The sequence below is a fragment of the Lepidochelys kempii genome, chromosome 21 (assembly GCF_965140285.1).
Source record: "Lepidochelys kempii isolate rLepKem1 chromosome 21, rLepKem1.hap1, whole genome shotgun sequence".
Classification (NCBI taxonomy): Eukaryota; Metazoa; Chordata; order Testudines; family Cheloniidae; genus Lepidochelys; species Lepidochelys kempii.
The window spans coordinates 16,700,676-16,831,430 of record NC_136400.1 but is presented as its reverse complement, the minus strand read 5'-3'; the positions used below and the strand labels follow the sequence as shown (position 1 = coordinate 16,831,430).

The 130,755-nt window shown below is 61.0% G+C and overlaps 3 protein-coding genes across 3 annotated transcripts; 1 reads left to right on the top strand and 2 right to left on the bottom strand.

Annotated features, from left to right (window-relative positions):
• Positions 1-24,948: 24,948 nt before the first annotated feature.
• On the bottom strand, positions 24,949-30,688 carry PPIL1 (peptidylprolyl isomerase like 1). The gene is made up of 4 exons (XM_073320471.2): positions 30,580-30,688; positions 30,086-30,240; positions 27,217-27,285; positions 24,949-26,274 (listed from the first exon to the last, which is right to left on the bottom strand). The coding sequence occupies exons 1-4, from the start codon at positions 30,633-30,635 to the stop codon at positions 26,054-26,056; spliced, it is 501 nt and encodes a 166-aa protein (XP_073176572.1). The 5' UTR covers positions 30,636-30,688; the 3' UTR covers positions 24,949-26,053.
• A 203-nt stretch (positions 30,689-30,891) lies between these two features.
• PSRC1 (proline and serine rich coiled-coil 1) lies at positions 30,892-52,372 on the top strand. Its single transcript, XM_073320472.2, has 7 exons — positions 30,892-30,946; positions 41,749-41,805; positions 43,815-43,872; positions 44,587-45,127; positions 46,515-46,668; positions 48,073-48,342; positions 49,052-52,372. The coding sequence occupies exons 2-7, from the start codon at positions 41,784-41,786 to the stop codon at positions 49,132-49,134; spliced, it is 1,128 nt and encodes a 375-aa protein (XP_073176573.2). The 5' UTR covers positions 30,892-30,946; positions 41,749-41,783; the 3' UTR covers positions 49,135-52,372.
• CELSR2 (cadherin EGF LAG seven-pass G-type receptor 2) lies at positions 50,800-127,417 on the bottom strand. The gene is made up of 35 exons (XM_073320470.2): positions 123,896-127,417; positions 104,694-105,338; positions 97,577-97,799; positions 89,252-89,367; positions 88,752-88,840; positions 80,999-81,156; positions 80,178-80,341; positions 79,315-79,440; positions 78,836-79,002; positions 77,516-77,701; positions 76,379-76,492; positions 75,535-75,709; positions 75,045-75,186; positions 72,993-73,113; positions 72,144-72,327; positions 71,317-71,418; positions 71,029-71,123; positions 69,111-69,320; positions 68,223-68,406; positions 66,771-66,914; positions 65,671-65,857; positions 65,070-65,237; positions 64,816-64,942; positions 64,259-64,459; positions 63,786-63,960; positions 62,230-62,342; positions 61,099-61,178; positions 60,331-60,457; positions 59,783-59,905; positions 59,267-59,397; positions 58,887-58,975; positions 58,440-58,613; positions 57,716-57,937; positions 56,874-57,120; positions 50,800-56,241 (listed from the first exon to the last, which is right to left on the bottom strand). Exons 1-35 carry the CDS (start codon positions 127,344-127,346, stop codon positions 56,214-56,216), a joined length of 8,988 nt encoding a protein of 2,995 aa, XP_073176571.2. The 5' UTR covers positions 127,347-127,417; the 3' UTR covers positions 50,800-56,213.
• Positions 127,418-130,755: the final 3,338 nt, after the last annotated feature.

The following is a 130,755-nucleotide window of genomic DNA, read 5'->3' as shown; positions in this document are numbered from 1 at the left end:
TTTGCAGCGAGGCAGAGGAGGCCCTTGCACTGAACTGCTCTCTGGTGGCATGAGTGGAGCCTCCAGCTTGCTTCCCATACGGCTGTCTGGAGTGGGGGCAGCTGGATTTTATTTTCCTGGAGCTGTGTTTTGGGGCAATGGGTCCTGATCAGAGGAAGGCACTTAACTAAGGTCTCTGGATGTAGCAGGTGGTCTGCTGCACTGTAGTTAGTTTCTGGGGATAATCGGCAACTGGAACCTCACAGAAAAATAATTACATTTTCTATAAGACACTGTAACAGCTTAAGCCAATAAGAGGTAATTACATGGTAATTTTCACATCGTTACAGAGCAATTTGAAGGCTGTTGCAATGTATTACAAAGACCCTGATTGCACCAGCGTCACTGAGCAAGGAGAAATATTGCACTTCACTTCCACTGAATAAAGCGACTAGCTGGCGCAGGGAAGCGGGGGCTTTCCAGACCTAGGTGCGGTTCTGGGCCAGGTTGCTGGCGATGTGAGGGATGCTGTTGCCCTCTGGTGGCTTTCGAGCTGCCTGCATGCCCAGAGTTTGGGGGGTCTCGGAGCAGTGACCCCATCCCCACTACAAACACAGGCTGAGATTGTCAAAGCAAGCAAGGGCAGGGTTTCTCAAGCTGGGGGTCATGACCAGCAATCGGGGATCGTGACCTCCCTGCCCTTCCCATATTGTTAGAAATAGGGCCTCACCAAATTCACCATCCATTTTTTGTAAATTTCAGTCATAGCATCTTGAAAATCTTGAATTTCATGGTTTCAGATATTTACCTCATAAATGTCAGGGGGTTGTAACAAAGCAGGACGATGTATTAAACGCCTCACGCCAGCGTTTCTTAGAGTGGAGGTCCTGACCCAAGAGGGGTCGCAAGGCTGTTGTAGGGTGGGGACAGTTCTGCCACTCTTGTTTCTGCACAGCCTTCAGAGCAGGTGACCAGAGAGCAGCTGTCTGGATGCCCAGCTCGAGGGCAGTGCCCCCCCTCACCCCCCAGCAGCAGCGCAGAAGTCAGGGTAGCAGTACGCCTGGGGGCAGGGCTGCCTCAGAACCGGGCGCCTGGCCAGCAGCCTCCGCTCTCCGGCCTCCCAGCTCGGAAGGCAGAGCCGAAGGACTGGTGCTAATATCACGACCCCCCCGGGACCCCCTTTTGGGTCACAAAAGACCAGATCTCACAGTCCATGATGCGTTCTTCCCGGCCGTGAATTTGGTGGGCCCTAGTATTAAACCTCCAGGGGCTGGATGAGGCAGACCGGCCTGGGTAGGTGGATGCGTGGGGATAGAGAAACAGGAAGGAAGGAGAGACTTAAACAGCCCCCCTCTGGTCCCAGCCACCTGACTCTGACCTGGCTATGTGGGAAACTCTGCGCTACCCACCTGGATCTCTGTGATGAGCGGCTGCCACAGCCGAATTGCTAACCTGGGTTCAGTGAGGGGATCTAACGGGCTGCTGTGCTGATTGCAGCTTCCCCTCTGCTGTGGTGAGTGGGTGACTGGCTAAGGCGGGAGTGCGCAGCAGGGGAAAGCAGCGGTGACAGCCCTCTGGCGGCAAGCGATCAGCACCTGGTTGCATTTCCCCAGCAGTTCCTGCCATAGGGCTGCCCTGCCAAGCTCTCTCTTCCTTCAGCTGCCCTCACTTGGGTCCCATCCTCTGCCCTTTGCAGCGGGTTGAGAAGGCCCTGGCTGGGAGTGGGAAATGGGTCAGAGATCCTGACCTAGGGATGGAGGAAGAACTGGCAATGGGAGCGCGTTCTCTGGGGCAGTTTGTCTAGCGGTCGGAGCAGGGAATAGGGGAGCCAGGACTCCTGGGTTCTGTTCCTGACATAGGAAAGAGCGTGGCCTGGTGTTCTGAGCAGGGGACTGGCGGCCTGGCATCCTCACCCGAGCTCTGCCTCTGACCTGGGAGAACATCCCAGTTATGGAAGCCCCAGTGACCCACATCTAGGGCAACCCCGTGAGGAGGTGACCTGCCTGTTTGAGGCCTCCCAGCCTCTGAGCCTGCGTCCCTGCTGACGGCACTCAGCCAGGCTCCCAGGGAGTTGCAGGCCCCAACTGCTTCTGTAGTCCTAGGTCCAAAACGGACGCGCCAGTGACCCAGCTTGGCTGCCCCCAAAGCCCCCAGGGGCCGAGCCCCCACCAGGCAGCGCTCACAGAGCTGACCCAATGCTAACACTGCCCCCAGCGAAGGAGCTGCTCCGAGCCCTCGCTCAAGCTGGCCCCCCAGGGGGATGCTCAGGCTAGGTGGGGGGATGTGCAGCTCACCTATGGGGCGCAGTCCTGCTTAGTGCCCACCTACACCTTTCAGCCTCACAGCAGACAGACTGGAGGCAGGCCACTGAAGGGAGTGGGGGGCACACAGCCCCTCACCCCCCGAATATAGCCGGGGCCACGCAGGCTGGGAAGCTGGGCAGGGGGAGCTCACTCACCTGGATCTAGGAGACCTGGTTCGACTCCCCGGGGCTTTTGGACCTAGGACTACCTGTGCCAGAGCAGCAGCCTGGCCCCTGGTGGTCTGGGGGCTCTCGCCAGTGCTTGTCGCGAGAAGGGCTGCCGGTCGGCTTGAGGAGAGGGGTCAGGGCAGAGACTCCCAGTGCCAGAGAGGCAGCTGGCTCTGGTCAATCAGACACCTGAGGCCCAGATCAATGGGAGTTCAGTGCCCACATATCTGTGAGGATCCGGCCCAAGCCCCACATCTCTCTGCGGCATCTCCTAGTAGCTGGTGTAGGCAGCTCGCTGCCCGCTCAGCCACTGGTGTCTGAGATTCCCTGGGGTGGTGCCCGGGGCTGAGACGTGCCCTGCGTGCCAGAGGGTGGGCATTGCAATTGGCCTTGTGAAGCTGGACCGGTCCCCAGCAGGAAGCAGTCAGCACAGTGCAGCACCAGCCTTCAGGGAGCAGAGTCCATCCAGATAAGAGGATTAACCCAGAGCCTGCTTCCCTCCTGCCCAGCAATTGCAGGCTGCATTCTCCTCCGCACAGAGCCCTTTGCACCCCCAGCTTCCAGGGCAGATCCTCAGCTGGCGCACACTGGGGTTGATTTGCACCCGCGTTGATTTGCACCCGCGGTGGGGCCGGCGCCCATCAACCACTGACCCTGTGAGGAAGAAGCTCCCCGGCTCCCAGGCGGAGGAAGCAGAGCTGCAATGGTGGGCATTATTCTTTACCCTGCCATCGTCCTGTGCTACTTCTACCAGGTGTCCTGGGGGACCCAGCATGACCGGCTGGTCTTGGACTCCAGGGCTTCCTTCAATGTCTTCTGCCTCTTTGCCATTGTCCAGCCCGTCTGCCTGGCCGTGAGCGGCTACACCAGCATGCTGGCGTATTGCATCGCTGCGCTGCTCTCCTACGCCCTTCTGCCCCAGCCAGAGCACGGCAGAGACGCGGGATGGGCAAGGCGCCAGGATGGGAAGGCAAAGAGAGCCTGAAGGAGACCTGCAAGCCACGCCATGGCCAGGACACTCGGGGTGGCACCATCTCTTCCCCCCGCTGCTGCTTGTGTGCAGCTGCTCTGCACAAGTGGGTCCTTCCCTCCCCTGCTAGGCCCAGGGCACCGGCCCGTGCCCAGGAAGAGGAGCAGGAGATGCCCTTGCCCGGGGATCATGTGCCCAGCCAGGTGTGTTACGGGAGAGGGTAGGGGCTCGCTAGCTATGCCATCCTCTGATGCATTTGACATTGGCCGTCATTGGACACAGGCCACTGGACTCTGGACTCTGCCCACGGCCTCCTGAGGTGCCTACGTCCAACCTGTGGCACCGTGGACACCCTCACACCCCCGCCAGCTGCTGCCTGACCCATGGGTGCCCAGTGTCCACCGGCAGCCAGGCAGAGCTGCCTAAGTCCTGACACTGCCCCCCAGCAGTGAGCTCCTTGGCAGCCTGGCTCGTGCCTAGGCCCAGCCTGCAGGATTCTCATGCCGGGCATCGCCCGTCTGTCTCGCCGGGGGGATGGGGTCCAGCTAGGAGCAGGCCCAGGCCCTGCGGCCGGTTTGAAGCCAGACAGCCCCGATTTCCTATGGTTTGTCCTTGTCCGGTACTGATCTAAAACTCAACATGGCTTTGACCAGTACCATAGGGGACACACTGAGGGCCCCATTGTGCAGTGTCCATGTCTCTGTGTGTCCCTGCTCCCCGTATGTGTGAGACCAGCCTGCCGGGGGTGGGGTCATGCTGCTGGGGGCGGAGTCATACTGCCAGGGGCGGGGTCACGCTGCTCCAGAAGTCCTGTATTGTAGGGATCCATCAGTGGCCCCCTATCCAGCAGGTGCGCTCAGAGCTTGGCCAAGTGTAACCCACACACCTCCTGGGGGTGGGATTCTGTCCCATCTAGTGGTACCAAGACCACTTAGAGAGAGAAAGAGATTAATGAGTCTACTGGACAGCCTCAGCTTACAGAACAGCCAGGTGGCTTTTAGCTCATGCGGTAGAGGCTTATGTGTTGGATCATATTAAAGAAGTTCTGTATTAAAATCACAATTGAATTTGATTCCCCATAGTTTAAATTCCAGGGTATTACTAATTAAGAGGTCTCTTGGTTTTTGGTACTCTTTCTCTCCCTCTATGTGTGAAACTTGCAAGCTGCTAATTGCGTTACTACATTCTAAGACAGAGTCTGTTCTCAAAGCAATTTGCACAGAGAGAGACTCAAAGCAATACTCTGTAACAACAGAAACAGCACCCAGAGACTCCCCGCCCTTTTGTTGTATTAACAATTGTGATTAAAATAGAGATAGAGGATGTATGCGGATGGATGCTTGGTGTGGATAATAACTGAATGATCAGGGAGGTGCCAGCCTAAGAATCCAGTGTCCATCCGCTGAAGAAGGCGTCAAGTGGAAATAACCAGAGGACCCCCAGAGGGCAGACTGGAATCCACCCAACAGCCTCAAGGATGGGAGAACCAAAGAACAAGATAACATCTGGCAGCAGGGAGCCGTCAGGAATGTGCCATCTGCTGATTGATTCAGCAACAGCATGATGAAGCAATTCCCATAGACTGGCCTAGGAAGAAATTCCTATAAAAATGGACTCTAGAAAGCGAGAACTTTGGGCTCAGATTCTGCAAACCAACTTCCAGGAGCATCAGATGAGCATCTGACAAGGCCCTGCTCCCTCCTCATGTCCAGACCACCTGACCAGTGGCTTGGCGTGAGCAACTCTACGGCTGGTAACTATGATAACAACCTTGCAGAACCTGTGTGTGTGTGAACGAATGTGTGAATAAATATGACATTGAATGGAATGTTATAGCTATAACTAACTGCTTACTACGATTCGTTCTGTATTCACAATAAATGTGGTATTTTGCCTTTTCCCCTTTAATAAGATCCTGCTGGTTTTTATTTTATTGGTATAACACATGCGCTAAGCTCCAGAGATCCCAGGTTTGATCCCACCGACGACCAGGGTCTGTCGGTGTTACACAAGGACAGATCAGGGGTGCAGTGTTGGGGCACTCCCCCACATTATGTGGGAGACCCAGGCTTAGATCTCTGCTCTGCCTGCCTTGGCCAGGGGCACCCTACCTTCAGGAACTTGAACCTGACTCGCCCCCGATGCCCGGGGGTGCCTGCGTCACCCAGCTGCAGAGCCGCTGGCCCAATGAGCGTGTCATTCGTTATACAAACAGATCAGCTTCAGCAGGAGCGCTGGAGAGATGCCCCCCGCCCAGCAGGCAGGGCCCTCTCCTGGGAGGTGGGAGACTGAAGTCCCTGCTCCGGATCAGGCAGAGCAGGGCTTTGATCCCAGCTGGACGCCTGCTGGCTGGGCACTGGGCCCTGGCTGCTCACAGAAAGGGCTCGCCTGGGGGAGGTAGCTGACTCCAGGACGGTTCGCAGCTGAGAAGGCCGAGCAGAGACTGGCGCCTCCTTCCTGCCTGTCTGCGTCTCTGTAGATTTGGGCCCTGAGCCCCATCCCCTCCCTCTGCCTGTCACCCCTGGCCGGCTCCCTGCCCAGCACCCTGGCATTATGGAACCTGTTCTGGTGCCTGGCTGGCTCTCCCCATGCATTCCACACGGCGCCTCCGTGCCTGACGGGGGCTGTGAATCCGACGGGGCAGCCAAGCCCCTAGGAGTTGGGCAAAGCCAAGGCCCCTTGGTGACTCTAGCACTCAGGAGCATGCGTTCGGTCCTGGAGATCCCGGTTCCAGTCTCACTCTGGGCCCAAACAGGGGGGTTGTGCCAGGACTGGCAGTAGGGGCAGCCTGGGGGCTGGGCTGGGTGAGGCCCCTTCTCTAACCCAGCTATGTGCAGGGCAAGGCAAACCTGGCCATGGCTGCTCTCGAGGGCTGCTGCACCCCTCAAAGTGGGTTCGTGCTCTGGCTGTTCCCACCCTCTCCAGGGGCCCCACTCCTGGTCTCTAGAGCTGAGGATAACAGAAGTGCCACAAAGCACTAAGAAGTGTGAGAGGGCCAGAAAGACCCCCCAGTTCCCCAGTGGGGCGGGAAGGGGAAGGTTTCTCCTCTGAGTATAACAGATCTTTCTCACTAATGTGCCGCCCTGCGGCTCGGCGTAGCCCTAGCTTTGTGGTCACTCTATAGGTCCTGGCCAGGTGTGGGCAGCGGCAAATGACTGTTGTGTCACTGGATTCACTGGGCTGGGACAATCTGGGCCCTTCCTCGGAGCAGTCCAGTGGGGCCGGCAAGCAGAACCGGGCCCTTCTCCTGCCCTGTCTGTGACCAACCTTATTTCTACCGAGCCTGTGAGCTCTCCAGGACAGGCAGCCTCTGCCCAGTACATCTGTGTACACAGCCAGGGCTGGCTCCCTGGGGCCCGATCCTTGAGTTGGACCCCTGGCCGTGGCTGTAATACGAATAATAAATACTAGCCCCTAATTCTGTGGGCATTGTGGCCTTCCACTATGAAATATAGAATGTGGGTTTGTGGCCATGCATGGATCCCTCCCCTGTGAAATGCAGTCTCTGGTTTTGGGGCCATGTGCTTATCCGTCTGATGTGGGTATGTGTGTATCCTTCCTCTATGAAAAATGGTCCCTAGGTATGAATTATTTTTGATCTGCAATTACACGAGCCCTCCCTAGTCAGAAGCCAGCTGGCGGGGATTGAAGGTCGGCTGGATGCGCCAGTAGGGTGAATGCCAGCTCCAGGGATGCCCAGGGACAGTCTCATACATGTTGCAGCTACCATTATTGTGATGTTCTGCATATGCAGATCGGACGGTGGAGCTGGCTCTGCTGTGTAAGGAGAAGCAATGTGGTGTCGGCCGTCCCATGCATTATTCATTGGATAAAATGAAAACACTCAGTCTCTGGGACTGGCTGGTCTCCAGGCTCCAAGAGGCTCTGGCATGCATATATGTGGATTACAAACTAGAGCCCTCCAGACCTTACCGTTGTGGGAAGAAGGGCCAGCTCCTCAGCGGGTGTAAATCTGCTGAGCTCTGGGGAAGCCAGAGGGGTCGACCTGTGCGGGTTTGTATCCGCTGAGGAGCTGGTCCGTAACTTGAGGTAAAATGTCTGCGGAGAGCAGTACTTCCATCCACAGCACGGCTGTGCATCAGCACTCAGAGAAACCAGCTCGACTGCAATGAGTTGGATGGAGGAATCGATGTGCTGGAGCGACCCCAACCCTCAGAGCTCCAGGGAAGACAATGGAGCTGCACCTATTTACACCTGCTGAGGATCTGGCCCAGTGAACCTTGCCCTGACCTACTGCTGAGGGGGGATGACAACGATTAGTGGCAGAATGGAGTTTGCATTGTAATAATGGTGAAAGAGACTTGCATCCACTGACTGCCAGCATCTGCTCTCCTCGGCTTGGGCAGCAGCTCCCCACCGGGCAGGAAACAGGCCAGCGTTCAGGGCAGGAGCCTGGGGAGAGAGGGAAACCCGCCCAGTTGGCTCTGCGCTGGGGAGAGGCTGACACGGGCAGGATTCACAGCAGGCCCTCGGAACTGCCCACAGACGGTCCAACCCTGGGACACAGGGTGGACTGTGGGGGGGCCCTTGGCCAGCAGCTGAGTGCGGCCAGGTCAGGTAGGCTGGGGTCGGGGTGGGTTTTGCCGTCAGTGAGTCCTCCCCAAACGCACCCTGATCTTTCTGCTGGACACCCTGTGGAAGAGCCCAGGCCTCCTGACAACTAGCCTGAAGTGTGCCCTGGTGACCTGCCCCATGGTGCCCCACTTTGGACATGCCCCACCCATCCCTGCCACATCACCAGGTGATCCCGACACACCCGGCCTGTGTTCCTGTCAACTCAGCTTTACAGCAATGTAACTCCACTGACTTTAGGGGAATCACTCCTGATTTACACCAGGGTCAGTGAGAGGGGAATCGGGCCCAGTGGTGTTACTCCAAATTTACACCAGGGTCAGGGAGATGGGCATCGGGCCCAGAGCCCTTTTCCAGACCATACCTTGAGTTAGCACTAAGTCACCCGTAACTGTGACCCAGCTTGGCAGCAGCAGAGTGAACAAGCAGGCTGGCGACCTTGCTGTGACCAACTGGCGGCCTGGTGCCCTGGCTGAGCAGCTCCCCTGGCACTTTGCAGCACTCCGCCAGGCACGGCTGTCATGCACACAGGGGTAAGCCTGGCCCATCACCACCTCCCAATCCTTCCAAATCCCCCAAGTGAGGAATCAGTTACATTCAGACTCCAGTGCCCAGCCATATGTGGCATTTGAAGTCCTTTGCTTGTGTTTTCCCTATTATTTAATTGAACCAATGCCTAAAATAACTCCAACAATTACTCCAGCTAATGGCTGTTCTGTTTACCAAAAGCCTTTATTCTCCCCAGGCTTTGTCTCTAGGATGATTAACTTGCTGCAGGTCTCTGCTGGAGAGGGGAGGGGAACTGTTTAGGGTGGCACAAGGGGCTGGAACTAACTGGGAGCAGTGGGGTGAATGGAGAACAAGAACATTTGGACTGAATATCACATCCAATAGCAAGAGCTGACATTCAGCTTAAGAGGAGGGGGAAATCGGCCACCCTCTCGAAGGTGGAATGGAGAATACACTATCAGGAATGATCCTGTGCCGATCGCTCAACAGATGACATGACATCCAGGTATGGGATGGGACATGGCCCTACCTACTTCAGCTCTCCAGTGTAGAAGCGAGACTGTCAACCTTTTATACTCATAAATTGGAGCTCATGAGAGCCATCTGATCTGGTTGCCAGGGTGAGTCAGCAGAGCAGCTCTGCACCTCTACACAGGGGGTTGGTCACTTACAAGTATGAAAGTGGAGCCAACAGTAAGATTTTGAACCTAAGCTACTTTTGAATCTCGTGAGGCTGGGGAGGTTTGGGTCACATTCTGCTCCCCCTGGGATTAGATTCAACACCAGAAGAAACCAGTTTTCAAGCTCTGTTTTGGCTATTGCCAAAATGCCATGAGACCAGCCATCCTCCGCCCAAGATGGTGGCAATCTGGCTGGGACAGCCTGGGAGATATCAGTGCTTGACCCTTCCAGACACAAACCCTCAGCCTCAAGCCTTGGCCTCACCCAAATTTGGATTGGATCCCCACTCCCATGGCCCAGCTGGTGTTTACCTGGGCAAATCCCCTGTAAAGATGCATGTTAAAACGGCAGTTCAACCTGCCAACCCATGAGAGTGCTGAGATCAGGCTGAAATCTGTGGTGATGCTTTGCTCCGAATTCACATTGTGCATCTGGGTTTACACTGTGGCCTGGGTCTAAAGCAGGGAGTTTGGATCTGACTCTTAAATTCCCCCTGCCAGCCTCCGCCAGCCTTGCATCACTGTGCAGAGTGTCTGTGTGCCATCAAAACAACTGCTGTGTTCCCCCAGAGGAAGCTGCATTTCAGTGATGGGTGAAGTGATTTCTATATTTAGTCTATAAAGTAGGAGAGCGTTTTCAGAGCCTTCTGGATGAATATAAAAGTACGTCATTGTCACGATCCTTATTATCCCCAGCTCAGAGTTTCCTCCCTTTGGGAGAGGAGAACAGAGCCAGGTGCTTCATTTTTCTTCTGCACTGTTGAATCTGGCACCTTTTTTTTTATTTTAAGCTGGTATTTAAAGATGCCCTGTCATGAGGCGAAGGTCTCCAGGCAGGGATGTAATAAATGATATTTCTATTGAACCTCTCAAGGAATCTCAAAGCCCTTTGTAAGTGAATTCAGGTTCACTAATACCCAAGGAGAGAGCTTGGTCTTATTAACCCCATATTACAGATGGGGAAACTGAGGCACAGAGCAGGGCGGTGACTTGAGCAAAGTTCCCTACTGAGTCAGTGATAGAGCAGGGAAGAGAACGCTGGTTCCCACCACTAAGTGCTCCATCCCACTCCCCTCTCCGGCCTGGATACAGAACCCCAAAGGAGAGCTCGATGGAAAAGTTCAACCAAAACATTTTTTTATTGGAATGTGCTGATTTGTTGAACTTGTAGAAACAGTTTGGGATCGATGAAGGTCTAAGGCTGGGCTCAGAGCCTCTCGTCAACTGACGCAAGATGGAAAAATGTTCAAAAACTCCAAAGTGTTTGTGGAACTGAAATTCAGCTTCCCAGCCAGATCTCCCCACCCTAAACACTACCTCTGTCTTCCAAATACTAGACAGCACTCCCCTGCCAGAAACAGGAAGAGAATCCAGGAACCCTGCGTCCCGATGCCCTGGCTTGGTGCTAGGGGGCGCTGTGCTGCTGCTTTATGGAGCTATAGAACAGATCCTGACCTGTAGCAGCGCTGGACGCGACCTGCAAAGGGGGAAAAGAGTTTCCTCTTTGACCTCTCTAAGGGTGGCCTGGAAGGTTTTACTGTTTACATAGAATGGGTGCCAGGCAAGGGGAATTCTGCTTCCATTCACATTAGAAATCAGGTGTGTTAACCCTGTTTTTCTATGGGTGCCTGGAGACCTAATAGGATTGTATCACTGGAACTGGGATTATCTGTCTGTTGTGCAGCGCCCAGCAAAGCGGGGCCCCAATGCAGACTGAGAGCTCCAGGTGCTAGCACAATAATTATTGATAATAATCAGTCAAAGTTCATAGGGACCAAGAGACACTTCCCTAAATCAAGAGAGTCAGTTTATGCCCGATCCTCAGCTGCGTAAATCACCATTGCTCGGTTGAACTCAAGACCATTTACACAAGCAGAGGAGCCATCACTTTAACTCAAAGGCCTGGGAACCAATTGGGAGGAATGAACTCTTTGTTAAAGTGTGATGAAGCTGCCGCTTCACCTCTCTGTGTTCTTCCCTCCAGCAAAAGGGAGAAGAGAGCCCTGATAGCTCCCTGATGGCAAATGAACCATTTATAAAAATGCAAAGACCTTTCAGCTCTGCTTTGTAAATTATAAAGAGAAACGGCAGGGACCAAATGCGAATTACCAGTTACACAGCCCCTTAGCCCGAGCCTCATGAGCCTGAGTCAGCTGCCACAGACCAGCTGTGGGTGTTTAATTACAGGGTAGACACACCCAGAGTGACAGAAAGGAGGCGCTATTATCCCCAGGTGGGGAACTGAGTCACAGGGAGCCTGAAGGTCAGAACTTTCAAAAGAGCACAGATCCCCTGGAATCACTAACGTAAACAGCTAGGTTTTCAAAGGAACCCAGCACGGGGGGAGGAGAAACAAAGTCACAGAATCACCCAAGGTCATTAGCTGTGCTGGGAGTAGAACCCCCAAGTCTCCTAGTCTAGTCCCTGACCCACTAGACCACGCAGGCGCCCCTCAAGCAGCAAGGGGTAGAACCCAGGAGCCCTGACTCCCAGGCCTCTGCTCTAACTGCTACGCCCTACTTCTGGAGCATCCGCTTAGCCCTCGCGCACAGCTCTGCCCGCAGCAGCCCTGCGCTTCTCGGTGCAGTTCCTTTTCTGGGCAGAACCCTTCACCAACTGACTCATTCAGGGGCTTGGGGGGAGGGCAGGTTTATGAAAGGAAATGCCACCCTGTGGCACAAATCGGACCTGCCCCACACCGACCGGCACGAGCCACGTGACCCAAACACCTGGGAAGGGGAAACTGTAGCGTAAGAGCAGTGGAAATGTTGCTGTTGTTACCGTTAGTGACAGGAACGCAGAAGAGAGAAAAAACAAAACGTGTGAAAACAGCCGGTTCCCGCCGTTGTGCCTGGCGTGCAGCTCGCGAGAGAGACCCCCCTGGAGAGGCGGGAGCCGTGGCACAGCTAGGAGTGGACATGTCACGGAGCCCTGACTCCCGGTGGATGGGCAATGGCCAGTGGAGAGGGGCGACTCCCACAGCCATATGGACAGGGCTGAGCTTGGGCAGGGCCCGGGCAGTACCTGGCTGGGGGTGAAGCTGTCAGGGCTGGGAGAAGTTTGTGACACTGGGCATTCACACAAGCTCAGCGCTGGGCAGGCCTGGGGGTGCCCCTGGATGGGAGACCCCTGTTTGAACCCCTCCTCATCAGGCAGCAAGGGCAGTTGGACTGGGGTCTCCCATCCCTTGGGGAGTTCCCTCAGCTCTGATATGGGAGTCACCACCCCCCTGGTGCGGCTTTGGGTGTGCGCTGTGAATCCAACCCAGTGGCGCCCAGCGGCAAGCAAGGCAGGAGAGCATCTGGCCTCGCCTGGGGTGAGGCTTGAGCTAGGGCGTAGGTGTAAATAGGTGTTTGGGCACCTGCCGGAGGCAGAAATGCAGCTACCTAGGGGACTTTTATAGCTAACATGGAGGCAGCTGCAGAGCCAGGCAGCAGCTGAGCGGGGGGGTTGAGAATCTCGGCACCTGAAGTGGGAGTTGGTGCCCAAAGTCCTTTTGTGGTTCTGGGCCTTGGGCTTTTTCTAGGGCCTTCAGGGGCCAGATTTTCCGAAAGTGAGGAGCCCCACCCTCTGAAAAACCAGGCCCCTTCCAGGCAGGGTGTCCTAATGGATAGAGCACTGGACTGGGACTCAGAACATATGGACTCTGTTACTGACTCTGCTGCTGGGTAAGTCCTGTTACTGTTCCATGCCTCAGTTTCCCCATCTGTAAAACAATACTGACCTCCTTTGTAAAGCACCATGAGGTGACAGATGACAAGCACTAGCTACCAGCAGGGGATTAGTACTGTCTGCAGCTGAACACCCACAGCCACTAGCCACTGCTGAAAGCATAGGCCCCGCTGTGTGAACGGGAAGGGGGCAGGCGTTTGATTTGTCATTCCCTCTCCTCCCTCGGGCCATGACACAGATGCTTAGGTGATGTCACTGGGTTTCACCACTTCACATCTTAGACCCGAGAGGAACACGTGGCTTCCCATGAAAGGGTTAATCTGTAAACACCAGCTCTCAGCTACTGCTAGTCTAGCACCCGGCTCTCTGGATCAGCCTCAGCCAGGGACAGCACATGCTGCTGAGCTAGTGAGTTCCCACCCACTACCCCTGCGGTGGGAGGAGATTTACTGAGAACTGGTCCCTCCTACTTATGGACCCTTGCAGCCCGGACACATCCCAGCTGCTGGAGACGCGCTCGGGTCCCACCTTTGCCAAACCGGCCCTGTGATCAGCCAGCTGGTGTCACGTTGCCTCGTGCAATGGGCGTTTGCACAGCCCAGGGCTGGGGAGCTGTAAGGCAACAAGTAGCAGCGTCCTCTGCTGTCTGGGCCGATGGTCTCCTGGGTGCCAGGCTCCGTGTTGGATTGGGTTCTTTGAAGGTCCCAGAAGAAGGGACGCAGGAGAATAGTGTCATGAGCTGGCTGGTGTCTTTGTCAACACTGTCCTCTGGTGGTCACAGTCTGAATGGCCCAACTGTGTGTCATAGGCACGCTGGACTAGATCCACAAAGGGGACTTGGGCTCCAAGGTGCAATGCCTGGGCTGTCCGGCCGCCCAGGGGAATCACAGCCCCAAGCTCGGCATCTAGTCACAGGGAGAGTCGGGCACCCAAGAACGGGAGCCACAGACACCAGCCCACTGAGCTGCATGAGCAAGGCAATCGGAGACACCAAGGTGAAGGGTGCGGCCTAAGCCCGACCCTCAGGATCCTCAGCCCATAACCCTCCCCTGAGCCAGGTCAACCCCTTCCAGGTCAGCTGGGCTGGGAGAGACCTAGCTTCACACCCTGCTCCAAATCCAGCTGAGAGGGCTTGGACCAGGATCACCCCGTTCCAGGCGAAGGCTCCCACCAGTAGGCTGTGGGGCAGAGGGGCGGGGGCTCCTGCCGGCTGTGTTTTGGGTGGGGCCTGATCCAGTAGGCAAGCCCCTGCTCGCTCCTTCACCCAGCTGTAGCACTCAGCACTGTACGTATATGCGCACACAGGTAATCCAGTGCAGGGACAGTGACCTGAAGTTGCTCCACGGGATTCTCCAGTGCAGCCAGGCAGAGGGGGCTGTCCCAGACTTTCCAGGTCCCAGAAAGAACTACTCCATCTGGACAGAGGGGAAGCATTGCGTGCTGGGCCCCAGAGACTTATGCAGCTCCGTCTGCATGTGAAAGATGAAGATAGGCTGCAGCCTGCCCTGTGTGATGTGCTCAGGCCACAAGGAGGTTTGGGCCATCAGCTCTCCAAGTCGTGGTGACATTTGGCTCTCTGCTGTGCGGGTCACAGCTGAATGTGCACCATAGGAACACCTGTCCAAGAAGGCTGGGAGTTAGCCTCGCTGGTGTCAGCCAGGGGCTTGGATTGCAGGTTTAGCTGGTCGAAGCCCGATGATCAGAGGTGCTGAGCGCCTGTGACTCGCCCTGATTTCTGCAAGGGGAGCTCTAGTGCATCTGGAAACCACACTGCAAATAGCCTGGGCTGAGCCAGCCCCAGCCCCTGTGTCACTGCTTGGAGACTGACAGGTGCTTCCCTGCTGAGAGAAGCATCTCCACAAAGCATGGCAGGCGCCCATGGGACCTGGAGCATGAGAGCTCGGTGTGAGACAGCCGTGTACTGTGTGTTTCTCCTGGTCCTATGCTACAGCACAGTGACTGAGCTCTGCTCGGCATGCCGCAAATTCACAAACAGGAGATTTATTGCCTCTGTCCCCACCTAGAGCTACAAATTACATCTATTCCTCGCTTGGTGTCCCTGATTTCCTCTGTGCGTCAGCTACGGAAAGCAATGGGAGGTGGAGAACTGTTCACAGGACTTCCTTCCCGAGCTGTAGCTCACGAAAGCTTATGCTCAAATAAATTTGTTAGTCTCTAAGGTGCCACAAGTCCTCCTGTTCTTTCTGTGGATACAGACTAACACAGCTGCTACTCTGAAACCTGTCATTCCTGTGGGGAGCATCCAAACTTTGCTCAACCAAGGGCCATGATGGCCATTTGCTGGGAGTGGCACTGAATAGAGATGCAAATTGGAGCCAGCCTTGTGTATTAATAGGGGCAGATGGCTCGCGGAGACTGGAGCGCCCCCATGCAGTGCTGGATCCGGATCCAAATGGAGCAGTCGATGCTGCATCGCCCCCCGGCTGGATGGGCAGCCCACACAGTCCCACCTTGCAGTGACTGTGCACAGCCTCTGCAGGGTGTCACAGCATATGGGAGGAGCACCACTGCGGGTTGTTACTGGGCAGCTGAACGTGGGACCCCAGCACTCAGAACATGAGCCGCTGCCGTTTGTGCTGCAGGAGCAGAGTGGCATCGGATTCACGTCCTCTGTAGACCAGCCACGAGGGGCAGCATCGCTGCTGTGGTGTATTGAGGACTGTGCTGGAGTTGCAAGCGAATCACTTTCAGAGCGGGGGAGGGTTCCTGGTCCTGTTTGCAGGCTTGCGGGCTCTGTAGGGCAGTGTGCAATCCAGGCCTAGCAGCTAGCGGTCAGTCTGCAGCCAGCCAGCCTAGAAGAAGGTGGGCTGAGTAGGGCCTTGTGCCTTAGGGAGCAGCCTGCTTTGTCTCTCTCTGTGTTTGGGTTCTGTGAGCTATCGTTTGCAATTCCAGGGCACCAGCTCTTGTTACGTTGTAACCTTCCAGTCACAGCATTTATGTTTTTACCTAACTTCTGCATGTGTGAATGTAACACTCCTCTCCTTGCAAAGCTCCAGCCCTGGGGGAAAACTCCTTCTGATTGGCTGCAACCCCCAATGTCCCGTCTCCATGGAAAGAGCAGCCAATCAGGGCGGCTGCAGGAAGCAGGCAGCGCTCTAACCCCATCCCAGGAGCTGACATCATTTTCATGGGAGGTGAAAGAGCGAGCTCAGCCACTCAGCGCAGCCCTGCTCCCCCTCCCCTCCTCTGAGCAATGGGTCAGTCTGCTCCCTGCTCCCCTTCCACAAGCAATGGGACAGTCTGTGCCCCCTCCCTGCAACACTTGGCAGGGGAAGAAGCGGGGAGGGGAGCCTGCTGCAGGAGGAGCGGGTGGGGGAGGGGGACACAGAATGAATGAGTTGGGGGCAGGGAGGAGCTGGCGGCTCTGCCCCATCAGGCAGCAGTGAGAGCTGGGGTGGGGGACACATCCCCTTACGCTGTGCAAGAGGGAGCTGGTGACGCTTGTTGCCCCAACACCCAGCGGGCAGGGGGCAGTTCATTAATCCAAACACAGTGTTGTCTTTTTTAAAAAAATGCAAGATTCTGGGGCCAAGCTCATGATCGTTGGGGGGGGTCACATGGGGGCTGCCTGATCCTGTGTGCAGTGCCCCAGCGAGGCCCCTATGGCGTCTACATGCCCCAGCGAGGCCTGCTCCAGCGAGGCCCCTATGGCGTCTACATGCCCCTATGGCGTCTACATGCCCCAGCGAGGCCTGCTCCAGCGAGGCCCCTATGGCGTCTACACGCCCCAGCACGGCCTGCTCCAGCGAGGTCCCTATGGCGTCTACACGCCCCAGCACGGCATGCTCCAGCGAGGTCCCTATGGCGTCTACACGCCCCAGCACGGCATGCTCCAGCGAGGTCCCTATGGCGTCTACACGCCCCAGCACGGCCTGCTCCAGCACGGCCTGCTCCAGCACGGTCCCTATGGCGTCTACACGCCCCAGCACGGCCTGCTCCAGCACAGTCCCTATGGCGTCTACACGTCCCAGCATGGCCTGCTCCAGCGAGGTCCCTATGGAGGCTACATGTCCCAGCACACTCTGCTCCATCTTCCTTAAGTAGCCTGGCCGCAGTTCAAGCTTGCTCCTCCTCACAGCCAGGCCGGGGCTTGTCCCCATGGCAGAGAAAGCACTGCTGCCCTGTTAGCCCCTGGGCCGTGCTTGGGCTGGTCCAGCTAGGAGGGCTCAGGAATTAGTCCCTGGGCAAGTTTGCCAGACACCCAGCCTGGGCCCTTTGCCCCACTCTCCTCTCTGCAGCGCTGTCCCCTGGGCCCCTGCAGTCCTCATCCCCAGCACAGCGGCTGTGGAGTGACACTGGCCCCTCGAGGGCACATTTGAGACTGACTGTATGCCCAGGTGTTTCAGCTATTTGTGAGCCATGCCGCGGCTCTGCCTGTGCCGGGCTCCATAGACAAAGCTGCTCCGATCTCGAGCTGTGGGCTCCTTCCCCTGCTCCTCCCTACCGTCTGCTACATTTTAGTGAATGGGGTGCCCGGAAAGGAGCCAGCTCAACAGCCCTGGAGACCAAAGGCCTCTGACTACTCACCCCTAGGGCAGCCTTCGCAGCCCTGCCCAGCAGGGACCCCCTTGCCACAGCCCCCGGGGCCACTTGGCTGAGACTGCCAAGAGAAGGGCTGCTTGGTGTCGCTGCCGCTGGCTCTGTGATGTGTCCGGGGAAGAAAAGCAGGGATTCACATGCTGGGTCATTAGAGGAAGCGGTCTGGGAAGCCTGTACCTGTACCTCTGGGGCCAGAAGAAACCTGTGCAACATGGACACAGGGCAACAAAGAGATGCAGAATAAAACCACCAGCTGAGAAATGCTGTGCAGCAGGCAGTGACTCTGGAGCTGATGATGTAGATGCCCAAACCATCTGGATCGGGGTTGGCAAACTGACTTTGCACCATTCTGATGGGAAGCCTGGCACGTCTCCCTAGGCCAGTGACTTGGATTATGGCTGTGCAGGGGTGGCTGAAGTGGATGTCTTCAAAATATGATGGGGTGTTAGTTTGCTGTGGGACTGTTTATCAATGACACTTTTACTGTTACTGCTAGACTTCTGAAATGATTTTTTATTCTACAATATAATCAGCCTAGGTGAAGGTTTCCTATTGAACGTTTTATTAGGCATTTATGAATTTTATCATTTAAATTTCCCTTTCAAGCTGTTTGGGATGTTGCTAGCTAGAGATAAGAGTTTAAATAGATTTAGATAATCCTCATTAATTATTTTCTCTCTAAAACTGGGGTTAGAATAAATTAAACCATTTAAGCAGTGGTACAAACAGCTGCAGGAGGAGGAATCTTTCGTTTACAATGTCATGTTTTTCAAGCAATGCACTGAGTACTACTCACTGAGCGTGACTTGCATTACTCTTTTGTTTCAGGGTCCAGGTTAGACAGAAAGGGGTTATGCAATGTCTACAACTTCAGATTTCAGAGTAACAGCCGTGTTAGTCTGTATTCGCAAAAAGAAAAGGAGGACTTGTGGCACCTTAGAGACTAACCAATTTATTAGAGCATGAGCTTTCGTGAGCTCATCATCCATCATCCGTAGTTTTACGGGATGAGTTCATAATCAGGACCAGCAAATTCCAATAAGATTCCAGCTGAAAGATTGCTTGGTTCATTTATAAACAAATTCTCCCTTTCAATTTGTTCAGAACAAACTTTTCCATGACATAGTTCAATCATTAGAACCAGGCTGTGCTCCACCTGGCAGAACAGACACTGCTGGAGAGGTGCAGGATACAGCGCATGAGAAGGAAATTGCATCAGTGCAAAAACCTTTTACAGGAAACTGGTTACGCTGAGTGTTGATGGGTGGCACCACCTCACAGTGATCCAGTAATATCTGCTTGTGCGACAACAGAAGGTGCGGCTGTCTGTATTACAGAAAAAATGGATGCATCATGAACTGCCCATACAGCAGAATACTGAGACCAGTGGTTCTCAACCCATTTACCATTGTGTGCAGCCTATGCCGCTCTCTAAGCATTACATGGGCCACATCAGCACAATATATACACTACCTTTATGACCCGGAAGATGTCACATGGGCTGCAGCTGTGTGCTGATTGGGCCACAAGTGGCCCACGGGCTGAGAACCACAGACTTAGAAGAAGTAGCAGTAAAAGCTATAACAAACTATGAACACTCAAGTGTCAAGTGCATAGCTTTGTCAAAGACAATGTTGCAAACGTAGCAAAGATAAGAAACGTAGAAGATAAATGGAACTTGCAGTGCTCATTAGATGCCTCTTTTAGCCAAAGACTAAATACAAGTCCAGGAACAAAGGAAAATGTTGAAATTGCCAAATACTTCCATAACAAGCGCCTTGCTTTTGCGTCACTGAAAGGAGCAGGCAAATCCAAACTCATTCTCCTGAGAGCTGGACAACGGAATTCAGGGGGTGACTGTTTTGAGTTAGTTTGTAAGAACTGGCCTATTTTGATGATAATTTGTGAAGAAAATTATGACCAAATGAATGAAACTATCACAGACAAAGTAGCCACCATCAGACTAAAGAGAAATGTAGGTGTTGGGCCCAATATAATGAAACCTATTTCCACAGCCTTAGACAAACTGCCGAAAGATTGCTGCTATAGGGTGGATGCTGCCGAAATTTGGAAAAAACTTCAAGGGACATTGAAGAAATACCCACCAACACAGGTAAATTGCAGGCAGATGGATCACGCACTTACTCCACCTCATTTCCTTGCCAATATTCTCAACCCAAAGCACCAGAGTAGATGCTGCTGCTATGACATGGGCATATAATCAGCCATCAATCGTAGCAACCACAATAAATCTCAGGCTGGAGGTGAACCGTTCAAGCAGTATATGTTTGCTCATGTTTTAAAGAAAATCACACCACTGAACAGGTGGAAGTCACTAGCTCAGCACCTGAAACTGGAGTTTGTTGATGTGCTAAACCAGCTTTTCACAACAGTAGCTCTTGTGCAGGCACAGAAAGAATATTTTCTTCATTTGGACTAATTGACTCCAAGTTGAGAAATCAATTGAGACTTGAAAAGGCAGGAAAACTTGTCCCTCTTCCAGTCTATGAATAAAAATTAGGAGGGACAGCATGAGATCTACTTGATTTAAAAGTTTGAAGGCCAGCCTAAGTTACTTAGGAGACTTGTCTCATTTTCGGGAAATGAAGGTGAGTAGGAATGTAAGCTCCAGTCACTTTCATTTGGGCATATTTAAAAATTTTCCCAGGTTGACCTGAAATAATCAGTTTAATTCACTGATTACAGTTAATCCCTCTGTTCCTTTAATAAATCATTTAGTTGGAAATGTGAAACATGTTTGGATAAGAGAAATGTATGTAGGTTGATTTGTTTAATAAAAATAAATATCATTCTCTTTTGAGTGTTTAAATCCTAATTACCATCCTAATGCAGCTTGACAAATTGTAAGCAAAAGGTTAATTAGTAAATAAGCAATACCTCATTCACCACTTTCTAACATACTAAAAATGTACAATTAATAAGAATCTGAAAATATTAAGTTATGTAATTGCTTAACTAAATGTATATCGTTATAGTATACCCTCCTAGTTAGCAAAAAGATGTGCTAAGTCTAGTGTCAAGGCTCTATGTAGTTGTAAATCAACATGGTTTAATGGTTACATCAACCAATGAGAATACCCCTTTCTTCAGAAAATAACTGAAGGACAAATGCAAAAGACGATTAAAATCAATTATTTAAATTGAGACTTTCCACTTGGTGATTTAAATCAAGCCAGCCTTCTGCATAGCGATGGCTAGAACAACCCCTGAAATTCTGCAGTGGCTCGGAGGCTGCGTTACAGACAGAGGAATCATAGAATATCAGGGTTGGAAGAGACCTCAGGAGGTCATCTAGTCCAACCCCCTGCTCAAAGCAGGACCAATCCCCAACTAAATCATCCCAGCCAGGGCTTTCTCAAGCCTGACCTTAAAAAACCTCTAAGGAAGGAGATTCCACCACCTCCCTAGGTAACGCATTCCAGTGTTTCACCACCCTCCTAGTGAAAAAGTTTTTCCTAATATCCAACCTAAATCTCCCCTACTGCAACTTGAGACCATTACTCCTTGTTCTGTCATCTGCTACCACTGAGAACAGTCTAGAGCCATCCTCTTCGGAACCCCCTTTCAGGTAGTTGAAAGCAGCTATCAAATCCCCCCTCATTCTTCTCTTCCATAGACTAAACATCCCCAGTTCCTTCAGCCTCTCCTCATAACTCATGTGTTCCAGTCCCCTAATCATTTTTGTTGCCCTCCGCTGGATTCTCTCCAATTTTTCCACATCCTTCTTGTAGTGTGGGGCCCAAAACTGGACACAGTACTCCAGATGAGGCCTCACCAGTGTCGAATAAAGGGGAATGATTACGTCCCTCGATCTGCTGGCAATGCCCCTACTTATACATCCCAAAATGCCATTGGCCTTCTTGGCAACAAGGGCACACTGTTGACTCATATCCAGCTTCTCGTCCACTGTCACCCCAGGTCCTTTTCCGCAGAACTGCTGCCGAGCCATTTGGTCCCTAGACTGTAGCGGTGCATGGGATTCTTCTGTCCCAAGTGCAGGACTCTGCACTTGTCCTTGTTGAACCTCATCAGATTTCTTTTGGCCCAAACCTCCAATTTGTCTAGGGCCCTCTGTATCTGATCCCTACCCTACAGCGTATCTACCTCTCCTCCCAGTTTAGTGTCATCTGCAAACTTGCTGAGGGTGCAATCCACACCATCCTCCAGATCATTTATGAAGACATTGAACAAAACCGGCCCCAGGATCGACCCTTGGGGCACTTCACTTGATACCGGCTGCCAACTAGACATGGAGCCATTGATCACTACCCGTTGAGCCCCACAATCTAGCCAACTTTCTATCCACCTTATACTCCATTCATCCAGCCCATACTTCTTTAACTTGCTGGCAAGAATACTCTGGGAGACGGTGTCAAAAGCTTTGCTAAAGTCAAGGAACAATACGTCCACTGCTTTCCCTTCATCCACAGAACCAGTTACCTCGTCATAGAAGGCAATTAGATTAGTCAGGCATGACTTGCCCTTGGTGAATCCATGCTGACTGTTCCTGATCACTTTCCTCTTCTCTAAGTGCTTCAGAATTGATTCCTTGACGACCTGCTCCATGATTTTTCCAGGGACTGAGGTGAGGCTGACTGGCCTGTAGTTCCCAGGATCCTCCTCCTTCCCTTTTTTAAAGATGGGCACTACATTAGCCTTTTTCCAGTTGTCCGGGACTTCCCCAGATCGCCATGAGTTTTCAAAGATAATGGCCAATGGCTCTGCAATCACATCCGCCAACTCCTTTAGCACTCTTGGATGCAATGCATCCGGCCCCATAGACTTGTGCTCGTCCAGCTTTTCTAAATAGTCCCGAACCACTTTTCCTCACAGAGGGCTGGGCACCTCCTCCCCATGCTGTGCTGCCCAGTGCAGTAGTCTGGGAGCTGACTGGGAACTTGAGACCATTGCTCCTTGTTCTGTCATCTGCCACCACTGAGAACAGCCGAGCTCCTTCCTCTTTGGAACCCCCCTTCAGGTAGTTGAAGGCTGCTATCAAATCCCCCCTCACTCTTCTCTTCTGCAGACTAAATAAGCCAAGTTTCCTCAGACTCTCCTCATAAGTCATGTGCCCCAGCCCCCTGATCATTTTCGTTGCCCTCCGCTGGACTCTCTCCAATTTGTCCACACCCTTTCTATAGTAGGGGGCCCGAAACTGGAAGCAATAGAATCATAGAACTGGAAGAGGCCTCGAGATGTCATCTAGTCCAGTCCCCTGCACTCAAGGCAGGACTAAGTATTATCTAGACCATCCTGCTCTTAAAAATCCCCGATGTCTAACCTGCTCTTAAAAATCGCCAATGATGGAGATTCCACAACCTCCCTGGGCAATTTATTCCAGTACTTAACCACCCTGACAGTTAGGAAGTTTTTCCTGATGTCCAACCTAAACCGCCCTTGCTGCAATTTAAGCCCATTGCTTCTTGTCCTATCCTTAGAGGTTAAGAAGAACAATTTGTCTCCCTCCTCCTTGTAACAACCTTTTATGTACTTGAAAACTGTTATGTCCCCCCTCAGTCTTCTCTTCTCCAGACTAAACAAACCCAATGTTTTCAATCTTCCCTTATAGGTCATGTTTTCTAGACCTTTAATCTTTTTTGTTGCTCTTCTCTGGACTTTCTCCAAACCTTTCCTGAAATGTGGTGCCGAGAACTGGATACTCCAGTTGAGGCCTTATCAGCACGGAGTAGAGTAGAATAATTACTTCTCGTGTCTTGCTTACAATACTCCTGCTAATACCTCCCAGAATGAGATTTGCTTTTTTTGCAACAGTGTTACACTGTTGACTCATATTTAGCTTGTGGTCCACTATGATCCCCAGATCCCTTTCTGCAGTACTCCTTCCTAGGCAGTCATTTCTCATTTTGTATGTGTGTTACTGATTGTTCCTTCCTAAGTGGAGTACTTTGCATTTGTCCTTATTGAATTTCATCCTATTTACTTCAGTTCGTCCAGATCATTTTGAATTTTAATCCTATCCTCCAAAGCACTTGCAACCTCCCAGCTTGGAATCATCGACATCCAAGTGTACTCTCTATGCCATTATCTAAATCACTGATGAAGATATTAAACAGAACCACACCCAGAACCGATCCCTGAGGGACCCCACTCATTAGGCCCTTCCAGCATGACTGCAAACCACTGATAACTACTCTCTGGGAATGATTTTCCAACCAGTTATGCAAGCACCGCATAGTAGCTCCATTTAGGTTGTATTTCCCTAGTTTGTTTATGAGAAGGTCATGTGAGATAGTATCAAAAGCCTTACTAAAGTCAAGGTATACCACATCTACCGCTCCCGCCATCGACAAGGCTTGTTACCCTGTCAAAGAAAGCTATCACATTGGTTTGACATGATTTGTTCTTGACAAATCCATGCTGACTGTTACTTATCACCTCATTCTCCTCAAAGTGTTTGCAAATTGATTTCTTAATTATTTGCTCCATTATCTTTCCGGATACAGAAGTTAAACTGACTGGTCTGTAATTCCCAGGGTTGTCCTTATTTCCCTTTTTATAGCTGGGCACTGTATTCCCCCTTTTCTAGTCTTCTGGAATGTCTCCAGATGTCTCCAATACTCCAGATGTGGCCTCACCAGTGCTGAATAGCTTCCTGGCAACAAGGGCACACTGTTGACTCATATCCAGCTTCTTGTCCACTGTAATCCTCAGGTCCTTTTCTACAGAACTGCTGCTTAGCGGTCCCTGATCTGTAGCAGTGCATGGGATTCTTCCTTCCCAAGTGCAGGACTCTGCACTTGTCTTTGTTGAACCTCATTAGATTTCTTTTGTCCCAATCCTCCAATTTGTCTAAGTCACTCTGGACCCTATCCCTACCCTCCAACATATCTACCTCTCCCCCAGTTTAGTGTCATCTGTGACCTTGCTGAAGGTGCAATCCATCCCATCACCCAGATCATTAATGAAGATGTTGAACAAAAACCGATCCCAGAACCAACCCTTGAGGCACTCCGCTTGATACCAGCTGCCAACGAGACATCGGGTCGTTCAAGGAGTCACATACATTTGCAGGGTACCACAGGTGAGTGGAGAAATTTCTTCTGAGCAACCAGTTCCCTACAGGAGTCACCTTTGCACACCCAGTGAAACCAGACACCCCTCTACCTAGTTAGCATTTCCAGGGCCAGAGATCATAGCAGCAGTGAACTTGCCTCAGCCTACTCCAGCTAGTGTAAGAGCAGTCCCCTTGAAACAAACCAGTCATTGTTTGCTTACCTGCCTCTCTTCAGGAGACTGCTGTCCCCCCAGCAGAGAAGCTCTTCAATCAGAGGCCCTGGAAGCTATTAAGTTTTGCCAGCAGATAAGCACACAGCAGGAGATGCTTTCAGTGACATTTGAGGCAGATCCTGAAAGCCTTATTTCAGCGGGAATGTTCTTCCACTTTAAAAGAAGTTGTATTAAAGCAATGGAGTTGCAGGTCCATTGACGCTGTTGACTCCTGCTTCACATCAGCAACCATGTTCTCTACAGAATGCATTTCAGACCTTTATTTTAAGAAAATCCATGTATTACAAAGAGTATACAAGAGCACACTGGTCTCACAAGCATGCACACACCTGTCTTCCTGCAACAAGGAGCTGTAAGGGGGGACTGAATTAGATTTCACAGAAACTCAATTCTCTGAGAGAGGGGGATTCAGTATCCCCATCCTAGAGGCCATGGAAGAGTCTGCACTTCTCCAGGAACCTGTAGATTCTCCTTACAAGTTAATTCTAAAAGTGAATGACATTTAAGGTAGCCCCACCTGCTGTAGTAGACTCTTGGGAGCTGGGGAAAAAGTTCCCACTGCCTGTTCTCCTAGTCCAGTTTGGCACATTAATCATGTTCCACTGTACTCTTGATTCAAATGATCCTATAGATTAACATGGCCTTTTGGTTGCCTTGTGGAAAAATAAGAAAGTCACTGATTGCCCAGCTCACAGAGCACGTTAAAGGGGATGCCATCAAGCTGGCTAGGCCCAACGTTTACCAATAAATGTCAGACTCTCCTGATTAGAATCTTCCTTAACTCGACATGCCAACTTCCTCACCCTCAAAGGAGAGGGTGCTGCAACCCTGTTATTGCTCCTTTGCAAGAGCCATCCTGCACACTGGATTGCCGTGCAGTTGTGAGCATGCATGGCGTGCCAGCCATGTGCTCTGTGGGGCCTTTGCATGAGACAGTTCCCAGAACAGACAGCAGAGGGGTGGCATGGTGGTTACTTGCACCCTGGGCATACCAACCGAAACAGGGCTCAGCAGGGGTGATTTCAGGCCACGAGGTTTTGACAAGAGACCCTTTCCCCAGCATGGCAGGAGGCAGCTAAGGGAAACAGCACTGCTAGCACTCTCGAAAAGAATCCGGTTCACTTTAGTTCCTGGGCAAACTAATTGTAGATATTTTTAAATCCACTTTACTTAAAAAAAAAAAAAAAAAAAAAAAAGAACAAAAGCTCTGCCTCAAATAGATTGTAAAGTAGGTAAACGTTGGGCCTAAGCCACTGGCTTGCATTCCCTGGAATGACAGGACAATCCCATGGGGGATAAAGGATTTAACACATGGGAGTGGCCAACACATTAACTGCAGAGAACTCTGGTCTAACCCGATGGGTAAGCCTTCAGAATCTTCACATCATCGACTGGGCGATCTTGGGCATTTGTCTCCACCATGCCCACTCTGTTCACCATCCCGATCCCCTGGCAAACACGGCCAAAGATAGTGTGCTTCCCATCGAGCCACTGGGTTGGTGCCAAGGTTATAAAGAACTGACTGCCATTTGTGTCTGGGCCGGCGTTAGCCATGGCAAGGATTCCTGCACCTTTGAAAGAAAGGGTACGAGTTAGTAACCTGCCCTTAGACTGATGATCTGAAGCCAGTTTCAGTTAAAAACCAAACCAAACCCAAAAAACAGATCAGTCTCTTCCTAAGCCAATTACTTCTGGTAGCAACTAAGGATCCAGTCATATGGCTTAATTACCAGAATCAAACATGAATTTAAATACAGCAAAAAGCTTCTTACAGTTACTCTCTACTCCTGTTAAACATCCTTTGTGTGCTCAGCTAGGGTAATTTTGATTAAGTGAGACTCCCATACTGTGATTTGTTTCCATACGGACTCCAGTGCATTGTAACTCCTGTATAAACAACAGAAGGGGGCCCAAGAGCCCTCGCATTTGAGGTCTTTAAGAGCTGAATTATAATATAAGAACAGTTTAGCTGTGCTACACAGGAAGCCTATCGCCACACTGCACTCCCAGCCGAATTCGGAACATTGTGTTTGTAACAACCCAGCCAACCTTTACCTTAATTCACAGAAATAATTTTAAGGAGGCAAACATATCATTCAGCCCTCGGGATCTGTGATTTAGCACAAGGAGCTCTGCTGATGTTAGACCACTGATTAACTATTCTTGGGAAGAGACTACTTAGCTGAAAACAGGACAGCTGCAGCATTAACTCTGCAGGCTTAGGGGTCATAGCTCCTTGATTCCATTCGTTTAAAGAGGAGAGGCTACCATGTTACTGTTTATTTGTCCACATGGCGACCCTAGTTAGTTGTTACTTTTTCATTTCCTGCCAACAGTCTCTTTAATGCTTCATTTGTCATTAAGAGCTACCAACCCTGCAGCCCTCACTCTACCCAGACTCCCAATGACTTCTGCATAAGGACAGTGGGACTGAGCCCTAAATTGGTGCTATGCCCAACCTGCAAGGTTAACAAAACAAAAACACCCACACAAGTCCATCAAATGGCACTTACCTGTAAATTTTAGTTCTGGATGAAGTTCATCTTCAAACTGCTTCCCATAGATGGATGCACCCCCTCTGCCTGCCCAGCAGAGAAAAGCAGATATGTCAGTTCGGAAAGCCATGGTACCCATTCAGGACTACTCTCACCGTCATACAAGTGCCAGCCAACAGTCTAAGAAATGGGCTTTGATCAATTCTATTGCCGACGTGTGATGCTCAGCAATAAAGACTAGGGAGACAGACATGCATAAATTATCAGCCAGCACAGGAACAGTGGGGTGGCCAATGACTAAGAACATACGAACAGCCAGACTGGATGAGACCAATGGGCCATCTAGCCCAGTATCCTGTCTTCCAACAGTGGCTGGTGCCAGATGCTTCAGAGGGAATGAACAGAACAGGGCAATTATCAAGTGATCCATCCCATCATCCAGTCCCCGTGTCTCGCAGTCAGAGGTTTAGAGATAACAAGAGCCCATCTTGGCTAATAGCCATTGAAGAACCTGTTCTCCATGAACTGATCTAATTCTTTTTTGAATCCTGTTATACTTTTGGCCTTCACAACATCCCCTGGCAACAAGTTCCACAGGCTGACTGTGCGTTGTGTGAAGGACTACTTCCTTTTGTTTGTGTTGAAATTAACAGGCAGCAGGTTTATCAGGTGACCCCTGGTTCTTATGTCATGTGAAGGGGTAAACAACACGCCCCGGTCACTCTCTCCACCCCCGTCGTGATGGTGCAGACCTTGATCACAGGCCCCGCGTCATCTCTTCTCCACGCTGAACAGTCCCAGTCTTTTTAATCTCTCCTCACACAGAAGCTGTTCCGTGCCCCTCATCGTTTCTGTTGCCTTTCTAATGTATCTTTTTTAAGATGGGGCGACCAGAGCTGCATTGCACTGTTCAAGGACTGGGTGTACCATGGATTTATATTGTGGCATTCTGATATTTACTGTCTCAATAAGAACAGAGTAGTACTCATGTTGTAGGAACCTGCAAGTCTAGAAACTGGGACCACTGTGGTTAGGGGCCGCTGCCGCTTTCACATTGCCACTGGGCACTTACGCTGCTTCCAGGTAACGTATCGAATAAGGCTCCGATGGCCATAGAATCGAAGCATCTCACAATCTGTAATATATTTAACCTCACACCCTCCGGGAGGTAGGGCTGTACTATTAGTTAAATTTTACAGATGGGGAACTGAGACCCAGAACAACTAAGGCTATATCTACGCTGATGGTAGCATGTGGAGCAGGGGTAGGCAACCTATGGCACACGTGCCAAAGAGAGCACGCAAGCTGATTTTCAGTGGCACTCACACTCCCTGGGTCCTGACCACCAGTCCCAGGGGCTCCACTGTTGGCCTGAGGTACCAGCTGCCGGCCCTCTGCCAGCCAGAGTTCCGTCCACCAGCCCCGCTCAGCCTGCTGCCAGCCGGGGTTGGGTCTGCCGGCCCCCTCAGCCCACAGCTGGGCCCAGGTCCAGGGGCTCTGCTGCTGGCCTGGAGTACCGGCCGCCAGCCCCCTGCCAGCTGGGGTTCCGGCCACCGGCCCCACTCAGCCCACCGCCAGCCCCGGGTCCCGGCCACCGGCCCCACTCAGCCCACCGCCAGCCCCGGGTCCCGGCCACCGGCCCCACTCAGCCCACCGCCAGCCCCGGGTCCCGGCCACCGGCCCCACTCAGCCCACCGCCAGCCCCGGGTCCCGGCCACCGGCCCCACTCAGCCCACCGCCAGCCCCGGGTCCCGGCCACCGGCCCCACTCAGCCCACCGCCAGCCCCGGGTCCCGGCCACCGGCCCCACTCAGCCCACCGCCAGCCCCGGGTCCCGGCCACCGGTCTGGGGGGCTCTGCTGCTGGCCTGGGGTCCCAGCCACCGGCCCTGCTCAGCCTGTTGACGACGCCGGGTCCCGGCCGCCAGCCCAGGGCTCTGCTTCCGGCCCCCGGTGTGGCCCTCTGGCCCCAGCCTGGGGCAGTGAAGGGTGCAGACAGGGCCAAGAGTGGGAGCAGCTCAGCATGGATTGCATGGATTCTTATTACTGGCACGCAAAACCTTAAATTAGAGTGAATAAATGAAGACTTGGCACACCACTTCTGAAAGGTTGCAGACCCCTGGTGTAGAGTATAGGCATGACACATCGAGTTGCACACTACACTGAAAGGCTCTGGCAGCAGGGAAAGGCTCCAGCAGCTCCCCCCTGCCAGAGCCTTTTCCCCACTGCCTCCCCCCAACAAACCCTTTTCTCCGCTGCTGGAATCTTTCACTGCAATGGGGAAAGACTCTGGCAGTGGGAGGCAGCAGCAGGACACGACAGGGCTGAAAATACCAGTGTCGAGGTGGGAGGCCCTGCTTGGGGGTTTAGACAGCATGTAGGGTTTATGCCCTGGGGCTTCAGGCACGTCAGACACTCTACTCTACTTGCCTAAGCTGTGCCTCACCATCTACGCTACTGTTTATACCCAGGCTAGCTGGACGTACTGTATCTGTACTCTACATGTAGCCTTAAGTGTAGGCTGACAACCTAAGTGACTTGGTTGGGGTCATACAAGAAATCTTTCTGGGCGCAGGGAATTGAACCTGGGTTTCCCCAAGTCTCATATTAGTGTCCTGAACACTGGGCCATCCTTCCTCTTTGCTTTCCACCTCGTTCAGCCCTCTGGCCTCCCCGGGATGGACAGCCCTGGGGGCCACAGGCGAGGGCACAGGCGGGAGCGGGAAGTGTCACCACCCGCGAGGATTACACCCAGGCTTCCTTGAGGTCTGCTCGCGCCCCCTCACAAGGAGGTTTCGCTCCCCCAGACACACGCGCGCCCTGCGCCCGTGAAGCGCCGACGGGGCTCCCAGTGGGTACCCAGCCCAGCCGTTTCCCTGGGGGCCTTACCTGTCCCGGTGGGATCGCCCCCTTGGATCATGAAGTCTTTAATGATCCTGTGGAACTTTGTGCCGTTGTAATAACCGCGCCTGGCTAATTCCGCGAAGTTCTTACAGGTCCTGGGCGCGTGTTTCCAGTAGAGCTCCAGCGCCAGGGTGCCCATGCTGCGGGAGGGAGGGAGACCGACAGGGCTCAGGGGCTGCCCAGCGCCGGGAGCGGCGACCCGACCCACCGGCCGCCCTCAGAGCCCGGGGACTCGCCCCGGCCCCGGCCCCGCCGCCGGGCTCCGGGGGGGCTCCCCACGCGGGACACCCCGCAGCTGCCCCCGCCAGAGGCCGGCGGGGACGGGCACGGGCCCTGCTCTGACCCCGGACGCGGCCCCCTCCGGCGGCCAGCCTGCGAGGCGCCGCGCGGGGCCCGGGACCCGCCCGCTGGGCCGAGCGGAGAGACCCGGGCGCCCCGCGCCGCGCCGGGAGAACGGGGGCTCCCCATCGGCCTCTTACGTGGTCTCCATGGAGACGGCGGGCGGCTGCCAGGAGTCGGGGGGCACCGCGGCCATGCTGCTCCCACGCCGGAAACACTCCGCCTGGGGGAACAGCAGCGTGTTACGCACTTCCTGTGTCACAGCCAAACCGCTCCCTCCTCTCTTAGGGCGGGGGCGCCGGGTTCCTGACCCGCTTGGGGCCGAGGGGCCAATGAACGCTCGGGTCTGAAACAGGCTGGGGCGGGGCCACCAATCAGCGGGCTGGGCGGTAACGTTGTTATTGTGACGTCCAGGAGGGAGAATTCGAATTTAGCCACGCCCCTTCCATGCCGCGACTCGGCTCGGCTGCGGACGGTGCGAAGGGGGGAAGCGGCGCCGGGGAGCGGGTGAGCCGCGGGCGGGGGCAGCGCCGCCTCCTGCGGAGCCGTAGGGATGCAGGGTGGGGCGCTGGGCTGGGGGGGCTCGGGGGTAGGGGACTGGGCTGGGGGGGCGGGGCTTGGAGGGCTGGGGCGGTGCTGGGCTGGGGGGGCTCGGGGGTAGGGGACTGGGCTGGGGGGGCGGGGCTTGGAGGGCTGGGGCGGTGCTGGGCTGGGGGGGCTCGGGGGTAGGGGACTGGGCTGGGGGGGCGGGGCTTGGAGGGCTGGGGCGGTGCTGGGCTGGGGGGGCTGGGTGGTGCTGGGCTGGGGGGGCTCGGGGGTAGGGGACTGGGCTGGGGGGGCGGGGCTTGGAGGGCTGGGGCGGTGCAGGGCTGGGGGGGCTGGGGCGGTGCTGGGCTGGGGGGGCTCGGGGGTAGGGGACTGGGCTGGGGGGGCGGGGCTTGGAGGGCTGGGGCGGTGCTGGGCTGGGGGGGCTCGGGGGTAGGGGCCTGGGGCTGGGGGGCTGAGCTGGTGGGGCTCTGGTAGGGGACTGGGCTTGGGGGGCTGGGCGGTGCGGGGGGGCGGGGCTTGGAGGGCTGGGGGGGGCGGGGCTGGTCTGGGGGGGCTGGGTGGTGCGGGGGGCGGGGCTTGGAGGGCTGGGGGGGCGGGGCTGGTCTGGGGGAGCTGGGTGGTGCGGCTCGGGGGTAGGGCACTGGGCTTGGGGGGCTGGGCGGTGTGGGGGGGGCGCGGGTTGGGGGGCTGGGCTGGGTGGTGCTGGGGGGCTGGGATTGAGGGTGGGGATTGGGGCAGGGACTAGAGTCACTCTCATCATCCACCAGTGGTGGGCGAGACCCCCCAGGAGGGTTGCGATGACCCACCAGGGGTCCTGGTTAAAACCCAGCCAAGGGACTTGGCCTCCCTGTCGGCCCTTTAGCTTTGCAGGGCGTTGCCCGCAGAGGAGCGGAGCCGGCCCTGGCGAGAGGGGCTGTTGTTACTCAGTTAATTTGTGTTTCAGTTATTCTGTTACGGGGGGGCCATGTTGTATCAGTAGGAGGTCAGGCCCTTAGGCTCAGCAGTAGCTCGCTCCTAGCTTTGGATGCTGGAACTTGTTGGAGATGGGCAGAGTTGGCCTCTGTTCTTCCAAATGTGCGGGGAGATGTTTGACTTGCCCCTGGGTTTCAATGTCCGTGTACCCAAGCCTGGCACCTCTTGGGCATTTGATGCATACCAGGCCCGTGCTGTCCAATGTCTTCTATTTCTGGCTCTGTTTGGGTGGAGAGATCACAGTCTTGGTCATGGCTGAGCTTATACAGCTCTGGGCGGGGCGTTGGGATCCCCAGGGTGCAACCTGGAACTGGGGTCGTGCTGTGCCCCCTTAACTCTCCAGCCACAACTGTCTTTCACATTGCTTTGCTAGTGGCAAGCAGCAAACCCCTCCAGGCGCTGTGATCACTCAGCACAGCCGCATGTTGAGCCCCCACCCAGCTAGATTGCATGAATGCTCCCAGAGCGACTCGCAAATCACACAAAGAAAGGCACCAGCCAGTTCCCCTCAGCTCCTGAGCCTTACACCCCAGAGCTGTACCCTCTTGCCCTGGTCATAAGCCTGGCCAGTGTAAGTTTGTTACCCAGTCTGCCCCTCCCTCAATGTGGAGAGGTCTTGCACTAGTCTTTGTAACCTGAGCTGAGATTTCCCAAGCACTTCAACCAAAACACCCTGTTTTTGGTAAAATATAAAACAGATTTATTAACTACAGAAAGATGGATTGTAAGTGATTATAAGTGGGAGGCATAAAAGGTCAGAGATAGTTACCTTAAGAAAATAAAAGATAAGTGCACAATCTAAATCTTAAACCTTATTACACTAGGCAGCATTTAGATCAAGCAGTTTTCTTACCCACTGGATGTTACAGTTCTTAATACATGGGCCTCTCCCTTAAGCCTGGAGCAGTCTCGTCAGATGAAGTGTTTGTCTTCTCAGTGTTCTTGTTGCTTCCAGCGTAGGTGGGGGAGGAGAAAGGCCAAGGCACGATGTCTCTGTCCCTTATTTTATACCCTCAGTCCATGTGCCTGGAAAATACTAGCCCAGACATGTCCTGGTGGGCTTTGTTGAGTCACAGGGTTGAGCAGTCCACTTGCTGTGGTCTTGTGCAACTGTTGTTGAATTATAAATCCCTTATTTACAATTCCCCTGCTGATTAATGGTTGTTGAACACCCTCCTCTGGGCGGGGATCACCTCCTTCGTATACCTCTAGCAAACTTGCAGCATATTTCAGTATCAACCGTACAGCAAAATCTCAGAACTTGATGCACCCAACGATATATGAACTTGATACATACTAACAATATATGTATTTTGACAGAACAATGGGTTTTAGCAGATCATGACCTTTCATACGATATCCTGCTTGATGTGCTTTGTATGAAATATATTAAAGTTATATGATAGGGGAATATGGGGGTTCCAGGGTGCTGCTTTGAGGTACAGAGTGCCATAGTTGGACCCTACTCCTTCTTTTCAGTCATCCTGTTACCAGTTGCCCTCTGTGCAGATGCTTTGGAAGTAGTGGGGCATGACTGAGAGTATTAGCAGACAATGGGGCTGCACAGTTGCTCCTGTGAGCGCACGTCATCCCTTTGCAGACAGCAGCAGCCCCTAGGCCCAGCGTAGCTGTGTCCTAGACCTGGCTTATGGTAAACACTTAGGTTGACGTAGCTACAGTGCTCAAGGGTGTGGAAAATCCATCCCCCTGAGCATTGTAGTTACAGTGACCTAACCCCCTGGTGTAGATACAGCTAGGTCGATGGAGGAATGCTTGTCAGAGGCAAGAAGTTTTGTGAGATCCTTTTGTTTCCTACTCTTTGTTTCCTATCTTTTAACCAGTTACTGATCCATGGGAGAACCTTCCCTCTTATCCCATGACTGTTCACTTTGCTTAAGAGCCTGTGGTGAGGGACCGTGTCAAAGGCTTTCTGAAAGTCCAAGTATACTATAGTCTCTGGATGTCCATGTGCTTGTTGACACCCCAAAAGTATCGTAATAGATTGGTGAGGCAGGATTTTCTTTTACAAAAGCCATGTTTATTCTTCCCCAACAAATGGTGTTCATCTATGTGTCTGTCAGTTCTGGTCTTTACTATGGTTTCAACCAATTTTCCTGGTACTGAAGTTAGGCTTATTGGCCTGTAATTGCCAGGATCACCTTAGCTGTCTTCCAGTCATCTGATACAGAGGCAAATGTAAGCGATCAGTAGTGTACTACGGTTAATAGTTCTGTAGCTGTAATAATCAAGAAGCCCTATTTTTTTCCCTTATTTGAAGAATTGTGTTTGCAGATGCTAAATGGGGTGACTTCCCAACTATCCACTCCAGCCATAAATCCAGGCTTTTTATTCTGACTCTCACAAATCAGGTGCATCTTATGCTGCCTGTCCAGAGGGCATCTGCTCCTCCTGCCCATTAGCAGCCAGCCAGGAGCTGCTTGGGAGGCTGTTGGAAATGGGCTAACCCAGAGGAGCACTGGAAATCCAATGTAGTAAGATGCAGCAAATGATGGAGAAAAAATTCTTGTGTGAGTGAAGCTGGCGTGTCTTGCCCGAGGGAGGAATAAATGTTTTATCCCTTTTTAGGAAGGGAATCTCTCACTTGTCAAAGACTTAAGCTGACTTGTAAAGAGAGAGATTTGTATCAAGAAGGAGAAGGGGCATGAAAGAACAGAAAGCCAGCTAAGGGAGTAACTGCTTTTCATGGTTCCTTAAGTGGAAATATTGAGCTTTGAAATGATGGGGGATACCTGAGCTCAAACGCACGGACCGGAATGATTGTGTGGAGAGAGGCTGTTCCCACAGCACACGAGCTTTTGAGAGGTAGATACACTAGTGCTGGCAGCCGGAAGGGCAATAAGTGTCCGTAAATTATAATTGCCTCAGATTTGTGTCCAAAAGCGTATTGTGCAAACGCTGCACCACGTCAGGGTAGGCTAAGCCATGATTTACCCCACCTCCTTCAAACTGCAGCTCTAACACAGTTCTGCTTTGAGATCAGAGCTTGCTAGTGGTTAGAAATCAATGGGAGATAGGTGCCTAAATACCTTGATACATTTGTGGAGCTGGGCCTAAGCCCACAAGGCAGGATCTTTATTGATTGTGGTGAATGAGACCAAGCGGATAGACTGATTGTCAGAGCCGCGGTGACAGTTGCACCGCTGGTCATTATCTGAGGCCATCAACACCATGTGACGTCAGTGGTGGGAGATTTTCAAGGCCTGATCCTAGGCAGTGCTCAGCACCATCCCTCAGCTCCCTTGGACGCTGATGGGAGTCGCTGGTGCTCTGAAGCTCTCGGCATCATGCTCTACCCGCAAAAGCCATTCAATTAACAGAGCTGGTATTCAAGAGTGTGACTGCACTTCAGACCGCTGTGCCTGGTCTAGAGGAGTGAGCTCAGGTAGGGCTTGCAAAATCCACTGTGTGGTGGTGACTAGACATCTGGCCTTGGTAAGCTGAGGGTAGAGGGGTCATTGATTTGTATGGGATTTAATTTTTTTTTTTTTTTTTTTTTTAAAGAAACCCCTAAGCTTCTATCCCCTCTGCTGGCAGAGAACCTTGTGACCAGGCCCCAGGGCAGCGCTGTCTGCCTGAGGCCTGATCTGCCCTGCTACATTAGGTTGATGCAAGGCGATGTACATCTGTGCACGTGTCTCCTCTCAAATTTGTCTCCGGCCAACATAAGCAACGCAGTAACACCACCTCCTGGAATGGCTTTGAGCCAGGGTCGCCCTTCTGAGCCGTAGGGCAAGTGTAGATGCTGTGCGACCTGTCGGCCTGAACAGTCCTCCAGCAGCTGTCCCACAATGCCCCATTCCCTGATCACAATTATGAGCTGCACCTCGCTGAGACCAGAAGGCCCCCGCCCCTCTTAGAACAACCTGCCTATTTTTGAAAGGCCTTTTCCTGGTTGCCTGGCTTGGTGAGTAACCCAGCAGCTTCTCCTGGCCCTGTGCGGTGCTCAGGCTCTGCAGTGACAGCTGTGGACCAGCCGGAGACGCAGCCGGAGACCTCTCTGAGCAGATTGCACGGGTACAACTGGAACCCACAGCAGTGCTGTGTGAAAGTCAAGGAACCACCCAGCTGTACTACAAGGCCAGGCAGCACGTGCTCATTCTGGTGCTGAGCCACACACCTGCTGCTTTTACAACCAGCCACCTGCTTGGCAGAGACCCCACCAGCATCCTGCTCACCAGTATGGATACCTCAGAGGAGCCGGAGACACAGATCCCTGCCATGAACAGCGTGGTGGAGGAGGAGAGGGCAGATGTGGCCAGGGGCTCCAGCCATGCTGCGAGTCAGGATCTGTTTGAGGTTCCTCCACAGTCTAGCCAGTCTCGCAGGCTGAGCGCGGATGAGCCTCATGAAGGGGAAGGGACTTTGCATGTCTGTGTGCATGGATTTTCCCTAACAATCTTTAAATGTAAAGAGGGGGCCTAGCCCATCCCCGAATGAACAAGACAAAGCTATCTACTTTCGTTGGTTTGCTCGTAGGAGAAATACAGAAGTAGAGGTAGCACTCCCCTGTTGTTTGGGGGGAGGGGGCGGGGGGGTAGGCAGAGCACTTGATGCGCATAGGGGTGTCCCTATATCCTCCAGAGAGACCTTAATGAAACTTGCATGGAGAGACTTTGTAATCCTCTCCCAAAGATTTCTAGGGCTGGCGGCCTCCCCTCTGCATTAGGACACTTTCCCATGCCAATCTGGGATGAGATCAGCTGGCACCGTGCAGTAAACAGGCTAGTGGCATGCAGGCCTGGGCAGCTTTGGGACTCCAGGAGCAGCTGTGTCACCCTTTTAGGCCTTGCTGGAGCCCTAAGCATAATTAACAGCGTGAACCAGAATAGGCCTGGCATTGTCAGAATAGTAACCCACTGGATGTCAGCTCACCACGTAAGCACCTTCCTGTCTGGAGAGTAGCTATGTAAACACATCCCCCCCCCCCCCGCCCCCGTAGGAGAATGGATAAGGATAAGCAGGTACAAGGGTTAGGGGGGTCGCTAACTACATCTTGAGTGTAATAGGTAACTTGTTTGGATCAGTGGCTAAAAGAAGCAGTCACAGGAGGGGTATCTTTGTGCTGGTCTAGGGGACAGAATCCTGGGGTGCTGTTTGAACCACTACCATTGCCGTGGGCCGACATGCGTTGGTGTACCCGGAGCACCTGTGGCGAACTAGAACTGTGCTTCGTTGGCTGTAAACCTGCCCTAGCGTTTTTGCTGCTGACCCGAGTCTGGGCCTTTCTTTATGAGTGACTTGGAGGTCTGCCGAGTCAGTGAGCTGCGTCCTCTGTGTGTGCAGCTCACACCGGAGCGCCAAGGGCCGCAGCCTCAACCCTCAGCAGTGAGTTATCAGGCAAAATCCACCCGCACTTGTGGAAACCAGCACCAGCATGCAACGCCATTGCCTGAAACTCACGCCCGTGGAATCAGAGCTACAATTCCTTCCCCTCACCCTGCTGGGCAACACTCACCATGACTGGGGCTGGAGAGCAGGGCTGTGCCGAGGCTCTCCAAGTGTTTATAAGAATAAGAGATGAGAGTTACAAAACTTGTTTTTCCCTTTCCGGTGTCACTGTAAATCCAGTGTCGTCCCCCCTATCAGCACCTGCTGCTATTGCAGCCTTGAAGGGTGCCCCATCCACTCCCACAGATCCCCTGACCCTGTCGAGCAGAAAGAGGACTGGGGGGGGGACACGTTGTGCAAATCCTGCATGCCGGTGCTGCATTGTCCTGTGACTAAAGGGCCTGGAGAAGGAAAGAGGAGACAGGAGAGAGGCTCAGGACAAGGAGAGGGAGGTGCACTGGGACGTAATGGGTCTTCACAGGCAGCAAACCCAAATGTAGCTGACCCGTGTTGACCTTCAGGTCCAAAAATCCGCCTCACCACCCTTTGCAGTCCTTGGAGCGCTCCACAGTAGCAGTTCCCTACATCCCCTAACGCACCCCATGGCATCCCAGGCTGCAGTCCTGCCTCTGTCATTCCATGCCATGGGACAGCAAGGAAAACCACAGCTCCACGTGCACTGACCTGTGAGAACCACCGCTGGTGTACACGTAGCCACAACAGACTACGCCTGAGCACTGAAGCGGACAGAAATGTTTGCCGTCTTTCCAGTTGCAGAGTCCCCTCTTGTTACTTTGTTTAAAGTTTGTCTTGCTTTCCTGCTGGTTTTTGATGCACACTGTTTGTTGCCACTCAAATTGCTATTTTTAGAGAATAAAATTCTTTTCGTTCACAGCGGACTGCCTGGTGGTACTCCAAGCGCGCGGTACTTGTAAATGTACTTCAAGCACTACACTCTTCCGACAGCACCCCAACCTCCAGGCCCTGAGAACGATCGAGCACAGAACACTTCTGTGACTGGCCCTCCTTCAACGGTACAGCTCCACACTGAGCGCTTGCAATGGTCCTTATGGCTGACTGTTCAGAGTCAGCAGACAGACTCCCAGATCGCATGCAGCCCCAGCAGGCCTGTCACTGAGATCTCCTGCAGTGAGTCAACAGCACCAGCAGCCCTTCTGCTGACCCAAAGCCCTGTCGACAGTCCTCCTGCACCAGCTGAGCTGGTAGCTGAATCTTTCCCTGGTGCTGCTGAGGTGGCTAGTGTGCAGCTTCCTCTAAGCAGGGGGGTAGGCTGGGTTCCCCAGAGTTGCTATTGGCATTTCAATACCACCACTGGTAATCTGTTGGTCCGGAAAGGAAGTCCATACATTCAGCTTTCTGAACAGTCCTGTGTTCTTAAAGATGCAAGCGTCATGCATGGTCCCTGACCAGCCCACAGAGCTGTCAGAAGTGTCCATGGTGATCCACCCCAGCTCGCGTGACCATAGAAAAGTAGCCCTTTCTGTTGACATACTGTTGGCCACCTATTGCCCCATCCCCTATGTCCTGAACATTGCCAAAAGTTCCTGTCCTGCATAGCAGGAGACCATTAATGGCCCTGCACAGTTGCAGGACAACAGCCCTTACTGTGTATTTTCCACATCCCAAATGATTTCTCAGTGACTCGTAGCAGTCTGGCATTGCCTGCTTCCAGATCGCCACTCGCTTTGCAGCTGTCAGTGCAGCCTTCGTTCTGGTGCCCTTGCGCTGGAGGGCTGGGCAGAGTGCCCCACAGATCCAGGAGTGCGGGGGCCCGGGGCCTCTGAAAGTCCTGCAGCCACTGCTCATTGTCCCAAGCGTGCATTACGATGAATGCCGTCCGTTAGTGCCTGCTTCTCGGGCCCAGAAGCAGTACTCCCCTGTCTGCAGCTGCTCCGTGAATGTCCCCAACAGCCTTGATCTGATTTGCATTATAGCCCTTAGCAAAGTGCCCTCAGAGAAGCCCTTGTGTTGCCTGTTAATCGCAGGAATGTCGTGCGCCCTGTGTGTGCAGCGTCCGTGAGAACGGGGCAGAGCTGGGTGGGCTCCGTGCTTCTGGCAGAGGCTGCAGGCGCCAACAAGTGCTGCGTGGGGTTTTTACAAAGTGCCAACCTGTGCGGGGCTACGGATGGCGTATGGGGCTAGAGAATGTTGCCTGCTGGGAACCTGACCCTGGGCTCCCGCTGATCCCGGGGCTAGTCATCTCTGTCCCGCAGCGCCTGGTGCATGGTGTCGCGACGCGAGCGCTCCTGGCGAGTATACAGCACCAACGCAAGCGGCCAAGTGTGTGCACAGGCTTCGGCAGCTGTATGCTGAGACGTGCTTCACTCAGTTTGTAGCGCGGCCGTGTGGGCACCGGGAACCGTGACAAGGATCAAGTCACTTTCACTTCTTCCACCCGTCAGCCGCAGGGCGCCAGGGAGGCTGAGATGTACCAGAGTCCTACTCAGAGGCTGGTAGAGGAGATGCAGTGTTCAGCACCCTGGAGGGAACTGGGGGTGAGCTGTACCCACCCTCGTTAGGGACCTCCCACCATGTTTCTTAATGCCTCTGGTTTTCAGGGTTACTCCTGTGACGATAGGTGTCTGAGCTCAGGGTCGGGGGTTCTGGAGTCGGTGCCCTGCTCTGCCACTGACTCACTGTTTAGCCTTGGGAAAATTGCTCCCCCCAAGCCGACCTGATAGGCTGAAAGGGTTAGTCAGTTTTTGTCCAGGGCTGTGAATCTGTGCAGTGAGAGGCAGGATTGCCCAGTGGTTAGGACGCTCCCCCTGGGACTTGGGGCATCTGCATCCAATTCCCTGCCCTGCAACAGACTGCCTATGGGACCTGGGGCAAGTCCTTTAGCCTCCGTGGGCCTCTGTGCAATGGTGGGCCTCTGGCAATGGGCTACCACCCTGCCCTGCCTCCTGGGAGCGTTGGAAGGGGCAATATGCTGTGACTGTGAACTACTCAGCGGCTGGGGGCTGGTGGATATCGGCGAGGTAAAAGGAAGGGTTGTGGAGGCGCTAAGTGTCAGCAGAGAGAAAACATCCCAGTTTGCTCAGCTTGTGTCTGTTTGCCAAGGCCAGGAGCATTGTGGATATTTCAAATCAATGCTGCGATGCTCTGCCCGATTTACTTACGGGAAATCGGTGCTGCCAGCCTGACCTGAGTGAGCAGGAACAACGAGCAGCATGGGGGTGGCCTGCGGATGAACGAGCACCTAAAGAGCTCCGCTTCCAGTTTCGGGAGGCTTGTCGGCAGACGTGGGACTCAAACGCTTCTGGGAGGGGGAGTTGCCCCTGCTTATTTTTGTGCTTTTTCAAGTGATTTTCTCTCCTCTGTTGCTGTTTGAGGGCTCCCACAACTGCAGGGGAAACTGATTTACGCAGGGTAGCAACTCCATGCCCGTGAGAACTGTCCGATTGTTCGTGTCTGTAAACGTCTGCAGGGCCTGCCCAGAGGAACGATGATGCACGCGCAGGGCTGGCAAATGCCCAAGCTGGAAAAAACAGAGACAAATGGTTATGTTTAAGCTCCCTAGTAAGGGGTCCTCTTGCCACAGTGGCAGGTGAGGAATGTTCCTGATTGAAGTGATGGCTCATTTGAGAGTGTTCTTTTGACCACAGCATCTCCCAGGATCTTGCTGTATCTCTGTCCACTGGCTGTGAGTTTTCAGGTGGATATGTGTAACGGCTTGGAAGCTGTTACTGCTGATCCAAAATGACCAGCCTGTGGTTGCAATACAGATGCCCCTGTGGCCAGTTAAACCCCCCTTATGGGATGTCTTCTGATATACTGGGATTTCACTGAGCCCACCTGCTGCACTAGCCTGGGCTCTATCTCCCTGTTTTGCTGAATCAGGCTCTCTGGCCGCACACACACACAGGTAGGGAGCACTAGCTGTAGAATCACACAGAAGCTGCAAACAGCTCTCTGTGAGATAAGTGCTGGGCAATTTCCCAGCTGAACCAAGTGCAGCTTCCCTCTGGAAAGTACACCCAAGATGATAATGTCTTGCACTGTATAGAAAGATCTGCACAGCGCAAGCTCATAAAAATTCACCGTTTCCCTCAATGTGAAGAGAGATACGCACAGCTTCTTGCCCCCCCAGTTATAAATTGCACAAACTTTTGTCTTTTGGGGGGGGAGGATTTAGCATCTCTGAATGACAAAAGTTTTGTCACTCAATTGCCAGTGTACACACCCATTGTAATTGTTACATAGTCAATATTCCTAACTTCAGATACAGAAATGATCCGGGCACACAAATTGGATAATTGCATTCAGGAAATCATAACCTTTCCAATGAGACTTTACAAGACCCATCTTGCATATTCACATCATAACCATATTTCTATGAAGAATATGGGGTGTAAGACCTTGCTGTTTGCATAGGGTGGGGTAGATCTAATGCACCCTTTCGCGTGTTTCTCTTTCAGATAGTCCCTGGTCCAGCTCAGTGCTCCCTAGAAAGATGGAGATGGCAGAAGAAGAAGGTAGGGGCTGGAACGTGACTGACAGAGTGGGTTTGGCCTGGTTTTAGGTTCGTTGCTGTGCAGAGAAACTCCGGTAACTTATTCCTGCTGCGGTTCGCCAGGCGACTGCTCCATTGGAGGGAGCTTTTAGCATGTTGGTAAATCTGGAGGTGACTCGTTTGCTTCATTTGGTTTTGATCCCCCCGCTAGCCCCCTAACACGACTCTCTCCAGCTGCAAGCATGTCTGCAATCTCATCATGGCTGTCCTTGTACCCAGAAAGGGGCAGGCCCGGCCCGGTAACCTGACTGAGGGGCAGTTTGGGGCTGCCTGAGAGACTCAGGACAAACATGAGTGGCACCAAACTGAGAGAACAGGCTACTGGGAAATCAGATTGATGGGCAGCTTTGATTTAAAACCTCAAGGTATGTGAGGGTCCCCTGACAGCAACCAACTCTGGGATCACTGTGCAGCACTACTGCACACTACCAGCCAAGGTGTCATGATTCTGGGCTTGATCCTGGTCTCTCCTCAGTGGAATGCTATTGCCTTTGATACCATCGCTCCTGGTTTACACTGGTGCAAGTGGGAGCAGAATCAGGGTCCTGCGGAAAGCGGGGTTCAGTTCCCAGCTCTGCACAGACAAGTCACCGAGGGCTGGTGGTGTAATTGTAGGGGGTCCTGACCCAAAAAGGAGTTGTGTGGGGGAGAGGGCGGGGGAGTCACAAGGTTATTGTAGGGTGGGTTGCAGTTCTGCTACCCTCGCTTCTGCAGCGTCTTCAGAGCTGGACAGCCAGAGGGCGGCAGCTGCCCCCTCCCTGTCCTCTACCTTGACTCCAAGATCTTTCTTGAGCGCTGACATCATTTTGAACGTAGACCTGGGATTCTGGTTTCCGATCTGCATTGCTCTGTATTTAACAACACTGGATTTCATTGGCCATTTTGTTTTCCAGCCATCCAGTTTAGTGAGAGCCTAAGTTCCCCCTAAGCCGTGCGGCCATGCAGCAGCCTATGAAGCGTTGCTCAGGCTGCGGCAGGGAGAGGTGCCCCTCCCCTGACGCCAACCCAGCTCTGGGCCTGCTGCAGCTGGGGCAGAGGCACCCAAACCCAGCCAGGTGTCCCAACCCCGGCCTGGATCTGTGCGGCTGGGTGAGAGGCGCCTATCCCGCGGCCCCAGCCCAGGTGCAGCTGCTGGGAGAGAGAGCGGGGAGGGCCTCTCTTCCTGCCGTAGCCCCGGGTCAGCCTGCACCCCAAACCCCTCATCCCCAGCCCCACCCTGGAGCCCACACCCCCGCCGCAGCCCTCACCCCCCTGCATCCCAACCCTCTGCCTGAGCCCCTCATCCCCAGCCCTGAGCCCCCTCCCACACTTCGAACCCCTTGGCCCCACCCCCGCCACATGGATTTGGTTATGCGCACCAATATGGAGGTGATGTGTCCCATGTCACCGCCATAGTGGTGCACATAACAAAATTCATTCCACACACGGACATAAATTAGAGGGAACACTGGTGAGAGCCCTTTGTAACTCTTCGCTGTCAGCTTTAAACTAGCAATTTTGTATCATCTGCAAATTTTGCCACCTCATTGTTTATGCCTTTTTCCAGATCATTTATGAATATGTTGAATAGGACTGGTCCCAGAGCAGACCCCTGGGGGACACCACTATTCACCTCTCTCCATTCTGAAAACTGACCATGTATTCCTACCCTTTGTTTCCTATCTTTTAACCAGTTACCCATCCATGAGAGGACCTTCCCTCTTATCCCATGACAGCTGACTTTGCTTAAGAGCCTTTGGTGAGGGACCTTGTCAAAGGCTTTCTGAAAATACAAGTACCCCGGAACCCCTTGTCCATGTTTGTTGACCTCCTCAAAGAATTCTAGTAGATTGGTGAGACATGATTTCCCTTTACTGAAACCACGTTGACTCTTCCCCCAACATATTGTGTTCATCTTGTGTCTGATAATTCAGCTCTTTACTATAGTTTCAACCAATTACCAATGAATAATGGATCAATATTTCTTTCCAGATATAAAATTTATCACCGATGAGAAGTTTGACTTTGGTCTGTCTTCTCCTTCAGACAGGTAAGATTGAAGGGCCAGAACCTCAGCTGGTGTCGGGCAACCTGGCAGTGAAGCCAACAGCTGAATTACACCAGCTGAGGGTCTGGCCCAATATCCATTTCCCTTAAAGGTTTCTGTCGTTGTGTGCACTGAAGGGCCCTCCCAGGTTTCTGATCACGCCGATGGTGTGGCGTGAAAGCCTTCTGGGAGGGCAGAGCTCTGTGACGCATTAGTCCATGTCCCTCCCGCCTCACTCCGCGCTGGCAGGTGTTGGGCCTTGTGGCTCTGGGAACCTGCGACGGGAGGAGCGAGAAAACCAGGCTTGTGGTGCTTCAGCCTTAACTTGCCAAAAAAGCTAGGTCCAGCCCCGCGGATCATTCAGCCACAAGCATCCCTCTGGGCCGGCTGCTCCCGGGCGCGGAGCCTGTTAACGCAGAAGCAGGCCTCCTGTCTTCGGGGGGCCAGTCGTGGCCAACAGTTGCTGGATGAGGCCCTTGAGTGGTAGATCTGGTTGGCCTCTGCAGAGCCATAAACGTGCCAGGTCAGATACATACGAAGGGCAGGGCAAATCCCTCCCCAAGGCGGGTCAGCCAGGTTCTGACTGACTCAGTTAGTAACCAAGGTGCAGCTGGAAAGACAAAATACTTCCCTGCCTCTGGCTGTAGCATGAGCCATGTGGAGCTGGGCACTCTCTGCTCCATCCAGGCTCTGGTAACCGTGGCTTTGCCCCCACAGCCGGGAGGAGGAGGTCCAGCATGTCGAGAGGGGCGTGGCACAGGGGCTCGACCTGAACATGCAGGAGAGGGAGGACACGGGCCGGAGCAGAGAGTGCCTGGCCCGCTGGAGCCCACTGAGTGCTGAGAAGCTGGAGGAGATCGTGAAGGAGGCCAACTGGCTGGCCGTGCAGCTGGAGAGGTGCAGCCTGCGGGAGAAGGAGAATGCCAGGGCCAGGCTGCTGGGAGACACAGCGCTGGGCCCAGCGGGGGAGCCCCTTGTGTCCATGCGGCTCCCGCACAAGGAGCGGGCGAGCCCCCGGAGCCCCCGGCGCGAGACCTTTGTGGTGAAGAACAGCCCCGTCAGGGCGCTGCTGCCCACCGTGGAGCCAGGGACGCTCCTCCCCCCGGGGAAAAGCCCCTCGCCATGTGCCAGAGCAGCACCGACTCCCCCCCGCCTCCGACACAAGCTGGGCAGCTGCTCCGCTGGCAGCGAACGGCTCCGTAAGAAATCCACCCCCAGCAAGGGCCCCGCTCTGTCTCCCACAAAGAGAACTGAGAAGGTAGATGGGCCCCTGAGAGGGGGAGGTGCTGGGGGGCCTGCGCGGGGCTCTATCTTCCATGGCCAGCTCTGGCGGGGGTTAGTCTGGAATCCAGCCTCCTGCCCACCCTCCCTCTTTCCTGCCAGAAGGGGGAAGGAGCATTCTCCCCTATCCACCACGAACCACCTGATCTGCTGCTCCGTGTCTGGGTCTGGTGCTGCCCAGCGCTCCTGCCAGGACCCAATGCTTGTAAATTTCTCTGCTGCCCAGGTTCCCAGTAGCAGCCATGAAACTGACCAGAGGGGTCTACTTTCAGAGGGCAGGTGCCTGCAAAGAGCTTTGAGCAGCAGCGCCGGCCCGTCTGTCTGCAGACTCAGGCAGGCAGCGCTGCACCCAGGTCATGTGAGGGAGGTTTGGCCTTCCAAGCATAAGATCAAGAAACTCTGGTTCAACAAACGAAAATTTGAATTCTGCCTAAACAATTGGCTTTGGCCCAGCCCTTCCCGGAGGGAGAGCTCCCGTTTGCCCGTGGCAAGTCACAACTTTCCCGCTGTGCAAACTGCTGTCAGCTTTCCCTCCTGTAAAGTGGAACCAGCCCCCCAGCATGAAACGTTCACTTCTCGGTGTCCTCAGGTTGGGGTGCCCCCTGCTGGCCCTGGGGCTGAACTGGGGCATCCCATGCAGGAGCTGGGCTCGTGGCAGAGCCTCTGGGGGACCTGTTTGAATGGTGCAGGCAGCAGGTGCTAACGCGCAGGGACCCGTGTGGGGCATCAGGTGTGGGCTCTCCTGAGGCCCTGGGCTCACATCGCTGCTGGGCTGTCGGGATTCCCAAGCTGAGTGGGGCTGGGCCAGGTCAGCACAGGGGTGCGGGACCTCTCAGGAGCACCGAGGGGCTGCAGGAAGGTGGATTCTGGCGTCTGAGTCAGTGTGAGGCTAGAGGGCGCTGTGCTGCGGGGGGGGCTCAGTAGGGGGCGCTCTCTCCTATGCCCCTAAGGGACGCAGCTCAGTGGGAGGCTATCTCCCCTTGCAGTCAGCGCTGACCCAATGCCCCAGCCTGGTGCCAGGGGCCCTGTGCTGCTACACGGGGCTGTCGTTCAGATGGGATCTAACCTGCAGCCTGGCGCCAGGAGCGGGACCTCCAGCACCCCGCACAGATGGCAGCAGGGGACGCTTGTCGTTGTGTGCTGCCTCCTGACCTCCCACAGAGCTACAGCTGGAGACCGTACTCTCCCTCCCCCGTCTGCTGCGGAGCCTTGTCCTGCACCCCCCCCGGGGGCCGCCCGACCCCCAGGTTATTGCTCTGTCAGTGTGAAGACTCAGGCTCCGGTCAGGGAGAGGCAGGTGTGCTGATCTCCGCTGTACAGTGCGGCCCAGGCTTCACCTCCCTTTATCCCTCTTGCCGCACTAGCTGAGCCTCCAGGACCGGCCGCCCAGCTGTGCATCACCTGCCCGGGGAAGGAGAGAACCAATGGGCCCCAGGCCATCTCCCTCCCAGCCCCGCCCTGCCCAAGAGCCCTCGACACCCCGCAGGAGAGCGGAGCCCCTCCAGGAAGCAAGTGCAGGTAACCGGGCTTGCGAGCAGACTGCTGAGCATGGGGGTCGGGGGCTGATCCTGCTCGCTTCACCTCATCTGTGGGGGGGATCCAGGGGTCTGCATCCCCTGTGTGCCACCAAGCCCTGCACCGTACAGCCCGTAGTGGGCACTGGGGGCAGCGTGGCCCCACGCAGAGGAGCAGGGGCTGCTCCTCCCAGGTTCAGCTGTAGCCCATCGGCTGTGCTGCCCGTCTCCTTGTGGGGGAGGATTCGGGATCCCAGTGTGTAGACGTCCCAGGCAGCATGTGTCCCCGAATGGCCCCCATGCTGGATCTGTGCCGTGTGTTTGCAGGTCCCTGTTGCTGCCCCTGCCAGAGCCGGCCTTAGGGTGTCTCGGCCCTTCCTGCACGCAGGGTCCCCGGGAATCCACTCCCACCCTTGGGCGGCCCTTCTCCTCCAGCAGGGAGGCAGCGCCCCCTAGTGCCCTGCTCTGGGAGGGGCCTCCCTCCAGTGCGGAGAAGAAAACGAAATGGGTTTTTATGCCTGGAAAATAATTGTCATGCCAAGCGGGGTGGGCTGGCTGGCACCGGGCTGCCCTCCACCATGGGCCAGCTCCAGAGGAGCGCTGCTGAGCCATCAGAGCCAGGAACAAGCCTGCACTTCCCAGGAACCAGCCATCAAATCAAGTCCCTCCAGCAGCCCAAAGAGTCAGCCCCAGATGTCGCCCCGGTCTCGAGTCAGCCACAGCACTTTGTGCTGGCAGTTGTTGGCAACCACATTTCGTGGCTCGGAGACAGCCAGGGCCAGATGTGAGGATCCGTCGGGTGCTGGGCCTTGAAGTGCTGTGGCTCGTGGCTGCAGAGGTGGGAAGGGGGTGCAGAATCGGACCCCAATCACTGTCACCTGCAGCCGCTGGCGAGATTGGCTGCTGTCTGGAGTGGGAGCTGAGGGAGGGCAAGGGAAGATGGGGATTGCAGCAGTGGAATCAGTACAAACATGTTCAGACCCGTAAAGTCCCCCTGGCTCCTCCGGCAGCGATCTGCACGCAGCGATGTCTGGCCCAGGAGCGGGATCGGAGGGTGTGGGGGGAGTCCAGGGCCAGGCTCGGGCTTTAAAAGCCAGTCAGCATCCACGACTGCAAGCAGGGGCAGTAACAGTGGGGCCCCAGGTGATGGGGGCTATTGACAGAGCCCTGAGGGACGGCGAGCAGGGTGGGGAGGGGTAATCTCCCTGAGCGAGATTGAGCAGGGGGGAGGGGTAGCAGCAGGGCCCTCCAGTGACTGGGGGTTGAGGGGGTGGCAGAGCCCCTGAGGGACTGCGAGTGGAGGTGGGAGTAAGAGCCCCCCCACCCAAGGAAAGGGGAGCGGGGGGCTCTCTTGGGACCTGCCTGAATACAGCCCCATCAGCTCCTGCTTTCCTTTCTGACCCGTCAGGTCAGGCTAAGGCCTTCAGGGGCGATGCTCCCCAGCTCCCAGCCAGCGCCAGGCCTGCCCCCGGTGCACCTGCCCACCAGACCCAGGCCAGGAGTATGGCTGCCCCTGTGCCCACGAGTCGCCGCCTGGTGCCCAGCAGCATCCCCAAGCTGGCCAGCCGCGTCATCGTCCTGAGCAGGGCTGCCGTGCCCGGGAGGCCCAGCCAGCCGCAGCCCGCAGGCCGTGGCTCAGCTGGCAGGAGAGTGCTGCCGAGCGCAGCCGGACGGAGAGGTGAGAGCTCCGGCGGGTGCAAGAATAGCACGTTGCTCGCCCCGGGGTGGGGGCTGGGACAGACCCACGGGGAGCTCCCATGTCCTGCTTGCACTGGGCCTGAGCGGGGCAAGACTCTGCATTAGCAGGGGGCAAGGCAGCCCTTCCCTGGGCAATTAGTACCTCCCCCATAGACACCACCGAGCAGTGCCTGCCGCCGAGCCAGCCCGGCTATGCCCGGCCTAGCCCAACGCCGCGCCCCCCCCGCTCGAGCAGGGCCGTATCCCCTAGTCCTGCTTTGACTGTTGGGAGCTGGAGCCGCTTGCAGAGTATGAACGGGGGGGGGGGGGGTGGCCTGCCCTGACCCCTGGGGTCCTGCCCCAGGCTGGAGCTTTCTGGGTGCACACAGCTCTAGCTGGGCTGCCCCTCCCCCCAGGACAATGGAAGCGTCTGTGTCTCTGCATTGTTACAATGGTCTAAGCGGGCGGCTCGTGCCCTGATGCCCATAGGATGCTGTTCGGTGGCACCTGGAGCTGGATCTCCATCTCCAAGCAGTGACGCTGCCTGCCTGTTACTGCCAGGTTTGCCAGAACCTATTCTCTCACCTAGCCCAGGCCATCTGGTGCTGGATGAGAGATCTCGGCAGCCTCCTGTATCCTTGTGCCCTTGAGGCTCAGATGCTCCAGCTGGGCTGGGCTGCGCTTCCTGCTGACTTTCCCTTTGCCCGCAGGCCCCGGCCCTCAGCGGACGGCCCCTCCAGGAAGCAGGCTGCAGCCACCCCGGGAGGTGACCTTGCCCAGGTCTCCGAGGTAAAGCTCTCCCACTGTGTGGTGTGTGAGCCGTATGGGAGCAGAGCTGCAGATCAGAGCAACCCCTGCAAGCTGTTTGCCCCAGGGCTGGCGCCGTCTGCAGGTTTCCTACGTAACTGCACGGACGCTTCAGGAGCAAGGCTGCCCCTGTCGGTGAGAGCAGCATCCTTGGTTACCAGCCACCTCCTGTGGCAGGAGCTGTCCGTCTTGCCCTGTGTGCTCTGCAGCCCATCAGTGGCCGTCTTGTACATTAACCCCACAGCCACTTGTCCTCCCCGCAGGCCTGGGGCTGTTCCCTGCACTAAGGGCCCAGCACCCCAGTTGGGCCAGGTTTGCAGCAGGGCTCCGCATGGTGGGTGCTGAGCTCTCTAGAAAACCTGGATCCATATCGTTCCAGCACATGGGCTTTGGTCTTTAATCCTTCTCCACCCGGCCATCTGCACCCATTGATGGATGTCTGACACCCGCAAGCCCACGCGGCCTGCCTCACGCGGCTTCCTGCCGTGACGCTGGGCTGTGATAAAACGGTTTGAGACCAGACTCAGCCAAGACCCCGATCCTCCTCATGCTGGCAGAACTGGACTGACCCTTCACCTGCCCGCAGGGCATCTGTTAGCAGCACATGTCAGCTTGGAGGACACGGGAAAACTCATGGCCGCCACCTGCTAGGCGGGCAGCCTGAACTCCCCGGTTTTGAGCCTCTGCTCGGGGCGGGGGGTGGTCATGGTTAGTTTTACTTTGTTTTTTAGTTCGAGGAGGGGGAAATGCTGAGCTTGCGTGGTGCATGTGGACTGAGCAGGTTGCTGGACCGTACCGGCTGCGCCTGATCTCACGTGGCAGCTGCATCCCTACGTATTCAGGGGTTGTAGACAGTGGGCCAGGAAACGGGGCTTCCCTGGAAAATCAAACTCCAAAATAGTTTGATTCTGAAATGCTGCCACGGTGCCTTGTGGGAGTTTTAGTTTGGGTGCCTTGTGTCCCCATTGTCCTCTAAAGGTTGGGCTCTCTGGTCAGACTACATTTCCCATGGTGCACCATGGAAAGGGGAGGCAGTGCCTTATGGGAATTGTAGTTTGGGTGCCTCACACTCCTAATCTCTGTGTGCCAGGCTCCCTGATTGGATTCTGTCCAGGGGCAGCGAGTTGTATGGGCCTGTGGTGCCCAGGCTCGAGCAATATTCAGGGCCTGGGGGCCAGGTTCCACCAACGTTTGGGGCCGGGTCTCACCCCTCCCATCTCCAAACTCCCTCCCAGAGGCTGCACCCCTCACCCCCTCCTACACCCCCAGCCCAGAGCCTGCACCCAGCACCCAAACTCCCTCCCAGAGCCTTAGGCAGGTGGGGGGTGGAGTTGGGGGGGGTTCTGGGTACCACAACCATTTCTACAAACCTGCTACCCCTGATTACGTCTCCATTACATGCTCTGGCCCTTCATTTGCCATCATGTATGGCCTCCTCTCACCAAGAGGGGAGACCATGGTGGGAAATGTCTCAAAAAGCTAGATTACAATTGGAAAAGGTTCAGAAAAGGGCAACTAAAATGATTAGGGGCATGGAACAGCTGTGTGAGGAGAGATGAATAAGACTGGGACTGTACAGCTTGGAACAGAGACGGCTAAGGGGGGATACAGTAGAGGGCTATAAAATCATGACTGGGGTGGAGAAAGTGACTAGGGAAGTGTTATTTACTCCTTGTCATAACACAAGAACCAGGGGTTACCCAGTGAAATGAATAGGCAGCAGGTTTAAAACAAACACAAGGAAGTATTTCTTCACACAATGCACAGTCAACCTGTGGAACTCTTTGCCAGACGATGTTGTGAAGGCCAAGACTATAAGGGGGTTTGAAAATAAGTTCCTGGAGGATCGGTCCATCAATGGCTATTAGCCAGGCTGGGCAGGGATGGTGTCCCTAGCCTCTGTTTGCCAGAAGCTGGGAATGGGCGACAGGATGGATCACGTGATGGTTCCCTGTTCTGTTCATTCCCTCCGGGGTGCCTGGCGCTGGCCACTGTGGGCAGACGGGACAGGGGCCTGGATGGACCCTTGGTCTGACCCCGTCTGGCCGCTCTCATGGTCTTAGCCCTGCCAGGGAGCCCAGGCAATAGAGGAGACCAGGTGCATGAGGCCCTGCGACTGCATTTCAGAATCAGAATATTTAGTTTTGGGGTGAGTTTTTCAACAAAAACTGGAAAATTTATTTGGAAATTAGACACTTCACCCCAAATTCCTGTAGCTGAAAACTCGAGTGTCTGACAACATTGTTTTTGGCGGACAGAGGAGCGGGCTCTGGGCAGCTGGCCCTGGCGGGCAGCTTAGGCCCACAAATGAGCTGGGTTTCCAGGGCTGCCTTTGCTCCCGCTGTGGGCTCCTTCCTCTGAGCACGTCTCCACGATTGCAGTGGGGCTGGATCATCCTTCCCGCCCCAAGGGCCTTGTTCCCTTTACGTTACATTGCACGGGCATAAAGGTCCCAGCGTGGGGATGAAAATCCAGCGGGCGGCAGAATCTGGCCCCAGGTCATTGTTATTTTTACCAACCCAGCAAAACATCCGTGTGTGTGTGTGTGTGAAACAAATCTGTGAAAGCTGGGCCAGATCCTCAGCTGGTGTAAACTGGTGTCTCTCCATCAGCTGCAGTAGCTACCTCCATTCCCTCTATTGTAACGTTAACCCTTCCCCCTCCAGCACTCCCAGCACGTGCCATGAAGCTGACCCGCAACCCGTCAGCCTACCTTCAGCCTGAGCAAAGAACCCCACTGGGGTCACGTGCTTTGGGCTCCTTCCCCCGTCCCCAGATGGCAGCACAGCTGGGAATGTCCCTTTGCTCTGCTCTGGATTCTTGGGGGGGGACTAGGATCTTGTGTTAGACAAGACCCTCTTGGGCGGCGCAGCAGCACCCCCCAGGCTCTGTAAGTGGGGCCTGAGCCTCGGAGAGGCCCCAGAAGGTAGTATCTGAGCCGAAAGCAGCTGTTCTTGGGAGCCAGCTGGAGCCACCTGGGGCCCGATCTTCAGAGGGGCTGCAGGTTCCCAGCGGTTCAGATAATCTCCCCTTTCCCCTCCCCCATGCTTCAGGTGGGTCTGCAAAAGGTGGCCTTGGTGTGGCACTGAAATGCTGTGAACTGAGCCCCGTGGGGCAGCTGGACCCAGCTCCCTGGCATTAGTGTTGTTAAGAGGAGCTGTTTTTGTACTCTGTTTGTGGGCATTGAAACACGAACCCTTGCCGGAGGGGTCGGCTCTGTACCCGACTCTCTCTCATACACTATTTTTAAACAAACCGGGCGGCTGCTGGTCTCTTTCCTACAAGGCAGCGGCAGGGCTGGGGCGAGAACACACAAGCTGAGCAGGGCCCTGGCAAGCAGAGTCCAGCCCCATGGAGAGGCCCTTCCCGGCCAGCCAGGTGTGGGAGCTGGGCTCTGGCTCCCTTTCCTTGCAGCGTAACCGCCCTCTGCAGGCCTGGGAGAGTCGGGCCCAGGACATTACTGCAGGAAGGGAGCTGCTGGGGCTGCGCTGAACCCTGGGGCCTGGTCACCTGGCACACGTGCTCCTGTGAGCAGAGCAGCTCCTGTGTGACCGTCGCCTGCCAGCGAAGCAAGTTCAAGCCCGATGAGCTTAGGCCCCCAGCAGGTTCTAGGAACCCTCCTGAGCCTTGGGGGCGCTGCTGCTCCAGCTCCCTGCCCACCCCCTGACGTGATCTCTTCTGGCAGCCCGGGGCCTCCAGGTGCTCTGCACACAGCCCCATGGGGAGCCAGGCAGCGGGGCCCTGAGCAGGGCCAGTGGGGTCTTTCCGTGGGAGTCAGTGATCTGTATCAGACCTAGTGTGACACTCCCAAGGTCACCCAGCAAGCCAGTAGCAGAGGGGGGAACAGAACCCAGGAGTCCTGGCTCCTAAGACCCTGCCCCAAACTCAACCCTCTGGACCCCACTTCCCTGCAGAGCTGGGAACAGAACCCAAGGACCCTGCCTTTGCTCTGGCCCTTCCAGGGGCTGCTGGGCTGCGCCCTCCCCGGGCAGGGGAGAAGCTTCAGCATTGGCCAAAGTGGCCTCTCCGCCAGGCCAGCTCTTGGGTTTGAACTGACACAAAGGCTGAGTCCTGCGGTAAAACAACCCACCTGGGCTGCACCCTCGGCGGAACGGGATCGCCCTTGTGGGCCCCACGCCTCGCAGGGGGCTCTGGCAGCCAGGTGCCTGGCCAGGCCTGCGCCCACTCAGCGAGAGCCTGGGTCCAGCTGATGCAGGGCTTTGGTGACACAGAGGTGGGGGTGGGGTAACTAGATGGGCCTGGCCTTGCTCACAGGTAACCCCAGGGCAGTGTACCAGGGGGCTGGGAGCAGAGCCGGGGGCTACCACATACACTACAGGCCCCCCCAGCACTGGGCTCAACGAGGGCTGGCGTGTGAGCCCAGCGCTAGAGCGGCATCTGGGCCTGAGCCCCCCCGGCTGCGCTCATTTACACCGGCTGAGGCTGCGTCTGTGTGTCCCAGATCCTCAGCTACCCGCCTGCCCCCCGCAGTGGGCGTCCAGGAGCCGAGGGCAGCGAGCAGCCAGCCCAGTGCATGCGTCTGCCCAGAGCTCGTGGGGTTAGTGCCAGAGCCCGGCGGTCGCTCCTGCCACGGCTTTGCCCAGCTGGCCCCGGAGCACATGGATTCACGCAGGAGGCCACAAGTCGGGGCTCAGCTGCTCTTCACAAACAAAACTCAGACCCGGCAAGGGACAGCTGCAGCCTGCTCCAGCCCAGGGGCCCACAAAACCAGCATGGAGCCAGCCATGGGCTGGGCCTGTCCCTGCCCCCCTGCACAGCATGTTCTTGGTGGGAGGCAGGGCTGAGCAAATGTGGGGTCCAAGTGAGGGGGTCTGTGGGGCAGTGCACAAGGATAACACCCCCAGCCCGGGGTGGGGCCTGGCTGGTCTCATGGCACAGGACAGCTCCCCCTTACGCCCGGTGATTGGGCCCTGCCCAACTACACCCAGACCAGCTCCTGCCCAGCCCAGCCATGGGGCTGGTAAGCCCCATGAGGTGTGATGGTGGGATTCTCACCTCTCCCCCATCAATATATGATTCTCCAGCCCCCATTGGTGGTACCGTGCCCCTCCTGAGACCCCCAACAGCTCTGCCCTTCAGCACCTGCTGGGGGACCCGGGACCTGGCTCGGTGAGTATGGGGGGCCTAGATGGGGCATGGGGGATTTTACCAGCAGCAGGACCCAGTTGCAGCTTTACAAAGAAAACCCCAGGAAGGGTTCAAACCCACAGACCCCTGCTGTCCTGGGCACCGTGGCGAGCGCCCGGCAGGTTGGGGGTCCTTTGTGCAGCTCGGGAGGGGCTGAGTGCCTGTCCTCAGAGAGCAGTGTCCTACACTGGATGCCCCCAGATTCCCGCCACCCCCACCCTGCTGCACCGGCTCAAACCCCGCTGCGGAATGAGGCTGCAGCACGCGGCCGGGGTCAGGCTGGTTTTTTAAATAAAAAAGCGTCCAGCAAGCGCCATCAAATTGACAATTACACCAGAGTCCCCAGCGGTGTCCCGTCCCCCTGCGCAACACCTCCCCATCTGCAGCAGGCACAGGCCGGCCATGGCCCAGGGGCTGGGGACGCACATCAAAACGCACTTTCCAAAAGCCCTGGTGGGTGCCACCTGGGCCAGCACTGGCCGGGGGGGGCCTAGAAAACAAAGGCTTTGAGGCAGAAAGGCAGGTGTGGCAGGGCCCTCGCCCAGTGGCACAGGAGCCCCTCATTCACTCAGCATCGGGGGGGTTAGCCCTCCCCCTTTGTGGTGTGTGTGTGCGGGGTGGGGGGGATTGTACAGAATAATCACAGCCTGGCCCACACAGCTGCAGGGGTCTCTCCCCCCGCCCCCCCATCAGCCTTGGCTAAGGGCCTGGCGCTGCCAGTGGGGGCTTGGCAACCCTGCCAGTGTAGCTGGCTTTAAGGGCTTGAGCCCATAGCAGTCCAGGAGCATCTTTCCTGGGATGCCCACCCCCACCCCCACGGGCACCTGGCCCATCCTCCCCCCCCAGCTGTCGCTTGCCATGGGTGCAGAACGGGGCCCTCACCCGGCTGCCCCAGGGGCCCTGCCCCGAGCCCCGGGGCGTCGTGCGGCACAGCAGAGGCAGAGCGTGCTGGGGACACAGCTCTGGAGACAAGGGCACGTTTCAGGCCCAGCACCACCATGGCAGCGTGTTCAGGCATGGGGCTGGTTCACTGTGGGGCCAGCCCAGCCCCCCACCTCATGGGGGCCCATGGTGAGATCCTTGGGGTCTGGGCCAGAGGCTCTGGGGGCACTTGGCCCTCTGCCAGGCAGCCCCACATGGCAATGGCCAACCCAGGGCTGTTTTAGGGGCTGTGGGGGACTACCCCTCAGCAGGGCAGTGGTGGCCGTGGGGAATAGGGGCAACTAGCCCAGGGGCCCAGTGGCAATCGAGACCGTGCCTGCAGGGCCGAGGGGCCACGCTAGCGGCTCTGCACAGTGACTGTCCGGCTAGCCGCCTGCCTGCAGCTGGGGCAGGGCCAGCGTGGGCCCAGCGCATTTGCCAGGAGCCGAAGTGCAGCTGTTAAGTACGTCCATGGTCCAGGCCCCCACCCTACTCAGCACTGGCCAGCAGGGGACTGCACTGGGCACAAAAACCCGGCGGGTCAAGGCGGCGCCCTGGGTCCTTTCGCTCCTCGTTGAAGGGTCAGTGGGGCACCTGGCAAGAGCGTGGGGCGATGCAGCTTGTGCTCCAGGCGGGAGCCCCGGCAGCTGGTCCCCAGGATGGAGGGTCCCCATTGGCTGGCGGCTGGTCCCGAGGATGGAGGGTCCGGATGAGCTGGTTCCCGGGGCAGAGGGGCCCTTTCGGTTGGCAGCTGGCCCCAACGCAGAGGGACCCTGGCAGCTGGTCCCCATTGGCTGGTGGCTGGCCCCCGGGGCAGAGGGGCCGCGTCGGCTGGGCCCCGGGGGCCTGCTCAGATGGAGGTCTCGTCGCTCCTGCTCAGTGACCAGACACACACCGAGAGGGGGGGAACAAACACACAGACGTATGGTCATGAGCAGCTGGGCCGGGCCCCCGGCAGGCTGGCCAGGCGGGCGGCAGAGCCACGTGGCGCACATGTTAATGGAGGAAATTAAAGAACAGAAATCTGGGCGGTTGGGGGCAGGAGACAGAGAGGGGAGGGGGGGGTTAGTGCGAGAGTGGAGAAAGCAGTGGAAGAGTTAGAGACGGCGAGCGCCAGGCAGGGTCTTGCCCCCACCCCGAATCAGCCCTGCCTAATTGGGGCCCCAGACTCCCAGCTCAGAGCCCTGGGCTCAGCCCCAGGCCGGCTGCTCGGGGCGGGGCAGGCTCCCAGTGGCTGGGGGCAGCTCAGCCCGTCCTGTGACTCGCAGGGGGCGGCCGAACCCCGCATGGAATTGGGGGTGGGGGGAACTGAGGCTCCGGCCACACAGCCCAGTCCAGCTCTCGGGACTCGCCCCGGCCGGGGGGCAGGATCCGGGCCCAGAGCATGGGCAGAGCCATGGGGACGCTAGGCCAGGGGAGGAGACGCCGGGGGGTGGAGCCTGGCTGGTTTGAATGGGCACAGCCCCAGCCACCTTCCAGGGTGATGGAGGCTGAGGCCGGCGCCGTGGGCAGGGTGGGAGGTTGGGGTGACGCGGGAGCAGCTCCGGAGCCTCCCCCCACAGCCAGACCCAGGGCAGGTCTGTGGCACTGGCTGCCCTGCAGGTGGGCACCAGGAGGGGTCAGTGGCAGTGGCCTTAGCCCCGGGCACCTACTCACTCGGAGCCGGAGGAGTCCTCGTCCACCGTGCCGGCCTTGATGCTCATGGTGATGGGTGTCACCCCGTTGAGCTGCTCCTGCAGCGTCTGGCGGGGCCGTGGCAGCACCCTGCCCCCCCGGCTGCCCTCGCTGCCCGTCGAGGAGCCGTGTGATGCCACCGTGCCCGGCGGGCGGGCTGAGAGCTCGCTGGGCACATGGCGGAGGCTGTTCTCGCTGATGGTAGGGAGGCACTTCTTCTTCAGGATCCCTGCAGGGGGAGATGGGGGGGTGAGGCCAGGGCAGAAGGGGGAGGGGGCCCAGGCAGCTGGGGTGGGGACAGATGGGAGGGGTCGTGAGGCCGGGACGAAGGTGTGGGGGACCCTCCCGGTTCCTGGCCCAGGCAGGCGCCCTGTGCCGAGCTACAGAGAGAGGAATCGCCCCATGGGAGCAGAGCCGCCCCATCCAGCCTGGGCTCCCAGATCCTGCAGCCAGCAGGGCCAGAGCAGGTCCTGGGGCTTTGCCAGGCTCGCCTCACCCACAGCACCTGCCTCTCTGCAGCATTGATCAGGCCCGGCCTGGCAGGAGCCTGCGACCACCAGCTGCCACACGGGTCCAATGCCACCCAGCTAAGGGCTGGAGAAGCCGTGCCAGGCTCTGCCGTGTCTGTAGGGGAACCCCATCCCTTATCGAGCCCCCGTCTCTGCTGTGTCTATAGGGGAAGCTCTGAAGCCCCTCTAGCCCCTGGAGCGCCCCACCCCCACTCAGCGATATCTGTGGAGGACCCCCTGCCCCGCACAACACCCTCCCCCTTGCAATGCTGGGCCCCCACCCTGGGTGCAGGGGGTGCTGGGTTCCCTGCTTACCTCTCTGGGGCTGGGCAGCAGGGTTGGGCAGCGGAACCGGCACGTTCTTGTCCAGGGCCTCCCCGTTCTCCCTGGGTGCCTCCTCTGGGGGTCCCAGCCGCACCTGTCCCGCGGCTGGCTCCACCCGCAGCATCTCGGGGCCGGTGTGCCCGTCACTCTCGCTGGCCGTGGTCACAAACTCCCCCGGCCAGTAGGGCTTGCCGTGGGCCGGCACGTTATCCGCTGGGGGAGAGCACAGTGAGCTGAGCCGGGGACCCTCCGGAGCCAACTCCCCACCACCCCAGGGCTGCTCCTGTGCACACCGAGCAGGCAAGGGGATGGCAGAGGCCCGGTGTGGGGCAGGCGTCCATCCTGGGGCAGGCGAAAGGGGAGCAGGCACCTGGCGTGGGGCAAGCGAGGAGAGGGCAGGTGCCCGGCGTGGGGCAGGTGAGGGGACGGCAGGCACCCGGCATGGGGCAGGCGCCCGGTGTGGGGCAGACGAGGGGACGGCAGGCGCCCGGCATGGGGCAGGCCCCCCTCATAGCTGTAGTGGCCCCTGCCCCGGGGTTACAGGGCAGCCAGGGGAGGGGTGGAAAGGAGCCAGCCAGGAGAGCAGCGCACTGCCCAGCCCCACGGCTTAGCCACCCCCCGTCCCGCCGGCCATGGGCCCAGAATGGGGCTCTCAGGTGCTGACCCACTGTGGGGGCTGCTCCCTCCCCTGCCAGCCCCCTGGTCCCGGCGTTACCTTTGGGGGCGCTGTGTGGCGGCAGCTTCTCGCTGGGGGGGCCCAGCAGGTTCTCCCAGCAGGGCTCCCCCGGGAACGCCTCGTCCTCCTCGCTGTCCGAGGAGTGGGTGGAGGCATAGGAGCCGCTCTGGTCGTCCTCCAGGGACAGGTCGCTGTCCGAGTCCGTGTCGTGCTCTGGGGCAGGGACACACGGAGAGCTCAGCACCAGCGCCCCCATGGGCCAGCCGGACTCACTCGGCAGGGCCAGCTCCCCCCACCGGCCTGCAGGGCCCCTCCCAGCCTAGGGCACAGCCGGGAGACAGAGCCTGGTGCCGGGCTCCAGACAGCCCAGTTCTGCCCCCCCGAGCCAATGGGACCCCCCCGGTGTGGCAACCACCGGAGGACGCTGTCGCTGGCCGCCCGCCCCGCTCACCCAGCAGAGGGCAGCACGGCTCCTCCCTTGCTCACCGTTCGGCTGGTCCTTGGCCGCCAGGAAGAGGGCGCCGGGGTCCGTCTGCCCGCTGGGCGCCTGGCAGCTCTTCAGCCCAGACTCCTCCCTGCAAAACACGGGCGGGAGACTAGAGCCACCGCAGGGCCTGGCCAGGCCGGGCTCCGGAGCCGCGGGGCCCAGCGCTGCCGGGGGGGCTGGCTGCCGTGGCAGGGGGGGCGGGCTGCCGTGGCAGGGGGGGCTGGCTGCCCTGGCAGGGGGGGCGGGCTGCCGTGGCAGGGGGGGCGGGCTGCCGTGGCAGGGGGGGCTGGCTGCCCTGGGAGGGGGGGCTGGCTGCCGTGGCAGGGGGGGCTGGCTGCCCTGGCAGGGGGGGCTGGCTGCCGTGGCAGGGGGGCGGTACCTGAGCACGAAGGGGAGGTAGCTGTGCTGGCTCTTGCCTGAGTGCACGGTGCTGTGCAGGGAGCCCGTGGACGCGCCGAAGGGCATATGGTACAGCCGGCCGGCCACATACGTGTTGTTGCAGTTGTAGGCCTGGGGGCGGGGGTCAGAGAACAGGGGCCAGACGGTGAGTCACTGCTTCCTCTGACACTTCCCACTTGGCCTGCTGCCCCTCCCCAGCACCTCAGCCCTGGGGTCCCCCAGCTCTGCCGGTGCCCCTCACTCCCGACCCACAGCCCCCTGCTATCCCAGCCCTGGGCTCCCCCCAGCCCCCCAGCTCTGCCGGTGCCCCTCACTCCCGACCCGCAGCCCCTGCCATCCCAGCCCTGGGCTCCCCCCAGCCCCCCAGCTCTGCCGGTGCCCCTCACTCCCGACCCGCGGCCCCTGCCAGCCCAGCCCTGGTAGAGATGACGCCGCCCAGGGCAGAGAGCCAGGCTGAGACACTAGTCACTCCGGCTGTGTGGGGCTGGGCACTAACCGCTGTCAGGGTGGATTTGGTGGTGAGTGCGGGGTCTGTGCTGTGCTTCTTGCTGCAGCTGAACTTCAGAGCCTTCCTCACGTCCTTGCTGAAGACAATGCAGGCGAGGAAGATGAAGGGACCCTGAGGGAGGGTGCGAGGGGCAGGTCAGAGCCCGCTGGGGCTGAGCTGGGCTGGGGGGCCTGGATGGAGCTGAGGGGGGTCCATGAGCCAGGCCCCCTGCCCTGACGTACTGCCACGCTTCCTGCCGGGTGGCGATGGCTCTGGGGGCAGGTGCCCACACAGGGGTCCTCCACTGGGGACCTCTGCGCCAGGCCCGGATCCCCCCCAGCCATCACAGCGCAACCCCCCCACCCCCACCCTGGCACCATGGTGTGAAGCTGGCTCACCACAGGGCCGGGCACAGGCCCTGCCAGCTCGGAGCCAACAGGGCCACGCCGGGCTGCTGGGGCCTCTGTGGCACCTCTACGCGGGCTCGGCTCCTGGGCCAAACTGGGGAGACCCCCACCCCTGCTGGGGAAAAGGCCCTGCCCCCTGCCCTGCCGTACCTGGAGGCAGTTGAAGCCGGCGAAGAGGTAGTGGAAGAGGATGGCGTCGCTGTTGACGGAGAGCAGGGCCAGGAGCCACGTGGCGCTAACCAGCAGCAGCACCAGGAACGCCGCCCGCAGCCCCGACCTGTGCCGGGCAGAGGGGTCAGGCCAGGCCAGAGATGCCGACCCCGCCCACACCGACCCCTCCCGCACTGTGGGACGCAGCAGGGAGGGGGAGCGTTGACCTGGGAATGTGGCAGGGGGGTTTCCCTGGGGATGGGAGACCTGAGAGCCTCTAACCTGAGCCAGGAGGGGGATGGGGGAGGTAAAACTGGACAAAGGCTGGGGGGGAGCTGAGGGAAGCTGGGTGAGACGCTGAAGGGGGCAGTTGGCTGGGGAAGAGGGGAGAGCCCCAGAGAAGGGGGTCTAAGCTCCCCACCCCCCAGAAGGTCCTGTTTAGGCCTGCAAGCTCTGGTCTGGACTGCGTTCCTGTCGTCTCTAATAAACCTCCTGTCTTACTGGCTGGCTGAGAGTCACGGTGAATGTGAATCGCAGGAAGTGGGGGTCCAGGGCCCTGACTCCCCCACGCTTCGTAACACACTGACCCCTGCCCATGCCCACAGAAACCCCTCCCCCGCCCACCCCCACACCAACCCTGCCTGCACCGACCCCTCCCCCCAAGAAACACCCCCCCAGTTCCCTCCCCCTGGGAGCAGGCCTCAGTCAGCACCTCCCGTGCTGCCCTGCCAGCCAGCGCTGCCCGGGGGGGGCGGGGGTAAGACTCACACTGGGCCCCTCTTCTCGAAGCCCCGCTCCTGGGCCAGGCAGGCGGCTTTGGTGGCCAGGACATGGAGGAAGACGCTCGTCTGCGCGGGGGAGAGGGTGGGTCAGCAACAGGAGGCAGGGCCCAGGGTCCCCCAGCCCCTCCCCATGGCCCCCTGCCCCTCCCCACAGTCTGCCCAAGCGGCTGAAGTGCGGAGCCCAAGGCCCCCCGGCAGGGCCCCAGCCCAAGGCCCCCACCCAGGCAGAAGGAGGCTGTTTCTTGGCAGGATGCGCTTGTGCAGGCATGAGCCATGGGAAGCAGCCCCTGGGTCAGAGCCCTGGTCCGGCTGAGCTGGGACACTTCCAAGGAATCCATAGTGAGGGGGTTCCCTTCCTGCCCCCACGTGACAGGAGGAGTCTGGAGGCCAGTGGAAGGAAGGGCAGCAGGTCTGCATGGACCAGGCCCTCCCCTCGCCCCTCATGGCTCTCCCCAGCAGGGGACCTCCGTGGGGAAACTGAGGCACTGAGAGGCAAAGAGGCCTGTCCCAGGTCAAACAGAAAGTCAGTGACTGGCCTGGGAAGAGAACCCAGGAGTCCTGGCTCCCAACCCCCCTGCTCTAACCACTAGACACCCCCCCAAGAGCAGGGATAGGAGCTAGGAGTCCTGACTCCTAGTCCCCCCAACCAGAGTGAGGGGGGGCAGTGCAGCACACGCGGGCCAGTGCCGGGTGCCCAGCGAGGGCGTGGGGGGGGCAGCCTGTGCACTGGGGGGCAGGTAACGAAGCTGGGGCTGCTGTGCACAGGATCGACCAGCCGTGCCCGCGGGGGTGTGGGGGCACCCCACATGCAGCCCCTGCAACTGTGACGTCAGCAAAGGCTTCGACCCCACTGCCCAGGGGAGACTCACTGCAGGGTGAGTGAGGGAGATACCACTGCAGAGGGACGGCGGGGGGTGTGCCTGGGTCAGCTGGAGGAGATACCACTGCAGAGTGGGTGGCGGGGTGCCCAGGCCAGCTGGGGGGAGATACCACTGCAAGGAGACTGGGGGTACCCGGGCCAGACCATGCTGCTGTTGGTCTTGCTGCCCTTTGATCCTCCCCGTGTCTCCCCAGCCCCATGCACTAGCCTCCGAGCCCCTGCTGCCCCCATACGCACTGAGACGGCGAAGGCGATGGGCCCGGCGAAGCTCCAGACCAGCGTGTCATAGATGGAGAGCCAGCAGAAATCGGGGTTCCCGTAGCCCTCAGGGTCCAGCCCCACGGCCAGTCCTGTGAAGAGAGGAGCCACATGGCTCATCACATCCCATCCTGGCAGAGTACGGAGGAGCCAGCAACCCATGAGCCCTCTGCGCCGCTGGCGGACCAGGTGCCACCCATGCCAAGGGCCCCGTGTCTCCACTGAACACGGACCAATCGGCCCGGTGTTAACCAGAGAGCAGAATGGGAAGGATGCGGTCAGTCTTCCCGGAGTGCTTGGGAGCGTTCTCACCCAGAACGGCTGTATCCCTTTGTGACGAAGTGGGACTGTTCTTAATGTTTCCTCCAAATATTGTGGGGATGCCTCAGTTTCCCCTATGCAGTTCTTAAGTATCTAGGTGGGGGGATAAGGGTGTATGATCATTGCAGAGCCCTAGAGGGCAGGTGTGTGCAGGGGTCTGGACACAGAGAATGGCCAACACCCTGTTTCCTGGCAACTGATGGCCTGGGCCCTTCCTCCCCTGCAAGGTGAGAGCTGAAGGGTTGGAGAATAAAGGGATCAGGTCACCTCCTGGCCCAGGAAAGGAACAAAGCCCAAAGGAGGAGGGGCTGGAGGGAGTTTCAGTTTGGGGCTGGCTGGGGACATGGAGTGAAGGGCAGATGTGGTTGTCTGGCTCACTGCCCCCCAAAATGGACCCAGCTGAGGGGTCCTGTTCTCTGCACATACAAGCTCTGTTTTAGACCATGTTCCTGTCGTCTAATAAACCTCTGTTTTACTGGCTGGCTGAGAGTTGCGTCTGACTGCAAAGTTGGGGTGCAGGACCCTCTGGCTTCCCCAGGAGCCCTGCCTGAGCGGACTCGCTGTGGGAAGCGCACGGAGGGGCAGAGGATGCTGAATGCTCCGAGGTCAGACCCAGGAAGGTGGAAGCTGGGTGAGCCGTGTGTCCTGCAGACAGGCTGCTCACAGAAAGGCGACTGCCCCAGAGTCCTGCCTGGCTTCATGGGGAGCAGTTCCAGAGCATCGCCCAGGGACTCCGTGACACCCTTATTGGGCGGTGACATCTGAGGGGTCGGATCGTGAGCCAGTGGGACCCAGCAGCCTGGAGAGATGTTAGCTAGTGCAAAGGGCTGGGCGCCAAAGAAGGGGTGACGCCCTGCCCCACGGGAGAGGTCCATGGATACCAGACCTGCCACTGGATCATCGCTACGTACCGTCAGTGAGAGGACAGAAGAGGAGTCAGGGGAGTGGGTTCCCCCCAGCTGCTGAGTTTGCAGTGGTGGGGGGGAATCAAACCCCCAGACGAAAGGGACCTGGGATCTTTGAGCTGCCTGGACGCTGTGGGGGCCAAGTGTTTGTAGGCAAACGCAAGAGATGTCCAGCTGGGGGTGGGGGCGCCCTGCTCCTACCAGTCTGCCGAGAGCACTCCCCTCCCTGCCTTGCCCAGCAGCGGACAGGGGAGCCTGGGGGGAGCAGACGCAGCCCCAGCAGGGAGGCGGGGCAGCGCCGGGGCTCACCTGTGATGAAGGCTGGCACGCCCCAGCCCACCATGTAGTAGAAGCGCATGGGGCTGTGGTTGATGTCCCGCACCTCGGTCAGCATGCGGTAGAGGTGCAGCGCTTCCAGCAGGAGCCAGGCGAAGGTGCACATGTAGAAGAATTGCAGCAGGATGGCGATCACGGTGCAGGCAAACTGCGGGGAGGGCCGGGCGTTAGGGGGCAGGGGGAGCCGGCACAGCCGGGGAAAGGCCGCAGGACACCCGGGTTACCATGCGCCCCACAGGCTCTGGGGCGCCCTGCTGCCCCCAGCTAGGAGACTGCACCCTGCAGGGCCTCCATGCCTGGGCTCAGCCAGCCCCGCCGGGGCCCCATGCGCAGGGCCCCGGGCCCAGCCCAGCCGCCGCCTGCTCAGCGCCCCACCCCGGCCCAGTCGCGCCGCAGGAGGGTCCCCGGCCAGCCCAGCCCCCCGCAGCGCCCGCCCGCAGGCTCACGGGGACGTCGGCCTGGTTGATGCCCAGCAGGAAGACGAGCTCGGCGAGGAAGAGGGCGCTGGCGGTGTTCTTGCGGATGCTGTGCTGGTTGCCACGCAGGGCCCGCGGGCCGGCCAGCACCAGGAAGGTGAGCAGGAGGCTGCCCAGCGTCACGGCCACGGAGGCATAGGTGATGGTCTGCAGCGGCAGGATCTCCCCGTTCTGGGGGGCAAAGGGGGCTCGTTGGGCAGCAACCAGCACACAGGCCCTGCCCCCCAACCAGCTCAGGGCTCAGAGATCACCATAGCCCCGCCCTCTCTCACACGGGGCTCCACCCATGGCTCCACCTCCTTGGGAATGGGGCTCCTCCCCCTCTCACCCCTCACACTGTGGGCCCACCCATAGCTGCACTCCCTGGGCGATGGGGCCCCACCCCACCCCTCCCCTCCTTTCATACTGTGGCCTTGCCCATGGCTCTGCCCCCTGGCTATCTGGGCTCCTCCCGCTCTCACCTCTAACACTGTGACCCCGCCCACGGCTCCGCCCCTGGGTTGGGGCCCCGCCCACTGCCCGCTCACCTCTCTCCTGGAGATGTCCATCAGCACGGCGAAGCTGGTCATGTGGCTGCACTGGCAGCTGACGTGGCTCTGGTTCCTGAAGACCAGCTCACAGCCCCTGGCCGACCAGCCGCCCGCCCCACCAGGCCTGGGGAGCAGGAGGGCCGGAGTCAGGGGGGGCTCTGGGGGACCCCGCTGGGGTAACAGGGCCTGCGAGCCAGAGCCCCCCGCAGGTGGGCGGGCTGGGGGTGCTGGGCCCAGCCCGGGGTACTCACAGTATGGAGTGGTTCCAGAAGACGCAGATGGGCTTGGAGCGCTCCTCCATCTCCAGCAGCCGGAACTGCACGGTGATGGGCTTCTCCAGTGCCCGCGGCCCCCGCTGCTCCTCGTCGTGCACCATGATGCTCACCACCGGCGTGTTGATGATGGGCCGTTTGGGGACCCTGCGGGAACAGCTGGCACAGTGGGACCCAGCGCCACGTGCCCCACCTCACTCGCCTTGGCCCCAGCGACTGGGACCTGTGTGCTCCGGCCCCCCAGCTATCTGCCCACCCACCTTTCCCCCTGCGCCTCCGCCACCCCCCACAGCTACCTGTCCCCCTGCGCCTCTGCGACGCCCCCCAGCTACCTGCATCCCACCTGCACCTCCCCTCCCCGCCACAGCTATCTGCCAGAGGAGATGGGGGAGGGTCCAAGCCCAGTTCCCAGCAGGGCCGTGGAGACCAAGTTCCCCTGGGGACCCCACAGGGCAGGGCCATGGCACTGGGGCCCTCACTGCCTCTCTGTGCCCCACCTCGCACCATCTTCTCCCCAGCACCTCCCCGCTCCTCTCCCCAACGCCCCCCCCCAGGAACCTCTCCCCAGCGCCGTGGGTACCGCAGGCTCCGCTTGTCCGTGTCGTACTGCTCTGGCAGCAGCCCCGCCAGGGTGCGGTAGATAATGACGCTGGCCACGGCCTGGCCCTCACTCAGCTCCGGATGCCTCTTGTGCCGGGTCACCAGCGCCGGCTCCTCCTCCTCCTCTGCGGAGCTGGGGGGCAGCTTGGCGCTGACCATGAGCGGGTCTGGAGGGAGAATCATGGTAGGTGAGAGCAGGGCCGGACCTTGCTCCCACGAGGGCAGCACGGACCTAGGCAAGGACCAGTCACGCCGCACTCCCTGCAATACAGGCCGGTGCCCACAGAGAGCGCCAGGTTGTGCCACGTTCCCCCAGGGCTGCAGCGGGTCTAGGATTACAGCCCAGCCCTGCCGGTGCCCCTCACTCCCGACCCACAGCCCCCTCAATCCCAGCCCTGGGCTCCCCTCAGCCCTGCCGGTGCCCCTCACTCCCGACCCGCAGCCCCCTCAATCCCAGCCCTGGGCTTCCCCCAGGCTCTGCCGGTGCCCCTCACTCCCGACCCGCAGCCCCCTCAATCCCAGCCCTGGGCTCCCCTCAGCCCTGCCAGTGCCCCTCACTCCCAACCCGCAGCCCCCTCAATCCCAGCCCTGGGCTTCCCCCTGGCTCTGCCGGTGCCCCTCACTCCCGACCCGCAGCCCCTTCAATCCCAGCCCTGGGCTCCCCGACAGTCCTGCCGGTGCCCCTCACTCCCGACCCGCAGCCCCCTCAATCCCAGCCCTGGGCTCCCCGACAGCCCTGCCGGTGCCCCTCACTCCCGACCCGCAGCCCCCTCAATCCCAGCCCTGGGCTTCCCCCTGGCTCTGCCGGTGCCCCTCACTCCCGACCCGCAGCCCCCTCAATCCCAGCCCTGGGTTCCCCGACAGTCCTGCCGGTGCCCCTCACTCCCGACCCGCAGCCCCCTCAATCCCAGCCCTGGGCTCCCCGACAGCCCTGCCGGTGCCCCTCACTCCCGACCCGCAGCCCCCTCAATCCCAGCCCTGGGCTCCCCCCCAGCCCTGCCGCAATCCTGGGCTCCCCACAGGTGCTGCCCAGCTCCACCCCTGCTGGTGCCCCCCGGTGGGGCACTGTCACTGACTCACCTTTGCCCTCAGGCGCCCGGAAGACGGTTTCGGGGAGGATGACGGTGGTTTCCAGGTCCACGGGCTTCTCGCCCCGCAGCGCCTCGTAGTGGGGCAGCTTGGCGCCAGCGAAGTTCCCCTTGTCCAGCCGCACTACGGAGATGACTGGCGGAGAGACCCCCTCATGAGGGCCTGGGCCTGCCCCCGACGAGCTCACCCCACCCTCCTGCCCGTGCTGGCTCCAGGCCAATGTAGGGCCACGATTCTGGGAGCCCTGGAGACTCCCAGGCCCAGCCATGGGGGCGCCGAGTACCCACCCTCGCTGGCCAGGGACTGCTCAGGAGCGGGCCATGGGGTGGGTAAGGCTGGGCAGCCGAATGTGGCCTGGCGCCAGGCTGGGCTCCCTCACATGCTAGGGCTCCCCTTCCAGCTCCTGGGCACAGCAGCCTGCGCCCCCGTGATGCAACAGCCAAGCCCCCAAGTGACAGTCACGCCCCCCACACGACAGCCACGCCCCTCACACGACAGCCACGCCCCTCACACGACAGCCACTCCCCCACGTGACAGCCACGCCCCCACATGACAGCCATGCCCTCACGCGACAGCCACTCCCCCACGTGACAGCCACGCCCCCACATGACAGCCACGCCCCTCACACGACAGCCACGCCCCCACGCGACAGCCACTCCCCCACGTGACAGCCACGCCCCCACGCGACAGCCACTCCCCCACATGACAGCCACTCCCCCACGTGACTGCCACTCCCCCACGTGACAGCCATGCCCCCACATGACAGCCACGCCCTCACGTGACAGCCACTCCCCCACGTGACAGCCACGCCCCCCACATGACAGCCATGCCCCCCGCATGACAGCCACGCCCCCACATGACAGCCATGCCCTCACGCGACAGCCACTCCCCCACGTGACAGCCACGCCCCCCACATGACAGCCATGCCCCCCACATGACAGCCACGCCCCCACATGACAGCCACTCCCCCACGTGACAGCCACTCCCCCAGGTGACAGCCATGCCCTCACGCGACAGCCACGCCCCCACATGACAGCCACTCCCCCAGGCGACAGCCACTCCCCCACGTGACAGCCACTCCCCCACGCAACAGCCACGCCCCCACATGACAGCCATGTCCTCACGTGACAACCACTCCCCCACGTGACAGCCACGCCCCCCACATGACAGCCACTCCCCCAGGTGACAGCCATGCCCCCACATGACAGCCATGCCCTCACGCGACAGCCACGCCCCCACATGACAGCCACTCCCCCAGGCGACAGCCGCGCCCCCACGTAACAGCCACGCCCCCGTACAACAGCCACACTCCCACGCGACAGCCACTCCCCCACGTGACAGCCATGCCCTCACGCGACAACCACTCCCCCATGTGACAGCCATGCCCTCACGTGACAGCCACGCCCCCACACGACAGCCACGCCTCCAGTGTACCGCCCTCACCGATGTTGGGCGTGACGAGGGTGAAGGGGCTCAGGTAGGTCTGGCGCAGGTTCTGGGCCAGGGTGCTGGCGTAATCCTCATAGCACTTCAGCAGCCAGGCCGTGCCGCCCTCCGTCTGCTGGATCAGCTCCCAGTGGCGCTTGTTGCTGGGGCCCAGCAGGGCACTGCCCACCTGCAGCAGGTTCTGCGGGGGGGCACCATGAGCATGGGGCCCTGCTGGGCTGACACACTGGGCACCCCCGGGTGGGGGTCCAGAGCACGGGCCTGCCTCGGCACTGCGGCAGGCTCGTCGCCATGGTGACCGAGCCCCTGGTCCCACCCCTCTGGGGCTGAGCCAAGGTCACGGTTCTGGTCTCAATGGGGCCACCTGAGGATCCAGCCCCATGGAGTCAGGGTGTCTGGGGCCCTGCCTGACCTGTGGGACCCACCTGCCCCTGTGGGACCCTCCCTGGCCCATCTCCCCAGCTGGGTGTTTTGCCTGTGGGTGTGAGGGGGAATCACCTGCCCCGGGCCACAAGAGCCCCTGGAGTCCCCTGGGCAGCCTGCATCAAGCGACAATGGGGCCCCACATCCTTCCCGTCAGCCCCCTGTGCCTGTGCCCAGGGGCAGCCTGGACAAGCATGGCAGTGCCCAGATTCTTTCCCAGGTCCCCATGTCGGCTGCTTTGCATGGGGTCAGTCTCCAGCTCCATGGGGTCAGTTTCCCATGGGGCACATGCGTGGCCCCAGCAGGGGACCGTCCTCTGATCACAACAAGCCCCCCGTGCCCAGGAGCAGGGGCACCAAGGTCCTTCCCTCCCTGGCAAATGCTACCTGAAGCCCCCACCCCTGTGCCCGCCTGGCAAGGCTTCCCCGCGCCACCCCAGCCACTCTCCCGACCCGCTGGCACCTCGGTGAAGTGGACGTCCTGTGTGGCAGCCAGGCCGAAGCCTTGCTGGTGGCTCTCGTGCTGCAGGAGGCGGGCACAGAGCTGGTACGCCACCCGCACGTCGCTGCCAAAGTAGCTGGTTGTGTGCTGGGTGGCATTGTGCAGCTGCAGGGCCATCCGCTGCACCAGCCCCAGGTCCAGGAGCGACTCGTTCCGCAGCAGCCGCTCCGCCTGCGCCAGGCAAGGCAGTCGTCAGTGCTGGGCACCGGGGAGGGGCACTGAACGTAGCCTTGGGGCTCAGCACCGGGGGAGCAGGGGGCCTCAGACTGAATACGGCCTGGGGGCTCAGGGCCGGGCGCTGGGGAGGCAGGGGAGTCCCAAGGGAGCCTAGCTGTAGAATCATAGAATATCAGGGTTGGAAGGGACCTCGGGAGGTTCTAGTCCAACCCCCTGCTCAAAGCAGGACCCATCCCCAATTAAATCATCCCAGCCAGGGCTTTGTCAAGCTGGGCCTTAAAAACCTCTAAGGAAGGAGATTCCACCACCTCCCTAGGTAACGCATTCCAGTGTTTCACCACCCTCCTAGTGAAAAAGATTTTCCTAATATCCAATCTAAACCTCCCCCACTGCAACTTGAGACCATTACTCCTCGTTCTGTCATCTGCTACCATTGAGAACAGTCTAGAGCCATCCTCTTTGGAACCCCCTTTCAGGTAGTTGAAAGCAGCTATCAAATCCCCCCTCATTCTTCTCTTCTGCAGGCTAAACAATCCCAGCTCCCTCAGCCTCTCCTCATAACTCATGTGTTCCAGTCCCCTAATCATTTTTGTTGCCCTTCGCTGGACTCTCTCCAATTTATCCACATCCTTCTTGAAGTGTGGGGCCCAAAACTGGACACAGTACTCCAGATGAGGCCTCACCAATGTCGAATAGAGGGGAACGATCACGTCCCTCGATCTGCTCGCTATGCCCCTACTTATACATCCCAAAATGCCATTGGCCTTCTTGGCAACAAGGGCACACTGCTGACTCATATCCAGCTTCTCCTCCACTGTCACCCCTAGGTCCTTTTCCGCAGAACTGCTGCCGAGCCATTCGGTCCCTAGTCTGTAGCTGTGCATTGGGTTCTTCCGTCCTAAGTGCAGGACCCTGCACTTATCCTTATTGAACCTCATCAGATTCCTTTTGGCCCAATCCTCCAATTGGTCTAGGTCCCCCTGTATCCTATCCCTGCCCTCCAGCGTATCTACCACTCCTCCCAGTTTAGCTGTCACGATGTCCTCCTCAAGGATGGGACTGGTCAGCTTGTGGGAAAACCCCCTCTGATTCGCTGCCTTCCCCACTGCCCTGTCTCCTGGGACAGGGCAGCCAATCAGAGCTGCTGCAGGAAGCTGGCAGAGCTCCCCCCCGATACCGTTCCCATGGGGGGGCACTAAACAGCCCAGTGGGTCAGCTCCCTCCACAGTGAGTGACAGGGCAGCTCCTCGGCCCCCCACCCACTTGGCCTGGCCAGAGGCAGAGGGGGGTGAAGACCCCTGAAGATGCCACTGGCCTGGTGGGGGAGAGGAGCCCCCAGCACCCCCATCCTGGGAGAGGAGGTAAAGCCTGAGGGGGGCTGGGGACAGAACTGGGGGGCCAGGATGAAGTGTGGGGCAGGGCAAGGGGAGCCTGGCAGCACCGACGGCCCCTGCACTGGGGCTGGCCGAGAGCACAACACGACCTTGTCCAAAGCGCCTGGCACTGGGGAGCCAAGTCCGGCGGCAATGACACCTGGGGCTGCCCGTACAGGGAGCACCCCAGGTCTCGCCTCGCCAGGTGGAGCAGTGCATACTGGGGCCCCTCGGAGTCACAGCCAGGGTGCTGGGAGCTGCCAGGGGGGCCCTGGCAGGGCTGGGGCTGGGCTCCCCGGCTCTGTGGGCGCTGGGCAGATGCCACTCACCAGGCTCTGGAGCTGGGCGAAGGGCAGCGAGGTGCAGTTGAAGAGGTTGGGAGCCAGCCAGCCCTTGTGCTCATCACAGTGCCGCACCGCAGTGCCTGCGGGAAGAGAGCAGAGGTCACCGTCGGGGGCCCCGGCCCTGCCCACCAGCCCCTGCTGCCAGCACGGGCCAGAGACTCAGCGCCGTCCTGCACCCCTAGCGTTTGGGCAGGCAGGCACAGGGCATCACGCTGCAGCCATGGCATGAGGGCGCATCGAGCACCGTCTCCCGTCGCAGCGGCACATAGTTACCCAAGGATCCTCGGGGGCAGGGTGATGCGGCGGGCAGCCCAAAGCGGGTGCGGGGCCACCAGATGTTGGCTTCGATGGCACGGGGGCAGCTGTCGTAATTCACTGCACGGCAAAGAGGCAAATCAGAGCGAGAGCCCCGGGGCGCCCAGCAGGTGCCCCCAGCTGGGCAGGTCCAGGGGCCCAGTTTACCGCAGTGTGCTCAGGAGAGCCCTGGCTGGGGGGCACAGGGGCCACGGGACAGCCCTGGGTTGGGGGGTTGCTATCACAGACCCCGCCTGGACAAGGGCCTGCCGGGCGGTGGGCAGGCAGCGGGGTCCATGGGGAGTCTGGATAACAATGGATGGGGGGATGGGACATCACCTGGGGCCATGGCCCACATCCTGGCTGGGAGACCTTGGCAGCCAGTGGCCCAGGAACCCCTTCGCCAGCGTGGGGGGGGCAGGGTGCCCACAGCTCAGGGGCTATGGTCCATTCAGCCCCCAGCTGACTCTGGCCCCCCAGAGTCTCCTTTATTTCCCTACTGGGGTGGCTGTTCCCCCCACACTGCCCCCAGTCGAAATCCTGTGTCCTGGGCATGCCCCCCACTGGCATCCCGAGTGGTGCTGGGCCCTGCCGCGCCCTGGGGGGCCACATCCCGCCTCATGCTGGCAGTTGTGTCCTGCCCCTCCCTCATGGCTTGTGCCAGACATGCCATGGGGACTGTGCCCCACCTCGCCCTGGGGACCATGTCCCGCCATGCCCTGGAGGCTGGGCCCCGCCATGCCCTGGGGGCCGCACCCGCTGTGCCCTGAGGACCACGCCCGAAGTGCCACAGGGGCTGGTCTGACCTTCGCAGCCGTTGGCGGTGACCTCGGCAAAGGGGTTGTCACAGCGGTCGCAGCGTCGCCCGATGACGCCTGGCTTGCATTGGCACTGTCCTGTCTCGGGGTCGCAGAGCCGCGCCAGGGAGCCCGTGGGGTAGCAGTCACACAGCAGGCAGGAGTCGCTGGCCAGCGGGCAGTAGTGATTCTCCTGGGGGGCAGAACACAGGACTTTAGCCCCAGCGGGCAGCTGGCAGCCCTGCACAGCCAAGCCCCATCTATTGACCAGGCAGCCCATGGGCCACCACAGGGCCAGATCCACCCATTGCCCCGTGCCCCATGGGGCTCCTCTCGGTGGAGGGGAGAACAGCTCCCACCCATCCAGCTAAGCTGCTGGCAGGGCGCAGTTAGTGCTCTGGAGTGGGTGACACTGACTCGCTGAGACCCGCCAAACTCTGCTCACGCGTGGACCACCATGCAGCCAGTGGGCACTGCCACCAACCATGTCCCACTGCCAGCCCCTCGGCTGCCTGCTGCCCGGGGCCAAGGGCAGAGCCATTCTACGGGGCAGGTACCACCAGAGACCAGCCCCACCTGCCCACCCCCAGGGCTGCAGAGGGCAAAAAGTCTCACATTCCATCTGGGCCCCCAACCTGCCTCATGGGAACCCCTTGCCCCCAGTGCTGCTCAACTCCCGGCCCCTGATGGAGCCCTTCTGGGAGCCCTGGGTCACTGGCACCCCCAAGCAGTGTTATCCCCCGCAGCTGGGCTGAGCACCCCCAATCCTCCTTCAGTGGTATATCCTCCCAGCTGGCCCGTGCCCACTGCTGACCCGGGCACCCCCAGTCCCTCTGCGGCGGGGCCTCTCCCACTCACCCGGCAGCGACACTCCCCACTGGTTTTGTTGCAGTCGGGGTCGAAGCCTTTGCTGACGTCACAGTTGCAGGGGCTGCATGTGGGGTGCCCCCACCACCCCCGCGGGCACGGCTGGTCGATCCTGTGCAGAGCAGCCCCAGCTTCGTTACCTGCCCCCCAGTGCACAGGCTGCCCCCCCCACGCCCTCGCTGGGCACCCGGCACTGGCCCGCGCGCGCTGCACCGTCCCTCCCCCCACACTCGCTCTGGGTACCACTCCCACACGCGCCCGGCCCACTCACTGCATATGCACTGCACACACAATGCCCGCAACATGCTACCAGACACTGGGCACACACTGCGTGCACCCCCAGTGTTCACTCAGCGTACACCTGCATTGCACGCACTGCCAGCGTACACCTGCATTGCACGCACACCTCGCGTACACCCAGCTTACACCTTCACTGCGTGCACCCCCAGTGTACACTCAGCGTACACCTGCATTGCACGCACACCTCGCGTACACCCAGCTTACACCTTCACTGCGTGCACCCCCAGTGTACACTCAGCGTACACCTGCATTGCACGCACTGCCAGCGTACACCTGCATTGCACGCACACCTCGCATACACCCAGCGTACACCTTCACTGCGTGCACACCCTGCGTACACTCAGCGTACACCTGCATTGCACGCACTGCCAGCGTACACCTGCATTGCACGCACACCTCGCGTACACCCAGCTTACACCTTCACTGCGTGCACCCCCAGTGTTCACTCAGCGTACACCTGCATTGCACGCACGGCCAGCGTACACCTGCATTGCACGCACACCTCGCATACACCCAGCTTACACCTTCACTGCGTGCACCCCCAGTGTACACCTGCATTGCACGCACACCTCGCATACACCCAGCTTACACCTTCACTGCGTGCACACCCTGCGTACACCCAGGGTAGGCTTGCACTGCACACACCCCCAACGGACACCAGCGTACACCTGCATTGCACACCCCCAACGGACACCAGCGCACACCTTGTGATGCAGCAGGGAGGGGGGAGTGTTCACCTGGGAACGTGGCAGGGGAGTTTCAATGGGAGACCTGAGAGCCGGTAACCTGAGCCGGGAGGGAGGGGGAGGTGACACCTCTGCCCAGGAATGTGAACGGAGGCTGCAGGAGGGGGCCTGCTGGGGGGGTTAGTTTCAGTTTGGGGCTGGGTGGTGGAACGCAGGGAACCCCAGGGCTGGGGTCTAAGCTCCCTGCTCCCCCAGAAGGACTTGACTTGTACCCACAACCTCTGTTTTGGACTGTGTTCCTATTGTCCAATAAACCTTCTGTTTGACTGGCTGGCTGAGAGTCTCCGTGGATCCCAGGAAGAGGGGTGCAGGGCCTGGGCTCCCCCACACTCCGTGACACACCTACACTGCATGCACACCCAGCGTACACCTGCACTCTAAGCACCCCCAATGTACACCCAGCACACACCTGCACTGCACGTACACACTCACTGCCTACATCTGCACTGCACGCACACCCAGCACACACCTGCAGTGCACACACACACTCACTGTGCACATGCACACACAAACACTGTACATCTAAACTGCACACACACAATGGACACACACTGACTGTGAACACCTGCACGGCACACACACACAATCACTGAGTATACCCACATGCCATGCACACACACGTGCTACATACATTTCTACCAGGTGCACACACAGCATGTGCGTGCAGTGCGTATGCCTGCACACACCCACCCTGAGTGTACACGAACACTGCACGCAGCCACACCCACATATTTACTGAACATACCTGCATAGGGCATGTGCCCACTCACTGCATAGCTCTGCATTGCGTACACCTGCATGGTGCTCGCTCTCACGCACATGCACTCGGTGTGCAGCTGTACAGCACAGAGAGTACACACCTCCACTGTGCACCCTCCCCCTCCCCCTCCCTGCATACACCTGCACTGCACCCCCCGCACACACACACTGTGTGCGCACACCAGCCCTATGCCCACACAGCGCGTCTACACGCACGCCCCGCGTCCCGGCATCTCACTTGTTTTCGCAGTAGGGGCCGAAGTAGCCGGGGGGACACTCGCAGATGTAGCCGTGCGGGGCGCTGGGCGTGCGAGTGCACGTGGCCTGGTGCTCACAGGGGTTGAGGGCACACACGTGGGCACAGCTGTCTCCATAATAACCTGGGGCAGGAAGGAGGAGATGCCTGGAGGTTCAGTGTCCCGCTGCCCCAGCCCAGGGCTCCCACGGCCGCCCGCCCCTGCTGGCTGAGAAGGAGTGATGCTCTGCCTTGGCCGGAGCTGTCCTCCAGGGGGCTGGCCAGCCTTGGGGTGCCCCTTGCATGTGATCAGCCCCAGAGCCGCTGGCCTGAGCGCCCCACGGCTCCCCAGCCTGGCTGAGATGTGCCCCGCTGATCCCAAGGGGCTCCTGGGGCGGGGCAAATACCCTGAAGATGCACAGGGATCACCAGGCAGCATGTGACCCCCCTGATGCGGGCACTGCAGGGCAGGGAACACTGCCCCCCGCCTCACCTGGGTCACAGCTGCAGGAGAAGCTGTCCCAGTCGTCATTGCAGTAGCTGTTGGCCGGGCAGGGGCTGGAGTCGCAGGGGTCAGGGACGCTGCAGCCGTGCTCCACGCTCACCCGCTCAGCCTGGTTCACGTTCAGGGCCACGGCACTGGCCAACGTCTCGCCGATCCGCACCCCCTGCCAGGGCACAAGGGGCTCCGGTGAGCCTGGCATTGGCCCCGCCCCCCTCTGCCCCCCTCAGAGTGGGCCTGGAGCCCCCCTGAGAATGGGCCGAGAGCCCCCCGCCCCAGAACGGGCCCAGAGCCCCGGAGAATCAGCCCAGAGCCCCCGCGAGAACAGACCTGGAGCACCACTGAGAACGGGCACAGACCCCCTCCCCCAGAACGAGCCCACAGCCCACCAAGAATCAGCCCAGAGCCCCCCCAAGAATGGGCCCACAGCCCCCCTGAGAACAGGCCCAGAGGCCCCCCCCCAAGAATGGGCCTGGAGCCTCCCTGGCAGCCCCCCAGCAGGGGGCTGGGTTCCACCATCACCCCCTTGTTTGCGTGTTTCACGCTGTACCCCAGACCCAGCAGCAGAGGATGGAAACCAGCCCCCAAGGGCCCAACTGTGGGGCAGGCTGTAGCTGCCAGGACTGGCCACTAGAGGACGCCACAGTCTGACCCTGGGACTTGGGGCTGGCGGGTGCCCGCGGACAGTGGTGGGGCTGCCCGAGAGCCAGGGACTGTAGGTCTGGCCGTGATGCTGCCATTACCTGCCCGCCCAGGTGCCAGGTCCCAGCCCGATGGGCCCATCCCCCGGCTGGCACCCAGAGGAAGGTACGAACCCCCCGGCGCCCCCCGGTACCTGCATGCAGCCGCGGAATCCCTGCTGCACCCGGCCCCCCGCGCCCGCCACGCCGCCCACGCTCAGGTTCCCCAGCTTCAGCCCCTGCAGCTCGCTGCCGACGACCTCCAGCACCTGCCAGAGAGACCGGTGAGCGCTGGGCCCTGCAGAGCTCAGGGAGCCCAGGACTGGGAGAGCAGGGCGGGGGCTGTCGGGCAGGAGTGAGGGGCACCGGCAGAGCTGGGGGGTGGGGGGAACCCAGGGATGGGACTGAGTGGGCTGCGGGTCGGGAGTGAGGGGCACCGGCAGAGCTGCGGCAGAGCCCAGGGGTGGGATTGAGGGGGCTGCGGGTCGGGAGTGAGGGGCACCGGCAGAGCTGCGGCAGAGCCCAGGGGTGGGATTGAGGGGGCTGCGGGTCGGGGCTGAGGGGCGCCGGTGGATCGGGGAGCCCGGGGGTGGGATTGAGGGGGCTGCGGGTCGGGGCTGAGGGGCGCCGGTGGAGTGGGGAGCCCGGGGGCGGGACTGAGGGGGCTGCGGGTCGGGGCTGAGGGGCGCCGGTGGAGCGGGGAGCCCGGGGGTGGGATTGAGGGGGCTGCGGGTCGGGGCTGAGGGGCGCCGGTGGATCGGGGAGTCCAGGGGTGGGATTGAGGGGGCTGCGGGTCGGGGCTGAGGGGCGCCGGTGGAGTGGGGAGTCCGGGGGTGGGATTGAGGGGGCTGTGGGTCGGGACTGAGGGGCGCCGGTGGATCGGGGAGTCCAGGGTGTCTCTGTTGCTCTCACCCCGGCTCTGTTGTTGGCCCCAAAATTCAGTTCAAATGTGAAGAAACAGACACAAGGTTTAAAGGAATGACAGTGACGACGCCCCCTCCCCCACGCCTTGCCCAGCCCCCCATCCTGCCCCCTACACCCTCCCCCAGGGCCCATCACACCCCAAACGCCTTGCCCCCACCCCTCTTCCCCCCTGCACCTGCCCCCCATCCTCCGCCCCCAACACGTCGCCTAGCCCCCCATCCTGGCCCCCACCCTTCACCCAGCCCCCCTTCCGCCCCTCCCCCCCTTATCCTGCCCAGACCCCCTTTGTCCCAGCCCCCGGTTTGTCTCGGCCTCACCCACTGCTCTGCACCCTCCATGCCCAGCTCTGTGCCCGCCAGCCCCCGCACCTGGTGCAGGCCGTAGTCGAGGGACAGGACAGCCAGGCCCTCGGCCTCCGCGCTCTCCCGCCCGGGCCGCAGCTCCAGCTGCAAGTGATGCCAGCCGCCGTCGTTCACCTTCACCTGGCGCAGCTGGAGTGCCCAGCCACGGCCGCCAGGCTGGGCGACGCTCATCAGCACGTGCCCCTCGCTCAGCTGGAAGAAACCAGAGGGGGCGGGGGCAGTGAAGGGAGTAGGGGGCCGGGGGGCAGTGGGGCAGGAACGGGAGGGAGCGGGGGGAAGCAGTGGGCAGTGGGGGGAGCAGGGGGTAGAGAGGCAGTGGGGGAGTGAGGTGGGAGCAGGGGGGCAACGGGTTCCAGGGGGCAGTGAGGGGAGCAGTGGTCTGGGGTCCCGGCTGCTGGGACGTGCCCAGTGGGTGGCTCTCGAGGGCCCATGGGTGGATGCTCAGACTCTGGGCAGGGGCCCCTGGGGACGGGAAGTGTCTCCCAGTGCAAGGGACCCTGGGATGGGCAGTGTCAGCTGGAGGCCAGTGGGGCGTGTGGGACTGTTCCCAGCCCCTGCCTCTCGCAGCCCATGTGGGGCCGATGCCAGGGGGCCCGAGCGCTCTGGCACCAGCCCAGCAGAGGGGCGTGCATCACTCCCCTGGGCACCGTGCCAGGAATGGGCCCCGCCCTCACCTGGGCAGTAGGGGGGTCAAGGACCTGCATCCCCCAGGCTCTGGCACCCGCAGGGAGTCCCTATGGGCTGATGGCCCCTCCTGCCGTGGCACCCACCAGCCAGGCGATGGCCCCTCCCCCCCGTGGCAGCCGCCTGCCGGGCGACGACCCCTCCCCCCGTGGCACCCACCAGCCAGGCGACGGCCCCTCCCCCGTGGCAGCCGCCTGCCGGGCGACGACCCCTCCCCCCGTGGCACCCGCCTGCCGGGCGATGACCCCTCCCCCCGTGGCACCCGCCTGCCGGGCGACGGCCCCTCCCCCCGTGGCACCCGCCTGCCGGGCGACGGCCCCTCCCCCCGTGGCACCCGCCTGCCGGGCGACAGCCCCTCCCCCCGTGGCACCCGCCTGCCGGGCGACAGCCCCTCCCCCCATGGCACCCACCTGCCGGGCGACGGCCCCTCCCCCCCGTGGCAGCCGCCTGCCGGGTGACGGCCCCTCCCCACGTGGCACCCGCCTGCCGGGCGACGGCCCCTCCCCCCCGTGGCAGCCGCCTGCCGGGCGACGACCCCTCCCCCCGTGGCACCCGCCTGCCGGGAGACGGCCCCTCCCCCCGTGGCACCCGCCTGCCGGGCGACGGCCCCTCCCCCGTGGCAGCCGCCTGCCGGCGCCCTACCTGCAGGGTGATGGTGGAGAGCTGCCCAGCCAGGGCCCGCAGGAGGACGCCGTGGGCCTGGCGGGTGCGGAACATGAGCCCCATGTGCCAGGGCAGCGAGATGCTCAGGGACGGGTCACTCCAGGCCACCAGGCTGCTGCCCAGGAATCGCTGGGGATTCGCCATCTCTGCAGGAGACACCAGCTCAGCCCATGGGGCCTGCTGCCTCTACAACAGGGGCCCGCAGCCCCGCCCCCCAAAGAGCCATGCAGGGGCCTGGAGCGGGTCTGGAGGGGCCTTGCATCCCGGGGACCAGCACTCGGGCAGTGGTTTGTGGCTCCAGCTTTGTCCTGGAGCCCCCCACCTGCCCCCCCAAACCTCCTGCCTGTCCCCCCCGGACCCCCCGCCTGTCCCCTCCCCTGCGAGCCCTCCGCCTGCCCCTGCCCTGAACCCCCAGCCTGTCCCCGCGGGAGCCTCCCGCCTGGCCCCGAGCCCCCTACCTTGCCTGCAGTTCTTGCCCCCAAAGCCCAGGGGGCACTCGCAGCTGAACGTGTCCCACTGGTTGACGCAGGTGCCCCCATTGTGGCAGGTGTTGCTGTCACAGACGTTCTTCTTGGCAGAGCAGCCTGGGGGGGTGAGAGCCAGGCTGAGCTCCGGCTGATGGGAAGCGCTCCCCAGAGACGAGGGGGCAGGTGACGCTTTGGGGCTCAGGGAGGGGCACAGACCCAATGGCAGCCCCTTCCCAGGGTCTGAACCCCATGACTGAGGGCAGAGGTACGCCCAGAACCCATGCCGCTTGGCTTGGCACACACACCTCTGTTGCACCCCCATCCTGCGGTACAGGACACTTTGCCCCCCAGCTCCTATCCCAGAGACCCCCCTAACTTAGGGACCACCCAGAACCCACGAGGCACGGTGCCCCCCGGCTCCTATCCCAGAGCCCCCCCTAAATCAGGGACTACCCAGCACCCACGAGGCACGGTGCCCCCTGGCTCCTATCCCAGAGACCCCCCTAACTCAGGGACCACCCAGCACCCACCCAGCATGGTGCCCCTCAGCTCCTATCCTAGAGACCCCCCTAATTCAGGGACCACCCAGCACCCACCCGGCAAGGTGCCCCCCGGCTCCTATCCCAGAGCCCCCCCAACTCAGGGACCACCCAGCACCCATGCGGCACAGTGCCCCCCAGCTCCTATCCCAGAGACCCCCCTAAGCCAGGGACTACCCAGCACCCATGAGGCACGGTGCCCGCCGGCTCCTATCCCAGAGCCCCCCCTAACTCAGGGACCACCCAGCACCAACGCAGCATGGTGCCCCCTGGCTCCTATCCCAGAGGCAGCCCCCGGAGCTGCCCAGCACCCACCCGGCACGGTGCCATTGTTGGCGATGAAGTCAGCCATGTCCAGCTGGCGATTATCGATCAGCAGGTTCCGGATGCAGCCCACAAACTGCCGGTTGCGCACCGGGAAGCTCTCTGGCAGGTCGGGGACCCCCCCCAGGAGCAGGGGGCCCGTCAGATCCAGGGACCTGGGCAATGGAAGCAGAGTCATACGGGGACATGACCATGCGGTGGGGGATTCCTCCCCATTCACTATCCTGAGCCAGGCACCGGAAAACCCTCCCCTGCCTGGTGCTGGGCTGGCAGGGGCTGCGGGTCGGGAGTGAGGGGCACCGACTGAGCCGGGGGGGGGCAGGGCTAGCAGGGGCTGCGGGTCGGGAGTGAGGGGCACTGACGGAGCGGGGGGGGGCAGGGCTAGCAGGGGCTGCGGGTCGGGAGTGAGGGGCACTGACGGAGTGGGGGGGCAGGGCTAGCAGGGGCTGCGGGTCGGGAGTGAGGGGCACCGACGGAGTCGGGGGGGCAGGGCTAGCAGGGGCTGCGGGTCGGGAGTGAGGGGCACCGACGGAGTCGCGGGGGCAGGGCTAGCAGGGGCTGCGGGTCGGGAGTGAGGGGCACCGACGGAGTCGGGGGGGCAGGGCTAGCAGGGGCTGCGGGTCGGGAGTGAGGGGCACCGACGGAGCCGGGGGGGGCAGGGCTAGCAGGGGCTGCGGGTCGGGAGTGAGGGGCACTGACGGAGTCGGGGGGGCAGGGCTAGCAGGGGCTGCGGGTCGGGAGTGAGGGGCAGCAGCAGATCTGTGCAGAAGCCGCTTGGCTTTCGCTCCTCGGGGCCCCAGCGAGTCTCTTACTTCTTGGTGCCCGACTGCGTCCCCTGCGCGGAGCAGGAATAGTTCCCCAGCACCTGGCCAAACTTCAGGGCCACAGCCGCGTCGCAGTCGTCCACCGTCACCACGGCCACCTTCTGCTCCGAGGGGCCCTGGGGCACCCCCGACTTCCCAATGACGGGCTGCGAAGAGAGCAAAACCCCAGGGTGCAGCAGGTGGCTGGGGCAGGGCGTGCGGCACAATCCGCACCTCCCTGGCCCAAGGGATTCGGGCACCAGTCAGACCTTCGCTGCCATCCCATCGTGAGAGCAGCCCAGCAGCCTCCTCCCCGAATGGGGCCGCACCCCAGAGCAGAGGAGTCCCCAGCACTCCTGGCACCCATATCTCGGCCTGCCCCTGCCCGCGGGAAGCGGCTGGAGAGTGACAAGACGGGAACCGGCTGGCAGCCTGCGAGCGTGTGGGGTCGGGGAGAGTAGCAGCCCCAGGAGCTGCCAGCAGAGCCGCTTTGCCATCACTCACCCGGCCAGCTCATGGCCCGACCTTCTCCTGGCCGCTCCCTGCCCAGCCAGGCCCATGGGAAGCTGGCCCTGCCATGGCCCTGTGGGAGTCAGGCTCCAGGACTCCCATCCCTCAGGCAGTGCAGTGAGCGCCTGTGACCAAGTGGGAATTTTGATGCCTATGTGTGCCTCAGTTTCCCCAGTATTCTGCATGGTACTGGGGGCGTGTCTGCTCTCAGGACAGGCTAAGAGACACAGGTGAATGGTGCCCAGCTATCTGCACTGGGTGAGCTGTGGCGACCCCATCTCAGCCAGCCCCCAGGCCAGCGACACCTGGCGCCCAGTGCCCCAAAGGGGATGGATTCCCCACCCCTCCACAGGGCAAATGGGCTACCTCCCCCCCCGCCGAGGCAGGAGGGAGTGGGAGAGGAGGGGGAGCAGAGCTGGCTGCGGGTCCCTTGGAACAGGGTGTCACGGAGTGTGGGGGAGTCCAGGCCCTGCACCCCTCTTCCTGGGATCCACTGAGACTCTCAGCCAGCCAGTAAAACAGAAGGTTTATTGGACAACAGGAACAGTCCCAAACAGAGCTTGTGGGTACAACCAGGACCCCTCAGTCAAGTCCTTCTGGGGGAGCAGGGAGCTTAGACCCCAGCCCTGGGGTTCCCTGTGTTTCTCCACCCAGCCCCAAACTGCAAACTAAACCCACCCAGCAGGTTCCCTGCTGCAGCCTCTGTTCACATTCCTGGGCAGAGGTGTCACCTCCCCCTCCCCCTCCTGGCTCAGGTGACAGGCTCTCAGGTCTCCCCTCCCCAGGGCACATTCCCAGGTCAACACTCCCCCCTCCCTGCTGAGTCACATCGTCACATCTCTCCCCCCTTCGAGACTGAACTGAGCGGGGTCACGCTGACCAGTGACCTGGGGAAGTTCGGGGCCCCCTCTCCGGGACAGCGCATCCGCTATCAGGTTGGCACTTCCCTTCACGTGGACCACGTCCATGTCGTAATCCTGCAGGAGCAGGCTCCATCTCAGGAGCTTGGCGTTGGCTCCTTTCATCTGGTGCAGCCAGGTCAGGGGAGAGTGGTCGGTGTAGACAGTGAAGTGTCGCCCGAAGAGATAGGGCTCTAGTTTCTTGAGGGCCCACACCATGGCCAGGCACTCCTTCTCGATGGCCGCGTAGTGTTGCTCCCGGGGTAGCAACTTCTTGCTCAGGTACACGATGGGGTGTCTCTCCCCCTTTTCATCCTCCTGCATTAACACCGCCCCCAGTCCCGTGTCTGAGGCGTCGGTGAACACCACAAAGGGCTTGTCAAAGTCTGGGTTTGCCAGAACTGGGCCACTGACCAGAGCCTCCTTCAGCGCCCGGAAAGCCTCCTGGCACTGCTCGGTCCAGACCACCTTGTCTGGCTTCCCCTTCTTGCATAGCTCCGTGATGGGGGTGGCGATGGCGCTAAAGTGGGGCACAAATCTTCGGTAGTATCCTGCCATCCCAATAAAGGCTTGGACCTGCTTTTTGGTGTGGGGAGCGGGCCAGTCTCTGATCACCTCCACCTTGTCTGGTTCCGGCTTTAGGCGGCCGCTCCCCACCCGATGGCCCAGGTAAGATACTTCCGCCATCCCCACCTTGCACTTCTCCGCTTTTACAGTCAGCCCAGCCCCCTGGAGTCGGTCCAGCACTTGTCTAACCTGGGACACGTGGTCCTCCCAGGTCTGGCTAAAGACACAGATGTCATCAATATACGCCACGGCAAAACTCTCCATCCCCCTCAGGAGCTGGTCCACTAGGCGCTGGAAGGTGGCCGGCGCTCCCTTGAGGCCGAAAGGCAGGGTCAGGAACTCCTAGAGCCCCAGAGGGGTGATAAAGGCCGATTTCAGTCGGGCATCTGCATCCAGCGGCACTTGCCAGTAGCCCTTTGTAAGGTCCATGGTGGTGAGGTACCGAGCTCCTCCCAGCTTGTCTAGGAGCTCATCAGGCCTGGGCATGGGGTAGGCATCAGATACAGTGATGGCATTGAGCTTCCGATAGTCCACACAGAACCGGACCGACCCGTCCTTTTTGGGGACCAGCACCACCGGCGAGGCCCAAGGGCTGGCAGATGGCTGGATCACCCCCAAAGCCAGCATGTCCCGGACCTCTCTTTCCAGGTCCTGAGCAGTTTTCCCTGTGACTCGGAAGGGGGAGCATCTTATCGGCGGGTGTGACCCTGTCTGCACCCGGTGGACAGTCAGATTAGTGCGTCCAGGCTGGTTGGAAAACAGCTGTCGGTACGGATGCAGCACCTCCCTGACCTCAGCTTGCTGGGCAGGGGTTAGCTGATCCGAGAGGGGAATTGTTTCCAGGGGGAAACCAGCTCTGGTCCCAGGGAATAGATCTACTAAAGGGTCATCTCCCTGCTCTTCCCACTGTCCACACACGGCCAACACCACATTCCCCCTGGCATAATATGGCTTCATCATATTCACATGGTACACCCGGCGGTGGTGCGCCCGGTTTGACAGCTCCACCACATAGTTTACCTCATTGAGCTGCTTGACGACCTTGAAAGGGCCCTCCCAGGCGGCCTGTAGTTTGTTCTTTCTCACTGGGATGAGAACCATCACCTGATCCCCGGTGGCATAGGCACGGGCCCGTGCCGTGCGGTCATACCAGACCTTCTGCTTCCTCTGGGCTCTGGCCAGATTCTCCCTGGCCAGGCCCATGAGTTCAGCCAGTCTCTCTCGGAAGATCAGGACATACTCCACCACTGACTCTCCATGGGGAGTGGCCTTCCCCTCCCACTCGTCTCTCATCAGGTCCAGGGGGCCCCTCACCCTCCTGCCATATAACAGTTCGAAAGGCGAAAATCCAGTAGACTCCTGGGGCACCTCCCTGTACGCGAACAGCAGGTGAGGTAAGTACTTGTCCCAGTCCTGCGGGTGCTGGTTCATAAAGGTTTTCAGCATCATCTTTAGCGTCCCGTTAAACCTCTCCACCAGCCCGTTGGACTGGGGGTGATACGCTGAGGCCCAGTCATGCCGGACCCCACATTTCTCCCACAAGCACCGGAGCAGGGCCGACATGAAGTTGGAGCCTTGGTCTGTCAAGACTTCCTTGGGGAACCCCACTCGGCTGAAAATGGTCAGGAGCGCATCGGCCACGGTGTCTGCTTCAATGGAAGCTAAGGGCACTGCCTCGGGGTAGCGGGTGGCAAAATCTACCACCACCAGAATGTATTTCTTCCCCGACCGGGTCGTCTTGCTGAGAGGCCCCACGATGTCCATGGCCACCTTCTGGAAAGGCTCCTCTATGATGGGCAAAGGTCTCAAAGCCGCTTTCCCCTTGTCCCGGGCCTTCCCCACCCTCTGACAGGGGTCACAGGATCGGCAATACTGCCGGACCGTGGTAAAGACCCCGGGCCAGTAAAAGTTCTGTAGCAACCTCTGCCGGGTGCGCCGGATTCCCTGGTGCCCTGCGAGGGGGATGTCATGGGCCAGGTACAGGAGCCTGCGGCGATACTTCTGGGGGACCACCAGCTGCCTCCTGATCCCACAGGACTCTACTTCCCTTGTGGGAGCCCATTCTCGGTACAGGAACCCCTTCTCCCACAGGAACCTCTCCTGGCAGCCTCTCCTCATGGTCCGTACCACCCTGAGGTCGGCCAGGTCCCTGAGCTTCCGCAAGGAGGGGTCTTTCCTCGACTCGGCCTGGAACTCAGCAGCTGGGGCAGGGACGGGGCCCGGTTCCCTCTCGCTGGCCAGGTCTGAGGCCTCCGCCTCTCTAAGCCGTGCCCCTCGGCCCTCCCTCCCCACCAGGGTAGGGTCCTGCGCCTCCGGTGTGATACCCTCCCCGAGGTCAGGGCGCAGTGCCCCTCGCCGGCTCTGGCTACGCGTCACAACCAGGGCGGCCTGGGGCTTGCTTGGCCAGTCCTCTAGGTCTCCCCCCATCAAAACTTCAGTGGGCAAATGGTGGTGTACCCCCACATCCTTGGGGCCCTCCTTGGCCCCCCATTTCAGGTGTACCCTTGCCACGGGCACCTTAAATGGGGTCCCGCCCACCCCTGTCAGGGTCAGATAGGTGTTGGGCACCACCCGATCTGGGGCCACCACCTCGGGCCGGGCCAGCGTCACCTCCGCGCCCGTATCCCAGTATCCATTGACCTTCCTCCCATCCACCTCCAGGGGAACAAGGCACTCTCTCCGGAGGGACAGCCCCGCGCCCACCCTGTAAACTGAGCACCCTGAGTCCAGAGCCTCCAGCCCTCTGGTGGAGCTGGCCTGGGGTACTCTTCCCTCCTGAGCAGGTGGTAAACTGGCAGCCCCCCTTTCCTGGGTCGTCTGCCCCTCGTCCAGCTGGGTCCCTACCCAGTTAACCCTGGGTAGGTTGGGTCTGCTCAGTCTGTCCCTGAGCCCGGGGCACTGGGACCGTACGTGGCCTCTCTGGCCACAGTGATAGCAGCTCAGGTCACGTTGGTCCCCTCGAGCAGGTCGGAGGGGCCCGACGCCAGGCGTTCCCCTTGGGAGGGGGTTCTCCCTATTTCCCCGCTGGGAGGCCCCCTGGTGACTCTCTCTCTGCATCGGGGGGGGCCTGTTCTTTTGGGGCTCCTCCCGGCTACCCCCTGACCGACTGTTCACGAACTCGTCGGCCAGCTGCCCTGCGTGCTGGGGGTTCTCGAGCTTTTTGTCCACCAACCACAGCCTCAGGTCGGAAGGGCACTGTTCATACAGCTGCTCCAGTACGATTAGGTCCAGCAGGTCCTCTTTAGCTCGGGCCCCAGCTGTCCACTTGCGGGCATACCCCTGCATCCGGTTGGCCAGTTGTAGGTAGGTGACCTCAGGCGTTTTACGCTGACTCCGGAACCTTCTCCGGTACATCTCGGGGGTCAGCCCAAACTCACGGAGCAGGGCCTGCTTGAACAGTTCATAGTCCCCTGCCTCCGGCCCTGTCATTCGGCTGTACACCTCCACGGCTTTGGGGTCCAGTAAGGGGGTGAGAAACTGGAGCCTGTCTGCAGGGTCAACCCTGTGCAGCTCACAGGCATTCTCAAAGGCCGTCAGGAAGCTATCCATGTCCTCCCCCTCCTTCCGCTGGGCCAGGAAGCACTTATCAAAGTTCCTTGCCGTCTTGGGTCCCCCCACACTCACCGCAGCCGCAGCCGGGGCCCCACTGCTCCTCAGCCTGGCCAGCTCCAGTTCATGCTGTCTTTGTTTCTCCTTCTCCTGACGCTCCCTCTCCTTCTCCTGACGCTCCCTCTCCTTCTCCTCCTGCTCATGTTGACGTTGTTTCTCCTTCTCCTGACGCTCATGTTGACGTTGTTTCTCCTTCTCCTCCTGCTCATGTTGACGTTGTTTTTCATGATCCTCCAGCTCCCTCATTTTCATCTCCCTCTCCCATTCCAGCCGCCTCCGCTCCAGGGATGGGGAGCTCCGCCGGGAGGATCCCCTGCTGGGTGCCGGGGTCAGGGTGCCCTCGGTATTCGCTGGGCTTCCCCCAACCCCTCCCCCGGACATAGGTAGGAAGGGTCTCGGGATGTCCTCAGCAGCAGTCTGACCCCTCCCAGCCCGGTCAGGCCCCAGGGCCCACGCTGCGTCCCCCGGGCAGCTTCCCTCAGGGACAGGGATCGGGTCATCCAAGCGATCCCTCTCCTCCAGCTGGGCAATCAGCTGTTCCTTGGTGGACCTCCCGATGCGCAGCCCCCTCTGCCTGCACAGCTCCACCAGGTCGCTCTTCAGGCGTTTAGCGTACATCTCCCTGCTGGCCCCTCGCAGGCCGGGCAGCTTCCCACGGTTTCCAGGAAAAGCCCCTCGTGTGCCCGTCCTTCTTGAGGTCACCGACTCTTTGCCAGGGTCGAGCTGCAGACTCCTCCGCCCCTGGGACCGCTCGCTGCAATCCCTCGGGGGACCCTGTTACTGCAAAAGTCTTTCTCTCTGGTCACACATTCCCAGGGGTTAACCGCCCCCCGAAACCGTCTCTCTCTGAATCTTCAGCACGCCTGGTCCCCGTCAATTCCCCTTCGTTTTACTGCTCCCCAGTCACTTACTGCAGGAAGCGCCGTTCACGGGGTGCAGTACATCCCACCGCTGCCACCAGTTGTCACGGAGTGTGGGGGAGTCCAGGCCCTGCACCCCTCTTCCTGGGATCCACTGAGACTCTCAGCCAGCCAGTAAAACAGAAGGTTTATTGGACAACAGGAACAGTCCCAAACAGAGCTTGTGGGTACAACCAGGACCCCTCAGTCAAGTCCTTCTGGGGGAGCAGGGAGCTTAGACCCCAGCCCTGGGGTTCCCTGTGTTTCTCCACCCAGCCCCAAACTGAAACTAAAACCCACCCAGCAGGTTCCCTGCTGCAGCCTCTGTTCACATTCCTGGGCAGAGGTGTCACCTCCCCCTCCCCCTCCTGGCTCAGGTGACAGGCTCTCAGGTCTCCCATCCCCAGGGCACATTCCCAGGTCAACACTCCCCCCTCCCTGCTGAGTCACATCGTCACACAGGGTGAGGACAGATGGACGGACAGAGCCTGACCAAGGGGAGCTTGGCTGGGCTCTGGGCTCACAGCAGCCGGCACTTGACCCCTTGCTCTGCTGTGCCCAGTGGGTGGGTAAACCCACATGGTGCCGGCAAATGGCACTAATCCCAGCTGAGCCGCCACGTCTCCGCCAGGAGGCTGCCTCGGGCCCTGGCCACACGGGACACGCTGGAGAGCCAGTGTAGACACCAGCTGTGCCCGCGGGAGGGGCTCTCCCGTTGCTGCCGATCATCTGCCTCCCGCCCCCAGCGACCTGGTGCCATCTGCATCCATCCCATTTCACGCTGCCCCATGGATGGCTCGGGGCAGCCCTCAGCCAGACTTGTGGGGCAGAACTCCTGGCGTGAGACCTTGGGGCCCGCCCTGGGCAGGAGACTGGGAGCCCTGGGATTGGGGCCTCCACCCCTCCCCCAAGAACCCCTCCCCCTGGACCAAGAGCCTCAGATGCTTCCCGCGGGTCCCACCCCACAATTGCCTCCTCCAGCTCTCTGGGGCCCCAGGACAGGAGCCTGCCCCCCGCCCCCGCCCCCAGCCAGCTGAGAATTGAGGGGGCTGGGGGGGGATGCAGCGAGCTCAGCACCAGGGTCAGCCCGTAGCGAGGGAGGGGCTGGGCTGGGCCAGGGGCCCAGCGCTGCCTCCTGGGGGGCTCTGCTGGGACCTCTGACTGCCTTGGTGATCGCCTCAGCTCCCCTGCCCGTGGCGTGGCTGGCAGGCACGGCACTGACTGGCAGCTGCCCGGATGCCCTGCCCTCCGGGTGCCCGCCGGCCCCGCCCCACTCACCTTGTTGTAGTACCGCAGCCGGACCGTGTGCCACTGGCCATCGCTCACGCCGCCCGGCACGGACGGGGACACCGTGGTGGTCGACTCGCCTGGGGGGAGCAGGGGACGCTGGTTACTGCGGGGCCCTGGCGAGAGGGGCACCCCAGGGGATGGGGGGAGCCACGGCCTGAGGTGGGCCAGGGAACCCAGAGCTCCCCCCCCGGCAGCAGGGAGCTGGGCCCTGAGAGGGGAGCAGGGCCTGGGGGCAGAGGGCTCTGCGGGGGGCTGCACGCCCAGGAGCCAGAGGGAGCCAGGGGGTGAGGGGAGGCAGGAGCAGGGGAACTGAGAGCCAGGGCAGCTGGGGTGAGGGGTGGGGAGGGCTGGTGGGCCAAGGGGAGCCAGGCCGGGGCCGAGGGGAGCCAGGGCCCGGGCCGAGGGGAGCCGGGTCATGGGGAGCCGGGCCGAGAGGAGCCAGGCCCGGGGCCCGGGGCCGAGGGGAGCGGGGCCTGGCCAGGCCCTACCTGCCGAGAAGGTGAACTGGATCTGCTCGTGGATGATCTCCAGGGCCACGAAGTCATGCTTCTCGTTGAAGCGCCCGTTATACAGGAGCAGCCCGTTCCGCTCCTTCGTGGCGAACCTGCCCGCGGGGGAGAGGATGAGAACAGCGTCCCCCACAACACACCCCCTGGATCCCCTGCCCTCACGCCTGACAGGCTGAGAGAGCCCAACCCCCCCGGGACCCTCCGAGATGGGCAGGAGCCGGTGTAGTCAATTAGTTTGTGTCAAGGTCCAGACTCCAGAGAAAAAAATAACAATAATGATAATAAGTAAAGGAAAAGATTTCGGGGTCTGTTCAAAAGCATCTGACTGTCCAGATTTGGCCTACTGTCCCCTGCTGACGAACCCTGGGCATGAGCATGGCCAGAGGACTGGTGCATGGAGGCACCTTGGCCTGGGTGGGGAATGGATGGCATCAGGGCACAGAATTAAGGTGGGTGTCGGGCATAGTTAAGGGGGTGTTGAGGCAGAGTTAAGGGGGGCACTGAGACAGAGTTAACGGGGGGGCATCCAGGCAGAGTTAAGATGGGTGCTGGACCAGAGTTAAAGGGGTCATCGGGTCAGCATTTAGGGGGGCATTGGGACAGAGAGAAGGGGTGCATCTGGTCAGAATTAAGGGGGCATCAGAGCAGAGATAAGGGGGGAGAATTAAGGTGATGGGCCCCCATGGAGTGTGCTCCCTGTGCAGTGAGGCATGAGTTCAAGGCTGGGTAGTGGCGATCCCATCTTTGGTCGCCCCACAGCAATCGGAGTATAAAGGTGGCCATGGGCCTGGCTCCCCCGTGCTCCCCGATTCCCCCTCCCCATCAGAGATCAGAGGAGTGGCGAGGAGCCTGCAGAGCCTGCAGCAGCCCTGCGTGCGTGGGGAGAAGCTGGGCAAGGTCCAGGGCCTGCGCCATGACAGCCTCACCTCCCTGAGGGCCAGAGACTTTGGGGCTGCTGGGCTGGTTCTGGGGCTCCCTCAGCCCCACGGGGGCCAAGAAGAATGAATATAATGGGGCTGGGACAGCAGGGGCTGTGGGTTGGGACTGAGGGGCCGGTGAGCGTGGTACATGGACGTACCAGTGACACAGGGAAAGGCAGGTACGGGGTGGGGTATGGCTGGACGGGAGCACAGGGGGGTATGGCTGGACGGGAGTATGGGGTGGGTATGGCTCAATGGGGATAGAGGGGGTATGGCTGGATGGGGGTAGGGAGGATGGTTTGACTGGATGGGCTACAGAGGGGGGTATGGCTGGACGGGGGTACAGAGGGGTTATGGCTGGATGGGGGCACAGGGGGAGTATGGCTGGATGGGGGTAGGGAGGAGGGTATGGTTGGACAGGGGTATAGAGGGGGTATGGTTGGATGGGGGTATGGAGGGTGGTATGGCTCAATGGGGATACGGGGGGTACAGCTGGATGGGGGTAATGAGGAGGGTATGGCTGGATGGGGGTACAGCGGGGGTATGGCTGGATGGGGTATGGGGGGTGTGACAAAGTGGGACTGTTCTTAATGTTTCCTCTGAATAGTGTGGGGGTGCCTCAGTTTCCCCTATGCAGTTTTTATGTATCTAGATGGTGGGGTAAGGGTGTATGATCCTTGCAGAGCCCTAGAGGGCAGGTATGTGCAGGGGTCTGGACATAGAGAATGGCCGACACCCTGTTTCCTGGCCACTGATGGCCTGGCCCTTCCCCCCTGCAAGGTGAGAGCTAAAGGGTTGGAGAACAAAGGGATCAGGTGCTCTCCTGGCCAGGGAAAGGGACAAAGCCCAGAGGAGGAGGGGCTGGAGGGAGTTTCCATTTGGGGCTGGCTGGGACAAGGAGTGAAGGGCAGACATGGTTGTCTGGCTCACTGCCCCCCAAAATGGACCCAGATGAGGGGTCCTGTTCTCTGCACCTACAAGCTCTGTGTTGGACCATGTTCCTGTCGTCTAATAAACCTTCTGTGTTACTGGCTGGCTGAGAGTCACGTCTGACTGTGGAGTTGGGGTGCAGGACCCCCTGGCTTCCCCGGGATCCCGCCTGGGCGGACTCGCTGTGGGAAGTGCACGGAGGGGAAGAGGATGCTGAAGGCTCCGAGGTCAGACCCAGGAAGGTGGAAGCTGGGTGAGCTGTGTGTCCTGCAGACAGGCTGCTCACAGAAAGGCGACTACCCCAGAGTCCTGACTGGCTTCATGGGGAGCAGTTCCAGAGCATCGCCCAGGGACTCCATGACAGGGGGGTATGGCTGTATGGGGGTACAAGGAGGGGTATGGTTGGATGGGGATATGGAGGACGGCATGGCTGGACGGGCGTACAGAGGGAGGGGTATGGATGGATGGAGGTACGGGGGGTATGGCTGGATGGGGGTACAAGAGGGGTAAGGCTGGATGGGGGTACAGAGGGGTTATGGCTGGATGGAGATATGGGGGGTATGGCTGGACTGGGGTACAGGGGGGTATGGCTGGATGGGGGTACAAGGGGGGTATGGCTGGATGGAGGTACAGAGGGGTTATGGCTGGATGGGGGTATGGAGGGGTATGGCTGGAGGGGGGCACAAGGGGGGATATGGCTGGACAGGGGTATGGAGGGGGGTGTAGCTGGAGACCAAAGTTAGGCTGCTAGTGAAGAGGTTAAAGTCCAGGACTCCCTGGGAGCAGTCTCTGAGATGCCAGGGAGACAGGCAGAGCTGCAGGGTCTCAATGCGGGGATGAACAGACGGTGTAGTGGGGGGGGGGTATAACTGGGGCAGGAGGGGCCAATACAGGAAGGATGGGCTCTGCCTAAACCACAATGGACCCAGGCTGCTGGCATGTCAAATTCAAAGGTCATAGAGGAGTTTTTAAACTAGGGGCTGGGGGAAGCTGACAGGTGTGGAGGAGCTCGTGGTTCAGACAGAGACGTCCCTTAGGGGAGGATCTGTTAGTGGGGATTCTCTGTGTCCTACTAAGGAGGAGAGGACAGAAGTTGATACCTAGTGAGGTGGTGGAATCTCCTTCCTTAGAGGTTTTTAAGGTCAGGCTTGACAAAGCCCTGGCTGGGATGATTTAGTTGGGGATTGGCCCTGCTTTGAGCAGGGGGTTGGACTCGATACCTCCTGAGGTCCCTTCCAACCCTGATATTCTACGATTCTGTGAACGTACAGTTAGGAGCTGAAGAGAAACAGATGAAAAGAGCCCCAGACAACTAAACAGGGACACATTTTATAAGTGCTTGTGTACAAATGCCCAAAGTCTGAATACTAAGATGGGTGAACTGGAGAGCCTGGTATTAAATGAGGAGGCTGATAAAACAGGCATCCCAGAAACTTGGTGGACCGATGATAATCAATGGCACACGGTAATACCAGGGTACAAAATATCCAGGACTGACCGAGCGGGTCGTGCTGGTGGGGGACTGGCACCGTATGGGAAAGCAAGCAGAGTCCAATAGAGTAAAAACCTGGAACGAATCAATCTGTGCCGCAGGATCTCCAGTAGGTAGAAAGGTCAATGCTTGGCCAATAAAAGTAGGGGAACTTGCTCCTGACGCCCTGAGCAGGATGGTGACGGTGACTGTGATATGCTCTAGGAGCTCAGAGAGGTTATACAATAGGAAACTCAACAATAATGGAGGATTTCCCTATCAATGGAAGAGGAAACTGAGGCACAGGAAGTGACTTGGGCAAGAGCACAAAGGGAGTCAGCAACAGAACCCAAGAGTCCCGTCTGCCCCCCTCATGCCTACTTTTAACTATGACACCCCACTCCTCACCTCACCCAGAGCCAGGAGTAGAACCCAGGAGCCCCAGTCACCCATATCCTGCTCTAACCATTAGATCAGACATCTGCACAAGGCACCGCTGACCTCCAGCCCCAAGGAGCTGTTCCAGCTTCCACAGGGTGTGCTGGAAATTCAGGGGTTGGTTGGGGGGCGGGGCAGGTCTTGCCTTCTATGACGAGATAACTGGCTCTGTGGATAAGGGGAAAGCAGTGGACGTGTTGTTCCTGGACTTTGGCAAAGCTTTTGACACGGTCTCCCACAGTATTCTTGTCAGCAAGTTAAAGAAGTACGGGCTGGATGAATGCACTATAAGGCGGATAGAAAGCTGGCTAGATTGTTGGGCTCAACGGGTAGTGATCAATGGCTCCATGTCTAGTTGGCAGCCGGGATCAAGTGGAGTGCCCCGAGGGTCGGTCCTGGATCCGGTTTTGTTCAATATCTTCATAAATTATCTGGAGGATGGCATGGATTGCACCCTCAGCAAGTTTGCAGATGACACTAAACTGGGAAGAGAGGTAGATACGCTGGAGGGTAGGGATAAGATACAGAGGGCCCTAGACAAATTAGAGGATTGGGCCAAAAGAAATCTGATGAGGTTCAACAAGGACAAGTGCAGAGTCCTGCACTTAGGATGGAAGAATCCCATGCACCGCTACAGACTAGGGACCGAATGGCTCGGGAGCAGTTCTGCAGAAAAGGACCTAGGGGTGACAATGGACGAGAAGCTGGATTTGAGTCAACAGTGTGCCCTTGTGGCCAAGAAGGCTAACAGCATTTTGGGCTGGGGGCGCTGAGGGGTGGGGGCACTGGGGGCTGTCAGGTGCTGGGGACTGGGGGCACTGAGGGGTGCTGAGGGCTGGGGTGCTGAGGGATGGGATGCTGGGGGTACTGGGGGCACTGAGGAGGTCTGGGGACTGGGGGCTGAGAAGTGCTGAAAGCTGGAGGGTACTGGGGGGCGCTGGGCACGCTGAAGACTGGGGGGCACTGGGGCTGAGGGGCACTGAGGACTGTTGAGGGCTGGGGGTATTGAAGGGGGCTGGGGCTGGGGGGCACTAGGAGGTGCTGGGGGCACTGAGGCTTACTTGGGGATACTGGGAGGTGCTCCCTGACCACTCTGGAAGAGAATGTCACTCTGCAAATGGGGCTCTCCCCCCGGCAGGCAGTGCTGCCCCGGTGCAGCACTAGGGGGTGCTGTTATACAGGGCGCAGGCAGGGGCTCAGCAGGGAGCTCGTAGCCAAATTCCAGACCAAGTCCATCAGCGTCAGCCAAAGCTCCTGCCCGCTCCAGATGTGCCTGTGGGTGCCTGTTCACAACGGCTGCTCGGTTCCACCCCAGAGGTGGCTGCATTTAGACCCTGGCGGCTGAGATGGGAGAAGGGTCTGACACGGGTGCTGTGGGGCCCAGCTACAAATGTTATTACAGGTGCTGGGGCAACACCTCGCAGCCAAGCTCAGGGCCCTGCACTGCACAGAGCGTGAACCAGACCATGCCCTGAACATCTTACACCCTGACTAGATGCAGGCTAGCAGGGGAAACTGAGGCATGGCGAGGGGAAGTGACTGGCCAAGGTCACTCAGCAGGGCAGTGGGGTGTCCTGAGTCCCAGGGCTCTGCCATTGCCCCCGCCTCCCCGTGCATCCAGCACCACATGCCCATTGGCCCAGCCCCTCACCCGCCTCCTGGCGCGCCTCTGCTCTGTAGGGCCTGACCCCATGTCCAGCAATGGGCAGGTACCTGCCGGCCCCTCCTAGCAGGGATTTTCTGTCCCTTGGCCACCCTAATGCTGACTGTAGCACCCCCAGCCAGGACAGCAGTGCATAGGGTGCCCCCCATATGCACAGCCCAGCAATTTGCCAGGCTGTGGGGTTGCTGGAGGGGGCCATCCCCTTGGCACTCCTGAACAACAGGCCTAGCCCCAGCCCCCCATGCCAGCTGCGATTCATTACCCGCTGTCAGCGCGTAGCAGCCCCCCATGGGGTGATGGCCCAGCCCCGGCAACGGCTCCACCACGGGACAAAGGGCCCTGGCTGCCCTGCCTGTGGCTGTGGCTGGCTAGGCCTTTGTTCTGGGCTGACAATGGCTAGCACTGGCAGGATTATGGGGAGGGGAGCCAGGCCCATTGATGAGGGTTGTGATCTCATCGCTCCTTGGGATAATCCCTCCCATCCCCAAACCCTGCCCGTCCTGCTCTGCCTTAGCTGGGGGGAGAGTGGGGCAGGGCAGGGCCAGGCGGTGAGGCCAGAGGCAGAGGGAAGCAGCTGTTCCAGCCCCATCCCCAGCCATGGGGGATCCTCTGGGGGCCCAGGCCTGGGTGAGGGCTGCTGGCGAGCTCGCAGAAAGGCACCTGGGGGCAGACACCCCACCCCACTGGCAGCCAGCCCCCCACCACATCCAGCCAGACAGGCCCTGGAGTGAGTGGAGGGGGCTCCGGGGTCGGGGAGGGCCAATGGAGGAAGACCCCCGGGTGTCCTGCTGGAAAACAATGGGCCCTTCTGGAGCAGCGGAGGGGAGGGGAGAGCCCTGGGCTTTGGAACAAAGATGCCATTTTGTGTCCACCTGCCAGACCCCGATCCCCAGGGGATCTGCTGTGGCAGGGGCTGGGGCAAGGCTGGCACCCCCCAAATAAGAGCTGCCATCGCGGGTCAGCCCAATGGTCCATCATGCCCAGTAGCCTGGAGCAGAGGCAAATGATCCCAAGTTGGGACTCTCCTTCCAGAGTAAGTGGCAGTACCAAGGACAGCCCTCCGGGGAGGGGCCCCCATTATGGAGGAGCCAGGGAACAGCAGCGGGGGTTCGAGGATGAGAGGTACGGAGAGCGGGGCTGTGATGAGCGGGAGACCTGCAGGTGAATTGCTGCCTGGCATGAAAGTAGTGGGACTCGTGCGACACCTAGACAGCCCGGCAGGCCGTGCTGGGGAGGAGCCGGTGGTCGTGGTACCTGTAGGTGCCAGTGACAAAGGGAAAGGCAGGAGAGATGTCCTGGAGGCTGCTAGGGAAGAGGTTACAGTCCAGGACTCCCTGGGAGCAGTCTCTGAAATGCTTCAGTTCCACGCGCAGGGCCAGGGAGACGGGCAGAGCTGCGGGGTCTCGATGCAGGGGTGAGCCGACGGTGGAGACCAGGGGCTCTCAACCTTCCCAGGCTCAGGAGTCTGATCTGTCTTATGGACCCCACGTTACACCTCACTTCACAATGACCGGCTTACAAACCCAGACATGACAATACAAAAGTGTCACGGCCACTGGGACTGGAACAGGGATGACGTTCTCCTTTTTACCACGTCATTATAGAATAAATGGGCTGGACTCTAAATCTTGTCGTCCAGGCAGCGTGTAGGGCCCAGCGCAGGACCAGCGCCGTCTGGATGACGTTTCAGTCTGTGCTGACTTCCCCAGTGCTTTCCATGGAGCCTGCTGTCAAACGAGGCAAGTCTCCAGAGGAGTTGTTGTACCCCCAGAAGACCTTGCATACCCCGGGGGTACCCATCCCCATGGCGGGGAACCACGGGTGTAGGGTTGTGGGGTTCGGTTTATGACTGGGAAAGGAGGGACCTATACCACAAGGATGGGCTCTGCCTAAACCCCATGGACCCAGGCTGCTTTCTCTCAAGTGGAGCAGTTTTTAAAGTAAGGGCCGGGGAAGGGGCAGAGACGTCCCTTAGGGGAGGATCTGTTCTGGGGCTTCGCTCTGTCCTCCCCAGGCAGGGAGGGGAGGAGCTGGGACGGCCAGGCCTGTGGGCAGGGAGGTGCTGAGTGGGTGGCGGGGGGGTGAGTGGACTGTCCGATTCACTGACAACAAGGAGGACGAGCTGGGGACCCACCTCAGCCCCAGCTCCGCAGAACCCCTGGGCCCAGAGTCCTATTGATACGTGGGCAACGGCTTCCCACCCCGGGGCCAGCACTCAAATGAGGGCGATGTCCCCCCGGAGGAGGTGTCAGTCGCCCAGCCCCCCCAGCACTGACATGAGGGTGATGCCCCCCCAGAGGAGGTGCCAGTCATCCAGCCCCCCGGCCGGTGCCCCCCCAGCACTGACATGAGGGTGATGCCCCCCCCGGAGGAGGAGCCAGTCATCCCCCCCTGGCACTCACGGGAGGGTGATGCCCCCCCCAGAGGAGGTGCCCCCCCAGCACTGACATGAGGGTGATGCCCCCCCCGGAGGAGGAGCCAGTCATCCCCCCCTGGCACTCACGGGAGGGTGATGCCCCCCCAGAGGAGGTGCCCCCCAGCACTGACATGAGGGTGATGCCCCCCCAGAGGAGATGCCAGTCATCCAGCCCCCCGGCCGGTGCCCCCCCAGCACTGACATGAGGGTGATGCCCCCCCCGGAGGAGGTGCCCCCCAGCACTGACATGAGGGTGATGCCCCCCCAGAGGAGGTGCCCCCCAGCACTGACATGAGGGTGATGCCCCCCCGGAGGAGGTGCCAGTCATCCAGCCCCCCGGCCGGTGCCCCCCCAGCACTGACATGAGGGTGATGCCCCCCCCAGAGGAGGTGCCCCCCAGCACTGACATGAGGGTGATGCCCCCCCGGAGGAGGTGCCAGTCATCCAGCCCCCCCCTGGCACTCACGTGAGGGTGGCGGTGAAGTGGAAGCGTTGACGCAGGCCCGGGAAGGTGACGAAGGAGTGGGCGGGGAAGCTGCGGCTGCTCATCTCGCAGTAGGGCTTCTCGTAGTCCCCCGAGGGGCAGTCACACTTGAAGCCCCCGACCAGCAGGTTGGTGCAGGTGCCCCCGTTCTTGCAGACGCCCGGCATGCAGCGGCCCAGGTGGGCATTCACCTCACAGTGCTCTCCTGCAGGCAAGGGCAGCCGTCAGGGGCAGTGCCAGGGACCCCCCACCCCAGGGCACGTGCTGCTGGTCCCCGGCTGGTACTGGGAGCCACGGGCACAGCACCCTGCTGCACCCAGCCCCCAGGAGCTAATCGCCCTGCACCAGACAGCACCCCTGGCTCAAGCCCTCCCAATTCCCCAGTGCCCCAAACAGCTCCCCACTGCCACACATCTGGCACATGCCGTCACGCCCGTGCACCGCCAGCCCGGCGCACTGGGGTACCTGCCCGAGCAGGGCATGTGCTCCGGGCCCCACTCACAGCCAGGGGCTTGTCCTCGCCCAGTCTGACATGGCTCCCTGGGCTGGCAGCACTGGTATGTGGGGGTGGGGGTGTCTGCAGAAAGCCAGGGGCTCCGCTGGCCGCCTGGCAAAGGCCCTGGGGCATGAGGCCGGCCGGAGCCCGAAGGTGCAGGAGCAGGGACGTGGGTCCTGCTGACAGATCCCCAGCTGGGGTGATGCCAGGGAGCAGGCACTCGCCCCAAGGCTGCGGGCACGGGGCAGGCGCTGCGAGGCTCGCGGGAGCGAGGGCACGGCGAGTTACAAGCGGGGTGGGGAACGTGCACTTCCTGCGACGGGCAGGACACCGGGGACAGCACTTCACAGTGCAGGGGGCCCGGAAAGCTGGGCCTGGGGCAGGCCAGAGAGAACAGACTCTTGGGTGAGAGGGGAGTAAGCAGGCTGTGATGTTATTGACTTGAACTGGGACCGTATAGAACATTGTTGCAACCAAGGTCCTGTAGTGGCACCAAAGCTTGTATAAGGGGGTCAAATGAGGTGTCTCAGACAAGGTCATGGTTTGCTGCTGCTGCTGCTGCTGTCTGTATGTGGGTATCATTTTTGTAGTTGAAGTTATGAATATTGGCTCTGTACTGTCTGTATTTCAAACTTGTGCTCTGCTTCTGGGTGACACCCCAGAGAAGTTGGTGTCAGCTCTGCCTAGCCTGCTGGGTGGCCCATGAAGGACCATCAGCTATACAATGACCCATTGAGAGAAGGCAGACACACCTTGGGACTCAGCCAGGCATGCAAGGACCTGCCTATGGACAGAACTCTGAGGTGTTTCCAGGCCATGTGCTGGGCAGCTTGTCTTTGGGACACAGAAAGCAGAGACCACATGGCAAGAGACTATACAAAGCTGCTGCAGATCCTCCATCTGGTCTTCAATCCTGTGTCTGGCCTCTGGAGGGACTTTGCTACAAACTGAAGCTCTGAATAAAGGACCAAAAGACCCCCCCCCAGCTGGGGACGTTCTGCAGAGACTTGATTTGAACCTGCAGCTTATTCTGTCACTGCTGCAAGCCTAAACCAAGAACTTTGCCATCACTGTATGTCATTGATTCCATTTAACCAATTCTCGCTCTCATCTCTATCTTTTTCCTGTTATGAATAACCCTTTAGATTTTAGATTCTAAAGGATTGGCAACAGCGTGTTTTGGGGTAAGATCTGATTTGTATATTGACCTGGGTCTGGGGCGTGGTCCTTTGGGATCGAGAGAACCTTTGTTCTTTTACTGGGGTATTGGTTTTCATAACCATTTGTCCCCATAACGAGGGGCACTGGTGGTGATACTGGGAAACTGGGGTGTCTGAGGGAATTGCTTGCGTGACTTGTGGTTAACCAGTGGGGTAAAACCGAAGTCTTCTCTGTTTGGCTGGTTTGGTTTGCCTTGGTGTGCACAGAAACCCCAGCCTTGGGCTGTAACTGCCCTCCTTTTAAGCAATTTGTCCTGAATTGGCACTCTCCGTTGGGTCCCGCCAGAAGGAGCATCGTTACCCAAGCAGTGTGGCCTGGAGCACTGGCCTGCACTCAGAGGAGCTGGGTTCTGTTCTTGCCTTTGCTAGGAGACCTTAGGTGAGTCCCCCAGCTCTGTACCTCAGTTTCCCCCAAACAGGGATAAGGACCCTGACCGCCTTGTGACACATTCAGAGCTCTACAGATAGGGAAACTGAGGCCCAGAGGAGCACAGAGAGCTGGCCTGAATTTCGATTCCGGGGTCCTGTGCCAGGCCCCTCAGCCGTATGCATGGCTCTGGTTGGCAGCTCTCTTGCTGTCAAGCAGCCCCTCAGCGCACAGCAGATAAAAGAACCCGGGGAACAGAGATCTGGGAACACACAGAGATGGAAGCTCTGCCTCAGTGCCCCAAACCCGCCGCTCAGCTCCCCGCCCTGCTCCCCCTCAGTAGGAGTGGGACACTCAGCCGACCAACCACACGCTGCACGCAGCCCAGCACCCTCCCAGCCCCTTGAAAGGCAGGTGCTTTTAACCCCCTCTATCCCGCTGCCTCCTGCCGCTCAGACAGTGACCAGGCGGGTCGGTTTCTCTGCCCTGCTGTTGGGCTGCACCCCCGTAAGGGGCTGGGTACCAGCACCAGCTTCCACGGAGACTAGCAGCATCCTGGGCCCTGCTCGCCTGGCTTGGCTGTACATCTAAGGGCCCGATTCTCAGCTGGTGCAAATCGACGCAATGGGGCTGCACCAGCTTACGCCATCTTATGCCAGCAGAGAACTGGGCCCACCCTTGACGGGCCAGCAGCCTGGAACCCCGCAGAATCTGGGATGAATCACAGAAGCAACTCTGCCCATCTGCGCCTCCTACTCTGAGCAGCCAGCGTATTCCCAGCCCAGAGACCCTGCCCACGCCAGCCCTGTGCTAAGTGTGTGTCCTGCAGTCCCATGTGACGAAGCGGGACTGTTCTTAATGTTTTTTCTGAATACTGTGTGGGTGCCTCAGTTTCCCTTAGGCAGTTCTTAAGTATCCAGGGGGTGGGATAAGGGGGTGTGACTGTGGCAGAGCCCTAGAGGGCCAGTGTGATGGTGTCTGCACAGAGAATGGCCGACACCCTGTTTCCTGGCCACTGATGGCCTGGGCCCTTCCTCCTGCAAGGTGAGAGCTAAAGGGTTGGAGAACAAAGGGATCCGGTGACCTCCTGGCCCAGGGAAAGGGACAAAGCCCAGAGGAGGAGGGGCTGGAGGGAGTTTCAGTTTGGGGCTGGCTGGGGATGAGGAGTGAAGTGCAGACGGGGTTGTTCGGCTCACTGCCCCCCAAAATGGACCCAGCTGAGGGGTCCTGTTCTCTGCACCTGCAAGCTCTGTTTTAGACCATGTTCCTGTCATCTAATAAACTTCTGTTTTACTGGCTGGCTGAGAGTCCCGTCTGACTGCGGAGTTGGGGGGCAGGACCCTCTGGCTTCCCCAGGACCCCGCCTGAGCGGACTCGCTGTGGGAAGCGCACGGAGGGGCAGAGGATGCTGAATGCTCCGAGGTCAGACCCAGGAAGGTGGAAACTGGGTGAGCTGGGTGTCCTGCAGACAGGCTGCTCCCAGAGAGGAGACTCCCCCAGAGTCCTGCCTGGCTTCCTGGGGAGCAGTCCCAGAGCATCGCCCGGGGACTCCGGGACACCCTGCCCACGCCAGCCCTGCGCTAAGTGTGTGTCCTGCAGTCCCGCAGCCAAGAGACCCGCAACAACCCCGCGTGCTCACAGGCCGGCTCCCACAACACACCCCGCAACAACAAGCCCGCGTGTACACAGTCCAGATCACACAACAAGCCCATGCACGTGCCCGAAGGAGGAATAACCGCTGTGGTGACCCTTTTATCGCCAGAGCAAGGGGACGAAGCACTGAAGGGGCCCGGGTGAAATCTGCCGAGAGCTGGGGGATCAGGGCACTCCTGTGATCACAGGCCAGCGGGTGCTGCCCTTGTTTGCTGGCTCAGGGCCTTAGCCTGGGAACTGCGTGGGGCAGGGGCTGTCATGCCGTCTGTGCTGCGCCCACCCGATGGGGCCCCAACGTGCTGCTCGACACCCAGGATCAATAGCACGAATGGCCAGGGACCCGGGAGCCGGTGCCTTGGGAAGTTCTAGATTTATGGCTGTTTCTAGGGGAAGAGGCGCCAGGAATCACCAAGAAACAGATTCAACCTTTCAGCTGCCGCTAATACAAACTAACGTGCAAGGCGACGGCTTCGGCACGGCACCAGTGCCTGGGTGGCGATGCGCAGGACAGGCAGGCCGCACGCCGGGTCGAGCCGGGGCCGGGGCCGGGGCCGGGGCCGGGCCCGGGCCGGGGGGTGGGATTGGTTTCTTTGCTATGACTCTGGCTGTCGAAGACAGAGATTTTGAACAAGCAATTGCGAGACGCGCCCCAGGGCAGACTCCCCGCACAGAGCCAGGGCTGCAGCTGGGGCCACGGCCAGGCCTGTGCCACACAGAGACCGTCCCTGTGTCCGGGGCGGGCAAGGAACTGGCACGCTGGGAAGTGACCCCTGGCTTTTTATCACCGCCACTGAGAGGCACTTCGCCCTGCTGCATTCTTCCAACACGCACCCCCCCCCCCCACCACCACCCCAGCTCCTGCCTTCTAACTTCCTGCACAGGCCGGCACCTCCCAGAGGGCCCCTCGGCTTGGCCAGGGTCCCCCCCCGGCTTGCTGTCTTCGGGGTTTCCCAGCCGGGCAGCGGGAGGGGGAACCTGCCGTGTGGCTCTGAGGTTTCTTCCCCACTGACAGTAAAAGGTTTCACAGCAGGGCCCCCTGCGTGCGGCGCGCCAGGAACACTGGCCGTCGCAGGGGGCACAGGGAGCCCTTCAGAATGAGCCCCCCCAGCCTGCGCCCAGGTCTCCGCAAACACTGAGGCAGGCGTTCTGAAGTGCTCAGCACCTAGCAGCTCCCATTGGGATCCTTCTCACTGGGGGCCCAGTGGGGATTCTTCATTGCCCCAGTGTGGGAGGGGAATTCTCCATTGCCAGGGAGCTCACAGCTTTCTACAGTCCCGGGTCACACTCCCTTCAGCGCCATCACCCCGGCTACACTTGGGGAAACTGAGGCACAGAGCGGGGCTAAGAGTTAAAAAGAGAATTTGTGACACAGCCAGGGAGAGAGCTCAGGAATCCCAATCCGACACCACTCCCCTCCCACAGCTGGGAATAGAACCCAGGAGTCCTAGCTCCCAGCCCGCACTGCTGAAACCCCGAACCCCCATGTCTCTCCCAGAACTTGGGCCAGAACCCAGGAGTCCTGCCTGCAGTCATGTGTTCTAACCACTAGTCCCCGCATCCCCGTGTCCATCCCAGGTGATGTGGGGGAGCATTTACTGACACCCGACCTGCGGTGCTGGCAGCCTCCTGGGGCAGGGCTTGGGGGCAGGCAGTGCAGGGACACTGGGGGGCACCAGGCCTGGTTTACCGGGGTCCTGGGTCTGCAGTGGGTATCACAGGGGCATGCCAAGCTGTTATGCCACTGCTGGGTTTGGAGGTCACTAGCTGCCAGCGTGAACAGGGATGGGGGGTTGGCAGCTGTGCAGCACGTCTGAGGGGAGGGAGGGTCTCTGGGAGGACACAGGGTGGGTGGTGTCCCTGTGTGGGAGCAGGCCAGACACTGGGGCCAGGCTCTTCGCAGGCGCTAAGAGGGGGCAGGCCGGGGGCTCGGGCTCAGAACAAGCGGCTGCTGCGTCCTCAGGCTAGGGCTGGACAATCCCACAGGTGGGGGCAGCCTGGCCAGTGCAGGAGGCTGCCCCACTCCATGGCCTGCCCCACGGCTCACGGCACAGCCTCCAGCAGGCCTGTGCTCTGGCCCTGGCTCCAGCCCCTTGCGGTGGGGACGCTCCACTCCAGGGCTGGGGCTGGGGCAGAGACCCCACCCGGGCTATGGGCCTCAGGGACACCCCCCCGCCCCACAGAGACATGCCCAACAGACATGAGACATGGCCACTGCCCTGGGCTGGACTTGAATTAGTGCCTTGGGTGTGTGAAAGGGGCTGGGTGGAAGGCCCCCACTATGCCCCAGCCCTCCAAGCCAGCCAGCCCAGGCCCCGGGAGGTGGAGAGGGATGGCTGGAGAGGGGTGCGGAGTGGGGTACAGATGTGGCTGGCCGGACGGGGGTACGGATGGGACGGCTGGAGAGGGGGGTATGGAGGGGGGTACGGATGGGATGGCCGGACGGGGGTACGGATGGGATGGCCGGACGGGAGTATGGAGGGGGGTACGGATGCGGCTGACCGGAAGGGGTTACAGAGGGGGGTACAGATGCGGCTGGCCGGACGGGGGTATGGATGGGCTGGCCGGACGGGGGTACGGAGGGGGGTACAGATGCAGCTGGCCGGACGGGGGTGCGGATGGGCTGGCCAGACAGGGGTACAGATGCGGCTGGCCGGACAGGGGTACGGATGGGCTGGCCGGACAGGGGTACAGAGGGGGGTATGGATGCGGCTGGCCGGATGTGGGTACGGAGGGGGGTATGGATGCGGCTGGCCGGCCGGGGGTACGGATGGGCTGCCCGAAGGGGGGTACAGATGCAGCTGGCTGGCCGGGGGTACGGAGGGGGATACGGATGCAGCTGGCTGGCCGGGGGTACAGAGGGGGGTACGGATGCAGCTGGCTGGCCGGGGGTACAGAGGGGGGTACGGATGCGGCTGGCTGGCCGGGGGTACGGAGGGGGGTACGGATGCAGCTGGCCGGCCGGGGGTACAGAGGGGGATACAGATGCGGCTGGCCGGCCGGGGGTACGGATGCGGCTGGCCAGCCGGGGGTACGGAGGGGGGTACGGATGCGGCTGGCCAGCCGGGGGTACGGAGGGGGGTACGGATGCGGCTGGCCAGCCGGGGGTACGGAGGGGGGTACGGATGCGGCTGGCCAGCCGGGGGTACGGAGGGGGGTACGGATGCGGCTGGCCAGCCGGGGGTACGGAGGGGGGTACGGATGCGGCTGGCCGGCCGGGGGTACGGAGGGGGGTACGGATGCGGCTGGCCGGCCGGGGGTACGGAGGGGGATACAGATGCGGCTGGCCGGCCGGGGCACGGCCGGGGCCGGAGAGACGGACAGAGGCGCGTGTGGGGACAGACAGAGGAGCCCCCCCCCGCTCACCGGTGAAGCCGGCGTGGCAGCGGCAGGTGTAGCCGCCCTCCCGGCTGTGGCAGCGGCCGTTGCGGCCGCAGGGGCCGGAGGGGCACAGGTCGATCTCGCTCTCGCAGTAGTGGCCGGTGAAGCCGGCGGGGCAGCGGCACCGCAGGCCGCCGACGGGGCGGATGGGCCGGAAGAGGACGGTGGCGGAGGCCAGGAAGGGCGCGGAGCTGTCGAAGCGCAGGACGGAGACGCAGCGCATGTAGTTCTCGCAGGGCTCCCGCAGGCAGACGTTGTCGTCGAAGGGCAGCACCCGCTGCTCGGAGACGGCGGCCAGCAGCGTGCGGTTGAGGTAGAGCCGCTCCTGCAGGTCCTGGGAGGGGACGTAGCGGCCCCCGCGGGCCCCGCCCGGCAGCAGCACCGACAGGCTGACGTTGAGGATGCGGGCGGCCGGCACGTCCGTGTCGTTCTGGATGTTGAAGAGCACCACGCGGTGACGGGGGGCCGCGAGCACGGCCGCCACCCCCTGCAGGAAGAGCGCCAGCAGCGGGGAGAGGAACCGCTCCTGGGACATGTTCTCCAGGCGCAGCGTGATGCTGTTGGTCAGCGTCTCGTCCGTGATGACGGTCACCCGCAGGGTGCAGTGGGCCGCCACGCTGTGCAGGCCGTCTGCGAGAGAGGAGGGCACGGCGTGAACGGCGCCCGCGGGGCTGGGGCTCCCCCTGCCTCGGGGACAGGCTTCCACAGCTCCTGAGTCTCCCAGAAAGGCCCCAGGGCCGGGCTGCGGGGCGGGAGTGAGGGGCACCGGCAGAGCTGGGGAGGGAGCCCAAAGCCTCGTTCTTCTGGGAGCTGCTCCTGACACCCCCGCATGAGCCCCTCTCCCCCGCATGTCCCGGAGCCCCCGGCTGTCGCCTGCCACTGGCTTCCCTGGTGGCTCAGCACCACGCTGGAGATTAACTTGTCACAGCCCCTCCCTGGAGGGTCCCAGTGGGGGGGGGCGGCTGTGCAGTGTTACGGGGGGCTGTGCAGTGTGATGGGGAGGGGCTGTGCAGTGTCACATGGAGGGGAAGGGAGGGGTTGTGCAGTGTGATGGGGAGGGGCTGTGCAGTGTCACAGGGAGGGGAGGGGCAGTGCAGTGTGACAGGGAGCTGTGCAGTGTGATGGGGAGGGGAGGGGGCTGTGCAGTGTGATGGGGAGGGGCTGTGCAGTGTCACAGGGAGGGGTTGTGCAGTGTGACGGGGGGCTGTGCAGTGTGATGGGGAGGGGAGGGGGCTGTGCAGTGTGATGGGGAGGGGCTGTGCAGTGTCACAGGGAGGGGAGGGGAGGGGTTGTGCAGTGTGACGGAGGGCTGTGCAGTGTGATGGGGAGGGGCTGTGCAGTGTCACAGGGAGGGGAGGGGAGGGGAGGGGCTGTGCAGTGTGACGGAGGGCTGTGCAGTGTGATGGGGAGGGGAGGGGGCTGTGCAGTGTGATGGGGAGGGGCTGTGCAGTGTCACAGGGAGGGGAGGGGAGGGGTTGTGCAGTGTGACGGGAGAGGGAGGGGGTTGTGCGGCCTGCCCTCGGCCCTATCACTCCCCTGACTTGTTCCCCGTGCCGGGCTTGTTGGGGTCCCTGTGTGACACGAGGTTGCTGGCTCTCAGCTCAGGTCCCCACAGCACTGGAGCTGCTGGCCCCCGGACCCGTCTCTCTGGAGCTTCACCCCAGACCCCGCTGGGGCCCTGAGGTTCAGCAGCGGGGGAAGGGGGGGTTGCTGCCCCACTGCTGTTTGTGTGGCCCCTGCTCCGAGGGGCAAGCAGAGGGACCCTGCTAAGTGTCATGTCCCCCCCAACCCCGTCTGCCCTGGGCCATGGGGCGCCGTCCCTTTGACCAGCTCCTCCCTGGTGCCTTCTACCCTGGGAATTGACCCTTGAACTCTGAGGATATGGAGAGCGGGTCCTGTTGCCGGGCCCCCGTGGCCAGCCTGACAGGGTTCACGCCCCCCGCCAGTGGGACCAGCTCTGCGGGTACCGCAGGGGGCAGGAGCAGCTCCCAGGAGCTCTCAAGAGAATCAAGCTGCTGCTGCCCCTGCCCAATCCCAGGCTGCACCCCAGAGAAAGCCAGGCCTGGGCCAGCCTGACACACTGCTCTGAGCAATACCAGAGTGACTCCGGAGTGACCCCAGATCCCTCGGGGCTCGTCTACACTCCGTGGGTGGACACACACTTAGTGCAAACTGAGGGCAGCCCAGACCCGTGGGGCCCCGACTTTGCCGGTCCCCACCCAGACCTGCCCCATGGGGGACCCTAGGAAGTGGGACACAGAACCACCAGTTCAAACCCACCTTGTTCCAAGCTCCCCCCTTCACTTCCTGGCCACGCCCCATTCCAGGCCACCTCCCCTCCCCCGCATTACTATGTCAAGCCTGTCCCCTCATCTGGGTGCCCGCACATGCATGCATAAGCCCCGCCAAGCCCTTGGGGAGAAGAAACGCAGCTCCCCCCACCCCATGGGCACAGATGGGGAAACCGAGGCATGGGGGACAGGGACCAGCCCCAGAGTGGGGACAGACCTGGGGACAGAACCCAGGAGCCCAGCCTGGCAGTGGGGCGAGGGACAGCAGACACTGTGGGTAGATGTCGTCTTGGAGGACAACGGGGAGATCTAGGCACCCCCACTGGCCATGCTGGCACAAGGGCCGGGGCTGGAACCTGGCCGGGAGGAGACGGAAGTGAGGTCACTGAGATGCCTGCCCCAGGGGTGCCCGGGCGGCAGGGCAGGTGGCTACGGAGAAGAACGAGGACGGGTGCTGCCCCCAGCCCGCAGCCTTGGCCCAGGCGGTGGGGAAAGGGAACCTGGCTCATCCCCCCTCAGCAGGCCAAGCCAAGCCCCGCAGCCCCAAGCTGCCAGGCTGCAGGGGTGTCACCTGGCCCTGAGTTACTGAGCGATGTCCAGCCACGCCAGCCACAGGCACCACGGAAACACTCCCAGCATGCCCGGCCTGGTGCCCCTCACTGCCCAGCTGGGTGCCTGGGGCCGGCTGCCAGAGCTGGGGAGCTGCCAGCCAGTTCCCTGCCAGGTGAGCCCCATGGCACAGCCGCCCCTCCCTACGTCCTGCAGCCGGGGTGGCTGTCGGCGTACAGGGCACATGGGTGGTGTCTTCAAACAGGCCCCCCAGGCAGCGGTGCCAGGACACCAGGCTGCCCTCTGCGACCTCCAGCCCGCTGGTCTCTGGCCGTCTCCCCTCACGCCCTGTGCAGCCCCTGCAAGGCCCAGGGCTCAGAAGGGGCATTTCAGCAGGCACCCTCCTGCACATGAGGCCAGCAGCTGTGCGCCAGCAGGTGCCAAAGCAGACAGCTGGCAGCCAACACCCAATAGGAACCCTTTTCCCAGCAGCTGGGGGGCCGTTCTCACACACTGGACCTCACTGGGGGCTCCCCCAACTCCTAGCCCACATCATCCTGTGGCTACCAGGTTATGCCCCCTGGCTAGTCGGTATCTGTCTGGCTCCCAGCCCAGGGGACATGACAGACCATGCTGCCCATCTCAGCCCCAGCCCCAGCCACTCTCTGTGGCAGGTTAGTTCTGGCCACAGGAGCCGCCTGTCTCGTTGACCCCTGGGAGTTAGCCTGCGCGAGTTGCCCCCGAGCCCTGGGGGGGCTGAGGGGAAGGGGCACATGCTGCACCTGGGGCTCATCACGCTTCTCCATGCCATAGCAGTGAGGTCTCTCTCTGTGGAGAACCTCCCTCAAATAGAAGCAGTGTAGGGGCTATGACACACAGCTGAGCTTCCAGCAGAGGGCAGCAGTCTCTGTCTCTCTCTCACACACACAAACATACCAGTTCATCACAACTCTTAGTGCTGTTTCAGCCAGGGATCTCAAAGCACTGTGCAAAGGCGGGTCAGTAGCATCGCCCTCATTAGACAGCTGGGGAAACTGAGGCACAGCATGGAGGAGTGACACCTGAGGTCACCCAGGAACTCAGTGCCAGAGTCCTGATCTAACCACTAGCCCTCACAGCCCCCCCCCGAGCCAGGGACAGAGCACAAGAGTCCTGAAAAGGGATGTGGACAAATTGGAGAGAGTCCAGCGGAGGGCAACGAAAATGATTCGGGGACTGGAACACATGATTTATGAGGGGAGGCTGAAGGAACTGGGGTTATTTAGTCTGCAGAAGAGAAGAGTGAGGGGGGATTTGATAGCAGCCTTCAACTACCTGAAGGGGGGGGTCCAAAGAGGATGGAGCTCAGCTGTTCTCAGTGGTGGCAGATGACAGGACAAGGAGTAATGGTCTCAAGTTGCAGTGTGGGAGGTTTAGGTTGGATATTAGGAAAAACTTTTTCACTAGGAGGGTGGTGAAACACTGGAATGCGTTACCTAGGGAGGTGGTGGAATCTCCTTCCTTTGAGGTTTTAAGGTCAGGCTTGACAAAGGCCTGGCTGGGAGGATTTAGTTGGGGATTGGTCCTGCTCTGAGCAGGGGGTTGGACTAGATACCCCCTGAGGTCCCTTCCCACCCCCCCACCCACCCCCGATCGTCTATGGTTCTCTGACTCCCAGCCCTGTACTCAGCCCAGACCGCAAAACTCTGAAGGCACCTGCCTTAGGCATGGGGACTTCGCCCTGGTGCCAGCATCCACCCGCCCCCCACGTGCACTCCCCCCCCCCACCCCAGGTGGCTGCAGCCCAGCAGCACCACGGTCACCTGTGCAAGGAGCCACTGCTGAGAACCGTGACATCTCACTGTGGGGCCACAAGGGGAGGCTCCAGCACCATGAACTGAGCTGCGGGGGGGAGGGCTGAGCCAGGGGGGCTGAGTGGGGGGCTGAGCCGGGAGGGGCTAAGCCAGGGGAGGCTGAGCTGGGGGTGGGGGCTGAGTGAGGAGCTGAGCCGGGGGGATGAGCTAGCAGGGGGCTGAGGCGGGGGGGCTGAGCCTGGGGGCTGAGTGGGGGGCTGAGCCAGGGGGATGAGCTGGCGGGGGGATGAGCATGGGGCTGAGCCGGGGGCTGAACCAGGGGGACTGAGTGGGGAGCTGAGCCGGGGGCTGAGAGGGGAGCTGAGCCGGGGGGGTCCGAGCCAGGGGGCTAACAGAAGCCGCAGGGCAGGGCGAGGAGCCGAGGAGGCGTGCACACAGCTGCAGACTGCTCGGAGCCTGGAGAGCAGCGTTACACGTCTGTGTGGTGCTGCCTGACTGAGGCTGCAGAGAGCTGCCCCCAAACACCCGTCTCAGGGTGATGTGAACGGCTCTCATTCACCACTGCCGTGTGTTCACTCTGAAGCCTAATGGTGACATGTTCAGTCCGGGCTTGGCTGTTTCACTGCCGGTCAGTTCTGCAGAATCTTTCTGCCTGTCTGGGGTGGAGCCTGGACGTATGTGAGAGAGGCCCTGCGGCTGTCAGGAAGGAGCTTAAGGGGGAGGGTTTGAGGCCCTGGCACACTCCACGGGTCCTGTTTCCAAAGCTGCAAGGAACCAAACACAACATGAGGGGGCCCCAGGGTCGTGATCTCACCAAGGAGGTCAAAGATCATCGCCCCCCACCAGGCTGCCGCAAAGAATGAGGAGGGGCCGGTTGGCCCCACAATGGCCCCGCCTGACCAGTGGGGAGGCCACGCGCAGGGATCCCGTGCCCTCGCTCCCCCCCCGCGACCTATAGAGCATGGGGGGCAGTGCGGCCATGTCACAGCTCCCCTGCAGGAGACATTTACTGAGTGCCCAGCCGCCAGCCCATGTCTGTCTCAGCTATGTCTATCCTGGAATTCGCTCCCCCAGCCTCAGGGTCCCCCATCCAGGCCCCCAATTCTCCTGCCCCAGAAAGCTGATCCCCTCCCACCAGCCCCTTCCCACCTGCCTCCCTCTCCTCCCAGACGGGACATTCCTGGGCCGAGCCACCCACACACACCCCACGCCCCGGAGCAGGCAGCTGTTAGCTCAGCAAACACTGGGCCCTGGGTGCCCGGCGCTGAAGGGCTCTTGGGCTGGAGTGCGGATGCCTCGGATACCTGGGGTGGGGGCTGACAAACCCTCCTAGCACAGGGGCCTTTTCACACTCCGCACCAAGTGGCCTCCCTGGGCCTGGGATAGCAGGAGTGAGGGGCACCAGCAGAGCTGCGGGGGGGCAGGGGGCTGGGGGTCGGGAGTGAGGGGCACCGGCAGAGCTGGGGGGGCAGGGCCGGGCTGGCAGGGGCTGTGGGTTGGGAGTGAGGGGCACCAGCAGGGCTGGGGGGTGGGGGGAGCCCAGAGCTGGGCTGGCAGGGGCTGTGGGTCGGGAGTGAGGGGCACCGGCAGAGCTGGGGGGGCAGGGCCGGGCTGGCAGGGGCTGTGGGTTGGGAGTGAGGGGCACCGGCAGGGCTGGGGGGTGGGGGGGAGCCCAGAGCTGGGCTGGCAGGGGCTGTGGGTCGGGAGTGAGGGGCACCGGCAGGGCTGGGGGGTGGGGGGAGCCCAGAGCTGGGCTGGCAGGGGCTGTGGGTCGGGAGTGAGGGGCACCGGCAGGGCTGGGGGGTGGGGGGAGCCCAGAGCTGGGCTGGCAGGGGCTGTGGGTCGGGAGTGAGGGGCACCGGCAGGGCTGGGGGGTGGGGGGGCGCTGGCTCTCGCAGACCCTCCTGGGATATGCACACGGTTTCCCAGCTCCATTCATTGTCTGACAAAGGACAACGGCTGCCATGGCAACTGCCAGCGCATCTCCCCTGCGCCCACAGGCAGGGCCCCGGGCTCGGCAGGGCCCAGGCTGGGGACTCCTCCTCCCTCCGCTGCTGGGGCTGAGGGCAGGGTTGGCACCAGGCAGTGCCCCATCTCCCCCTGCTCCATGGGGACGCCATGCTAGGGTCCTTCCCCCCATCAGGCAGGGGAGCAGGGCCTGGCGAGGACAGCCCTGGCTGAGGGGCTCTCGGAGCCGTGGGGGCATAGCCCAGCCTCCCCTTCCTAGTCCCAACCCCAGGGCAGAGCTAGCTGGCTCAGGGCCCAGGCCCGGGACTCAGCCCGTAACCCGGCTCCTCCCTGGGCAGCCCCCACTCAGTGGCCCAGGCAGAGGCCCCCACTGTGGTCACTGGTTTCTGTGCAGACACTGGCCTGCGCTGAGTACCAGCGAGCTCGTTACACCAGGGCCCAGCGAACAGAGCACAGACGGTACCAGCCTGCCCTGGAGCAGGACCAGCAGCCCAGAGACAGAAGGTTCTGCTGGGCCAAGGCTGGGCCTGGCTGGACAGTGGGGTGATGCCACACCCCTGCGCCCTTCATCTTCTCCCGCTGGGTCTGACGCCAGGGCCGTGTCCCGGAGCACAGGCCCCTGCCCAGTGACCCAGCCCTGCGCTGGCTTCCTGGGAATCCCCCCAGCGCAGTCCCCAGCAGCCCAGCCTGGGCGGCTCCAGTGCCGGGCAGGGCCCAGCCACTCGCTGGGTCTGCGCAGCCCCACAGAGCTTCCCCCTCGGCCACAGTGACACCAGGCGTCCGCTCGGCTGCCCAGCACACATGGGTTCAGTGGACAGCTGGGCTGAGTCCGCAGGGGTTTGGAACAGCCCGATCCCAGCGAGAGTCAAGGGCCGGACGCACACAAGGGTCCCCCTAACTCCCTGCCCCCCCAGCCCTGCCGGTGCCCCTCTCTCCTGACCCGCAGCCCCTGCTAGCCCAGCCCTGCCCCGCCAGCTCTGCCGGTGCCCCTCACTCCCGACCCGCAGCCCCTGCTAGCCCAGCCCTGCCCCCCCCCAGCTCTGCCGGTGCCCCTCTCTCCCGACCCGCAGCCCCTGCTAGCCCAGCCCTGGGCCCCCCCAGCTCTGCCGGTGCCCCTCACTCCCGACCCGCAGCCCCTGCTAACGCAGCCCTGCCCCCCACCCAGCTCTGCCGGTGCCCCTCTCTCCCGACCCGCAGCCCCTGCTAGCCCAGGGCTGCCCCCCCCAGCTCTGCCGGTGCCCCTCACTCCCGACCTGCAGCCCCTGCTAGCCCAGCCCTGGCCCCCCCAGCTCTGCTGCTACGCTGTCTCCCTCACTGCTGGGGCCAGGACAAGAAGCATGGGTGTAAATTGCAGCGAGGCCGGTTTAGGCTGGGGTGGAGGAAAACACCCTGCCAGGGCAGTCACCCCCAGGGAGGCTGTGGGATCCCCGTCATGGGGGGCTGAGCCCAGGCTGGACAAAGGCTGCCAGGGTGGGGGAGGTTTCTTTGGCCCTGCCTCAGCGCAGGCTGCTGGGCTCGGTAACCCCCACGGCCCCTCCAGTCCCAGCTCTGATCCGACGGCTGTTTGGGGAAAACGCACAAACCCAACGTCACTCCACACGCCAGCCCAGCGGGATTCGAACCCAAGTGTCCAGGGACAGTGCTCAAGCTCCCTAACCTCCCAGCTCAGCCATCTAACCTGCCCCATGGGGGCCCTGCCAGCCCCCTATGGCCCAGCAACTGGTGCTGCCAGCCCACACCTCCAAGCAGCTGCCGGCCCCAGCCCCTCTGAGACACGGCGGGCAGACGAGGCAAGGGAGTGGGAGCGCGCCCCACTGCCCTCGGCCCCCCACATGCCCAGCCCCTGTCCAGCGGCCCGTGGCTCTGGCTGGCCACGCTGGGTTGCCATGGAGGCAGCAGGAAAGGGCCAGCTATGCAGGGGAGGCTTTTGTTCCTCGCACTCGGTTCTCTTCTCTCTGACTCACGAGACAAACACCCCCTTCCCTGGGGGGAGGCAGCTGGGGGAGGGGGAGGCTGAAGGGGTGGCAAGGGACTGGGGGGCCCACAGGGAGCTGGGAAAGGGGCTCTGGGGTGAGCGGGTGAAGGTGACAGATGGGGAGCTGAAGGGGGGGCAGGGGCTGAGGGTGGGGAGCTGGGGGAGGTGCTGTGGGGCTGGCAGGGCAGGAAGGCTGGAGGGGGAGGGGAGGGGGAGCTGTCCCATTCTCTAGTCCCCGGCTCATTCTTCCGCTTTCCGACCCAGTGCCCCAAGCCCCTTTGTGCCTGGCTGGCCCCGCCCCGCCCTCGCCCGCCCCACCTTTGTGCCTCTGTGCTGGAGAAAAAGGGCCCCCCAGTGCCCTCCCCCATCTCTGGAGGGGTCACAGGGACGTGGCTGCAGCCAGATCCTCTGGCACCAGACTGGGGGGGGGGCTGAGTGATGGGGGTTCCCATGTGGATCACCATGGAGACAATGGCCCATGGTGATGCCCCCGGCAGGCACCCACCGGGCGGGGGCCACCTGGGTCATCAGTCCCCTCCACGTCTGTCCTTCCCATGCGGCCTCAGGCCCTGCCAGCCCCACACTAGCCCCAGACACATGGGGGGGGGCAGATTCACTGACTCCAGCTCTGGCTGGTTACACCCCAAGGACATCCCCCACAGACTCTCCTGCCAGCCCCCCACTCCGTGACCCTCCCCTCAGACATGCTGGGTCCCATCCTGGCCTACCCCACGGGGTACCATGAGAGTCTCTGAGGGGCTGGGGCCCCCCGGCAGAAGGGGGGTACCTTGCTGGACTCAGACCGGGCCATTGCCGGGCACAGCGCCGGGCTGGGCAGGCCCAGCTCAGGACTTGGCTGCACCAGTGCTGGAGGGGTTAAAGAAGAGAGCCCCCGTAGCCCAGGCCCTGAACCCTCCCACTCCAGACCCCAGGGGTGTAACCCCCCTCCCAGCCCCAGGTGCCCTCTGCGAGCAGGGGGGCAGCAGAGCCCCGGGATGGCATCAAGGGCAGCCCCGGCCCATACAGCTGACAACTAACGCACGGTCGCAGGCCTGGCCAGGCTGGGGGGAGATTAACAGCACGGTTGAGTTACGGGGGGGAGGGTGTCTCAGACTCTGAGATAGGGGCGCGTCTCTGCCCCACACAGCCCACTGGCGAGACCGGCTCCGCCAGCGCCGCCCCTGCCCCCCAGAGCCAGAGGGGCAGGAACCATTAACGAGCCAGGAGGAACCCTGCCTGCGCCCCGCACAGCACAGACCCCCCCACAGTGCAACCCCCCCCCTCAGTGCCCCCACAGCACAGACCCCCTCACAGTGCAAACCCCCCTCAGTGCCCCCCACAGCACAGACCCCCCCACAGCATCCTGCCTGTGCCCCCCACAGCACAGCCCCCCCACAACGCAAACCCCCCTCAGTGCCCCCACAGCACAGGACTCCCCCACAGCATCCTGCCTGTGCCCCCCACAGCACAGCCCCCCCACAGCGCAAACCCCCTCAGTGCCCCACACAACACAGACCCCCCCACAGCACAAAACCCCACCACAGTGCCCCCCACAGCACAGGACCCCCCCCACAGCGCCCTGCCTGTGCCCCACACAGCACAGCCCCCCACAGCGCAAACCCCCCTCAGTGCCCCCCACAGCACAGGACCCCCCCACAGCATCCTGCCCTGTGCCCCCCACAGCACAGCCCCCCCACAGCGCAAACCCCCCTCAGTGCCCCACACAGCACAGACCCCCCCACAGCGTCCTGCCTGTGCCCCCCACAGCGCAGCGCCCCCTGCAGCCCAGTCCAGCACTGTGCAGTGCAGCTGACTGCTTTCCTTCAGGACACCAGGGATCAGCCGCTGGCTGGCGCACAGCCCTGACTCTGGGGTGGGGTGGAGGTTGTAAATACCTGCGCCTAGGCCAGGCCCTGCGGGCAGGATCTGGGCTGGGATGCGGAGGGTTATTTTGGCTTCCAGGTGTCAGCAAGACACTGGGATGGGCAAGAGCTAGGTGAACGGGGCCAAGCTCAGAGACCAGGATACTGGCCCAATATCCCCCTTCCAGCTCCAAAACTCGGCCAAACCCCAAAACTCCACAGCTAACTCCCCCAGAGCTGGTTCCCAACCAGCTCCCTCCGCCAACCCTCACCCCCATGGCCATGCTCCCCATGAACAAAGGGGGCCCCCTCATTCCAGGGGTGCAAGGCAGAGGTAGTTGGGGGCACAGTGAGGGGGACCCCCAGCACCACCCAGGAACGACTTCATGCCCCCCGATCCCACCCTGTACATGGCACCTGCGGACCCCCTCCCTTCGGTTCAGTAGGGTCCATGTTCCCCTGGTGCCCTGCGCTGCTCCCCAGCCCAGAGTCTAACCCTCTCTCTCCCCCGTCATGCTGCAGGGAGATGGGGTCTGGATCCTGGGACAAGCTGTCACAGCCAGGACACTCCACGGGACCCAGACCCAGCAGCCAGGGGTGGAAGGTCCGGTCCATTTCCCACCCAGTGCCTGGCTGGCCGGTGCCAGGCAGGGGCGTGGACCTGGGGCTGACGAGGGATACAGCACCAGTGGACCTTATGTTATGAAGGAGCCTGTGATTTCAGGAGCCGTGGAGAACCTGCAGGGAAATCAAGGCGGTCCATCTGTTCCACATCCTACGGGAGGGCGATGAGCGGCCAGGCCACGCCGGGGGAAGGGGACGCGGACAGGGGAGCCAGGCTGCGGCTTTGTGACAGCGAAGGCTGGGGGGGGCGGAGGCGGCTGGAGGGAGGCAGCAGGAAAGGGTACAATTGTCCCAAATCCCTGGCTCCGGGCCCCTCAGAGCAGCAGCACAAGCCCCTGCCCTAGCCTTTCCTTTGATTGGGAGCATGGTGGCCGGGAGCCAGGGATCAGAGCTGACCCACGCACCCAGGTCCCCACAAGGAAGGCCCAGGACCCACTCCCTCTGGGAGAGCTGGCTCCCATCGCTCTTAGTGCCTAGCGCTGAGCCAGCAGCTGAGCATCGCTTCATGGGGGGCTTGTAGCAGCATCCTCAGGCCACTGGTTGGGAAACTGAGGCACAGAGAAGGGCCAGAACCTGCATGAGTCTTACGCTGGTGACTGTTACATTAGTGGTGGGGCACTGCATCGCTCCTTCAATGCCAGCCCCCTGCCAGCAGGCTGGCACAGGGCACCCAGACCGGGATCGGGCCCCGACTGCAGAGCCTGTACCCTTGAGGCACCGGTTCAAAGCCAGCTGGGGTCAGCAGTGGCTGAATGTTATCGCACCCGTGAGCTGCTTAACCCCCCTTCCCAGGGCGCAGCCCCCGCTGCCAGCGCCCCACCCAGCGCCAGCTGCTAGGGTGGTACAGACACAACCCCGGGCCTGAGAACGGCAGCAGAGGAGCAGAGTTCTCCTGCCAGTGCTATGGGCACAGCAGAGAGAATGGGGGACTGGACACAGGGGGGCCAACAGGCCTCGGTAACCAATTGCCCCCGGGGCAGCCTGGGCCACAGGGGCAGCTGGGCCTGCCCGGGTCCCAGCGGAGCCAGGGGATGGAGGTTAGGGGGAGCATGGGGAGGGGGGAGCCCCTTCCATGGGGAGGGGCTGCTCAGTAAGGGGCAGGGGGTGCTGCAGGGGGGCCAGCACTCAGCCAATGGCAAAGGCCAGTCAGGGTGGTGCTGCCCTGGGGCGGGGTGGGAAGGGAAGACATGGAGGCTGTGTGGCTGCCAGGAGGCGCCTGCCAGGCGTGGACCAGCCTGGCTCTGTCGGGCACCAGCCAAGCTGGAGGGTCAGGGACGGGCTGGCATGCCGGCCGGCCCCCGACGTACACACACAAGGGTGGTGAGCGCTGCCCAGCGCCGCATCCCAGGGCACAGTGGGATTCCCCAGCGTCTGCTCTCCCCAGACACCAGCGAGGCCCTGGGGAAGGTGAAAGCCTGGCCAGCCGAGGGGTCCAGCCAAAATCGGGGGCGTTTCAGTGACAGAGAAGCAGCAGCCCAACCATCTCTCCCTTTCCCCAGCTGGAGCATTGTCTGACAAGTCCACTTCCCCGGCCAGCCAGCTCCAGCCAGCGCTCACAAGGGCCCGGCAGCGTCTGATCAAAGAGACCAAGCTAAACCGGCCAGAGGCCGGCACACAGCCATTGCCGCACTGCTCAATGCTGCAGCCTGGCCGTGCCAGGCCCTCGAGAGTCGCCCCCCGCTGCCAGGAGCCGGCTCAGTCTCACCCCAGCCAAGGGCTCCGTGACTCCAGCACTGCCGGCCTCAGGGGCTCAGGGAAGGGTGGAGGTCAGTGGAGACATGCAGGCGGGAAAGGCCTGGCCCCCATTTGCCCACTGACGGGCACAGGATGAGCAGGACCCAGACAGTGGCAAGACTCGGGTGCCCCCAGCACAGTGCACAGCATGATCCAAGCAGTACCTGATTGGCAGGTGGCCCAGAGATCCCAGTGCTGCCACCTGGGACCGGGCTCCAGCCCTTCCTTTCCTAGGGGGCAGCCCCCCCACCCTGCCACGCCCTCCGTGGGCTTAGAGACTGGGCCGAGATCAGTGGGTATCACATCCGTCCTGGGCCTCCCCCTTTGGGTCTGCCCAGCCGCTGCCCCACGGTGGAAATTGTTCACTCTGAGGAGTTGTGGGGAGTTTCCAGGGAAGGACAAGCATGCCAATCCCCCCGCCAAGACCCATAACAGGGAGTGGGGGCCCCACCCACAATTGCCTCCCCAGCCCCCAGCGCTGGCCAGCCCCACACAGACAGCTCCCACGACCCTGTCCAGACCAGGTATCACGGCATGTGCCAGGCACCCAACAAAGCAGGCACCCAACAAAGCCAGAGCCCTGGGGTCTCTGTCACTCATTGCCCAGCTGCCCATGGCACAAGGACCTGACCAACTGTGCGGGTGCCCACATGGCTGCAAGCCTCCTCCCACCCCAGGCCTGGACCCTGGGAGCTCTCAGCCCCTCCCCCTCGGCCCACCCTTCGTGGGCCCAGGCCACAGTCCCTGCCCTGCCCCTTGGCTGGAACGGAAATACTGCCTTTGCACAGGGGCCAGGCCTCCTTACCCCATATGCAGTGCCCTGGGGTCCCCCAAACCACTGCCCCCCAGAGACAGGCACATTGCTCCAGGCAGCAGCGGGAACACGACCGCCGAAGCTCTGCTCTTTGCCAAATGCTTGATAAACAGCCAGTAACAGCCTCCACCCTGACAGGTGGCTTCACCCTTACATCAGCAGTAGGGAAACTGAGACACAGAGCATCAATGGCTGTCAGAAACAGAACCCAGGAGTCCTGACTCCCAGCTCCCCTGCTCTAGCCACCAGAACCCATTCCCATCCCCAAACTGGGAACAGAACCCAGGAGTCCAGACTCCCTGCTCTCCCCTCCCCCGATCCAACCCACTGAACCCCAGGGCCCCAGACCTCGGTGAGCCACATGTCACACCCTGCCCCTCACCTCCCGCCGTGCCTGCCCGTCCGGCTGGACCCACGCGCCCGTTTCCCACTGGAACGTGGGGAGAAAAGATCTTGTCTTCGCAGCCATTTGGTAGGAAGGGACCTCTCTGGGGCTCTGCCTGGGGAGGAGACCTCCCAGGGCATCACAACTCGGGATGATGCTTCTCTCCCCTTCATCCCTCCCCCCTCAGCTCCCCTGATCTCCCTGCGAACGGGGCTGGGCTCTGGGGTCCCCTCCAGCCTGACACCCCAGCATGTCCATTGCCCTCCTCCCAGCTCCTGCAGGCTGCTCCCTGGTGTGGCTGCCCTGGGCACCTGGGGGGCTGGTCCCCTCCCTGCAGGGGAATGGGGTGCCCCTCTGCTCAACCCTGGGTCATACAAGCCTTCACTTCGCCTGGCTCAGGAGAGCTCTTCCCAGCCCCACAGGCTGTGCCCAGGCCACCTTCCCCTGACAGCCCCACAGTGCAGCCTCATGAAGTGGCTGATGGGGTGGGTTCGGGGGCAGCGCCAGATGCCGGGGGGATGGGCCTCACCGGGGTGCCGGATGCCCCTGACCTACTTCAGGTCTCTCCAGCGGCTTATGGCAGCAATCCGCTCCTTCCCAGTCAAGGCTCCTGGGCCCCTCCGGGCCCCACCCCCTCCTAAACCATATAGGTCGAGCTGGGCTAATCTCTTGGCTTCTCGACCCACCAATCCCTCGGGCCGCCCCCCAGTGCCCCTCTTCCCTCAGCGGCAGCCCTTGCCCAGAGCAGGGCCAGGCAGAGGCGCTCCGTGAGCAGCCCATGGGCAGCCAGGCCTCTGCCTGCAGCCCCACTGGTGAGCAGATGGTTCGAGTGTATTAGCTGCCACCAAGCCCCCGCCACCCCTCAGCCCCCACCCTCTCCGTCATGCCCTGGGCTTTGTGCTGGTGTGGGCACAGCCGGGCCCCTGGCTTAGGGGGCAGCAGCAGGACAAGTCTGACAGGCGGAGGTGTATCCCCGGGAACACAGGGACACAGCTGAAAACTGGTGGGCTATTCCCTGCAGCTTGGAGCTGGCCCAATGTGGGGAGCTGCGGGTCGGGCTGGCGGGGGGCAGCAGTAGCAAGTCCTTCCTCAGCACGCCAGCCACTGGCCCTGCAGCCCTGGCTCTCTCCCCCAGCCCCATGCACCAGGCAGCAGGGTTTGGCGGCTGCTGTCCACCCCACTCCTCCAGGCTGGCCCCAGTGGGCTTCTCCCATGTCCTGCTGGTGGAGATGGGCCCTTTGCAGGGACCCCAAGGGGGCCGTGGAATCGTAGCTCAATGGGCCAAGGTGTTTTCAGGATCATCTCCTGCGGAGAAGCTCGGGCCCAGACCCCCAAAGGCAGGTAGGCACCTGACTCCCAGTGGGCTCTAGCCCCGGCTCTCCCCCCAGTCCCAATCAACCCCACACCTAATGCACAAACAGGCCCCCAGCCCCTTCCTCAGGCTCGTCCCCAGGTGGGCACCACGACCCGAGCCAGGCTGGTGGTAGGGCTGGGGGGCGGCTCCCTCGCTGTGTCTGCCAGGAGAGAAGCCAGCCCCTGCCACGGCATCTGCCCCTTGGCGGCAGGGCTCGGTGCGTCTCCCGGGGCCAGGAGGTTAAAGCTGCCACGTGTCTGAGTTATTGACACCGCGCAGCATGGCCCCAGCTGGGACCGCCCTGGCAGGGGGCCCAGCTGCGACTGCTCTAATCACCAGCCCCCCCAGCGAGAGCGGCCCGGCCCAGCGCCTACCTGCTCCGATCCCTCCCCCGGCCCAGCAGGTGCACGGCACGGCCCCCCCATGGAGAGGCTAATGGCAGGGCTCAGGCACAGCTGCTCCCCAGCCGCCCCCAGCCTGCAGCTGCCAGCTGGTCCCAGACCTACCCCTTCGGCTGCATTAAGCAGGGGCCCCTCGGTTGCGGGGCTCCAGCAGGGCCCGGCGGCAGGCAGGTCGGGTGGGTGAACACCCCCTGCTGCAGTGAGCAGCTACCCCTCCCCACCCCACGCCAGCTCAGCCGGGCCAGCCAGGCCCTGGGACGCCGAGAGCAGCCCAGGCAGCAGGCAGCACCAGTCCAATGCAGCTTTGGGCTCTGGCTAGCGCCCGTCCTCACCGCTGGCCCCGCTGGGCTGGGGAGAGGGATCCAGGCTGATCACATGGCACAGATCATCAGAAATGCAGCTTCAGCAGCTTCCCCCACCCCTGCGGCACGTTTCGTCCCCCGGTGCCGTGTCCTGCCCCGGCTCGTCCCAGCCTGGCACACCCTCCCCTCCGCCCAGCACAGCCCCAGCAACACCCTTGGCCGGCCGCGCCCGGCACCTCGCTGCTGCAGCTGCAGGCTCCCCAGCACGGCACCGCGGGGGGCCACGTGTGCCCTGCCCCCATGCAGACGCAGCTCCGTGGCCCCCAGCAGCAGGCTGGCAGAACAGGGGCCCAAGCGAGACGCCAACAAGCGCCAACTCGTGCAGGGGAAATCCCGAGCCGGGAGCAGGAGATCGTGGGCAGGCCCTGCCTCCAAGCCTGTGCAGGGAAGGCCTGGCGAGGTACACACCCCGCCCTGCTTCTCAGGCCCCGTGCCAGCCACTCGCATGCTGGGGAAAGGTCCCAGACTGGAGGCCTCAGATTCAGCCCTAGCCCATGGGCACGGCCAGCCCCTCCCCCCGACACTTGTCCCCAGGCCCACTCCGATCTTCTCTTCTCCTCTGAGACTCCCACACCAGGGGGGCTGGGGGCAGGTGGGGCAGGGTGGCTGAGGCTAGCTGGCAGGGTGGCCCAGTGGCCAGGGGCTAGCTGGCAGGGTGGCCCAGTGGCCAGGGGCTAGCTGGCAGTGTGGCCCAGTGGCCAGGGGCTAGCTGGCAGGGGAGACACCGGGGTTAGCTCTGGCTGTCATAGGCCAAGCATGTTCCACACACCCGGCCTCTCTGGCCCAGCCCCCCAACCCGCAATTCCAAGGCAGTCGGGCACAGAAAGCCCGGGGGGGGTGGGGGCCCACAGGAAGAGGAGCCGTGCCCAGAGGGTCAGGCCGGTCGCCCTGCGAGGGGCCGGCAGCGCTGCAGACAGACAGCAGGGACGGGCTGAACGGCTGTGGTGGGTCTGAGCAGCCCCTCCCGGGCAGCGACTCCTGGCCCTGACAGGGCCAAGGCAAAGCCCTGGGGCTCTGTGCTCCCCTGGCAGGCTGTGAGCCAGCCCCCTCTGCCCCACCAGCCAAATCCTGTCCCCAGCCAGCTGTGGGTCATGACCCCGGAGAGCCCCCACACGGAAGCACCCAGCACCAGGGACCGCCGGAGGGGCCACCAAGGAGACACTCAGCCGCTGCCTGATCCTAGCTCTGGCTAGGGTGGAAAGAGCCCGCGTGACAGTCACAGCCCTCGGCCCCGATCACCGGCCTGGCGCCCCGGGCAGGTCCCGCACTGCTGTGAGATCGCGCCCCTCCCCCGGCACCTGCTGCACCACACCCCCCCGGCACCCACCGCGCCCCTCCCCCGGCGCCCGCTGCCCCTCCCCCGGCACCTGCTGCACCACACCCCCCCGGCACCCACCGCGCCCCTCCCCCGGCGCCCGCTGCCCCTCCCCCGGCACCTGCTGCACCACACCCCCCGGCACCCACCGCGCCCCACCCCCGGCACCCATCACGCCCCTCCCCCGGCACCCGCTGCCCCTCCCCCAACACCTGCTGCATCACGCCCCCCGGCACCCACCGCGCCCCTCCCCCGGTGCCCGCTGCCCCTCCCCCGGCACCTGCTGCACCACACCCCCCCGGCACCCACCGGACCCCTCCCACAGCACCCACCGCGCCCCTCCCCCGGCACCTGCTGCACCACACCCCCCGGCACCCACCGCGCCCCTCCCCCGGCACCCGCTGCCCCTCCCCCGGCACCTGCCGCCCCCCGGCACCTGCTGCACCCCTCCCCCGGCACCCACCGCGCCCCTCCCCCGGCGCCCGCTGCCCCTCCCCCGGCACCTGCTGCACCACGCCCCCCAGCACCCACCGCGCCCCTCCCCCGGCACCCACTGCCCCTCCCTCAGCACCTGCTGCACCACACCCCCCAGCACCCACCGCACCCCTCCCCCAGCACCTGCTGCACCACGCCCCCCAGCACCCACCGCGCCCCTCCCCCGGCACCCGCTGCCCCTCCCCCAGCACCCGCTGCCCCTCCCCCAACACCTGCTGCACCACGGCCCCCGGCACCCACCGCGCCCCTCCCCCGGCACCCGCTGCCCCTCCCCCAACACCTGCTGCACCACGGCCCCCGGCACCCACCGCGCCCCTCCCCCGGCACCCGCTGCCCCTCCCCCAACACCTGCTGCACCACGGCCCCCGGCACCCACCGCGCTCCTCCCCCGGCACCCACCGCACCCCTACAGCTACGTTTAGGGGAGCAGGTCGGGGCAAGCTGTCTGGCTAGCTCTAGGGATCGCCCCTTCCATGGGCACCACCCCCCTGCTTGGTCCCCACCCCCATACCACAGCCACACACAACCCCTGTGATTACCCTGAGGGGGCCCAGCCACGTCTGTAGCAGAGCCCTGAGCGACGCAGCCCCACGGCCCCAGCGATGGCCCCACGCCTGCCTCCTGCACCAGAACCCAGAGCCTTGCTCTCTGCGGGGCTCCCAGGGGCCCCTCCAGGGGAGGTGGGGCAGCCTCCACCCGCCCCGGCTCTGCTGGCCCCTGGGCTGAGGGCGGCTCGGCCGTGGAAAGGCCATAGCCTCCTGCGCTAGCCCCGTGTGGTTGGTTTTGAGCGTGCAGAGGGGGGTGTCCCTGGCAGGCTGCCACAGCCTCCCTCATCGCCCAGCCAGGGGATTTGCACTTTGGTCGGGCCTTAGCCAATTGCAGAGACCAATGAGCCGCTCCCGCCCCACCCCCGATCTCAAGGTGGACTGGAGGCCAGAGGGCCTGGCACAAAGTGGCCACCAGCGCGGAATATCCACTAGCCCCGCTACAAGTCTGAGATCAGAGCCACTGGGCAGTTTGCCCCAGACCAGGGCAACTCCACCGTGGCTCGGAGTCTTTGTGGCGAGGCTGGACACCTGCATCCAAGAGACGCTGCTCCGGCCAGGACCCCGGCGTGGGCCCTCTGGCCTGCGCGACACCGAATGGGTCCTTCCCCCCTTCTCTGGCTGACACCCCGGCCCCTTGAACGTCCAGGACAAAACCCCACCGACCTGAATGTGCCCCTGAGTTTGGCCTAGGCCCCCCCAGCCCGGCCGGAGTCTTACCTGAGACAGACACCCGCATGATGGCCTCCAGGGGCCTGTTGTTGTCCAGCGCCCGGCTCAGACGCAGCTCCCCAGAACTGCGGTTCAGCAGCACCAGGTGCAGCTCGTTGCCCTGCTCAAAGCTGTAGGTGAGCGTGTCCGAGATGTCGGGGTCATGGGCTGGGATGCGGCCGATCACCCCGCTGGGGAAGCTGCTGGACTTGTTGGTGATGTAGTTGTTGAAGAGGATCTCAAAGTTTCTCAGCATAGGGGGGTTGTCATTCTGGTCCAACAGGCGGACGTGCACCGTGGCCCGGCTCACCAGCGGGGCTGAGGTGGCCTGGACCACGATGACATACTCTGCCTTGGCCTCGTAATCCAGATCCATCAGCGCCGTCAGCTCCCCGGAGAAGATGTCGAGCTGGAAGACCTCGGGAATGTTGCCCTCCACGATCTGGTACATGACCTGGGCATTGGTGCCCTCGTCCGGGTCGCTGGCCGTGATCTGCGCCACCGCCAGGCCGATGGGGCTGTTCTCTGCCACAAAGACGTCAAACTCGTCCCGCTCAAAGACCGGGGGGTTGTCGTTCACATCCAGGATGGCCACCTGGATGTCGACAGGGGTCCTTGTGGCCGGGATGCCCTTGTCCACAGCGTAGGCTCGTAGCTCGTAGAGAGGGACGTTCTCCCGGTCCAACCGGCGCAACGTCCGCACGATGCCGGAGGTAGATTCAATTATGAAGTCCCCATCCCCATCATCTCCACCTTGGAAGGTGTAGAACACCCTCCCATTGAGCCCCGAGTCCCGGTCAGTGGCGGAGACCTGCAGGACGCTGGTGAAGGCCGGGACATCCTCGTAGACAGAGCCCTGGTAGGCATCCCGCAGAAATCGGGGTGTGTTGTCGTTGACGTCGTTGACCAGGATTTCCAAGTAGGTGGTGTCTGATTTCTGCGGAATGCCATTGTCCCGGGCCGTGATGGCCAGTGTGTAGGACACTTGGTCCTCGTAGTCCAGCTCCATCTGGGTAGTGACCGCGCCTGTGTCCACGTCGATCTGGAACTGGGGGATACTGTCCTCCATAAAGTAGGTGATACGGGCGTTCTCCCCCGTGTCCTCGTCTGTGGCACCGATGAGCACCACCGTGGTGCCAACCGGCCGGTCCTCATTGATGTTGACAGTGTAGTGGGAGCTCTGGAAGACTGGCCGGTGGGTGTTGGCATCAGTCACATTGACGAACACCCGGGCCGTGTCGAGCCGGGTGCCGTCGGAGGCCGTGACAGTCAGCAGGTATTGCCGCTCCAACTTGTAATCCAGCGGCAGCGCCAGGGTGATGAGGCCGCCCCCACTCTGGCTGGTGATGGAGAAGCGGTTGCGGGTGTTGCCGTTGGCTATCTGGTAGGTGATGACGCTGTTGGCGTCCCGGTCAATGGCCGAGACGGTCAGGACACTGGTGCCCATGGCAGCATCCTCGTTCAGCCGCACAGAGTACTCCTTCGGGGTGAACTCGGGGTTGTTGTCATTCACGTCCAGCACAGTGATGCTGACACTGGCCGAGGAAGCCATGGGGGGGCTGCCGTGGTCCCGGGCCTCCACCCCAAAGCTGTAGAAATCCACCGTCTCCCGGTCCAGCTCCGAGGCCACCACGATCCAGCCCGTGCTGTTGCTGATGGTGAAGGGGAACCTGGGGCCAGCCTCCAGCAGGGCATACTGCAGTCGAGCATTATCCCCAGAGTCCGCATCGACGGCCTGGATGTGTAGGACCGAGTAGCCGAGGGGCACGTTCTCCAGCACCGTGGACTGGAAGGGGGTGCTGACGAAGATGGGAGCATTGTCGTTGACGTCCAAGACCTGGATGGTCACCAGCCCGCTGATGTTGGACAGAGGGGGCCGCCCCCCGTCCTGGGCCCGGATGCGGAGCGTGTACTCCTTGCTCAGCTCGTAGTCCAGCTGGCTGACCACGTCAATGCTGCCCGTCTGGGCGTCGAGGTGGAACTGGCCCCGGGTGTTCCCGCTCATGATGCTGTAGTGCACCAGGGCACTGCTGCCTTTGTCCCGATCCGTGGCCGTCACCCGCAGCACATGGGAGTTGGTGGCCACGTCCTCAGGCACCTGGGCCACGTAGCGCTTCTCACTGAACTGCGGCGCATTGTCATTGTCGTCCTCCACGGCAATGTGGACGGTAGCCGTGGAGCTGCGGGGCCCCGGGTCCCTGCCCTGGTCGCTGGCCTCCACCAGGAGCTGGTAGGACTCCACAGACTCCCTGTCCACCAGCCCCTTGGTGCGGATGACCCCGGAGCGGGGGTCGATCTCAAAGGCTGCGTTGGCCCCGTCACCATCGAGGAGTCGGTAGAGGATGTCGGCGTTGGCAGTGGCGTCCCCGTCGGTGGCCCTGACTGTCAGCACCTCGTACCCGACCTCCAGGTTCTCCCGCACGCTCTCCTCGTACTCCTGCTGCTCGAAGGTGGGGCTGTGGTCATTGGTATCGCTCACCAGGATGGTGAGCGTGGCCAGGGCCGTGCGCCGGGGCGTGCCATGGTCCACGGCCGTCACCCGGAAGACGTGGGTGCTCTTGGTCTCACGGTCCAGCTCCTCGGCCGTGCTCACGGCCCCGCTCAGGGGGTCCATGGCGAAGCAGCCGCCGGAGCGGCTGTCGAAGAGAGCCGCCATGGAGTAGTGCAGCCGGCCCGCCTCGCCCGCGTCGGGGTCCGTGGCCTGCAGCGAGATCACCGGGGTGCCGGCTGGCCTGTTCTCTGGCACCGACACCTGGTAGGTGGGCGGCTGGAACTGGGGGCTGGTGTTGACGTTCCGCTTCCTCCGGCTGCTCCCCCGGCCCGGGGCCCCGTCCGCACCCTGGAGCAGCTTCCCCAGCTCCGCCTGCTGCCCAGGGGAGCTCAGACCCAGACTCCAGTTGACCAAGGTCCTAGCGCCCCTCCCCTGCCTGAGCCGCCCCGCCCCGTCCCCCTTCGCGCACCGCTCGCACAGCAGCCCCAAGCGCACCGGGTGCCCCGACCGGAGACACATGGCCCGGACGGGGAGGATCAGCTCCCCCGAGGCCTGGGGGGAGAGGCTCCCCACGGCGCCCCGCACCCTGCACCGCGGCTGGCAGCCTCCCCAAGCGGCCGCGGGCGGCAGGGGGATGCGGGAGCCGGGCTCCAAGCACAGCGCCCAGCTCCACCTCCTGTCCCCAGGAGCCTGGGGCAGCAGCAGCCGGCTCAGCAGCTCCCTCTCCCCGGCAGCCCCGCAGCCCTGCCCGGCCATGTGCGCCCAGAGGCCGGCTGCACCTGCCGGACAGAGCCAGAGGGCGCAGCGCGGCGGCGGCCGGGACCGGTCCAGCAGCATCAGCCGCGTCCCGGCCGCGGGCCCCAGCGCGCACGGCTCGCGGTGCCCGGGCGCTGCGCCCTCCAGCCGCGGCACCCCGAGCGCCAGGAGCAGCAGGAGAGCGCGGCTGGGCTGGCAGCAGCAACCGCCCATCGCCCGCTCGCTGGGGCTCAGCGGCGGCTCCTACGGCGGCGCTGCCCGGCCCCGGGCCTCATGCCCGGCCGGCTCCCTGCGCCCCCCGGCTCCCTGCGCCCCCCGATCCCCGTGCGCCCCCCGGATCTCGCCCCCCGGCTCCCTGCGCCCCCCCGATCCCCGTGCGCCCCCCGGCTCCCCGCCCCCGGCTCCCTGCGCCCCCCCGATCCCCGTGCGCCCCCCGGATCTCGCCCCCCGGCTCCCTGCGCCCCCCGATCCCCGGGCGCCCCCCGGATCTCGCCCCCCGGCTCCCTGCGCCCCGGCTCCCTGCGCCCCCCGATCCCCGTGCGCCCCCCCGATCCCTGCCCCCCCGACCCCCGTGCGCCCCCCGATCCCCGTGCGCCCCCCGGCTCCCCGATCCCCGTGCGCCCCCCGGCTCCCCGCCCCCCGATCCCCGTGCGCCCCCCGGATCCCTGCGCCCCCCGGATCTCGCCCCCCGGCTCCCCGCCCCCCGATCCCCGTGCGCCCCCCGGATCTCGCCCCCCGGATCCCTGCGCCCCCGGCTCTAGGAGACCGAGCCGCCCCCGGCCGAGCGCCCTGGCCCAGCTCCGCTCTCCCCGCCCGGCAGCCCCGGTTCTGCGGCGCGGCGGCAGGGGCTTGCGGGAGGCTCATTACCATAGACCTGCTCGGCGCAGCGGGGCGGCCCTTAAAGGAGCAACGGCAGCCTCGCCACCAGCCGGGGGACCCACCCGGGCCCCTGTGGGCAGCCAGAGACACAGTGCTCTTCCCGGGCGCGGGGCAGGGGCTGGGGCGGCTCCTAGGGCAGCCAGCCTGTCTCCATCAGGCCCATTAGAGTCATCTACCAGGTGAGGGGCAGTGAAGTCTAGTGGTCAGAGAAGGGGCCCAGGGAGCCCCAGGACTCCTGGGTTCCTCTCCTAGCCCCCCCTGCTCAGTCATGTCCCCATTGCAGAAGAGGGATAAGAAAGTGTGGGATCCTGGGCTGAGACGGGCCGCCATCCACAGAGATCAGCTGGGCAGAGCACCCTGGTCCGTACACACCAGCCCTGGTCCATACCAATGTTCCCTCTAATTTTTGACAGGCCGTGTGTGCAAAACATTTCTTTGGTGCAAATTGTTGTGCGCACGGTGTTTCACCGTGTGTGTGAGGTTTAGGATCTGTGTGCACGCACACACGTGCACAGCTGAGAGGGAATGGCGGGCCATACGCACCAGCCCTGGTCTGTACGCACCAGCTCTCTCCGTCTCCTCACACGCTGCATCCACACCAGCCAGGCTCTGTTATGGCCAAGGACTGCTCTGCTCCTACTAGCTTGACTGAGGGAGGGGGGCTCCAGAGAAGTGGGGTTAGTGGGAACAGACATGGAGTTTGGATTCAGGGAATGCTGACATGCCCACACCCTGTGCACACACGTATACACACACATTCACTGTGCACATGCTGTGTGCAAACTTTGCACTCAACATAGACACCCACACATACACGCAGTCACTCCTCTTCCAGAATTAATGCAGCAAAGCAGAAAGGAAATAGTTAATCAATAAAGGCCAAACTAACTCCTAGTCCAGTGGCCCATCCTTGGTGGGCAGGTGAGTGGAGGTCGCAGTGAATCACAGAATGTCAGGGTTGGAAGGGACAGGACCTAAGGAGGTATCTAGTCCAACCCCCTGCTCAAAGTAGGACCAATCCCCAATTTTTGCCCCAGACCCCTAAATGGCCCCCTCAAGGATTGAGCTCACAACCCTGGGTTTAGCAGGCCAATGCTCAAACCACTGAGCTATCCCTCCCCCCATGACACCATGGGAGACTAAATCCATGTATCAGAGTAGCAGCCGTGTTAGTCTGTATTCACAAAAAGAAAAAGAGGACTAGTGGCACCTTAGAGACTAGCCAATTTATTTGAGCATGAGCTTTCCTGAGCTACAGCTCACTTCATCGGATGGATGCATTCAGTGGAAAATACAGTGGGGAGATTTATATACACAGAGAACATGAAACAATGGGTGTTACCATACACACTGTAAGGAGAGTGATCACGTAAGATGAATTAATACCAGCAGGAGAGCGGGGGCGGGCGGGGGGGGAGAAAACCTTTTGTGGTGATAATCAAGGTGGGCCATTGACTTCCTGAGGAAACTTCAATCCATCGGTGATCTTCCTGAAAACACCATCCTGGCCACTATGGATGTAGAAGCCCTCTACACCAACATCCCACACAAAGATGGACTACAAGCCGTCAAGAACACTATCCCCGATAATGTCACGGCTAACCTGGTGGCTGAACTTTGTGACTTTGTCCTTACCCATAACTATTTCACATTTGGGGACAATGTATACCTTCAGATCAGCGGCACTGCTATGGGTACCCGCATGGCCCCACAGTATGCCAACATTTTTATGGCTGATTTAGAACAACGCTTCCTCAGCTCTCGTCCCCTAATGCCCCTACTCTACTTGCACTATATTGATGACATCTTCATCATCTGGACCCATGGAAAAGAAGCCCTTGAGGAATTCCACCATGATTTCAACAATTTCCATCCCACCATCAACCTCAGCCTGGTCCAGTCCACACAAGAGATCCACTTCCTGGACACTACAGTGCTAATAAACAATGGTCACATAAACACCACCCTATACCAGAAACCTACTGACTGCTATTCCTACCTACATGCCTCCAGCTTTCACCCTGACCACACCACACGATCCATCGTCTACAGCCAAGCTCTGCGATACAACCGCATTTGCTCCAACCCCTCAGAGACAAACACCTACAAGATCTCTATCAAGCATTCTTACAACTACAATACCCACCTGCTGAAGTGAAGAAACAGATTGACAGAGCCAGAAGAGTTCCCAGAAGTCACCTACTACAGGACAGGCCCAACAAAGAAAATAACAGAACGCCACTAGCCATCACCTTCAGCCCCCAACTAAAACCTCTCCAACGCATCATCAAGGATCTACAACCTATCCTGAAGGACGACCCATCATTCTCACAGATCCTGGGAGACAGGCCAGTCCTTGCTTACAGACAGCCCCCCAACCTGAAGCAAATACTCACCAGCAACCACACACCACACAACAGAACCACTCACCAAGGAACCTATCCTTGCAACAAAGCCCGTTGCCAACTGTGTCCACATATCTATTCAGGGGACACCATCACAGGGCCTAATAACATCAGCCACACTATCAGAGGCTCGTTCACCTGCACATCTACCAGTGTGATATATGCCATCATGTGCCAGCAATGCCCCTCTGCCATGTACATTGGCCAAACTGGACAGTCTCTTACGTAAAAGAATAAATGGACACAAATCAGACGTCAAGAATTATAACATTCATAAACCAGTTGGAGAACACTTCAATCTCTTTGGTCACTCGATTACAGACCTAAAAGTGGCAATT

Bases quoted from the DNA above. Each gene is read 5' to 3' on its own strand.
- PPIL1 (XM_073320471.2), bottom strand. From the start codon at position 30,635: ATGGCCGCGGTGCCCCCCGACTCCTGGCAGCCGCCCGCCGTCTCCATG. The intron at 27,286-30,085 runs GTAAGGCCCCCA...TCTGCTGGGCAG, and splicing joins GGGCGATCCCACCGGGACAG to GCAGAGGGGGTGCATCCATC. The intron at 26,275-27,216 runs GTAAGTGCCATT...TTTCTTTCAAAG, and splicing joins TCCAGAACTAAAATTTACAG to GTGCAGGAATCCTTGCCATG.
- PSRC1 (XM_073320472.2), top strand. From the start codon at position 41,784: ATGGAGATGGCAGAAGAAGAAG. The intron at 41,806-43,814 runs GTAGGGGCTGGA...ATTTCTTTCCAG, and splicing joins GGAGATGGCAGAAGAAGAAG to ATATAAAATTTATCACCGAT. The intron at 46,669-48,072 runs GTAACCGGGCTT...CTGACCCGTCAG, and splicing joins CCTCCAGGAAGCAAGTGCAG to GTCAGGCTAAGGCCTTCAGG.
- CELSR2 (XM_073320470.2), bottom strand. From the start codon at position 127,346: ATGGGCGGTTGCTGCTGCCAGCCCAGCCGCGCTCTCCTGCTGCTCCTG. The intron at 88,841-89,251 runs GTAGGGCCTGGC...TGCTCCCCCCAG, and splicing joins CCAGTTCACCTTCTCGGCAG to GCGAGTCGACCACCACGGTG. The intron at 71,419-72,143 runs GTCAGACCAGCC...TTTGCCGTGCAG, and splicing joins CACCGCCAACGGCTGCGAAG to TGAATTACGACAGCTGCCCC.